The sequence below is a fragment of the Felis catus genome, chromosome X (assembly GCF_018350175.1).
Source record: "Felis catus isolate Fca126 chromosome X, F.catus_Fca126_mat1.0, whole genome shotgun sequence".
NCBI lineage: Eukaryota > Metazoa > Chordata > Mammalia > Carnivora > Felidae > Felis > Felis catus.
This window is the reverse complement of record NC_058386.1, coordinates 87,271,543-87,400,989: the sequence shown is the minus strand read 5'-3', so window position 1 is coordinate 87,400,989 and position 129,447 is coordinate 87,271,543. Positions and strand designations below refer to the sequence as shown.

The window sequence follows — 129,447 nt, the reverse complement described above, 5'->3', positions numbered from 1 at the left end:
AGGACCTTGTAGGCCATTTTAAAGATTTCTGCATTTACCGAGTAAGGTGTTTTTGTTTTTGGTGTGTGTGTGTGTGTGTGTGTGTGTGTGTGTGTGTGTGTGTGTGTGTTTTGACATGATCTGACTTCCCCTTTAAAAGGATCACCTCAGGGGCGCCTGGGTGGCTCAGATGGTTAAGCATCTGACCCTTGGCTTCAGATCAGGTCATGATCTCATGGTTTCGTGAGTTCAAGCCCTGCACTGGGCTCTGTGCTGGCAGCATGGAGTCTGCTTGGGATTCTGTCTCCCTTTCTCTCTGCCTCTCTCCTGCTCATGCTACCTCTGTCTTTTGAAAAATAAATGAATAAAAACTTTAAATAAATAAATAAATGAATAAATCACCTCAGCTGAGAATAGAGTGTAGGGGGAAAGATAGGAAGCAGGGAAACCAACAAGGGGTTGGTTTCTTAGTAGAGAAAATGAGACATTTATATAAATAACTATAAGCCACAGTACAATTTAATACACTACCATAGAGAAGCCTCTGCTGTGGCTTAGGGGTACTTAAGGGGTGCCTAAAATGCAGTGGTTCAAATAAGAAGGATAACTTCTCTCTTACATCACATGCTGGCCACTCTAGGCCAGTGGGAGAGTTATGCTCCATGCAAGGTCATAAGCACATCCACATTCCAGCTCATGTGAAGGAAGAAAGAGGTCCAGGGAAGGGATTTCCTTTTAAGCAAGTCAGGTGGAATTTGTCCATTTCACTTTCTGTCATATCCTTTTGACAAGAGCTTTGTCACATGGCAAAAGCTTAGTTGCAAGTCACACCTAACTGCAAGAAAGACTAGGAAATATCTTGTTAGGTGGCTTTACACCCAGGCAGAAGAGGAAAATGGATTTTGGAGGTATAACTAGACATCAGCCATAAGACCCAAACAAAGTGATACGTGGACTCAGTGGTAAACAGTATCACCGCTGCATGGTGGAAGTACATGAGTTAGGCTGAGGAATGGGGAAGGTTTTGGGAAGAGGCTCTCCAGGCTTGAAGCACAAGTGAGGAAGCAGAGAAAGGTTTTAAGGAAAGGGAAGTAGGGGTACGTGGGTGGCTCAGTCAGTTGAGCATCGACTCTGGCTCAGGTCATGATCTCATGGTTCATGAGTTTGAGCCCCACATCAGGCTGCTCTGATGGCTGTGGAGCCTGCTTGGGATTCCCTGTCACCTTCGTTCTGTGCCCCTCCCCTGCTTGTTGAGACTTTATTGTTGAGGCACTATGTTGAGACTTCATTCTGCAAGTGATAGGGGAGCTATCTTTCGGCATTAAGGGAATGACATGATCATAATTGTACTTTAAGTAAATTTATCTGTATAGGATGAATAATAGGGAAGAGATTGGAGGCAGGCAAACGAGGTTGGGAGGGTAAGTTAGGAATGTCCTCAATTGGGCCACTAATTATAGGGTTTAACAAGAGGGTTCGGAGAAACGTTGTTTGTGAATCTCAACCTTTTGGAGATCACGGGCCCCTTCAAGAATTTTATGAACAGTAGGGATACTCTCCCCAGATAAAAGACCACAGAACTCTGGACCCATTAGATTAAAGCTCAAACACCCTCCTCACCGAAAGGGCCCCCTCCCTCTCCCACCCTGTAGGGCAGGTCTGGTTTTGCCTCCTTCTGAGACCCCAGCCATTATAGGAGAATCTAAATTCATCCATATGTTTGCTCAGTCATTTGTTCTACAGGCATTTTTCTTGTGCAGCAACTATGGGCAAAGTACAGCACTCAGCCTTTGGATTACAGAAATGAATAAAGCACAGCCCTTCTCCTCATAGAGTTTTAAAGACTTAAAAATGACTACCTGAGTAGCAGACAGAGAAAGAAGACTTCATTCCCTCCTCCCAAACCCTGCAGGACTTCAAGAAAATAGTGGCAACAAAACCTTCCTTTCCGGGGCCTGCCACTTCAATCCCAGCACATGGGATTTCCTGCCTCAGTTTCGACGAGCTTCCTTGTCTTCTTCAAGCAACCTTTCCTGCTGTTGCTAGACATTAGCAGTTCTTTCAAAAGATTTTTCTCTTTTCTGTCTCTGGCCTATGTTCTGAGTTTTCCCTTGGGAGGCTAGTGTGACCCGTCCTCATCGTTCATACCCCGCCTTCACTTTTTCAGCCAACTCCTCATTCAATGCCAAAGTGATGGCAGGTGGGTGTCTCACTTATAAATAAGCACAGCAGAGGGCTTTAAAGGCCACTGCAAAGTGCATCGCATCTGTAGAGAATTCCCAGTGTGCTGTAGCCCCACTGAGTTCACCAGTTGGCCCTTCCATTGGGTCCTGAACTCCTGGACTCACATTCTCTGTGTCTTCAGTGAGCATGCAAACTCTTTGAGAGCAGAGACCATGTATCTCCCATAGCCCCTAGCATAGACCCTTGGAGTGGATGCATTTTATTTTATTTATTTATTTTTGAGATATTTTTTAGTGTCTATTTATTTTTGAGAGACACAGTGTGCAAGTGGGAGAGGGGCAGAGAGAGAGGGAGACACAGAATCTGAAGCAGGTTCCAGGCTCTGAGCTGTCAGTACAGAGCCCGATATGGGGCTCGAACTCACAAACTGTGAGATCATGACCAGAGTCGAAGTGGGACACTTAACCGGCTGATCCATTCAGGTGCCCTGGAGTGGATGCATTTTAAACACTCAAGGACTTGAACTGAAGATCTGGATTGGCACTGAAGATCAATTAGGAGGTGAGTATTCATGGTTTTTCAAAAGGATTTGATGTAGGAGTCCTTTGAAAGAGGAAAGGATATATATGTAAATCATGATTTTATTACAAAAGTCTACCCGTTTTTAAGATTTATTCATTAAAAATATTTTTTTAATGTTTATTTTTGAGAGAAAGAGAGAGAGGCAGAGAGCAAGCAGGGGAGGAGCAGAGAGAGAGGGAGACACAGAATTTGAAGCAGGCTCCAGGCTCTAAGCTGTCAGTACAGAGCTTGACGCAGGGCTTGAACCCATGAACTGCAAGATCATGACCTGAGCCAAAGTGGGATGCTTAACTGATTGAGCCACACAGCCGCCCCTAAGGTTTATTCATTTTTGAGAGAAAGAGAGTGCAAGTGGAGAAGGGGCAGAGAGATGGGGGTGGAGGAGGAGAGGAGACAGAAGATCTGAAGTGGGCTCTGTGCTGACAGCAGCGAGCCTGATGTGGGGCTGGAACTCACAAACCGTGAGATCATGACTTGAGCCGAGATCAAGAGTCAGCTGCTTAACCCACTGAGCCACCCAGGTGCCCCAACAAAAGTCTATCTTAAAACTAGTCCTGTTTCAGAAGATTTATCTCATAAAGCAAATCTGCTGGTTCACCTTAAGTAGGATTTGGTCGGACCCTTTAAATGCATTTTCTCCTAGGGTTTTCATGGCAGGTGGGTGTCTCATTTATAAACACAGAAGAGGGCTTTAAAGGTCACCTTTAAAGGTTTCCTGCTAATGCAGCCTTGATTGTTCAAAGTCAGTATCCCTGGAAGCTAGAATCATCTACAGATTTAAGAGATGGGAGACGTTAGCACCCCCCGCCCCCCTCAACCATCCCTTGGCAGAATGGCACTGGATAAAAACCAGCAGGGGCAAGTGGGCTCTGTGGTTTGCTCTGGTGTTTAACTGCTATGAGCTTCGACGTCCTCCCGGTTTAATTACTGATTTGGGAAATGTTTGGGTGATGCTAGAAACACTTGCCTTTGTTTTTTAAAAGAAATGCTTACATAAAAGAATGTAGAAAAAATGTGTTTTTGAAAAGCTGATGGGCCCTCTAGTTCAACCCACTGGATTTACTTAGCAGGAACCTGATACTCAGAGGAAGTGAATGTCCAAGGTCACACAGCTAGTTCTTGGAAGAGCTTCCAGTAGAACCAAAGTCTTCTGGCTCCTGGTGTATGGCTCTTGCTTGCAGCTCTGTGACAGACCAGGAAGCATGGGCTTGGGGCTGTGAAAACTGCAAGTCAAATCAAAGTCTTAGTGTCTGGTGTTCAGCAGGGGGAACATCAGTCCATTTTCTACTTGGTTCTTTGAATTTTTTTCAGGTCCCTGGGGTCATTGTACGAATAGTCATTCCTGCCATGCCAGGTTTGGAAAGGGTCAAGAATGTTGGTCCTTGCTCTCACTTTCCTACCAATTCCTCTGTTGTTGGTGGCCAAAAGTCCTGCAACTGTCCTAGAACATTTTTTTTTTTTTGCCTATAAATCATACTAGAAAGCAGGAATTAATAGCCACTCCTAAGAAACTGCAAACCAGCTAGCCCATACTGCAGATTTATCCTCAGGGAGGGGCAGATGGGCTCCTTTGTTTAGAAGTGGGCAAGCTGAGGAATTGAGTGATTTGGGTTCTAGAGAAGGCAAAGAGAACGGTGTTACCTCAGTGGCTTGGACACGCCCCACTGTCATAATCCCATAATTGAGAGAAGGGATTTCCAACACCCATGTTACCAAGGTCACACAGCATGCATACCAATTAAAAGATCAGACTCATTGCATCCCTATTGGATATGACTATATGTAACATTGCAGGAAACCCTTAGGCATAACACAAATTGCTGTATTTGTTAATCAGATGGCTTACAACCTAACATATGCTCATAATAATGGTTTTTGCTTGGAGAGAGGGAGTGAGGGAAGAGGTCAATTTGAAGGGAGGGTAGGTGGGTCGTCAGCAAGTAGAGCATTGAGAAACCAGAGGAACACATGAGGACCCGGGATGTCCTGGTGAGAAAGGGGTAGGGAGGGCTACCAAGGGGTAAGAAGTAAGGCCAACTTTGCCTCCTAAGCCATTTTTCCATGATCCTGGTAACTGAACCGTCCCCCTCCCCTGGGAGTCTTTGAAATTCATTTCTCTTGTTGCTGTCGGCATGATGCCATAGGTTGGCACACAGCTAGGGCAGCAGTGGGACACACAAGAACTAAACACTGGGCACAGCAGATAGAACTCCAAGCTGCCACTGGGTAGCTGGCTAAGAGTTTGGAGTTGAAAGCCCTTTCCTATGAGCTAAGCCTCAATGTTGAAGAAAAATCAGAAGTTCAAGCCTCCTTCAATTATAGCTGCTTCTAGCAAGGAGGAGAACAAAGACGGGATAGGAGGATGTCAGAGAAATGAACCAGGGAATTGGCCAAAGGCCAAGAACAGCCTTGGGTCCACCTGCGTGTCCCTGCAGGACAGGGCTTCTGCACTGAAGTAGCGGGTGGGCTTCCCAATTTCAAAACAAAGGTCCAAGGGAGATGGGGCTCCTGCATATCCCTTTTGATGGGGACTGACCGGCAGATGGCTTTGACCAAGAAAAACCACGATTTGAAGGAAACAGGCAACCGGGCTTCTGGTTCCAGGCTCTTGGTGCAAGCTTAATTAGTTTCCGAATCAGTTGCAAAGGGGGCAGTTCCATTTGCTCTCATTAAGCTCATACAGCTAGGATGCAGGATTTTTATAGCTGGTTTTTCAGCACCACCTCATTAGTCCTCTGAGCCGTAGAGAGAGGCTGAAGACTCAGTCATCTTCATTTTAGAGAAGAGGCACAACGAGGTAAAATGACTTGGACCCCATCATATGGCAAGTCAGTGGCGGTGCTGAAAATAGCACTGAGTGCTTATTCTGGGGAACCACTCCACTTAGCCCACACGGCCTCCCTGAATTCCTTGCTCATTGCAGGTGCCAAAATCTCAGGCTTGTAGGCAATCTGGCTCCCCTGTCTATTTTTGGGGCTGACCCTCTGCTAAAGGGTATAACAGGCAACATTGGAGGCAGGGGCTAGGAGGGAGGGAGGCTGACCCCACTTTGTCCTGGCATCCCATCCTGGCACCGTGTCATGCCAGGTCTCTTATTCCTGAAAAAGTGCCTGATCCCTACCTGTGTGCCCAGATTCACAGAGGCCAGTCCTGGATGTCCTACCCTCAGGGCCCATGCCAGCAGTTAGCTCACCTGATGGGCCTTGAGTGTGTCCAACATTTCCACCAAAGCATGTCTAGTGGTAGAGGATAGTGAACACTGTGTAGGTGGGCACGGGAATGTAGCCAGAAGTATCAGACACAAGTCTCAAGTGTCTCTGAAATATGTTTTCTTTACGAGGCATGCAACTTTTGCATTCCTCTCCATATTTTTTTAAAGTTTATTTATTTATTTTGAGAGAGGGAGAGAGATAGAGCACTAACAGGGGAAGGGCAGAGAGAGGGAGAGAGAGAATCCCAAGCAGGCTCCACACTGTCACACCAGAGTCTGGCACAGGACCCAATCTCACCAACCATGAGATCATGACCTGAGCCCAGATCAAGAGTTGGATGCTTAACTGACTGAGCCACCCAGGTGCCCCAAATGATATTTTCCTCTGAAATCTTTGAGAAAAATGCACATGCATATGGAATATGGGCCAAATCTCTGGGAGAATCAGATTGTAGTTTGAGGAGAATGGTGGTGGTGGTGGGGGGGTGTTCCATAATTTTGATGGTAGTTTTTTGGACCCACTGCTCTACCCACAAATTTCTATGCATAAATACCACTCCAACCCTCAGGTTCTGAGAGGCATGGGACACTAGGGCAGCCTGGCAAAGAGAGGTGAGGGGAGCAGGTGGGCTTGTGGTACCCCACACCTCACTCCTGAAAGTTACCAATGACCTGTTTGTTACCCACATGCTGCCTGGATGCCGAACAACATTTTTACAGGCCATCGTTTGATGAGTGTGGCTGCATCTGTGCCTCTGTTTTCAGGGGAACTGCCCCAAAGATGGGGCTGGGCTGAGTTCTATAGGGTAGCAGTTGAAAGCCTGAATAGGTTTGAACACTGACCGGCTCACCACTTACCAGCTCTGTGACCTTGGGCTCATGATTTAACCTCTGTAGGCCTTGGTTTTCTCCTCTGAGATATGATCATAGTCTCTGTCTTTTAAGCTTTTTAAAAATATATGTATATTTTTTAAGTAAGCTCTACACTGTCCTCGGGGTGAACTCACGGCCCTGAGATCAAAAGTCGCATGCTCCATCAACTGAGTCAGCCAGCCGCTCCTTATGGTCCCTCTCTCAAAGGATTGCTAGGGAAATTAAATGAGATCGTGCATGTAAAGTACTTAGCACAGTGCCTGGCATATGGCAAGTGATCACACAGTTGTTTTTGCATATTTAAGGGCAGGGATCATCTTTTCGGTGTTGTAGAAGGCTCTCCATATAGTGCAGACTCCTATTCCTTTTAGCTGAAGCCATGAAAACAAGAATGAGGGGTCAACACCCAGAGAGAAAGACAGACATCACAGATAGGAGGGCTGGGGAGCTAAAACTAAGCTCCTTCCTACGTGGTGGGTCCAGAACCTACAGCTGGAAATGTCAGAGCATGCCCCCATAATATTGGGAGTATGGGAAACACGCAAAGACTTGGTGACATGGGTGAGAAGACTGGCCTCCATAATTCTCCTAACAGTGGCTTGCAGCAGGTCAGGTTGTTGGAAGAGACCTGCCTGGAATTCAACCCATTTTTCTAGGGCCCAGAACTGAACCCTTGGTTTATTTCCTCCTCTGACTCCATGGAGGACCTCTTCCTTGCTCCAGATGCACACCCACAGTCTGGCGTCCAGCCTACAGGATGGGGAATGGGACATAGTTCTTCCTCTCATCTTAGCTGCTGTTTGCAGGAATTTGAGCCTAAGATATACACTGATGCCTTTTCCCACTGCTGGTGGCTGATCTCCCCATGCCCCTTTGGCAGAAGGAGTTCTGGTTGAGGCAGGTCCTTTCAATTAATTTCTTTTGTTTTTACGTTTTTAAATTGATTTTGACAGAGAGAGCAAGAAAGAGCATGTGAGTGAGTGAGAGGGGAGAGGCAGAGAAAAAGGGAGAGAGAGAATCCCAAGCAGGCTCCACGCTGTCAGTACAGAGCCCATTGTGGAGCTTGATCTCATGAACTGTGAGATCATGACCTGAGCCAGAATCAAGAATTGGTTGCTCAACTTAACTGAGCCACCCAGGCACAACACCCCCCCCCCACCTTTTTAAATTTATTTTGAGAGAGAGAGAGACAGAGCGCAAGCTTTCAATTCATTTCTGATGAAACTGCCTATTATCCATAGTGCTTTGACAACAGCTTGAAAAAAATGTGTCTCTGCCAGGACCATGGTCATCCTGGGTCCATGGCAACAGCATGAACCCATTTTCCTTTTTATAAAAAAATTATTTAGAGAGAGAGTGTGCATGCATGAGCATGAACTGGGGAGGGGCAGAGAGGGAGAGGGAGAGAGAGTATCCCAAGCAAGCTCCACGCTGTCAGCACAGAGCCTCATGCAGGGATTGATCCCACGAACTGTTAAGATCATGTGTAACAGCAAAATCAAGTGTCAGACACGTAACCGACTGAGCCACCCAGGCGCCCCCATTTTCCTTTAATTGGCTGAAGCCAGAAAACAGGAGTTGGGCTCTGGGGACTCAGGTCTGGTAGGGGGTGGCTGAAGAGCACCAGCATCAGGCTCTGGCTCAGGCCGAAGATGGCAAGTAGACCCTGGTGGAAAGATGGCCTCCCCCAGTGCTTCCGGATACTGCACAGAGGTCCTGGGTCCACAGAAAAGGAGACCACTGGTCACCTCAGGAGAGTTTCCAAAGCTTCTGGAAAGTAGTTTATGAAAGTCCACTGAGTTAATGGGACACTGGATGACTGACCTGACGTCTTCTTTGATAGGAGGCCAGGCTGTCCAGCCTCATCCAGCTGCACTGGTCTGGATTAGCTATTTCCAGGGGGCAGAGGGCCCTTTTCACGAGGTACAGAGGTCTGGGAAGGCTCTCTCATGACGGTCATCTCATGCAACACTCACTCATTCTGCAAATCATTATTGAAGCCCTACGTGCAGGGTACTATGTAGATGGGTTCCCAGGGTATAGAACCAGAAGGAGCTACCAGTGTGGTGCAGGGTGAGGGGGACCCCAAATTTCTGGACTGTCAAGTTAGGTAATTTTAAGTAGTAGTGAGTCTCACTTTACATTGGCACTGCCTTCCACTGAGTCCCGGCCTTGGGGTTGTGGGATAGTATACCTGGTAGGGAACTCCTAGAGGAACTCTGTCACCGTGGCTAGGCCTGTCCCCCCTAGGGCCTTCTGCATGCAGAGGGGAGCTCTCGCTGCATTTTTTCTGACTTCTCCTCTGTGCTCCACTCCCAAATCACTTGGGCCATGACCTGTGCAGACGTGAGAAGAGGGCCTGTGTCTAGTCTTTGGAAGTGATTATTCAGGGCCGCAGTACACGGTTGTATCATTTGTGTACCCGGCCAACAAGGCTGGTGGGGCTGGATGGAGCTGAGATGATGAAGCCATGTGCCCACAGGGCTAGCATCACCCAGAGGAAGATTTTCTTTCTAATTCAACATGGGGATGTGTATGGCAGGGCGAACATTCATCTAGTTGGCACAAACGTGCCTCATAGGCTAGTGGAGACCTGTGATTACCAGAAGAAAGTAAGAGAGCAGGAGAAGCAAAATCATTTCTCTCCATCAGGTAACTCTCTGAAAAGCCGGAGAGGCCAGCCCTGGTTAGGGTCCTGTTGTTCCTATCCTTTTGAAACACCTCCACCCCTCCGATAAATTGCCAGTGGGCATCACAAGGGATTCACAACAATAATAAGGTGGTCAAGCTACACTCTGAGGCAACTGGACACATTTCAGAGGAAGAGGCCCCATTTCCCAGTTCCACCCTGAGAGCTGGCCAGAAACCCTTCTGTCTGTTCCTTAACTCCCAGGCATACTCCCAGGTGTGCTATGCACAGAGTGCACTGTGTTTCTGCGCCCCCCCAACCCCGCCCCCTGCCTCCTTCATCTCTGAGGTCATGGCCAGGGTCAAGAGAAAGGAGTACACAGTATTTCAATTCTAGTGACCACCGACAGGAGGCTTCTAAGCAAGGTCCTAAGCTCTCATCGCTCACTGGGGCTCAGGTAGAAGGGAGCAGAAGCTAGAGAGAGCTCTCGGTGAGTGGGGGTGGGGGTGCGCCACCAACAAGGAATTCAATGACACAAGGACACCCACAAAGAGGCACTGCAAAGACGTAGTGGGATAGTAAGATGAATAGATTTAATCATTCTTGTTTGAAAAACAAGACATAAATTAGTATATATATATATATAATTTATATATTTTATGTAGTATATATACTATATACAGACATTAGAAAATGTGTCCTCTCTGTGAGGCTGAGGGAGAGGTAAAGGATGGCGGTGAAATGACACAGGCAGGGCCTGAGTGGCAAAGGTGCAGGATCAAGAAGTTGGGAGAAGAGGAAGACCACGACAGCGCTCAGGTTTGTAGTGGTCACGGAGGGAAAGGGGTTCCCCACTGGCTGCAACTCTGGCCCATTAAACAACTTGGTCCTGTGGGAGGAAAAACAAGGAAGGGGGGTGCTGGCTCCTGCAGAAGGAGCTCCCCTAATCCTTGCCAGGAGAAATTACCACTCGGTGGTGGGGGGGGGGAGGGGGCTTTATTGCGCTGGGCAGGGGTTAAGCACAGTGTACATCTTTATAAAACTCACGTAAGAATGAGAGATTTCACACCAACCTCTCACGTAACGATGAAAGAGAGGCAGACACAGGGCACGAGCGTGTGGCAAACGGGAGGTATGGAGAGGTGGACAAGAAGCAATCTATACAGAAGAAACATTGGCTTTCTTTGTTCCCTACAGGGGGACCTTTGGTAGGGACTCCGTGTCTTCACTCCCAAGGAAGGTTGTGGGGGAGGGGGCGGTGGGTGGCGCCAGCAGTAGATGTGTGTCAAGGAGGATGCTAAACAGTGTGAATTCCCGTCCAGATGACTCCGGAGAGACAGAGAGAGAGACAGAGAGAGAGACAGACAGAGAGAGAGAGAGAGAGAGAGAGAGAGAGAGAGGTGCAGGACTGCACCGGGTAAGGCGCTCAGCTTCTTTTCTTAGAGAGACAAATCCACAGGGTCAATACACAGCCAAAAGCATATACTCGGGATTAACATATCACGCTAGCTTCCAGAAGTTTAAGATATAGTCATCGACACCCCCCCACCCCTCCCCCCACCCCCCTCCCCCCACCCCCCCATCCCCAATCCGTAGCTAAGTCAAACTCCTAAGGACAGTCCGTCTGGTAGATGTTGAGAGAGGAACCGCACGCCTGTGGCAACAGCCTCTGCGCTGGGCCGGGCTGGGCCGGGCGGGCTCCGAGGCCTGCGCTGGGTCTCCCCAGGGCAGACATTTTCACCAGGTACCTTACCCAGAACAAGTGGGGTGAACCCAGATGCTTGCTCCCTAGTGGACTGAGCCACCCTGCCCATTAGTGAGGGACAGGGCACTTTGGGGATGGCTGGTGTGGAGCTACTGGGCCTGGGGGCGAGGGCTCCCAAGCCTGCCAGCCTCTTGGGCTGGCTACAAACAGCCCGAGTAGCTGTTTTCTGCAGACCTGCCACCTGGGCACAGGCCCTCTAGGGTGGCTTCTGCCGAGTAAGTGTGAGCCCAGGGTGGGCGGGCACATCTGGGCCGAGTGCCCTTTCCCCTCCGCTGGGCGCTGTGCCCTGGTGCTACTGCCACTGCTCCCCAGAGGGGAGCAGATGCCAGGAGGAGCTCAAGGCCTGTGGGCCTGCCTGCTTCAGGCCCTGGCTCCCCGGGGCCCCAAAATGGAGCAGGAAGGTGAGCCTGATGTCACCTGTCAGCCCTAAAGAAGAGATAAAATACAGCTCTGCAGCAGGCAGGCATAGTGACGAGGGGCCTTGGCCCTCACAGTGACGACCAGAGGCCAGTGATGACCAGGGAAGGGGTGAGGATACCCAGGGTGGTGGCTGCCCGGAGCCCTCAGGGACAGCCTCAATCCGGGGAGTTTCCGCTCCCCAAAGACTGAAGGCTCTCAGACCCTGACTGGCCCAGCAGACACATACACTCACCACAAGATGCAAAGACCACAAAGCTTAAACCTGGGGCTGTGGTTGGGGAAAGGAGGGGCAGGCCTGGGCGGATGCCCTACTTGATAAGGGTTTTTAAGGAGCGGGTGAATGTGCTCATAACAGTCGCTGACGTTGGGGAGCCCGGTGGGTGCCCTGTGGCCGCCCCTATAGCTGCTGCCTGCTGCTGCTGCTGCTGCTGCTGCTGTTGCTGCTGCTGCTGCTGCTGCTGCTGGTTAAGGTTCCGGGTGGTGGACTCCTCAGCGGCACGCAGTAGGAAGGTGTAGTTCCTCACTACCTCTTCGACCTTGGCCAGCAGCTCTTGGCGCTGGGCCTCAGAGCGCACGATGAACACCAGCCGCACAAAGGTCTCGATGAGGCTGCTCAGCACCTGGAAGCTGCCTGTGATGGCTGCCAGCATGTGGGTCGGGCTCTTGTCCACATTGGCCACGCGGCGGCAGGAGGCCCGGAGCTCCTTGAACTTGAGAGCCAGCTCGAGCTTGTACTCAGAGATCTGAGAGACATAGGGCTTAGGGGCTCGGGCCTCGGGGCTGGCCACGCACTGCCGCAGGACCGTTAGCAGCTCGTTGGTGTCCAGTCGGGCAGCCAGGAAACCATCAGGCAGGCCATAGGCATGGGCCCGCAGGGCATTGATCTTGGCCAGGCTCCCCTCGAAGGTGGACACCCGGAGGTCAATCTCTTGGGTGTGGGCGGCCTCGGGGCTGCTGCTGCTGCAGGTGGCGGCATCTAGCACCTGCAGGGTCCTGCTCACCACGGGCACCACCTGCTCGTCCAGCTTCATGCCAGGCAGAATCTTCATTGGGATGGAGTAGGAGAGCTCGTCCTTGCCGTCACTGGCATCATCTGCCATATCGCACTTGCGGTAATAGAAGCAATAGCGGATAGAGCAGCACTTGCTGCCCTCACTGTCCTCGTCCAGATCGGCAGGCTTCCGGTACACCTCTTCTGGCAGCGAGAACACTGCCATCTGTCTGGGGCCTTTGGTCTCAGGGGCGACCTGGACGTATGAGGGGTCTCCCAGGGTCGGTGACTCCAGTGACTTGTTTTTGGGACCCAGGCCTAAGGGGAGGCCTGCTTCTACCTCCTTGGCCTCCCTGGGCAGCATGCCCAGGGGTGGGTGTGGATAGATGTCTGAGGTCAGAGAGGCCCTGTCACCCTGGTCCAGTTCACTGATACTGTAGCGGCGCATCAGTTTCCTGTAGTTGGGAGCTCCCAGGCACTCACCCCCCGAGGCACACGTGGTCAGGCAGGACACACCACTCTCAGGGTCCGATCGGCACTCTCGGGATTCCAGGCTGGTGGAGCGGATGCGCCCGACAGTGGTGGGGCTGCTGAGGCTCAGGCCTGGGCCAGCCTCTGGCTGCCTCTGGGTCGGGGTGACCCTGTCCCTTTCCCTCCCCCGGAGGCCGGGCACTGGCGTCTGGGGGGCCTGGGGCCGGCCCCCCCGGCAGATGCGCTTGCAGTCACAGCTGCGCCTCTGCTCACGGGACATGCCAGGCCCCTGCTGCACTGGGCTGCTGCGCAGCTGGCAGCTGCAGCGGCCTGGGGCTGGGGGTTGCAGGTACTCGGTGCCTGGCAGCTCCCCCTGGCTCGGCGGCTTTAGGAGTTCCTCGAGGAACTCTAGCTCATACTGCTTCACCTTCTGCAGCTGGGCCTGCCGCTCGTCGGTCTCCTTCTTCTGGCGAGTCGGAAAGGTGGCAGAGAATAAACTGCGGAGCCGGAAGGGCCCTCGGGATGATTTGGGCTTTGCGGGACCCTCGGGGGCTGAGTGGGCTCCATCCAGGGTTGTTTCTAGCTTCCTGGAGGGCATGGTGCTCACCTGCCGGCTGGTAGCCTGGGGCCTCAGTGGGCTCTGGCCTCGAGGGTGGCAGCTGGGGCTCTGGCCTCGGGACTGGCTGCTGGGGCTGTGGCCTCGCGGCTGGCAGCTGGGGCTCTGTAGAGCCATGGCATAGCCGGCTCGGGGCACCAGGCTGGTCTCCTCAATCTTGCTGCTTTGGGGCATGCTCTCCAGCTGCCCCTTCTCCCCCTGGCTGGAGACAGTGCCCGGCTTGTGCAGGGCAGGCTTAGCACCCTCGGGCCCGGCCTTGCCTGCCACCTCCCCTATGCATGGGTTGCTCAGTGACTCTCGACTCGCTCGGGAAAGGTAGCTTTTAGGCGGGACACTCTGAACAGGCAGCCTGTCCTCTTGTGGGGAGAGATGCTGGCTGTCACCCCGGCTGCCTGCAGGCACCCTGGAGCCAGAGGAGACTTCTGGGCTCAGCTGCTGCTGGGAATTCCGTGACGTCTCTGGAGCACTGGGGCTCATTTTGAACTTCAGATTCTTACTGGCACTACCGCTCATCATGCTAACTTCTGGCCTCCCCATGCTGGCCTCCAGCCTTCTCTCCCCACTGCTGGGAGGGTTCCCCAGGGCCCCGCCAGGGGCAGGGAGGCTCTTAGTGTGAACCACCTGCTGTAGGGCAGCTGAGATGATAGCTGGGGTCACGCTGCCCTTTGGGTCGAGGATAAGCTTGGGGCTCAACCTGACTTCTTTGGGAAGATTCTCCCTTAGCTCAGAGACTTGCTCATCACTGAGGGATGGCGTGGCAGCCCTCAGTGACATCTCCAGGCCTGCCCTAGTGTGGCCAGGCCCTTTGTCTTCAGGAACTGGGGACAGCAGGCTCAGATTCTTCTGCTCACCAAGCTGTGGGGACAATGTTGGGTGCACTGCCAGGGTGTAGGTTCGCTCTCGCTGTGGTTGTGACTCCACCTGGGGCAGCTTCCTCCGAGCGCCAGGGGGGCCCGGACTCTGGCCTGTCACCGCTGGCTGCAGGGATGGGTTGGGATCTGGGCGCCCGAGAGAGTATGGTGCCGTGAGTACAGCCTGCGCTGAACAGCTCTGGATCCGGAAGGGCAGGTCCTTGCGAGCCAGGAGGCTATCCTTGTTGAGGTGCTGGGCCAGGAAGTAGGTGGTGTTCTGGTGCTGCTTCATGGCCGACATCATCTCTGACATGTCTGTGAGCTCTGAAGAGTTGGTTTCATGGCCTGAGTCCAGCGATGATTCAGGGGTGATTGTGGCCAGCACAATCAGACCTGGAGGGACAGGGAGAGGGCTTGCTGCACTTAGTCCAATCGAGTCCTTTTTCCAGCCATATGTAGAAAGTCTGTGGGGGCCAAGGGCAGCCAGCAGCATCTCAAGCTGGGGAAAGCCAGTCAGACCTGGGGGAGGTGGCAGGGGGCAGGGAGGAGGCAGTGGGGGGACGGTACTGGGCCAAGGGTGGGAGGAGTAGAGAGGAGGGGCAAAGGGAGGCAAGCTGGGAGAGAGCTTATGAAGGGCCGGAATCCGAAAAAGCAACAAAAGGGGCACCGAGAATATCTGCTGGGCAGTCTAAAGGCAAATTAACATGCACATCACATGCACAACAACATGCTAATCGTCACTATTTTTAGATTCAATAGCTAGGAAATGTTTGTTAATTGTCCTGAAGAGGGCTGGCAAAGTCACGTCCCTCTCTATCTGGCCCTCGTCATTTGGCCAGGCCTTGCAGCTGAGGCCCTTTGGCCTGCACTTGTCCTCTCTCTGGCGACCACAGGGGCTAGTCTAGGAGCAGTGAGGGCTTGGATCACCAGACTCAGGAGCCAAGAGACATGCTGGCCCCGGGGGGGCTAAACACATGGGGGCTGCCAACACCAAGGATGATGCCCTTACATACAGAAAAGGTAGGGGTTGGTACTCTCCCTGGTCAGCCAGGCTGCCTTTGACCCCAATCTCTTCGTCTTCTCTGTGCACACCTCCCCCCGCTTCACATGCCTTCTCTTGTGCCTTATTCCTCCCTGGGCCTTTTCTGTCGCTGTGGCATTTACCTGTTTTTTTTTTTTTTTTGAAGGTGTGTGTGTATGGAGGTGTGCATTGTGAATATGGGTGCATGTCTGACATGCATGCTGGTCTACAAGACGCATTGTACGTGTGTCCATAAGAAGGACTGGCATGCGTGTCGCATGGCTCTCCCACCAAATAATTGCTAATAACAGCTACTATTTACGGATTGATGCTTATATGCTAGGCAGTGCTTTGCACGAATGATCTCATTTAATGCCCACAACGAACCCTACATGATATGGCTGTTGTTACCAAGCCCATTTGAAATGACAAAAGTGAGGCTCAGAGAGGGTAAGGTGCCTTGCCGAAGGTCACACTGAAAGTGAGTGAAGAAGCCAGAACTTGGGTGCATCTGACTGGGAGCTCATGCGCTTAGGCAAGATCAAGACCTCAGCCCTGAGCAGTGATGGCTCCTGGCTCCCCTGATCCCGGGTCACTAGGTGATTAGTTGGTCATTTTGTTTTTCTTCCAGTCATGTGCGAGGGAACTATCTTCTAGATCTCTCACAATTTTGCTCTGATCCTCTATCCTGGCCTGGCTCCGTAGCTATCATGGCTCCAATCCCTGGGGTCATCTGCAAGACATTTCCAGAGATGGAATGGTGAGAGCCAGAGCTCTAGCTGGAGCTGAGCAGCCAGCCCCTGACGCAGCATTGTTGATCACCTGACCCTATCTGTGCTACCTCTGGCCATCCACTGCCCTGGCACACCACGATGACTTTAACCTCTGCTTGGGAAGAAGCAATATCACCTGCTGGCCCTGCTTGGTCAGGAGAAGGAAAGGGAGGCAAGAGGGAGGAGGAACGGGCTATTACCTGCAGTCTGTGGGGGTGGGGGGTGTGGTCCATCCTCTGAGGCTGCCAGGGCTTCCAGAGCCTGCAGAGTGGACACCAGGGCATCATCTAGCTCCTGGGCATGATCTCGGACCGTCCGGGTCTGCACGCTGTCAATCAGTGTCACTGGAATCTCATCGTACAGGAGCCCACGCAGGTGGCGTCCTTGCTCCTGGCTCTGGACTGCCCGGCGCTTGGGGTCATCCTCATCAGAACTGTTGTCTCTGAAACCAGGAGGTGGGGCAGCAATGGCAGGCAACAGCAAAGTGCTCTCATCTTCCTCCTCCTCTTCCTCCTCGCTCCCGGGGGGTGGAAGGGACATCAAGTCTACCATATTGTCACGAGAGGAGCCAGGCCTCCCACCTTTGGGAGGGCCCAGCTGCTCCTGGAGTTTGGCCTTGCAAGAGTCACAGTAGAAATTCAGGGCTTCAGCCCCAAGGGAATTGTCCAAGGTGTAGGACCGGGCCCTGCTGGCACAAGGCTCATGGTCTAGGCTGGCGGCATCAAAGTCATCAGGGATTACTTCGTAACCTTGGCCAGAGCTTTTGGATGTGGGGTCAGACTTGGTCCGGGGCCTGCTCTCCTCAAAGAAAATTAAGTTCTCATTGACATCCGTCCGGCTTTCCTGCTCCTTCCTTTGTTCCCGCATGTGGAGGTAGCAAAAGCTGACAAGCTCAGAGTCGGCAGGTGGGGGCGTGCAGCGGCTCGACTTCCTGGGGCTGGTGCCCACGCTGCCCACATAACTACTCTCCTTTTTCCCCAGGTGGCCCCCAGTGACAGGGCGGTGGGCGCTGTGCATGTAATCTAAACCCAGAAAGAGAATCAACAGATGAGCCGTGGTGCTGAGGACGGTGGCTGAGCTCCCTTGGTGTTTTTTGGTGTGCAACTGGATGGCAGGTAGTGACAGAGAGCATTACTTGGCTGCTAGAGATTAGGGAAAGGGGCAGCCACATTGCTGCCGCCCCTGAGAGTAGAGTGAGTAGAATCGAATGGCCTGGGCTGCTAACAGCCCCATCGCCTCTGAAATGGAAACTGGCATGGGGTGACCGGGGAAGGGCTGAGCACCTTGGTATCTGGGTCCTGCTGGACTCTTACTTAACATGGGTATGTCTGGTCTGAAAGTCAGCTGTAACTGTACTTAAAGAAGTGTAATTTGTTTTATGTCCCTCCCCCCAGAAGTGTCTCTGCCCCCGTCCCCACCTTTCCCAGAGCCTTTCCACCCCTTCCTCCCCCCGTGCCCCTGCCAACCCAGTGTTCTGTTCCTCCTGTGTTATGTTGGATCTCTTCTAGCAGGAAGGAAATACATCTGACAAGTTACTACTGCCTTAGTGGGAAGATGCAGAACTGGCCCTTACGCAGTGCCTGAAATTTGCATTTCAAAGAGGACTGTCAAGGAAGGACCCGAAAATAAAGCTCTACTAGTAGCGTTCTGGGGCATCTCTGAACGTGTGAAGTATTTGGGAAATATGTGGGGATGTGCTTCTGTGGGAGCAGGGTGGGGGGAGCATTCTTACAATTCCTCCAAACACATTAATTACTTCTCTGTATTCACGCAGGGCCAGCCTGCTTGCTACACATATGTGGGGTAAAATGTTCTAGTCAACAGCTTTTAATGATGGTAGGTGTGCACATCCGAGAATTATCCATGGCGAATGCTTTTTCTCTAAATGGCTTCTTTCTCTCAGACTGTTTTGGGGGCCCTTCCCCATGTTATCTGTGAGGATGTACTCAGACAATGCCAATTCATTTTGTCATCGGCAGATAGAGAGGCAAATGGCAAGCAAGCACTAACTTCGGATAAAATTATCACACACGATTCCATTTAATCCTCACAGCAAGCCAGCAAGGCAGGTGCTGTCACTATCCCCAGTTTATAGAGCAAGAAACTGATCCATTTGGTTATGTGACTTATCCAAGGTCATCTGAGTCCTAAATGCGGCCTGGATTTGAGCCCAGGTCTGCGGGACTAAACAGCCCATGGTTTTAACCATTGCCCTATCCTTCATTGTGGTGGTTGAGATGCTAGAAAACAAACCTTCAAAATGCCTTTCCATTTCCAGTTTGACAGGGTCAGTGCGTCAGTGTTGCTGTTTACTAGAGTTCACAACCATCACAAAAGCGTGGTGCTGGCATCTCACAACAGAGCCCCAAAACACATGAAGCGAAACCTGACTGAATCGAAATGAGAAATTCAACAGCAATAACTGGACACTTCAATACCTCACCTTCAATAATGAGTAGAACAACTAAATAGAAGATCGACAAGGAAGTAATGGACCCAGAAAACTATAAACTAAGTAGACATAGCAAAAAAAAATCTATAGAACATGCCACCTAACAACAGCAGAATATACATTCTTCTCAAGTGCACCTGGAACATTCTCCAAGACAGGCCATATGTTAGGTCACAAAATAAGCCTCAATAAATTTAAAAGAAAGGAAATCATACAAAGTATGTGTTGGGGGGGCACGATGGAATTAGAAATCAATAATAGAATGCACTTTGGGAAACTCACAAATATGTGGACATTAAATAAAACATCCCTAAATAAACAATGGGTCAAAGAAGAAATCACAAGGTAAATTGGAAACTATTTTGAGATGAATGAAAATGAAGATACAACATACCCAAACTTATGGGATCTAGCTGAATTACTGTTTAGAGACACATTTATAGTTATAAATACATACATTAAAAAGGAAGAGATTTCACATCCATAGCCTAATCTTCCACCTTAAGAAACTTGCAAATGAGAAACAAACCAAACCCAAAGCAAGCAGAAGGAAAGAAACAGTAAAGTTTAGAGGACATAAAAACAATTGTGAAAATCGATGAAACTAAAAGTTGGTTCTTTGAAAAGATCAATAAAATTGACAAACATTTAGCTGTAGAGACCAAGCAAAAAAAGAGAAGATTCAAATTACTAAAATCAGGAATAAGAGGACCATCACTGCTGATTCTACAGATATGGACTTAATTATAAAAGAATATTTTAAGCAAGCTTATACCAAAAACATTAGATAACCTAAATGAAATGGACAAATACCTAGAAATATATGATCAAAACTGACTCAGGAAGACAGGAAACCAGAATAGACCAATAACAAGAAAAGAAATTGAGTTAGTAACTAAAAGTATCCACCCTAGGGCGCCTGGGTGGCTCAGTCAGTTAAGTGTCTGACTCCTGATTTCAGCTCAGGTTATGATCTCACAGTTCCATGAGTTTGAGCTCCATATGGGCTCTGTGCTGACAGCCCAGAGCCTGCTTGATATTCTCCCTCTTTCTCTGCCCATTTCTCTGCCCATCTTCTGCCCATACTCTCTCTCAAAATAAATAAATTAAACTTGAAAACAAGGTATTCATCCCACCCCTACTAAAAATAAAACTCAGGCCCAAATGGCTTCATTGGCAAATTTTCCCAAATGCTCAAAGAATTTCTACAAATTCTTCAAAACCCTTCCAAAACACACACACACACACACACACACACACACACACACACACACACACAAGAGGGGGAACACTTCACAACTCATTCTATAACATCAATATTACCCTGGTATCAAAACCAGACAAAACATCACAAGAAAACTACAGAGCAATATTTCTTGTAAATACAGATACAAAGTTCCTCAACAAAATACTAGCAATCTGAATCCAGCAACATATAAAAAGCATTATACACCATGACAAAATGGGATTTATTGCACGAATTCAAGGTTGGTTTAACATCCAAAAATCAATTAATGTGATACATCATGTTAATAGAATAGAGGACAAAAACTACATGATCATCTCAATAGACTCAGAAAAATAATTTGGCAAAAGCTACCACCCTTTCATGAGAAAACTCAAAAAGCTAGAAATAAAAGGGAACTTCCTCAACATGATAAAGATTATCTATGAAAAACCCATGGCAAACATCATACCTGGTGGTAAAACACTGAAAGCTTTCCCCCTAACATCATAAAAAGTCCAGGACTTCTGTTTTAACCCTTCTATTCAACACTGTACTAGAAGGCTTAGCCAGGATAATTAGACAATAAAATGAAATATGAGGCATCCAGATCAGAAAGGAAAAGTAAAACTATCTCTATATGCAGATGACATGATCTTCTGTAGAAAAAATCCCAAGGAATCCACAAATTATTAGAGCTAATAAGCTCAGCAAGGTTGCATGATAAAGGACAGAACAAAAATTAACTGTATTGTTATATAGTAGCAATGAACAATCTGGTAATGAAATTAGGAGACAATTCTATTTATAACAGCACCAAAAAGAATAAAATAGGTATAAATTTAACAAAAGAAGTGCAAGACTTGTACAATGGAAACTGCAAACATTTCTGAAAGAAAATAAAGAAGGTTTAAATAAATTAAAAGACAGTCTATATTCATGGATTGGAAGACAATATTGTCAACATGAAAGTACTTCCCAAACTGATCTACAGATTCAACACAGCCCCTTATAAGAATCCCAATGGACTTTTCGTAGTAATTGACAAGGTAATTCAAAAGTTCATATGGAATCACAAAGGACATGGAATAACTAAAACAATATTAAGAAAGAACAAGGTAGGCAGACCCACACTTCCTGATTTCAAAACTTAATACAAAGCAATGGTAATCAAGACAGTGTGGTACTGACTTAAGAATAAACACGTAGATCAATGGAATAGAATTGTGAGTCTAGAAATAAACCCTCATGTTTATGGTCAAATAGCCCAATTTAAAAATGAGCAAAGGATGTGAATAGATAGCTCATGAAAGAAGATATACAAATGGCTAATAAATACATGAAAAGATGTTCAACACCATCAGCTATGATAATGCAAATCAAAACCACGAGATACCTTTTCACATCCACTACAATGGATATAAAAAAAAAAGATGGACATTAACAAATGTTGGTGAGGATATGGTGAAATTGTATCCGCCAACACTGTGGATGGTAATGTAAAATGGTGCAGTCCTTTTGGGAAACACTTTGGCAGTTTCTCAAAGTTAAACATAGAGTTACCATTTGACAAGCAATTCCACTCCTAGTTGTGTGCCAAAGAGAAACAAGAACATATGCCTCCATAAAAACTCATGCATAAAGGTTTATAACATTATTATTCATAACAGCCACAATGAAGGAAACCCAAAGGCCCACCAACTGATGAATGGATACACATAATGTGGTCTATCTGCACAATGGAATATTTGGCTGTAAAAAGAAACAAGTACTGATATATGCTACAACACGGATGACCCTTGAAAACATTATGCTAAATGAAAAAAGCAAACCACATGAAGACTATATATTGTAGGATTCTTTTTATCCAAAATGTCCATGATAGGCAAAGCTATAGACCCAGAAAAACAGTTCATGCATGGCTGCTTAAGGCTGGGTGGTGATTAGGAAGGGACTAGGGGATGAGTGTTATGGGTACAGAGTTTGTTTTAAGAGGGGTCAAAAGTTCTAAAATTAAATTGTGGCAATGGGTACAAAGCCCTGTAAGTATATTAAACATACTCAAAAACACTGAGTTGTGAAGTTTAAATGGGTGAATTTTCTGGCTTGGAAATTATTTCTCAATGAAGCTGTTTATATTCTTTAAAAAAAAAAAGCATAGTGCTGGGCACAAAGTGAACTCTCAATTGTTATAAAAAGAGCCAAAAATATGCTCTGTGCTTAAAAGAAATTTGTGAGTCTTCTCTCACATACTCCTGTCAAATCTCTACTGAGTTAGGTACTGTTATCTTCAGGTTGCAGATGAAGAAACAGACTCCGTTTATGGAATTTGTTCATGGCCACACAGCTAAGATATAGCAGAGTGGGGGCTAGAACCCAAGCCTCTATACCTTCAGGTTCTAAGCCCTTTCTGATTTCCATAGACCATGTTGCCCCTTTAAATATAGAGTCAATGTAATTATGTTGAGTGGGTTCAATTCAGGCCCTAGTGGCTGTATCCAGAGAACTCTGGATCGGCTGGGGGAATAATATGTAATGACCCTCTGAGTCTTGGTGAAGAAGCGCTCTAGGGCAGTGCTAAGCCACTAGCATGAAGTAGCAGTTCAGGTGGTTTCTACTCTCAGGCACTGTCCACAGGTCCTGGCCATGCACCAGGTGCTAACTTCCTATGAGCCAGCTGAACAGTCAGCATAGCCAGCCTGGCAATAAGCTGACATCAGAGGTGGCTCCCAGGGGCATGTCCAATAAGCAGGTGGTGGCTCCTCTCTGACAAAGGCTGTAGGTCTAACACATCTCCCAACACCAGGCTGACAACGACTGTGATTTCCAGATCCAAGGAGCAGCACAGGGCCATGCGGAGGAGAAAATATGTCTGGAAAAGCCCAGACCTCCTCCAGACAGAAGGTTAGAAATGCAAGCAGAGCCAGGTGCGCTTGGCTGATGGCTAGAACAGCATGCCTCTCAGATTGCAAATCTGCTGTAAATTGCTCATCAGCTTTCCCCAAGGGGGATGTCCTAGTCTAGCTCTCTGTACTCAGCCACTCAGAAGATTGACTTTTAAAAAAATGCTTGCAAAGAACAGGATGGTGATCCAACTGGAGCTATGTTAAAAAATATATGCAGTGTGTATATACACATACACATACACACAAATATATGCAGTGTGTGTATACGCATGCATACATGCATAGAGTCAGTGCAACACTGAGTCAACCAGCTTTGACTGTCCTTTCTCCACTGTACTACCTTTGCACCTTTATCAAAAAGCACTTATCTATATATGTGTGGGTCTGTTTCAGAACATTTACTATACCAGACCACACTGCTTTCTAACCATGGGGGAAAAAAATCTATGACTGTGGCTCCAACGGGGGCCCCGAAGCCTTATTTTCCTGGATTTCCCCATGATACGGGGGAGCTCAAGGCTGGAGAGAGATGGTTGCCTCTGGATCTCCCAACGGCCCAATACAGGTGAGAACTGGCATTTGCCTGAGACTTTCTCTAAGCTGTGTCTTTAAGCCCAGGTGCTCTTCTGTTGTGGCTGTGGAGTTTCCCCTATGTAAATCCAAAGGCACTTACTGTATTGATAATATCAGTTTAATCATCCGTCTGTATTCCCCCCACTAGACTGTAAGCTCTGTGAGGGCAAGGACCTGGTATATAATGAGTAACTGAGAAATAGTCTTTGGATGAATGAGTGAAATACGTACTTTGGGGAAACTACTGATAAAGCCCAAGAGGTAATCCCTTCCCTTCCATGTCCCCATGTTCCTTTTTTTCTGGGCCTCCAAATGAGAGGTGATGCTTTCTCTTTCGAGTTGCTGGTTAAACAAGCATCCTTTAAGCTTATCCAGCAGTGGGCCAAGAATATAGATCTGGACAGAGAGATCAGGCCCTTAGTGGGCTGGGGCTTTGGCCCTGAGGAAAAAGCCCAGATGAGGCTGGCAAGGGTGCCTGTTTCCTATAGCCCTTTGCTAAATGACAACTGGGCACTGGGGCTTCTTTTCTGGGGTGAAAGTGAGGGCCCATGGAGGAAACATATCTCAACGTTGTACCAGGAACTGATGGCCTGGCACTGTAACCTGGGTGGAGGGCTCCCCAGTGTGCCCTCACAGTCCCCCCTTTCCCTTTCTTGGGGCCACGGGGTCAGATGCGCACACCAGCCCTCTACAAGCAGAGTACTTGGTGGTTGTCATCAACCCAGCATGTAACAGTTCAAAAGGCCAAGTACTGGGCCCAGGCATGGACCCACACCCCTGGGGAGGTGAAGCAGTACAAACAAGGGAATACTATGGTGGTCCATCCAGCTCCTGCATGGCGAAAGGCACTGTGCTAGAGGTAGCTGAGCCGCAATCATGCTGCAGGCCACAAGGGGGATGCTCAGGAATCAGGGAGGGGCTCTAAAGCCATGCCTAGCACTTGTAGAAGCCTTCTTTCCAGGCTGCAACACCTTCCAGAGAATCCAATGAAATTGATTGGCCTTTGGCAAAGCCACAGGGATGCATCCCAGGGTATGTTCAGTGAGACTGAGGGGGGAACAGGAACCCTGCGCCCTCACTTGGTGCCACTATCCCTGTGGAAAGAGAAATACTGAAGGACAGCGTTGGCTGATGGGGTGACAACCCTCTGGAAGGCAGGTGGGACTACAGAGGCATCTCTGGGGCCTTCTGAAAGTTGATCCCCCAAAGGGCCCCTTCTTCTGCCTTCCCTTCTCCCTCTCTCTCCCCCTAACCAGCTCAGCCAAAGGTATAATTTACTTGGGAGTGATGCCAGGTGACATGGACAACGCTAACACTGGTTTTGCCATCACTTGGCCATCCACAGGCTTGGTGATACATATAGCTGTCCACTTCGGAGCTATTCTCCCTGGGGACATGCTGCAACATGGCCTCCTGGCTCCTTCTTATTCCTAGTCAGTCCCTTTGCTTCTCCATGTGGAGCCTCCTTCTATGCCTTGGGGTCACCCATCCGTTCCCCAGTCTATGTTTGGGGGATTGCCTTCTAAGTCCCGTGGATGATGTTATAAGATGTCAACAAGGGCTTGTCATGATGTTTGCGAGGAAGAAACGATGAGGTGACACGGTGTGGGGGGTTACACAGCTCTCTGGGAGCTGGGGCATCCATGGGGAGTGGGCTTATACACCCTAAAACTCCTCCATCTGGATGAGATGTGAGAACACTGCAGTTCTGGGCAGAGAAGAAATGGTCAACTGCAAGGCAAGTGGATGGAGAGGCTTTGGCATGTGAGGAGGGTGACTGCTAGGCGGTCAGTCTCAGCTTCCACCATGACGTTTGGGTGCCAGGGTTGGGGGAGTGCCTACCGCGTGTACGTGAGCCCTAGGTCTAATATGTGAAGCACCTGTTTCTCCTGCCGCTTTGGTTCTGGGCAGAATTATCTGGACTGGGCTGATCTTTCCCAAGGCCCCTGCTTGTGGTATCCCCAGGACAGCTACGAGGGGTGGCTGCAGTGAGTTGCCTAACTGGGAAGCCTTGTGTTTGGAGGCTGTACTTGACCTTGTTCTTAATGGTCATCCCCTCATATCTCTAAGCCTCCTGCTGGACTGTACTCTGCACCTGCATGGAATTTCCTACCCCAGTCTTCCATGGCCTCTTAACTTTGGGCAGCTCTGTCGACCCCCGCTATGGTGAACAAAAGAAAGATTTTATCTTCACTTTCAACCTCCACTTTCCCTAAACCAGAACACCCATGCATCTCTCCCTAGATCACTGTACCTCTAAAGCTGTGCCTTAGATCCAGTGCGATTCTCTGATTGGTCCTGTTTATTCCTTATTCGCTATTTTTATCTTACATTCATTCACTGACTCAATCGCAATGTGTTGTCATGGGCATCCTTTGTGGGATAGGCCCATCTGAAGGCCAGCTGTCTTTCCCACTGGCTTGTGCCAGGGGGGATCCAGTGGTATAGTGCTGGCTCCTGGGAAACTGGGTGCTGGTGGAATGGGGTGAGCCCTAAGGCAGCAAAGCTCCTCCCTCCATGTGTCCAGGGTGCAAAGGGCCTCTGGCATACTGAAAACTGAGGCTGAACCCTACCTGCCTTGATCATTGGAGGTGGAAGAGGCTGGCTGGCAGGCTTGGAGAAGACCATCTTCCTGGAGTCCAGCAGGAGACGGCAGTACCCCGCAATCAGGCAGGCAAAGTTGGTGGCTTCAGGCCACTCCATCAGCAGCACCAGAGGCTGCAGGAGAGATAAGAAGTAACATGAGGGTGTGGGAAGGAGCGGGGCAGATGCAGGTCTGGGAGGATAACAGTGAAGAAAAGATGACTGGCAGAGGTATGGGAATCCTACTTTCTGAGCCCAAAATCAAGGTGTGTGGACTGACAGATCATTTATTCTGATTTGAGAATCTATTTATACTAAACTCATACCCAGGTATCAAAATTAAATCAGCCTTTAATTACACATTTAATGAACTACCTTTACTGAAAAAAAAAACTAAAATTATGCAATATCATGTGTCTGCCATGTGGCTGTATTTGTGTTTGTTGGGGCTTGGCAGATATGTGGGCCGGCTAGGGGAGGTGGGGTGAACCTGGGAGTCCTGGCTAGACTGGGACTAGCCTAGTCCCACTGGGACTGGGACTAGAAAGTTCCTGAATGCACAAACTATCTCTAGCTCATCTCTATAACCCTCTCTGCCCAGAATAATTTTCCAGACAGGGACATTCTGTGCAGCAAAGTCTTCACTGTACCTTCGGGGCTCAGGCCTTTCTGGTTTGCAGCCCTGCTCAGATCTCCTTTCTCTTCCCTCTTTATTTTTTTTAAATTTTAGAGAGAAAGCACACATGAGAGAGAGATCACACAGGGGAGAGGGGCAGAGAGAATCTCAAGCAGGCTCCATGCTCAGGGTGGAGCCTTATCTCATGACTGTGAGATTCTGAGCTGAGCAGAAATTGAATCTGACGCCAAACCAACTGAGTCACCCAGGTGCCCTTCTCCCCTCTTTCCTAAGGTGTCCTCAAGATGCTAGTTGGTGTTCCCTAAAACAGTTCCTTGGTTAAGCATGTGTGTGAAACACTGGGTCAAACAAAGCTATGCAGAGAGCTCAGGCCCTTTCAAATAGGAACATGCACTGCAAAACATCAAGGGGGGGGGTTTAGGATTCCAACATTTCCAAATTATTTGACCAAAACCATCTATTTTCATAGAAGATCTCATGGAGGTGGGGTTGTAGTTTTTTTGTTTTTTTTTTTTTAACCTACTTTGGGAAATACTAGCACACTCTGTTGACTTTTGTTTTTGTCCTTCAATCAGTCAAATTAATCCTGGGGCTAACTGGTTGATTGTTTCAGAGACTTTGCACTGAAATATCAAAAAAAAAAAAAAAAAGAGACATAACCAAAAAAAAATAATACTTTTTAAAGAAACCTTCCCAATATCTGTATTATGATTTTGAAAGTGTGGCTTGAAAATAAGTTTGGGTCAGACTGAAGTCAGTCATAGGGGCATTCTGCTGGGATAGGGGAGAAAGACTGGCTGGAGAGGGAGCCATGGGGCCATGACTCACCCTAATTTTGGGGGGTTCCCAGACCAGGCATTAAGAGCTAAGAGAATTAGGATGGAGTGAATCCCTTCTCTGACCAGTAAGGTAGCTACAGCAACAGTCCAGATGAGAGGTGATTAGGTGGCCATAAAAAGGAAAATCATAGAAGACTTATTTGAACTTGGTCACAACTGGAATAGCCTTCTTTGCCTGGATTATCACTTGGGGCACAATTCTGAATCCAAACCAGCTCACCTCTTAAATAAAGTTGCACAGGGGCGCCTGGGTGGCGCAGTCGGTTAAGCGTCCGACTTCAGCCAGGTCACGATCTCACGGTCTGTGAGTTCGAGCCCCGCGTCAGGCTCTGGGCTGATGGCTCAGAGCCTGGAGCCTGTTTCGGATTCTGTGTCTCCCTCTCTCTCTGCCCCTCCCCCGTTCATGCTCTGTCTCTCTCTGTCCCAAAAATAAATAAACGTTGAAAAAAAAATTAAAAAAAAAAAGTTGCACAAGTTTTCTTTGCTGTCTCTCAGGATCCTGACATAGAGCTTAAGTTGAATATTTTTTAGTTTATACAGACCAGCGGTTGGCAATTTTTTTCTGTAAAGGGCTAGACAGCAAATATATGATACTTTAGGCCTTGTAGGCCATATACTCTGTTGCATTAACTTGGCTATTATAGTGTGAAAATAGCCATAGATAATCCATGAGCTAAACAGTGGGTGTGACAGGGTCCTAAGAAAACTTTATGTACAGAAACGAGTAGTGGGTCATGTTTAGTCTGATGTAGGAGTGAAGCTTCTTTCTAGCTAAATACAATTGTTCATTTTAATTTTCACACCTCCTATTTCATTTGCCAGCAGTGATCCCCTTCTCCTTTGGAAATTCCCTCCGTTTCTGCTTCCGTGATGCTGGGTTCTGGTTCTGTAACTGCTGACCATCTCCATCTCTCTCTTTGGCTTGCTCTTCTTGTACAGCCTCCCCCAGATCACCATCTCCAGCCTATTTCCCTCTTGAACTCTTTTCGTATCTCACTGCTCCTACACTGCTATGTCTGTATTACACAGTCTTGTGCTGAGTCGAACCCTATCTTGAATTGTTTAGTTATTTTACATCCAATTACACTGCATGCCATGATAAGGCATTTGGATTTTACCCCACAGGCAATGAGTTAATGATGCTCCTAGAGAGATCACTCAATGCCATCAGGAAGAAAAGGAACCACCTGTACCCTGAGGAGCAACTGACTCCTTTCTCCAGTGAGAAAGGGACCAGGCATAAGATGTTACCTTTGGGTCATTTTTTTAAAAGTTTTTATTTTAACTCCAGTTAGTTAACATACCCTTCAAGTCATTATTAAGAAGGGACAGAAGGAGTGTTTGTATTTCTAGTTAATGGACATTTCTCGGTCACAACAGAATGGTCAGCCTTGTGTACAACAAAGAAGAGACAGAAGGGGAATGGAATGGGGGAGGGGGAGAGTGCCTTGTCCCCTGCCACTAATGACAAAAGGATACACAGAGGTCTGGGTGTGGACAGCTGCTACCAACATTGCTATGAGGGCCCAAGACTCACTAGGCTTGCCTCAAGAATGTTCACAGACATCATGGCCACTCCTGCTGCACAGCTTTATTTCAAGCCTGCATCATTTTCCTCTAATACCAAAACTTCTCGAGATATCTGTGAATGGGTGACAAGTGTGCTGGGATCCTGAGCCCCTCGGCCTCTGGGTCATGTTGCCTCTGGCCACAAGCTGCTTCATCAGTTTGTTCTAGTGGGCCATACAAATTGTGGCACTTCTCATGATATGGAAAAGGTGGGGACACACTAACCTCAGGGCTTCCAGTAGCCTCCTGATTGGCCTTCCTGCCTCCAGTCTCTACCCACTTCACTCCACTTCACCTCCTTATCACTGCCCGGGTTTCTAAAACACGACTCTCCCGGAGTGCCTGGGTGGCTCAGTTGGGTAAGCATCTGACTCTTGGTTTTGGCTCAGGTCAAGATCTCACAGTTTGTGGGTTCGAGCCCTGCCTAAGCTCCCCGCTGACAGTGTGCAGCCTGGTTGGGATTCTCTGTAACCCTGCTTGTGCTTTCTCTCTCTCTCTCTCAAGATAAATAAACTTAAAACATGACTCTCCCTTAAAATTTTCAGTATCTCTTCACATAAAACCTACTGCCTTCTAGTGTTACACAAAACCCTTTAGGACTTGGACTCAATCTACAGCTCCAAGCATATCTCCCACTAGCTCTGCCTGTGCCCTCCTCCCATCCCTGTCCTGTTCCTTATGCTCCAGCAATGACACATTATTTACAGTTTTCCAGAGATGCCATGTTCTTTTACCACTTTCATATCTTAACCCATGCTGTTATCTCTGGCTGAAATGCCCCCATGGCCCACTCTGCCTACCCAGCAAACTGCTACCTGCTGGTTGGATGACTCATGGACGGCCATGATGACTCATGACTCATGGATAGATGCAGCCATTCATGCCAGCACAGGGCCCACACAAGTCCTGCCCTCATGGAGCTTATAATCTAACAGGAAATAAGACACAAACCAAATAACCATACAGATGAATAGGATTGGAAGGTGTGGTGAGCGTTTGGAAGGAAAAGTACAGACAGTTATCAGAACAGAGAATGTCCTGGATCGGTGTGTGTTGTGGGTGGGTGGGTGTGAACGTGTGCTCGTGTGACTCATTTGGCTTCTGAAGCTGGAGAGAGCTTCTTTGAGGAGAGGATGACATTCCATTTGACCAAAGTACAGGCTGATGGGCTTGACTGACTGATGGACAGACAGACAGTCAAGCTGGCTGCAGAGCAGTCTGACTCACTGATGCCCTGGCTGACAAACTGGATGCAAGACAGGCAGAATGTCTGACATCCTGACTGGTTAGCTGCCCGGCTGCCTGGCTAATGGACATATCAGAGACAGAGTGACTAACTGGTTGACTGACTTACCTGTCTGGCTTCATTTCGGTTTCCCTCCCTATTTCTCACCCCAAATATAGCCTGGTGTGGGTAATGAAACAGCACGAAGGCACAACCCTATGCACAGAGAGGTCCAAGCACATCCCTAGCTGGCTCAGCACCGCACATCAGGACTCAGTCCTCTGTGTGCCCACACAAGCCAACTGGGCCCCAGCATGGGCCAAAGGCAGCTTGTCAAAGGAGCACAGATGCGCTTTTTGCCAGCAGGGGTAAAAATCAAATCAAAGGCAGGCAAGCAAAAAGGTTGGATGAGTTTTCTTAGAAACCTTCAAAAACATTTTGTTTTAAATAGGATTTTAATGATCATGACGTCTAATGTAATACTTGTCCCTACAGACAGCGCTAGAGCCATAAAGTTCAAACACGAGAATGGGAGACACACTGGGCCACGACAGATCCCTTGAGACATTCCTTTGATGGTTTCTTTCCCCCTTATGTGCTTTTGTGGTAATGGGGTATGGTAATGGCCCAGTGGTGCCTCAGTCCCAGACTACTGTCTTTTGGAGAAAGATATTTGCATACTGCCTCTTGTTCACCCCACTAAGAGCAAGTAAGCAGAGTGAGAGCTAACAAAATGTGCCCAGGCCATCTTCAAATGCTAAAGGGGAAAAGGAGGATGGAGTTGGAGGCATGGCCAGCCAGGAGAAGGTAGAACAGGGTTTAATTTGATATGTTCCAGCCCCATCTTCTTCCTCGGGTGCTCAGGGTGTGCTGGGAGCTCGAAGGCCACTTCAGGATGCCGACTAGGGAGGGGACTGGCCTTGGGGTGGCCTCAGCTCACGGTAGCATCTATGAAAACAGGAAAAAGATGGGAATCCAGTGATACAGAAGGGCAAGGGAATGAGGTGATGGTCCTTGGATCCCAAGGGACTAGTACATTAGGGTTCTTGCCTCCCTGGCCCTGGGGAAGGCTGATTGGGCATCACCAGCCAATTTGGAGACAAGGCAGAATATCACTTTTTTAAAAAGTTTATTTTTGACAGAGAGAGAGAGAGAGAGAGAGAGAGAGAGAGAGCGAGAGAGAAAGGGACAGGCAGAGAGAAAGAATCCCAAGCAGGTTCCATACTATCAGCACAGAGCCCAATGCCAGGCTCAAACTCACAAACCATGAGATCATGACCTGAGCTGAAACCAAGAGTCGGACGCTTAACCGACTGAGATACGCAGGTGCCCCTAGGCAGAATATCACTTTAAGGCAGTGGTTCTCAAGCAGGCACACACTACAATTACCTGGGAAGCTTGAAAAACCTATATACCCCAGCCTCACCCCCCCCCCAAAATTCTGGTTTAAATGGTCTGAGAGGAAGGACCCAGGCACCAGTGGTTTTTAAATCTCCATACATGATTCTAACATGCAGTCAGAGCTGAGAACCACTGCTTTGAGTGAATAATCTTAGTTTCACTGGGCCCTTCAAGAATATTCCCAGAACAGAGCAGCATATCTAGGAGGAAACGAGCCAAGTCTGGTTTCTAACTTCCATATTCTTCAGTATACCTTATGCAGTGGCATACTGGTAAACGTTAAACAACCAGTTCTGTGAAGTCCTGATTTGTAGTGTTGGCCTGTTTCCCTAGTGTATATATTTAAGCCATGGCCACTTCCAATTTATCGATGTGATGTTACTGAATGCAGAGTTGGGAGGGATACACCTGTTTGAGCTGGCTCCATCATGACACTGACCCTAAGGGTAGACTCCTACTGAGCCCAGGGAAGCCATTCTCCAGTAGGAAGCTTCCCAGACCCTGTCCCCCCAAATCCTGCCCTTTGTTCACATATATGGAGAGAGGCACCACTCAGTAACCATAGGTATTGCTGATATGGAGTGCCTCAAGGAAGCTTCCTTAATCCCTGAGCCAGATTTAATTTTGCCCTCCTCTGTACTCTGATACACTCTTGGTACCTCTTCTAACGGTACCTTCTTTGGTAAGCCACGTATTAGCACACTTCTTTCTCTCCTACAGCACAGAAAGATTCTTGAGGGCAAGAAGCCATGTTTTTCTTTTCATTTCATGTTTGTATCTCCTATTGGGTTTAGCAAGCTTCTTAGCAAAGGTAAGTTCTTACTAAATGACTGTCAAATGGAAGCCTGGATCTTTTTTTCTCCCTCAATCTTCCTCTTTTTCTCCCATCACCATATTGTCGACCATACCTCTGCTGATTTATCTGTGAAAAGTATAAATACCATCCTGTCTATTTCATAGAGCACTGACCTACTGTAGTGATACACATAGCAGACATCTCTGATTACAGATGCATCTGATCTTATGTAACAAAACTTGGGTGTGGGCAGAACATTTATCAAACTGTATCTTTAATGCAGGGTATGAGGGTTCCCTACTTGAAGGAATCTCACCTTTATGTTAGTTTCCTGTTGCTTCTGTAACAAATCAACCCAAACTCAGTGGCTTAGACAATACACATCTGTTCTCTTAAAGTTCTGGAGGTCAGAAATCAGACTCGAGGGTCACGGGGTTAAAATCAAGGGTAGACAGGGCTGCATCCCTTCTGGAGGCTCTAGGAGGGAATGGGTTTCCTTGCCTTTTCTAGCTTCTGGAGGCCACCCACATTCCTTGGCTCGTGGCCATCTCATCCATCTTCAAGGACAACAAGGTTGGGCTGAGCCCTTCTCACATCACATCACATCACATCACATCACATCACATCACATCACATCACATCATCACATCATCACATCACATCACATCACATCATCACATCACATCACATCACATCACATCACATCACATCACATCACACCACATCACTCTGACCTTCTCTTCTACCTCCCTCTTCTACTTATAAGGACCCTTGTGATTACACTGGGCCCACCTGGATAATCCAGACTAATCTCCCTCTCTTGAGGTCAGATGATTAATTCCACCTGCAACCCTAATTCCCCCCCCCCCAATATAACAAGGCATATTCACAGGTTCTGGGGATTAGGGCATGGGCATGTTTGGGAGGAGGCTGTTGTTCTGCCTAGCAGAAACATTCCAATGCAAAATGGATAATTCTCCTGTGGTTTTTTCATATGCATTGTATCTACCTGCTTAAAGGAGGGCATACCTGAACTATCCAACACCTGGTGCTTGCCTCATCTACCTATCCATTTGCTGTTTCCCACTCAGCAAAGTGCAACCTTCTCCTAGCCCCTCTCCATTCACCAATGTGATGCCCCGTTTATCCCATAATGTGGTCTCTCACCTCTCCTTTCACCCATGATTTGGACCCTCTGTGTGCTGCATGCCATGCGCATAGCCCCGGTCTTCAGTGTACTCAGGATACAGGGAGCAGGCAATAAGGGTTAGGTATAATAAGACAGGTGCATTGCATATGCAAGAGAGGAACATGTGTAGGCATACGGATGCACACGCTTAGTGATTCTGTATGTTTCACATTCACTCTTTTTCATTGCTGTCCCTCCAGCTCAGGCCCTGACCTTATCACTTTGCCCCGGCACTAGTGCCACGATCCCCTCCTCACCTCCCTGGCTTCACACTAGCCTTGCCTTTTCGAAGCTTTTAACCAGCTTGGTCTGCCCACCCCCCATCTCGCCAATCTTTTTTCTCATTATCCTCCTCTCCGGCCAAGCAACTATGCTTATCCACCTGCACATATGGCTTGCTTATTTCCATGCTTGCTCTCTGCCTGTGAACACATCCCACTTCTCTCTGCTAATCCATGCCTATCACTTCAAGATCCAGCTTAAAACACTCTCTTGTGGGAAGCCAGTTCTGGTTAACCCCTTCCTATTCTTTTGTTCTATGTTCCACACCATACTTACCTGCAAAATTTACTTCCTATTAACTTTTCTTCATTGCTGTTTTGCTTTTGAAAAAAATAACAGATTGAGTACTTACTGTGTATCAGGTAATGTGCTAAGACTTTTTACCTACGTTTTTTCTCTTACTCCTGAACGACAGCCTTTGGAGATAGGCATTCCATGTTGCAGTTGAGGAAATCAGTGTTCAGAGAGGTTAAGACACTTTTTGAAGGCCACACAGCTTGGTAGCTGTAGAGCTGGGATTTGAACCTGGTCTGATTCCAGAGCTCCACACATGTTCTGATGTTGTGTTATTAAGGCAGGTCATGTGTCTTTGTGAGTCTAGTCTCCCCAGTAAGAGTGTGGTCTCTCCTGGGCAGCATTCAGGCCCAGACCTGTGGCTGGATCGCTCCTGGAAATGAGAATAGTGCTCCTCACTCAGGCAATATCTGGCCCTGCTCAGCCTGGCGCCCCCCAGAGCTTTGGACCCAGAAGTCAGTGGTTCTCAAATCCAGCTATCCTACAGAATCACTTGGGGAACTGAAAAGTAGATAAATCCTGATGCCCAGGCTGCACCCTGATTAATTCAATCACAGTCTCTGGAAACAGGACTCAGGCATCTGCATTTTTAAAAAGCTCTCAAGGAAATTCAATTGTGCAGCCAATGCTGACAATCACTTTTACAACATAGAAGATGACTCATTTGGAAAGCTATTTCTCTCTTTTAAAGTCCTTAAATTTCTCAGGAAGCCACATCTACCCTGCATGTCTTCTGCTCCTTCCTGTCCCTTCCCTATCTGTCCATTTGGCTTTTTACCCAACAACATCAGAGGAGGGCAAGATCATTGGTTGAGGAAGTGGCCACAAGCCAATTAGATATCAGCTCCAGGCAGGTTCCTAAACCAATGGGAATACTAGGAATCACAGGTGGAAAAATTAACATAGTAAAGTTTTCTGGATTTCACAAAGACAAAAATAAGTAATTTGCTCTTTTAGAAACAGCAAACACTCCATCTCTTAATCTGCTAACAACATCTCCCTGTGGGAAATCCTTTAAGAAAGGAAAATTGCACCTCTTCTAATAGCTTCCACCAGCTGGCAGGCAGGCCTGCCCCCCGCCCAACTGGTTACTGGGTGTTCAACATGAGAGCCATGGAGGGGGTGGCTGACCACAGCGGCCAGACTCTGCACAGGTAACAGTTCCTTGCCAGTCTGAAGGAGCTGATCTATGAGAAAAGTTCTAAGATTCCAGAAGAGCTGGACTTTGGGAAGTAAGATGTGGGTGAGGCTCGGCCTGTTCCCCATCTTCCCAGGCTTCCTTGGGTCTGTCCATATATTCATATACCTCCTCCTCCACGATTGCAAGTGTGTATGCCTATGGCAGGGCTCCCCAACTGGTGTGTGCATATCTCTTCAGCCTCTGGGGAGGCCAGGCAGGGCCCAGAGAGGCCAGAGTCTGTGGGCTGGACTCTTTATCCCACTGTTCCACATGAATGTCATTTTCTATGTGTGCTGTGACACAAGAAAGATTGGGAAGCTACAGCCCGGGGGTAGCTCTGAGTTCAATTCCCCTGCCTTCTGCTGAAGACCTCTTGTGGGTTGATCTGATGCTTCCCAGCCTTCTCCAGCACTGGCTGACCCTAATGTGTGGTCAAGATAGCATGTCCCACAGGGTTGAGAAACAAAAGAAAGATGAGCCTAAAGGGACCCTGGATCTGAACCACTTCAGAATCACCGGCTCTCACTGAAAAGGCTCAAGTGCTCTTTACTTCTTCCTTTGTTCCTAAGGCCTGTCCCTGGAGAGAAGTAGCTCCTCAAAGCTGGGCTTACCTTGGCATCCATGATGCTGGTCTCCACCCGGGCCACGCCCTGGTTCTCCCGGAACAGCTGGATCTTACTGATCTTGCTGAATTCGGACAGCACAGTGGTGAGGTTGGTTTTGAGGTCGATAACATGGCTAATGCCGTGACGGGGTCCCACCAGAAGAGTGGTGGCTGACTGCTTCTCATCCTGGTACCCAAGCGTGGAGGGCAGCATTCACCGAAAGGAGGGCAGAGGAGGTGGCCGATGAGGGGGGAGGAAATAGAAAACAGGCATTGAACTGGTTCTGCTGGGACGTCTGGAAACATCTGAGGCTTAGTGCCAGGACAGGAGGACAACCTCAAGGGGAAAATGGTCTGGGATGTTTCTGTCCCCAGGGCAGGGCCCCAGGTCACTGGTCTAAATGGACATCTTAGCCTCCACAATAGGCTGAGTGAGGTGGTCAGTGGCAAGGCTGGCTCTAGCAAAATTGTGAGCTTTGTTTTTAAAGCTCTGCAGCATCTTCTTCCTACCAATCTCCAGGGATTTTCCATTTGCTGCTACAGGTCACTCGCAACCCCCCCACCCCACCCAGTGCTCTACCTGAACAGGTGGCATCCTGTTTTCCTCTTTACCTCCCTACCCAAGAGCCACTTAAACTCGCGCTTCCCACCTAGTGCCAAAAGCAAAACTGCCATTCACTCTAAGGTGTTAAGGAGTTGATTGGGTGCTTAATAGCAGGGTTGGGATGGAGAGTGTGGGGGGCATCTCCTTCCTTAAGAAGCTATTTGCCTTTTAACTGGCACTCCAGCAGTCTTAACCCAAAGGAATGGCGGAATGGCCCCAGTGGCAGAGGGGATGTGCAGGGGTGGGGGGTGTAGAGGGAGGGGGCAGTAGGCTTTCAGGGATCTGCAAATCCAAGTATGTAAATGTCTACCTTTGCACCTGGTGGGCTGGATTCCCTTAAGTGGTCCTGACAGGCTGCTGGGCACCATCAAGCCTCGGCCCTCTGCTGGCCCATTCCCTGGAATTAGCATCACCCCAAGGAACCTCTTTATGTCTGCTCTAGACACTTTGATAAGCGGTTTTCCATCAGTGTGCCCCACGAACATGACAGCGTGTTCCCCAGAGCATGACAAGCACCTGGATCCAGTCCGCAAAATGATTTGAATTTCCTTTCACCACAGCTCACTAGGGTGAATTAGCCTGGGGCACAGGTTGGGGGGGTACCAGCTGTGCCCCGCTATAGAGAGGGATGTTTCTGCAGTGGGGGCCCTGGGCAGGTAGGGGGAAGTACACAGACTCAGAAAGCCTGGGGTGGGGGGCCACATCAGGCCCACCGCCAGTGTTTGTATGGTCCAGAAACTAAGAATGCGTTTTACATTTTTAAATGGTTGGAAAAAACTCAAAAGAACCATGTTTGGTGCCATGTGAAAATCACATGAAAATCAAATTTCAGTGCCCATAAAGAGATATTGGAATACAGCCATGCTCATTTGTTTATGCACTGTCTATGGCTCTATTTGCACTACAATGGTGGCTAAATAGTTGCGACAGAGACCTGGGTGGCCTGCAAAGCCTAAAATAGGTACTAACTAGCTCTTTATGCAGGAGGTTTGCTGACCCCTGAAATTGAGGAAAGGGGATGCAGAAGGGTCATAGAGGGATATCGTAAACAAATATGGCCTCCTACTTTACCATTTTACCAGAGGCAGGACCAGAACACCACAGGAAGGGAGAGGGAGAAAGAGGAGGAAGAGGCAGGAAAGTCTTTGGAAGTATTTGCTGACAGAGAATGCCACCCTAAAGCTGTAGTGGAGTCTCTCCTGCCCCCCACCCAAGCCCAAGTGCACACGAGGGGTTCCCTCCCGACAACTGCCCTCACTGACCAGGCCCACAGTGTTGAACAAAACGCCTGTGAAGGTCGGAAGTTCATTCAGAATTCGAAGATACTGGAGCTTTGCCTGAATTGCAGAGCCCTGTGGAAACAACCCATCCAGAAACATAAGAAGTCTGAGTTGCACAGGAAAAGTAAACTTGTGTTCTCAGGAAGGAGGGTCAACATCTTAGGACAGGCACCAGTCAGACTAGTCAGCAAGCCACACTGGGAGTGTGAGGACACCCTCAGAAAAACTGCTGGAAGGTTCCAGTTTGGACAACTCTAGTATCCCGTTTCCCTTTCTAAACCTTTCTCCTACCTCCTGATCCTTGGGCCTTCAAAACCCAGCTTACTCATTTTGTTCTTGGGATAATCCTAACACCTTTCCCTAACTCTTGACACCCTGCCTCATCTACATCTCTGTCCTGAGATCCCCTATTGCCACCTTGGTACGGGCCATCCCCAGCCAGGGTTCTTTCCTCTGCCATTCCCTCATAGAAAAGTCTCTATCAGTGGTACCAGCTTCCTCCAGGCATTAGAGCCAGAAACTTGTGTCACACTGGGCTCCTCCCTCGTCCTATCACCTCAGGACCACCAGCCATCACCTTGATTGTACCTCCTAACTTCCTTTCCAGACTATCCATACTCCAATCACTCGACCCCTCCACACTGCTGTTAAGGGCAGAAGCCTAAAACATAAGTGTCATCAGATCAGCTGCCTGCTTAAATCCTTCAGTGGCTCCCTGATGACCCCAAGATGAAGTACAGCCCTTCCCCATGGCACACAAGGTGCTCCAACACACAACTGGCTCCTGCCAGCTTCTCTGGCCTTCTCTCTTGTCCCCCTCCCCAGGCATGTTTCCTTGCACTCTCTGTACTTGCTTATTGCTGAACTATTTGCATTTCTTTCCATGCACAATGTTCTCTTATATCCCTGGGGCTTTGTACAGATGGATCTATCTGCCTGCCTGGGAAAGTCTTCCTCCCCCCTACCTCCCCCTCATCTAGACAAACTCCTGTCTGTCAAGACCCAGCTCTGGCATCAAATGCACCCATTTCTGGCCTTTTCTACCTCCCTAAGGCTGGGCTGGGTGTTCCTCCTCCTCCGTGTTTCCAGGGCCCCCACGCCTGTTGCATCATGTTGTGACTGACTGTCGCAGTGTGCTGTGACTGTCGTGTTTCCCCACTAGCCTGTGCCTGATTTGAGGGCAGAGAGCAGGCAGGCCTTCTTCATCTTTCTGTCTCCAGCCCAAGTAGTGGGGGTCCTCAAAAAAAAATGTTTGCTGAGGAGATGGCTGGGAGCACTGATGTTCTCCCTCTGGGAAGAAAAAAACGATTTGATTAAATATGCACAGCAAGGTAGGAATGGCTTAACTCTCTGGGGAAATTTGCATCTTGAAAGAGAAGCTAGTTGGTGATACAAGGAATCTGGAATGGGTAGAATATATGGGGGCGACTGTGTCCTGTGTCTACATCTGTGTGCTGATTCTAGTGCCTTTTACCACCCTCCAGCCTCCTGGGCAGGAAGCACCAGCAGACTGGGAAGGGCCTGGGACCTTCAGGTCTAGAGGGGAAGGGGGTGGGAGTCCCTCAGAGGGCATTTGAGAATGTGTAGGAGAGCAGGGCAGTAACGTGAGCCTTCCATAGGCTGCCCAGTTACCCATTCTCCAGGTCAGGCCTTGCTGTACCAAGCTGTGCTTCTATCTCCCAGAATTCCCTATGGCAGGACTGATGAATTAGAAAACTAATGAGGAATGGAGCAGTCATTTCCGTGGAAAACATGCCTCCCCAGTGTCCAGTGCTGTCCACACAGCAGGTGCTCAATCAGCACTGACTAAATGGGTGGAATGATCCAAGAATTGCCTCCTCCTGCATCCTGGTCCCTTTGCCTTGAGGATCCTGGGCTCTCTCAGTGACTTGCCTCTGAGCTGTCTCTGGAGGTGGCTCAGGTTTGGGAAAAATCCCTCTCCATAATCATCGCCCATATCCAGCCAAGCTGTCTGTGTACCCAACTCAAAAACAGTGGGGAGGGTCCCCAGGAGGCCAGGCCTGCTGGGAAACCACACAGGAGACCCCCACATTCACTAGGGCCTGAGGAGGGCACCCAATGGATGACAATGGGTACCTTGGTGCCGCTGGAAGGATGTGTTTGGTGGGCCTTCAGTTGCTGAGAGAGAGATTTCCGGAGGTTCTTCTCTTTGATGCCCTGTAGGAGGGAGGGGGGAAGAAAGGGTTCCAGGCCCCATTCCTTCCTAAAATCAGAAGAAAAGCAAGAAATTAGTGAAAGAGACATAAAGTGGGGCAGAGAAAGCAAGATAGCAAGGCAGGAATTGGATCTGAGAGTCAGAGGAAGGGAAGGAGCCTGCGAGAAAAAGAGAGATGGGGGCAGGAGAATCACATTGGCCATAGTTCTCTAGCAGAAGCTATAGCTCAAAAGCATCACAGTCTAGGTGTGAGGAATTCCAATTCTCACTCCCACCCCAGGCCCTCTGTTCCAGAAAAGCATAGCACAGCTCAACCATTGCACTTTCTCCCTCTACAGTGATTTGCCGCCTTCCTGAAGGGCCCTGGCAGAACTCACTCCACATTCTTGAGCGAGATCTTCTGACTAGGTCGAGTGGCTGAGACGGTGATATAGATGTGGAGGGCAGCAAGACCCAAAAGCATCTCCGGCTTGGGGTCCATTCCAAAGCGTTCTCGGATAACATCATTCCGACTCTGCAGGAGAGGGCAGTCCAAACCTATCAGTTTAAAAAGATGTTCCCTTCCCCCCCACCACCTCACCCCTGATCTACTCCCTTGAGTCCCAGAAAAAAATCATGGTGTCAAGTAAGACATCCTAGGTAAAGGGGAGGAGGAGGTTTCTGCCCTTGGGGGAAAGGCAACAGAGGGAACTTAAGTCTCAGGGACACTATTTGCCTCATCCACCAGATACTGGACAGGCTTCTCAATGATAGATACATACAATGGCTAGGCACAAATGGGCAGAACATCTAGGGCACTGCAAAAGTGACACATGGCACCACTCTATGTCCTTCCTCCTGATATAAGAGGCCTTCCTGCCTTTTCTTGGAGGCCTAAATGCATTCCCCAGTCATACAGGGATCCTCTACTAGCTCAGATGGTAATAAAGAGAGACTCTGGGAAGAGTTCTCCATAGGGCTCTAACCCAAAAGCCCAGGATGAGACATGGATTGCAGGGATGGGACAGATATTCTGTTCCTTGGGGTCTGAAGGTTAAAAGCAAAAATGAGTCACTCTTCCCTATGTTATCCTAAAGGGGGTCCCCTGGAGCTACTTGCCAAGGGTATGACAGTCCTCAAACCCTGAGAATTAGAGTCCTAGCTATTGATTCAGCCTTGGTTAGATCAGTTGCTCATTTTGTTGAGGTTAAACCAGGATGAACTAAGGTACTAGGGAGCCACAGTGGTATCACTACAGCATCGGAGAAAGTGGAAAAGGAATGCTTCATCCATGATCATTTATGTAGAAAATCCAATGGTATCTATAAAATACCTATTAAAACTAACAAGTTAGCAAGGTTGCAGGATATAAGAGGAACATATATAAACCAATTGCATTTCTACATGCTTATGACAAGCAATTGGAAATTCAAATTAAAAGTCAAAACCATTTACAGTAGCATCAAAAATATATAATTAGGGATAAATCCGTAAAAATAAGTGAAAGGCCTGTACACTGAAAACTAGAAAATACTGATGAGAAAAATTAAAGAAGACCCAAATAAATATAGAAATATACTGTGTTCATGGGTCAGAAGACCCAGTAAGATGTCAATTCTCCCCAATCTGATCTATAGATTCAACACGATCTCAATTAAAATCACAGCAGATTTTTGGTAGAAATTGACAAGTTAATTCTAAAATTCAATGCAAAGGACCAAGAATGACCAAAGAGTGTTCTTATTTGAGAACAAAGCTAGAAGATAAACACTACCTGATTTTAAGATTCATAAAGCTATAATAATCAAGAGTGTGATGTCGACATAAAAATAGACAAGTAGATCAATAAAGAGTTCTGAAACAGACCCACACGTATATAGACAAGTGCTTTTTGACAAAGGTGCAAAGGTACTACAGTGGAAAAATAACAGTCTTTTTAACAAATGGTCCAGGCACAGCTGGATATATCCATAATACAAAAAAAAAAAGAAAGAAATTTGATCACTAACTTGTACTGCCTAAAAACTTTATGTCAACATGGATCACAGACCTAAATGTAAAAACTAAAATGATAAAACTTCTAGAAAAAAAAAATAGGAGAAAATCTCTGTGACCTTGAGATTTTATAGATATGACATCATGAGCATGATCCATAAAAGCATTATCTGTCAGAGAACAAATTGTATCATCAAAATACAAACACTTGCTCTGTGAAAGACACTGTTTAGAGACTGAAAAGAGAAGCCACAGACTGGGAGAAATAACATATCCAACAAGCAACTCATATCCAGGATATATGAGGAAGTCTCATAACTCACTAATAAGAAGACAACTCCAGTAAAAAAGCAGGCAAAAGATTTGGAAAGACACTTCAGTAAAAAAGATGCGTGTTGGCAAACAAGCACACAAAAAGATGTTCAACATCATTAGTCATTGGGAAAGTGCAAGTGAGATACCACCGAGATGCCACTGCATACTATTAAAATGCCTAAAAACTGGGGCACCTGGGTGGCTCAGTCGGTTAAGTGTCAGACTTCAGCTCAAGTCATGATCTCACAGTTTGTGAGTTTGAGCCCCGCGTCGGGCTCTGTGCTGACAGCTCAGAGCCTGGAGCCTGCTTCGGATTCTGTGTCTCCTCCTCTCTCTGCCCCTCCCCTGCTCAGTCTCTGTCTCTCAATAATTAATAAACTTAAAAAAATTTTTTTAAATGCCTAAAAACAATACCAACAATACCAAGTGTTGATGAGGATGTGGAGAAACTGGAACTCTCATACATGGCTGGTGGGAATGTAGAAAATGGTACCACCACTTGGGAAAACAGTATTGGAGTTTCTTTTTAAAAAAAATTAAAGAGAGATCTGCTGTACAATCAAACCATTCCATTCTTAGGTATTTGCCCAAGAAAAAAGGGAGCATGTGCCATACAAAGACTTGTGCATGAATGTTTGTAGAAGCTTTGTTTGTAGTAGCCAAAACCTGGAAACAACCCCAAAGTCCATCAGCAGGTGAACTGATAAAAACATTTTGGTACATCCATACTGTGGAATACCACTCAACAATGAACAGGTATGGGGTCATGGTACACACAAAAACAAGGATAGGTCTCAAAATCATACTTGGTGAAAGAAGCCAGACCAAAATAAATGTACAGACTGTATGATATCATTTATATAAAACTCTAGAAAATGCAAGCCAATCTATAGTGACAGAAAGCAGGTCAGTGATTGCCTGGGAATGGGGGGTGGTGAATTACACAAAAGCCTGAGCAAACTTTTGGGGGCAACAGATATGTTAAGTATTTTGATTGTGGTGATGGCTTCATAGGTATAAACATATGTCAAAACCTATCAAGTTGTTATTTTAAATATGTGCAGTTTAGGGGAGCCTGGGTGGCTCAGTTGGTTGGGTGTCTGACTTCGGCTCAGGTCATGATCTCACAGCTCGTGAGTTCAGGCCCCACGTCGGGCTCTGTGCTGACAGCTCAGAGCCTGGAGTCTGCTTCGGATTCTGTGTTTCTCCCTCTCTCTCTACCCCTCCTCCGCTCATGCTCTGTCTCTCTCTGTCTCAAAAATAAATAAACATTAAAAAAATTTTTAAAAATATGTGCAGTTTGTGTATCAATGAGACCTCCATAAGGCTGTTCAATATAAAAAAGAAGGAATTACAGGTGAAGTCCATATTATCACGAAGGGGAGAGAGAGGGTGGACATGGTCTTGACACTAGATTCCAAAATCATTGGAATTAAAAATGACTCCCAGGAGAAGAAATTTAAGGCCAAAAGAAATGAGAACTAACCTTATAAAATTCATAGAGGAACCACAACTCATTGCCCCCTAGAGCACTGGTTTGGGAGCCCAAGGTTGTTTGAGAAATGTTCCCAACATTTTAGATAGCTAGAAGGGCAACCATGATGTTTCACAGCACATCTTCAGGTGTCACTATTGCAGACATCATCAGAGATGAGTTTTGAGCCTATTTTTCTCTTCTCCTCAAGCACTCTGTATGTTCCATGGGCACCTAAAACTCAATACATCCCCAAAATGAACTCATCTTTTTCCCAAACCCACTCTACTTGTATTCCTTAACTTGGAGAATGATACCACCTCCACTAGACACTCATTGAATCTAAGACCATTGATTTTCCCTTTTAATTATATTTTGAATCCCACCCCACCCCATCTATCACTGCCCTGGTTCTGGTCCCCATCATCTCTCCTCTGGATAACCGTAACAGCTCCCTAGCTAGTGTACTTCCTCGGCACTATGTAACCTTTCAAATTTGCTCATCTGACTAGGTTACTCTCCCTTCAACATTTCTGTACCCCCACCCTACAGCAGAATTTCTCTACCCTGGCTACACATTCAAATTGCTTGAGGGATTTAGAAAATATTAATGTTTTGATTTGGTCTTGGGTGGAGCAGAACTTTTTTTTCCCCAAACCTTCCCAGATAATTCTAATGTGCAGCTACAGTGAAGACCCACTGCCCTGAAACAGTGGTTCCCAAACTCCAATGGGCATCAGAATCCCTTGGAGAGCTTGTTAAAACACAGGTCTAAATCACTTTGAAGCCTGTGCCTGTCATGACGTGTCAAGCCCTTCACCACCTGCTTCCCGTCTCTCCCATTTCATTTCTTATTGCTCCTTACCTCACATTCTGAACTCCAGGTAAATAAGTTACTCATAGTTGTCTCATCAGAGCATGCTGTTTCATGCCACCAAGACTTTGTAGCTGCAAGTCCCTTTGCCTAGAATGTGCCCCCTCCACTCCATGTCTGTACACAGCAAACTTCTACTCGTCCTTCAAGGCTAAGAGTGTGCATGTATTGCTTCCTCTGTGAAGCCTCCACTATCCTCCATCCAAGAAGAGTTGGCAAACTGCCTCCTCTTGGCTGCTCTGACTGACACTGTACCCTGCCATCATTACAGGACTGTCCCACTGTTTTAGATTTACTTGTGTATATGTCTGTCTATGAGATCCAGAGAGCTAGGACAATTTATTGTTTACCTTGATTGGCAGCACCTAGCACAGGGCCTGCTCCAGAGTCAGTGTTCAGCAAATGTTTCTGGATGAACTGAATTCGGAATCATCTCCTTAATGGAGCTAGGCATTGGGGGTTGAGTCACCCTATTACCCAAGTGGGCTCAGTAAATCTTGGGATCCTGTGATATTGACAGAATTTCTTGGGTTGCTTGCTCCTGAAAAACTGATGAGATCTGTCTAGACAGAGAGACAGGACTTGAGCCACAGCAGGCTCCAGTCACCAGGCTAAACAACTTGGCCATGGCCTACGATGGTAGCAGAAAGGGAAAGGGCTTTCAGGACTACCTGGAGGTTGGAATAACTTACATAGCAACTTCACAGTGATGGCAGAACAGCCTGACTGCTTGCTAGTCCACTGGTCTGTCTGTCTGTTTATCCCCAATCAGACTCTACCTGGATGTACAGGTACTCAAAAGCAGCAGGATCCCGGCGCAACAGTTCCACGGGGTCTTTGGGAAAGAAGCTTATTCGGAAGAGGCATTTCATTCCTTGATAGTGTGTCCGCTGTACGACCTGAACACCAGGATGAGAGGTGGGAGGAAAAGACACCTGGGAATCAGTAGCTGTAGCAAAGAGAGCCAGCAGGGTGACCCCTCAACGTGGGGCTTGGGGTGGAGGTAGGGTGCTGCTTATCATGGTCTCCCACCTGGCCCTTTCCAATTATCCTCAGAGGAAAGGTCTTGCCTGCCCTTCTGGTCCAAGGGGACTAGAATTTTTGAATCACTTAACCAGGACATGGCCTTCATCAACAACTGGGTCTAAGGCCCAAGACAAGAGGTGGGAAGAGAGGGTTCCTGGGAACTTCTCTGACTCTTTTCTCACTGTGGGGCCAATGCCTTTACCTTGTAGAGCGGCTCAGCTGCAAGCAGGGTACGTTGCTGATTAAAAGCCAAACCAAAGATTTAAAATCCCATTTGGAGGTACAGGTGAAACAAGTTGGTAATATATTGGTAATTGCTGAAGCTGCCTTGGGTAACGAGGATTCATTATACAATTCCTTCTACTTCTGTGTATGTTTGAGATTTTTTTTGTAATAAAAAAGTTTAAAATCCCATTTGGCAAAAGAGACCAATTGGATTCACAAGGCCTCTTGAGAGGCTGGAGGTGCTTAGGCCCCCCTTCCAAGCTACTAATCTTCCCTTCACAGGTGGGAACGCAGGAGGAGTCTCTGGACTGCATTTGGCTGAGAGCTAAACTTGAAGAATTTCTTTCATAAAATCCTTTCATTTTTGTGTGTGTCTGATTTTGATTTTTACTATGCTTCCATGTAGGCATTTCCTCCCCAACTGTCCCTCTCCAATTCCTTCCCCCCCTCTCTGGGAACACTGGTTGGCCCTGGTTGGCCTCTCTGACTCTTCTTGGTGATTTGCCGTTGGTGAAATGCTAGCCAGCTTCCCCAGTCTCTCTCTTTCCTACTCTGCCTTGGAAGTTGATGTGGGTGACATGCTGCCCATTCTGGGCCCCACTCAGCCCATTCTCAGCCCACACTTGTCCTGGCCTCAGTGGTCTCAGTACGCTCCACTTGTTGACCTTTTCATATTAAAGCCTTCATCTGAAGGCCACGTTTCCTCTGAAGCAGGGCTTCCAGGACACAGGATGGTTGACACTGCTGTTCATGTTAGCATTCCGGGAGCCATGCAGTGACCCATAACCCCACACCTTCCCCATTAGAGACCAGGACTAACAATCTTCATGCCCTTCTTATGTCATGAGGAATATCATTGAAAGCCTGCTGGATGTGGTTAGTATAGACCTCACTGTGAACCATAACTTCTGGGATCCGGCTGAGCAAATTGTTTTGAATTTTCCAGAAAGAGAGTGCCTGGAGTCCTCTTCTCTAGTAGAGGCCACATGCAAAGTTCTCGAGCCAGGCTAAAGGAGTTACTTACATAAGCCAGGGGTTGCTTGTCCTGGAGAAGCAGGAACTTGTGGTTCTGTTCTGGCCCGGCATACTCAAGGACAAGAGCAAAGTGCTCAATGTACCTCAGGGAAAGACGGTCCTGTAATGTTACGATCACATCCTGTGGAAGAGAAAAGAAGAGCCTTGAGAGGGAGATACATTCCATTTCTAAGCCACTCTCAGCACCAAACATGGAAGAGGGAGATGGAGCACCAAGAAAGATGGTCCTGGGGAGGGGGCTGAGGCTAGGGAGTGGCCAGAGACACAGGCCTTTATAGTGGCCCATGCATTCTCCAGGATAAGGAGAGTGACCCATGAGTACTTGGGCCCTGGGGAACACCAAAAAGTGCAGGGGGTAGAGGAAGGTGTTTTTGAACTTGGCCCAGCCAGGCATATGACAAAGGAAGGTCATGTCCCTCCCTCCCTCCTTTTCTCCTTCCATTCAACAACACATTTTCTGAGTGCTTACTAAGCAAGTCAATGAATAAGGAAGACACTGTGCTGGTTGTTCCTTCACCTTACATAAGTCAGAATGTTCACTGTAGTTTGTTTATCAACTCTTTACTTAAGAATTAACAAGACCGAGAGCCACAATTATGTGATTAAAAAGAATATTTCTGGATTCATAATCTAAATTGAATGACTCGAGTTACTGGCAGGATGTTCATTTTTGATTGTTGCTGGCTTTCAGAGACGATCAATTTGGCAACTTGAGAAATGTGTCCACGCAGAGAAACTGTCACGTGTCTTGTGTACAGTCATAAATCTGACTCCTTCTGGGCTCTGTCTGCTCTGCTGCCCTACTTTTAATATTAGGATGTCTGGAAACATATCCTTGGGGGCCGCCCAAATGTCAGTTTTGAGACTTCTGCCATCTATTTGCTGGGACTTCAGCACACACAGGGCTTCAGTATGCGTGTTCATGGAGTCAGCACAGCTCAGCTCCCCAAAGGCCAGAAGGAAGCAGGCTTGGGAACGTGAAGCTCCCTTACAGCTGGGGTTGCCAAAAAAGCCCCTCAGTGAACAGGAAATGACGCTTAGCTATTCAGATGTTAGGCTGGAAACTGGTGGGTACTTGAGAGTATCTCTTTGTATCATCCAAGCAGTCACAGAGGCGCCAGTGTTGCTGGAGCTCTGGCAGGGACAAATGGGGTTTTCTTTGCAGTTTGGCTGCATTTGGGATTGTGGATGGCCAAGCTGGCGACTGCCAACTGGTATTAGAAGTGTAACAGCTCCCATTCCAGGCTGTTAATTCACCCAGGTACCTCTCAGGGATAAATGGCTTGGCAGCCTATCCAAGTTCCAATGAATAGCCAGTGTACCTTCCCTGAGGTCAGGGTGAGATCACAAGCCAGGGGACACTGCTGGCCTGGAAGGCTGGGACTACCTGGAAGCAACAACAGCGGTGTCATTGTGAGGTAGGAGAATGCTCGAAGAAGCCTCCAAGGGGGAAAAAAGAGGAGTAATTGTTCAGTGCAGAGGCAGGTCTCCAAAGGGCATACCTACCCATGAATGAACACCAAGAAGGATTCCAACACAGAGACATATCCACATCTGGAGGTGGGGCATCTGGACACCCCTCAGTGTCCTAGTTGTATTTCAATGTCCCTCCCATAGGCGAGATCTTCAATGGGCAAGAGACCATCCCAGGAGACCCTAAGAAGTATATTTCAGTCCTATGCCTCCAGGGAACCAACCAGGCCAAAGCCTTCCAAAGAAACTCCAGTTCCATCAACACGGGTTAGGCCCAGTGTTTTGTGACTTGGGTGCTGCCGGCATTTTGGGCAGGATAATTCTTCATCTTTAGGGACTGCCTCACTCCCTGCAAGACACTTAGCATCTCTGCCCAGAGACACTCAATGCCAGCAGCACGCCAAATCATGGGATGACCCCACATCCCCTCAGACATTGCCAAAAGCTGTCTGGGAGAGAAGTGTCAATTCTGACCACCTGATAATTCCTCTCAGGGAAGTTTCTTGGCCCTGGGGTTTCTTTGTTTATAGAATTGTCTTGGCCTCAGCATGGGGACCTCGGGACACCTGTGAGCCAAGGTGGGTTTTCTGGGCAGATGCTATTCCATTGGTTGTATGCAAATTCATTCTGGGGATGGCATTCTCTTTCTGGAAGGAGTCCAGAAAAAGCAGGAAGTGGTTATTTCTATCCCAGATAAGAATTGAACCTGGGGGTTAATCGTTTCATTGCCTTTGCTCCTCAGCACTAAGGGAATCGCTACAACTTTTAGACGGCTGGCTGAGGCTGGCTGAGCTCTTAAGAATCACAGCTCAGTAATTGTTCTTCCTATGAAAGGAAGAGCCAACGGGACTGTGGCTGGACGTTTCAAATCTTGGTTTAGTGTTTAAGATCTGGTTCTTATTTAAAAAGCAAAGCATGGCTAAGCTAATCTCCCAAGAGATTGTGTTTGTTGATTTCTGTGTGTAAATGTGTGTAGACGTTATTGTAGCAATATAAATCACTTTTGCTTTATAAATGGTTTAATGATCTTTAAACTTCTTAGCTCCTAAGAGTCTTGAAGGACCTGGTGTAACATGGACACAAAGCAATCCACTAGTAGGTGTGTACACACACATGCACCCATGCTTCTGCGCATTTGTGCGTGCATGCACACACACACACACACACACACACACACACACACACAGCTGGGCACTCAAATTCTCCCCTCCCCCAACACCCTCATCTGAGGGCTGTGTGTTCTTGCAGACTGGTGCTCCCAGAAGCTGAAGCTCAAAGGCCACCTTGCTCCAGACGCAACTCTGTGCAGACTCAGATAAACCCAGGAACCAGCAGCTCTGTATGCTCCAGAGAGGGCAAATGTTGACCCAAGACAGGACACTCTGTATGTACCTTAACAGTGGTCCGGCCATCAAACGTGAATGATTTGATCTGCCCATTTTCTAAGAAAACCTTCAGGACGTTGGGGATGAGGAGAAGAGCTTCTTTCTTCATCATTTTCTGTGAATAGGCAGGGAAAGGTCAAGGAGAGGGGCTCATTTAGAAGGCAGAGGGAAGCCAGAGGAGGGGTATAAGTAGGAAGAGAAGGGAGAGAAGGAGATGGGGAGCCAAAGATATGGAAGGACGGAGGGACAGAGGAGAGAACAGACCGATGATCACATCACATGCAGATCAGAACCAAATGCTCCAAGAAGACATTGGGCCATATCAAAAGTTCACCCTTCATTTGATGTCACAGCCCACCCCATTCTACCATGGCTCCAAGTTCCACAGCTTTGAGTGGTGCTTGGTCCATAGAGACCATCACTAAAGACCATATGGAAGGCCTCCTTAGGAGCCCCCCTCACTGGCCTGCTCTTATATCCTGACACTTCCCTTTCTGCCAGACTCTTCACACACTGAGGTCACTTCAACATCCATGCCTTTGTTCTGCCCTTCCCTGTCCCCCATGATCTCCTATGTCCTTTCTGACCTGGCCCTGCCTATTTCTCCAGAGTCATGTCTCACTGGTGCAGGTACCCATCCTGCTCTTTCACCCCTCCTTACCTCTGACAATTCATCGTTCAGGGACTGTGTCACTCCCCGCAGGGTACTTAGTATCTCTGACCATGAGACACTAAATGCCAATAGCATGCCAAATCGTCAGGATAACCCAAAACATCCTTAGACATTTCCAAAAGCTCTCTGAGAGTGGGCAGTATTGACCTTGATTGAGAACCTCTGGTAAAGCCGCTTTGTTTTAAATATTTATTTATTTTGGGGGCAGTGCAAGTGGGAGAGGGGCAGAGAGAAGGGAACACAGGATCTGAAGTGGGCTCTGTGCTGACAGACTGACAGCAGTGAACCCAATGTGGGGCTCGAACTCATGAACCATGGATCATGACCTGAGCCAAAGTCAGATGCTCAAGCAACTGACCCACCAGGTGCCCCAAAGCCCATTTCTGAACAGCTGATATCTTCTTAGCAAAAGTATTCTTGGCCCGGGTGTTTATTTGTAGAGTGCTAAAAGGTAAATAAATATTTGTGGTGTTTTTTTTTGTTTATTTTTATTTTTATTTTTTATTTATTTTATTTTATTTTTTTCAGCGTTTTTATTTATTTTTGGGACAGAGAGAGACAGAGCATGAACGGGGGAGGGGCAGAGAGAGAGGGAGACACAGAATCGGAAACAGGCTCCAGGCTCCGAGCCATCAGCCCAGAGCCTGACGCGGGGCTCGAACTCACGGACCGCGAGATCGTGACCTGGCTGAAGTCGGACGCTCAACCGACTGCGCCACCCAGGCGCCCGTTTATTTTTAAAGTTTATTTATTTTGAGACGGAGAGTGTGCGCGAGCAGCGGAAGGGCAGAGAGAGAGGTATAGAGAGAAAGAATCCCAAGCAGGCTCTGAGCTGCCAGCGCAGAGCCCGATGCAGGGCTCGAGCCCATGAACTGTGATATCGTGACCTGAGCCTAAGTCAGAAGCTTAACCAACTGAGCCACTCAGGCACCCCTCAATATTTGTTAAATAAAGACTGTTCTCTCTGCCTTTCTCTTTCCCTCCTTGGCAAACTTCTACTCATCCTTCAAAACCTGGCTTAAATACAAATTCTGTAAAGTCTTGTCCCAACTCTTCAGGTGCTTGGACCTGGTATTCCCACGTGTTCCTACAGCAACGTATACATACTTCTCTCAATGTTCTTAGCATATTTTTGAAGAATGTTGGTCTCTCACAACTGGTGAACTTAGAGCACATCCATGTCCTATTCAATCTTTGTAATTCTGACATTGAGCAGAGTTCCTGGCATACAGTTGGTGCTCAATGAATGGCTGCTGAATATATGAGTAATAGGTGCTTAATATGTGCTTACTTGAATGATTAGAATCATCAGGAGAACCCAACCATTTCCCGGGGCCATCACCAGTTCTATAGGAAATGAAAAGCTGCATAAGATGGCTAGATTCCTTAATTCAGTGGGCATTCATTGAGCCTCTAGTATATGCCCAGCACTATGCTAAGCCCCATGAGGCCCAGACAGAAATAGAGGGCTGGGTCTGGTCTTACACTCTTGTGAACACCCACAGGAATCCACTAGAGAACAATTGTAAAACCGAAAACAAACCAACAGGTATAAGATAGTTAAGGTTTCCTAGGTGAGGTGACTTAGATTTTGATTTCAAAGGAGATGGTAGGTGTAGACTATTAAGAGAGGCTAGCAGAGGGACAGTCCAGACCTAGGGACCGTCATGGACAGCATGGAAAAATGAGCAAGCAAGCCCTCCTGGGTCAGGGTATGATTGGTGGTGGTGGGGAGCCAGGAGTCAAATCGTGGTAGGAAGTGATGGGGTATAAAGTTGGGAAAGTGTGACTCCCTGGTTCTCTCACTGATCCTGAGATGCCTTGCTCCTACCAAGCCCTGAGGCCCTGGATCCCCAGGCTGATGACAGTTGGCAGTGGCAGGTTTTATTTAGCACACTGGGGTTGGACTCAGATAATTACTTAATTGATTTTGCTTAAAAATAGAGTTGGCAAGGAACGCCCACAGGATTTATTTTTGCTCTGGCTGCTTACTAAAGCCCTGGAACACCAAGGAAAAGGGATGATAGGACAGCCCAGAGTCACCTGGGCCTGGAGTTCCCTAGGTCCCAACCAATGGTGAGGCTGCTAGGGTCCATACTGGTGGCGTGGGAGGTAGGGGTTGTTGTGACATCAGGTAATTTCCTGAGTACAGCAGAGTGGGAAGATTAATGTCTGTCTGTCTGTCTCTCTCTCTCTCAGACAAGAGCCCCAAACTGTGCCTGGTGGTCGGTCCAGGAGCGACAGAAGTAACCCTGGGCGGGTCCTAGCTACTCCAGGGCCTTTGCTTTCAGGTTGGTCTGGAGTGGGGTCTTGATCCTACCTGTGGATAGCTGAGACTTATGGAGAGGGGGGTCATAGTGGAGCAAGGGGAGAGTGGGGAGGGGAGAGTGGCAGGGAGAGGAAGAGATGGGAGGAAAAAGGGGGAGGTGGTAGGGAGGTTTTCATTGGGTAGCCAGGTCTTGATTGATTACTCTGTAATGCTGAGATGGGATAGTCTGTGCTTTCCAAATCCAATTTGCATTGGCTCTGGGTTTTCAAGGGTTCAGGGCACAAATGTCTCCTTTGTGGCTCGGACCTAAGGGTGTTCTTCATTGTGATCTGTAGGGACTTGATACTGTTGCCTCGTCTCTCTGCTCACCACCCCCCACTTCTCTTTAACCTCTTCTTCTAGGACTGATATGGAGCCCAGCCTCCAATTACTTGACGGCTTACCCAGTGGGACTCTGTAGGCTCCCAGGCTTTTCAGCCTTCCTCGAACAGGGATGGAAGAGGGCCTAGGCTGAGTCTGGGGATGAGTGTTGGGGAAAAGGACATGGAAGACACCTGTGTCCTCTATCCCATCTTCTGAGTGGCACTGCTTCAAAGAACTACAGAAGTGCCTGGTGCCCCACTGATTTCCCCACTCAGGCTGGGCCTGCTGGCTTTTCTCAAGTGTAGCTGTGCCTCCGTACATAAATGCCACAGGCCCCCTGAGAGCCCTGCCTGCAAAAGCTTGCAAAAGCACACAAATGCCTGTTAGCTCTGGCTCTCTCCACCCGCACCTGGATATCACCGACTTCTGCAGACTCCTGGGTGGCTCTGGCCATAATCCATGACTGCTTAACACATATCTCTCTGCTCTCCAACCACTTCTTCTCATTTGCTTATCTGGAGCAGACAGCTCGGCTCATGTAAACCCCATACAGCAGTGAGAAAGACTGCAGGCTGGCCAAGACTCTCCCAGTTGGGCAGCTACATAGCATGGGCTGTCAAGCATCACCTGTTCCTTGAAACCATACCACCCAATGGGGGATTCTATGTATCTCAATCTGAACTACTTGTCCCCCGCCCTGCCCCAACATCACCCAGTGGTATCCAGTGGCAGGGAACAGGTGTTCATTTTCCATGCCATGTGGTACTGGGAACACAGAAGGTGCCTAATAAAAGTTTTGTGATGGGGGGCACATGGGTGGCTCAGTCAGCTGAGCATCCGACTTCAGCTCAGGACATGATCTTGTGTCGGCCAGCTGCTGTCAGCGCAGAGCCCGCATCAGATCTCTGTCCCCCCCACTCTGCCCTTCCCTGTTTGCATGCCTTCTCTCTCAAAAATAAATAAATCTTAAAAAAAAAAAAAAGCTTCGTGACAATGAGAGTCTGTATCATTTCCCGTAGGCTGCTTCACTAGTCAAGACGTGCCGTGGCAGGATTACTCTAATGCGAAGACAGCTCAATTACACCAGCCACTCTTGCTCCAGATCTTCAGAAAACCACCACCTCTTTCCTGCTTCTATAAAATAGCCCGAAGATGTTTGTGGAGCACTTGTTCTGAGTGGATGCTATCGTGCCAGGGACAGCAATTTCTCTAAGCACCATGAGGGGCCTGAGTGAAGTGATAAAGGTTCCTTCGCCCCACAGTGCCCAGGGCTCTTCTGGATGCCGCGTTCTCCTATCTTACAACCAGCCTGGAGCCCTGTGGTCCTCCCTCTCCCCTCCAGCCCTTTCGTAATGCTGCCCACTCTCAAGCACCTGCTCCAAAGCCAGACCTCCGTGGTCAGGCTGATTCTAGCCAAGGGCCAAGGACAGGGAGCTGAAAAGCTGCACTTACTGCATCTGTTTCTCCAACTGCCACCTGCTCAGAAAATCGGACCTTCACAGGATTCGATCTCAGCCTGGCCTTCTTCGCAGCGCTGATGAAGGCAGATTTGGGGGACTGGAAAAAGAACAGAGGGCTGATGAGTTCTCTATCCCTGGGAAAAACCTGACCTTTGCCACACTGGAGTTAAGATGTCTCAGTACGGGCATGCTTTGCCTTACTGATCAATAAGTCAATAAATACGTATTGATTCCCTACTAGGTGCAAGGCGATGTGCTAAGTGCTTCCTTCTATGATTGGTGTGTTCTGAAAAAGCTGGGCATGAAAAAGCTGGGCATGAATTGAATTTGGGTAGATTGAATCCCATTATTAACACTCTGGGCCTAGTGGAGTTTGCCAAAATCCTTTAGCAATAACATCCACTGAATTATTATATGTTTGGTTTGCTTAATGTGAGATATACCTAAATGGTGGTTTTTATTACATCTGAATACAAGCATCTCTAAGGATTTACAGAAATGACCTTATTCATCTCCCAGATATGCCCTGCCCCTAGGAAGGAGATTATAGAAAATGATTCAAGGAAATGCAAGAGTCTAGATGAGGGGAACCCTCATGTCTTCGGGAGCCTTTAATCATTCATGTGACAAGTTTAGGGAGGACCGACTATGTGCCAGGCACTGTTCCAGGTGATGAGGGGTTCAGCAGTGAACAACACAAAGCTCCCTGGCCTCAAAGGCCATATAAGTAGGAACAGACTGACAATAAACAAATAAATATCTTTTAGGTAGCAAATAAGGACTGTGAGGAAAAATCAAGCAGGGTGAGGGACTATACAAGAGACTGTATAAGTGATGGTAGGAGTGATGGGGGTGTTATTTTAGTCAGGATGTGCAGGGAAGACCTCGCACAGGAGGTGATGTTGAAGCAGAGACCCAAAGCAAGTGAGGGAGAGCCAGCCATGAGAATATGTGGAGAAAAAGAGCCAGCCATAAGGATATGTGGAGAAAAAGCCTCCTGCGCAGAAAGAATATTACAGGCTCAGAGGTGGGATTGGGGTGCATGAGGAACAGCAAGGGAGCCCAGTGTGGCCGGAGCAGAATGATCGGGGTGGAGGTGGAGGGGTATGCTCAGAGAGGCAGTTGAGCATTGGGTCAATGTAGGGCCTGGTCAGCCATGGCGAGAACTTTGGATTTCACTCTACTGGAGGGTTACACCCAAAGTAGTGAGACTAGTTCAGAGTGTCCTGTAATAATACAGCTAAAATGGGATGGAGGCTAGGGCTAGGGTAGTAATAATGGAGCTTATGAAAAGTGAGTCAATTTTGGATAGATTCTGAAGATAGAACCAAGACGATATGTTGACAGATTGGATGTGGGAGGTGAGAAAAAAGAGAGGAATCAACTAGAAGAATGGAGTTGCCACTAAGATGAGGAAGACCACGGTGGGAATCAGGTTTGGGGCTCCTTCAAACCACCTCCCCTACCAGCTCAGTCGTGGAGCCTGTGCATCCCACAATCAAGAATCCCTTTGAGTTAAGGCCCTGAAGGGCCCTGCCAGCTGGTAAGGCAATACATGAAGCTATTTTCTGCCATTTACGCTGCATTTGAATTTCATTTACCAGAGCAGCCACAGGAGGGCCGGACCCTAAGATAAAGACACACCAGAAACAAATGTCCTCATCAGGTCTTGGGCCCTGGTCTCAGCTGTGTTCTCGTCCTGAGCCAGCAATCTCATCCCCCACAGAGGGCAGTTTGCAGAAAGCCACCTGCTCAACCCAAGTCCAGTAGGACCTCAGGCAGTGGGTCTTGGTCCTGGCTGTGTGGCAGAAATAGTGGAATGGCTTTAAAAACCCCTAATGCCCGGGCCCCACCCTAGACCAATGACATCAAATTCCTGGGGACGAGGTCCAGGTATTGGTAACTTTTTTTAAAATTTCCAATGATTTCAAAATGCAGCTAAGGTTGCACGAACCACTGAGCTAAAGGAACCTTAGGCTTCCCGTCCTGAGGCACAGAGATAGTTTGTTGGCAGCAGATGATATAGCACAACAAAATCCAGGGCTGGAGATTGTTGCAGAGGGTGATTACAGTATTGATTGTTCATGGGAGTCAAGAAATGCCTTTGTGTGTTGCATAGCTTAGTGCTTAAATCCTGGGCAGGGGCTGCAGGCTGCAGCAGGAGCAAAAGAGAAGGGGCAAGAAAGAAAGATCTGTGGCTATGTTCAGGGAGACTCCACAGCAGTCCAAATTTCCACCTGAGGTGCCACAGACGGGAGGCAGGTGAAATCTTTGTTTCTACCCGACAGTCACGTCCTCCTTTCTCTATAATCATCTGTGATGGCATGCCTTTGTGCAGTGTGGAACGAGGCATCTCCAGAGGCCTGAATGGGCCATGTGATCCACCCGTCATTTTCACACGTGAAGCGGAGTCCTGGGAAGAGGGTATGGTTTACTGCAAGTACCAAAATAATTTGGTAGTAGAGCTGAAACTAGAACCCAGATTTCCTGAGTCTTGGGTTGGCGATTATTCCCCACAGCCAGCTGAAGCTGGGTATCCTTTCCTTTTTTTTAATGAATATAATTTATTGTCAAATTGGCTTACATACAACACCCAGCCCAACAAGTGCCTTCCTCAATGCCATTCACCCATTTTCCCCTCTCCTCCACCCCCACCATACACCCTCAGTTTGTTCTCTGTATTTAAGAGTCTCTTGTGGTTTGCCTACCTCCCTCTCTCTATTTTTTCCCCTTCCCTTCCCCCATGGTCTTCTGTTATGTTTGTCAAGATCCACATACGAGTGAAAACATATGATAGCTGTCCTTCTCTGACTTATTTCACTCAGCATACCTTCCAGTTCCATCCACATTGCTGCAAATGGCATGATTTCATTCTTTCTCATTGCCACGTAGTACTCCATTGTGTATATAAACCACAATTTCTTTAACCATTCATCAGCTGATGGACATTTAGGCTCTTTCCATAATTTGGTTATTGTTGAAAGTGCTGCTCTAAACATTGGGGTACACGTGCCCCTATGCATCAGCACTCCTGTATCCCTGGGGTAAACTCCTAGTAGTGCTATTGCTGGGACATAGGGTAGTTCTATTTTTAGTTTTTTGAGGAACCTCCACACTGTTTTCCAGAGCGACTGCAGGATCTTTCATCCAGTGGCTCTGGTTTGACCTTTGAGCATATGAAGAACCGCAACTGGTACCCTTCTGTGTCTTCACCTATGGTGAGGGAATGACTCCTTGAGGTCCTTACCAAAAGTCCCAGATTGGATCCTGTCCTACAGATACCACTATAAACAAAAGACTTATATATTTATAGGAGCAAAATCATGAAGGAGGAAGTGGAATGGCCCATTATTTTCAGGGATTATAATCATTTCCGGTGTCCGTGGTAGAGCTATTTTCAGCTTGTTCGTGCCTCATTCCTTATTGACCCTTGTCCTGTCAGTCTCTAAGAATCCATCCTATTCTCAGTCTTCAGCCTTGATCACTGATGGTGACTCACTCATTGCCAGCTGGGCTCTGCTACACGTTACGGAGTCATAGCTAGCCTTATGCTTCAACACAGGTGATGCCTGCCTTGCAGTGTGATACACCTTGCAGGTGCTCTCAAAGGTCTCCCTGCTCCAAAGCATCTTCGAAGCTCAGCTACAGGGACTGAAGCTCTTAATGCTAGGGTCACTCCTTTGAATTTAAATATTAAGAGTTAGGGGGGTGCCTAGGTGGCTCAGTTGGTTGGGCGTCCAACTCTTGATTTCGGCCCAGGTCATGATCTCATGGTCTGTATGAGCCCCACATTGGGCTCTGTGCTGACAGTGTGGAGCCTGCTTGGGATTCTCTCTCCCTCTCTGTCCCTCCCCTGCTGGCTCTCTCCCTCTCTCTCAAAATAAATAAATAAAAACTTAAGAAAATATTGAGAATTGGGAAGGCCCTGATCAAAATGCCAATGTGGTACCAGGGAGGAGTAATGAACATAATTCAGGGGTCAGCAGACTACAGCCTGCATGGGCCAAATCCTTCCCACCACCTGTTTTTGTAAATAAAACTTTATTGGAATACAGCTGTGATCTTCACTTATGTATTACTGTCTGTGGTTGCTTTTGCAACTATCATGTATGGTCTACAAAGTTACAATATTTACTATACAGCCCTTTACAGAAAGTTTGCTGACTCCTGCGCTAACTCATTAGCATGCACTCACCCACTGTTTCTAAAACTTTCCTGATGATAAGAATCACTGGGGAGTGCTTGTTAAACCACAGATTTCTAGGCCCACACCAGACTTAAAAAGCGGAATCTCTAGGAACATAAGGCACAGAATTTATATTGTTGAAAATGTCCTAACCCATTAAGCATAGATTAATTGAGTACCTTAAAGCTGGGACATCTGAGCTCTTCACTGATCCCATTTTTCCTTCAAGCAGTTGGGAGTCTCATTTTGCAACAGGCACCCTTGCTGGTTAAAATGAATTTTGGCTTGAAACATGGGACTGGAATTACTAAGCACCTCCGGGGCCACTGTGAAGCCCCTCGAAGCAAATATGGAGCCAGCAGCTCGGTGGAATAAGCAATAGAGGAGAGAGTCTGCCTCTCCCCCAGGACTTCATTCAGCAGCTGGTGACACTTTGACTATGTTTTAATTTGGTGGCTCTATTAATACAGATTTCAGGGTTGTGTTCAAAGTCAGGTATATGGCCCAACATCTTGGTGTATGATAGGGCCCTACTTTGATTTTGAGAGGTTCCCGAAGGTCTGACAGCCTCCCGATTCTCCTTTAAGCTGGCTCATTGGCTCCTTTCACCTGAGCCTACTTAGAAGCACTTCCCATAGCACTGTGGGAGTCTGGGACAATGGAGGGCCATACTGATTTCACTTGACTACTGATAAGGGACCCAGGGTCTTCCTTCCTGCACTTGGTGCCTGGAGGTGAACATGGCCTTTCTCTGGCTTCCAAAGCCCCCTGCAAGCCACACATGACCCTTATTCCCCATCGATGGCCTCGTCAGGTGGTTCTGCCCCCAGTTCCCTGGGCACATTGTGCTGTTTCCCACTTTTGCCTGCCCTTTAGCATCCCTCCTGCTTAGCTAAATGCCATCTCTAAAGCCCAGCTCAAATTCTGCCTTGGTCTTGAATTCTTCCCCAATTCTTCCAGTCCCCTCCCTGGATTTCCTATAGTACTCCTTGGTAATCCATACTGCCAGCGTTCACCTCCTCAGCCAGGTTGTAAAAGAAGAGATGGCATTTTATATTACTATGTCTACCCCTAGCACCAAGCATAGAGTAGGCACAGAATAAGAGCTAGTAGTTGACTGGTAAGGTTCATAATGAATTAGTTCATCAATTTTAGCAAATATGGTTTGAGGACCTACCATCTGCTAAGCATTATACCTCAAGAAGCTCTGTGGAAAACCAGTTCTTCTGCAGTAGGTGCCCATTATTTTGGCCTTTTTTTCTGGGCATGTGGCCCCAAGAAATGGGATCCTGGCTTGTTGGGTACAGGGAAGTCTTCAGTACCATAACACTAGAGTTTCATTTGAAGGGACTGTCTACTTTCTTTATCTGGGTCACAACAAAGTACTTTTAAAATATTTATTGAGGACACACCATGTGCCAAGGTCTAAGGGTACCAAAATTAATACATATTTAGTCAATCATGGGGATAGTTGGTCACTTGAAGATTAAGGAACACCCTTAAATACATACAGGCTTAATAAGTGGCTATCAAATGCAGTATGGTTTGAGGGGCCCTGGGAATGGACTGCTGTGACCACTCCCCTCAAAAACCCCCATGGTCTGCCATCATAAAAGTCACTTCATTAAAAGAAAAATGTCATCTGAAAGAGTTCATATTACATCAGTAGTTCTTGATATGTACCTTGGCTACATAAGAATCCTTTCAGAAGCCTTTTCAAAAGACAAAAACCTGGGTCCCATCCCCAAAGCTTCTAATTCAATTGGTAAGAGCTACAAGCTGAGCATCAATAGTTTTAAGAGCCTCTCAGGTGGTTCTAATGTATAGCCAGGGTCAAGAACCACCCTCATCAGCCAAGGAATGTACAAGTTGGAAGGAGCCTTAGAGGTATAAAGATTCCTGGGCCACATGCTGGACCTACTGGGAAACCGTCTCCTAGAAGAAGTGTGAATCAAGCTTGAACAAGATGAGAGTTTGGTAAGAGGCAGCAGTCTCCATGCAACCATAAGACGTTGAGTACTGTGGACTCAGTACTATGTTCTGTGATGCAGGGCTACCACGCTGAACATATGCTGGGGGTTGTCAATAAACTTTCATTATAACTTGAGAGAAAAGATTCTCTTTCTCAGTCCATTTTTGTGACTCATGGTAGTTACGTTTTATAAACTCACCTCGAACACTGAACTAATGAATACTGAACAGTTGCTCCTTAGGGGAAATATGCATGTGTGTGTGTGTGTGTGTGTGTGTGTGTGTGTGTGTGTGTGTGTACCTCACATAGATTATGATTTATAATTCTAAAAACAACTCATCCTGGTAGCTTCTATTTTCTTTATTTCACTAGGAGAAAATGAGGTTCTGAAGTGTTAAGTGACTTGCCTGAGGCCGCCCCACTAACAGGTGCCAGAGTTAGGATTCAAATCCCATCCAACTGTTCTACAGACTGAGCTTCTTGCACTACACTGCACTGCTCCCTGCCATCTCTATATTCTGGATACCTCTGTGTGACAGCTGAAACAAGATGGCAGTGCGTTGCCTTATTTGACCTCAACTGGAAATGTGTACATTGGGAGACTCAAATGTTTTCATGTTCTTCACACGTCTGCAAATGACCAGGAAAGCACCGTGGGTATTGATTCTAGGGTTACAAATACATTAGAAGGAGTAGGTGAATTTGCAGATACAGAATCTGCAAATAATGAGGGTTGATTGTACACATACGTAAGGCTGACCTTCAGTTGGGATACACTGGTATGGCCATACCTGTTGTAAAATATTCAGGGTTTCTTTCACACTGATTGGTAAGTAGCCACTGCCCTAAGCTTCCTGGGTGCCACCTGACCTCTCCCCTGGGACCTCTTTCCAAATGGTCAACTGAACAGTTAATGCCTGGCACAGTAGGAGGTCTCCAAGACTCTGGCTGGCTTACATTCTGATCGAATGGCTCCTACTGTACAGGTTAATTGTTTTGACTATCACCCCTGTGTGTACGTGCTCATGTCTCTGCTCCAAGGATTTAGAAAGCACGAGGGCAATACTAGAGTGTAAGCTCTATGAGGGTAGGAACCACGTTTCTCCCATGTACTGCTATGTTCCCAGTTTAGAAGAGCACCTGGAACAGTAGACATTCAATAAATGCTTGCTGAATGGATGAACAAATGAGACTCTTATTGAGGTTAGTAAGGCAAAGGTGTTTGGAAAGGTCTCAAGCCAGGTCTTAAAAGAAACAGACATGTACTAGAAGAGGTGCGGACTAGTATGAGGACAGAAGCCTGCAGGGTAGTAAGAACTAAGATCTGTACCAGGAGGAGAAGGAAAGCAGCCTGGTCATAGCAAAGAGGCCATGGGATAGGACAGTGGGGACATGAGAACTAGAGGGCAAAGGGGTGTTAGGAGCACTGGGATGAGAGATGGAACAGAGGTGGAGGGAGTGTTAGGTTCTTCATTCGGCACCAAAGGTTGGACACTTGAGTTTAGTTTAGGCTGCTGTGATGGCTGGAAGCTGGGTTTCCCTTATTCCTTCTTTGGCAGGTTCCGGGTGCTGGGGGATACGGCAGTGAACAAAACACAGTCCCTATCCTTGAGGAGCCGACATTCTAACAAGTTATATATCTCATTCATATATATACATATACATATTTATACATATATATACATATATATACATATACATATTTAATGGGAATGTAAAATGGTACAGCCACTCCAGAAAATAGTTTGGCAGCTTACTAACAAACATACACTTAATGTATCAACCCAGCAGTCACACTTTTGGGCATCTATCCCAGAGAAATAAAAACTTATGCTCACAAAAAAACCTGTACACGGATGTTTATAGCAGCTTTATTAGTATTAGCTGCAAACTGGAAATAGCCCAGATGTCCTTCATTGGATGGAGGACTAAACAATCTGTGGGACATCCACACCATGGACTACTACTCAGCAATAAAAAGGAACACACTACTGACACTGGCAACAATTTGGATGAATCTCAAGGGCATTGTGCTGAGTTAAAAAAGCCAATCCCAATGATTACATACTATATTATCCCACTTATATAATATTTTTAATTTTCATTTTATTTTAGAGAGGAGTGTGAGTGGGGGAGAGGGGCAGAGGGGCAGAGAGGCAGAGAGAGAAAGAGAGAGAGAGAGAGAGAGAGACAGAGGCAGAGACAGAGAAAGAGGATCTTAAGCAGGCTCCACACCCAGTGCAGAGCCCGACGCGAGACTTGATCTTATGACTGTGAGATCATGACCTTAGTTGAAATCAAGAGCCAGACGCTAAACCGACTGAGCCACCCAGGCACCCCTATATAGTATTTTTGAAATGATATAATTACAGATATGGAGAACAGATTAGTGGTTGATGGGGATTGGGGTTGGTGGGGGGGGGGTGAGTTTGGCTGTAAAAGGGCAATGTGAGGGGTCCTTTTAGTGATAGGAATGTCCAGTATCTTGACTGTGCTGGTGGATACATGAACCAACAGACAGACTGACACTGAACCATACACACACGTTGTATTGGTGTCAATGCCCCGGTTTTGATATGGTACTTTAGTTATGTAAGATGCAACCCTTGGGAGAAATAGGGTCAAAGGTACACAGGGATGTCTGTACTGGCTTCATGACTTCCTGTGAATCTATAATTATTCCCAAATAAAGAGTTAAAAAATATAATATTTTAGTACTGATGAAAAAAATTATGCAGTATCAGCAGATAGTCACAGGTCAATGCTACCTTAAAAAGGGTAGTCAAGGAAGGCTTCTATAAGGAGATGGCATTTGAGGAGATCAGACTAACAAAGTAACCCACAATGAGTCCCAAACCAGAGAGATAAAACACAACAAGCATAGTTTTTGGGGAGAACTGGTAGCCATTTCATGACAGGAGACTGGGGAGTGGGGAATGACTGCCCACTGCCCACTAGGCAATTGTACCTGTGCAGTAAGGTAGGGAGGAAGGGTTCTACCAGTTACATCCACTGAGGGGTGGAACATGTCTGCCCAGAGATACAGGAGAATTGCAATTGAGAAAGGCAATTGAGAAAGGCCTATTTGCCAGGGAGCATGTATGGGGCAGGGGAGAAAGAAAGAGAATATGAACGTGCATGCATAAATGTGTGTGTGTGAAGTTCACACTGACACAGAAGATGGCTGGGGGCCATGGGGAGAGGCAGTTAGAGCCAGAGTTTGATTTGAACTCTGTCCCCAACACATGAGCCCATGCTCTGCGCCTGTGCACCATCTCTGTCTTTGCACAGAAACGTTGTCTCTGGAAACTCTTTCCCTCTGTCTCTTCCGGGGGAATCTTGCCCCAATCTCTAGAGGTCCATATCAGATGCAGCTTCCTCTGTGAAGGTTCTCCTGATTTCATGCCCCCCACCCCAACAGGTGTGACCTCTCCTGTGGCCATGGGGGTGGGACATCAGTGCTGGAGGGCAGGGGAGTGTTGGGGGACTGAGAAGGTACAACTAGGCCTGGAGGTGGAAGAAAGGTTCTGAGTTTTGCATATAAAAGTTTTACACCCAGGTCTGTGCATTTAAGTTAAGATTACTATAAGAATGTAACCTAGGAATGGACACTGGGCCTTCTACATCCAACTCTTGAGGAGAGGGGCTTGGGATTTTTACTTTTAATAAGCACTCCTGTGACTATTATGATTAGTCGAGTTTGGAAAACACTATTCTAGTCTAAACCCCTCAATCTGTAGATGGAGAAACAGGTTCAGAAAAGGAAACTGACCCACCCAAGGTCACACAGCCAGTTAGTGACTGTGCCAGGACAAAGATGAACCTGTTTGTCCAACTGTACTTTCCCACCAACTTCATATTAAATTCCCCACATTCAGTGCTGAGTCTCATACATTGTAGGCCATTTAATAAATACGGGGATGGATGGATGGATGGATGGATGGATGGGTAGGTGGATGGATGAATGGATGAAGCTAGCTAGCTAGCACCCACCATCGGCAAGGACTTCATGGGGGTTGGACACTGGACAGGTAAATTTTGATGGGACACAGCCAAAAAAGAGGGAGAAAATCTGTCTGGGACTGGGGGGCAGTGAGCGGCCTAAATGAGGTAAAGCACAAGGCACAGGGCAGAACATAGCACTGTGTGACCTTTCAGAATTCAAGCCTTGAATGTGAAAGTAGATAAGATGTTCAGAAGGTATGCTTTCAGATCACTCCTAAATCTCCGGCTCACAACATGTTGATTCTGGGATGTCCCTCCACCCGCCCTCGCATCACTGTCACTTTCCAGTATGGGATTCTCTCATCTTGATCAGGAGGAAGGGCAGATGGCAAAGAGGCTCACTCACCTGATGAGTGTGCAGAACTGTAAGAACGATGAATTCCTTAGCGCTCCTACAGAGAGAAGAAGGAACAGGAGAGCAGTGTATCATGCACCAGGTATTCATCTGGCACAAGAAGCAACACCAGAATTTTCCCCTGGGCTGCATTCAGGGATATGGATTAGGCCAGAGGGCGCTCTGAGTATCTGCCTGGCTGCCTTGCCTCCCATCATTTGTGGTGGCCGACGTAAAGCATCCATATAGGCTCACGCAGGCATCTGTAGATGGTATTACCATTATCTCTGGGGCTTTCATTTTTCAGGCCTTCTTTTTATATTCCTTCTCATATTCTCTCTGTAGAAATCCCCAAACCTTAGGAGCAATTTTAGTTGTAGAAGAGAAAATTCTCAAGGAAAACTAAAGGCCTGAATTATGGCACTCAAAGGGCACAGTCTGAGTCCCGGGAACCATGTACCATGATTATTGGCAATTTGGTATTTAAGCAAGAGGAGAAATTCAAAGGAAAACCCCAAAGGAGGTCATTTGGTTATCATGACTCATACTCAGCAGATTTGTTTTAATTGAAGGACCAAAAACTAAGAGCCAGGGAGCAACAGATGGAACCAAGACTCTCCAGATAGCAAATATTCAAAAGGGTGAAGAATTTGAAACTCTTCCTTATGCCAATGATCAGACAGGCCATGAGGTATGAAAATTCTCTCCCGGGAATACATAATCCTTCAAAATAGCTGGAAGAAATGGAAAGAGTTTGCCTTGAAGGAATGTCCCCTCTCCTTGCTGGGCTTTTTCATATGTTTCTGGGGAAAAAAGGTATTCAAGAAGCAGAGTCAAGACCACTTGGTTCTAGGTATTCAAGAAAGGCCAAGCCCCCCTCCCCATGCACGGACTTGGAACTTGGAGAGGCAGAGTCCAGGGATGAATCAACTCCAGGGTCTGAGGAGCTCCGGGGAGAAGGAAGGAGTTGTGTTCCAGAAAACACCACAGAAAAATTGGTCTCTTGACCAGGGTAGGGCAGAGGTAAGTCGGATTATGTGATGAGTCTGCCCCAGCCCCTGCCACATTTCCCCATTTCATGGGGGAACAAAGCCAAAGTCCTTACAGTGGCTACAACTCTACCCCTCTTTACCCCACATCCTATAGTGGCTTCTCCCCTGTCCCCCAAACACACCAGATACACTCCTGCCTCAGGGCCTTTGCACTGGCTGTTTTCTCTCTGACACCCTCACTCCTTAAAATCTTTCTTCAGTTTTTACCTTCTCACTGGCAAGGCTATTTAATTTTTTAATTCTTTTAAATGTTTATTTATTTTTGAGAAAGAGAGAGAGAGAGAGACAGAGCGCACGTGGGGGAGGGGGAGAGAGAGAGGGAGACACAGAATCTGAAGCAGGCTCCAGGCTCTGAGCTGACAGCAGACAGCCCGACAGGGTGCTTGAACCCACAAACTTTGAGATCATGACCTGAGTGGAAGTTGGACGCTTAACCGACTGGGCCACCCAGGTGCCCCCTGGCCAGGCATCAGCATCCCTGTGCCCAGCACTCCCGGATCCTGTTTGCCCTGATCCACTTTCTACTTTTCAATAACCTTCATCAATTTCCAGCATACTGTACAATTACATATTTATCATGTTTATTGTTAAGGTATATCTCCTTCCACTAGCGTGTAAACTCCAATGGGATTTTTATCTTATTCATTGCTGTGTATTCAGTGCCTGGAACAGTGCCTGGCGCAGAGCAGACACTTGTTAACAAATATTCATTGAAGGAATGAAATAATAAAAATCTGCTAGCCCCTAAGGTCATCAAATAAGTGAGCTCTGTCTTGATCCCGAAGGAGCTCTGGACTCCTTCACAAAATGGGGCTGCGTGTTCTAGGGTGCAAAGATATTCATTGGAAGCAAAGCAAGGACTTCTGGAAGGCCAGGTTGAAAGAACCCCAACATGCCCTCATGGGGTTGAAAGGACTTACCCAATTTTGGTGTGGTGGTGGAGGGTGAAGGGTGGAATGGGGCGGGGGGATGCAATGGACAACTGAACTTGGAGAAGAGACACACTAAATGTCATTAGAGACCAGATGTATTCCAAGATATGAGCTGGAGGGGAGCCTGTCAAGGAAGGCCTGCTTTGGACTTCAGGAGGGGGTATTCCAAGTGCCTCCAGAGCTTGTGAGAGGGTGCTGTCCCATATACAAGTGCTAGGTCCGCCTTTGAAGGGGAGGGAGGGGCGCTGGTGAACAAGAAAGACGAGTGGGATGAAAAACATTCTAAACCAGGAGGGCTTGAAGGAGATGGAGGCAGACATAGAGTAGACTGCACAAGGCACAGAGAGAGGTGGGGGGAGGCACATGGTTCCATTTGGGAGGAGACAGCCAAGGTCACCAAAAATGAAGACAACCCATGCAATTTAGAGCCTTTATCCTTTAAGGTATCCTTTAGAGCACCTCTATCCTTTTATTCCTTATCAATACATCTATGCAAGGGGCGTGTGGGTGGTGTGTATGTGTGCATGTGGTGGGAGTATGAGGTAGGGGAGTGTGTACAGTGTGTGTATGTGTGTGTGTGTTATGTGGTATGCATGGTTTCTGTGTGGGATGTGTGCGTGGTATGTGGTATGCACCGTGTGTGTGTTGTATGTAGTGTGCATGGTTTGTGTGTGTGGTACATGGTGTGCCTGGTGTGTGTGTGTGTGTGTGTGTGTGTGTGTGTGACACACATGTGGTAGGCATGGCTTGTGTGTGTGGTATGTGTTATGTATGGTGCGTGTGTGGTATGTGGTATGCACAGCATGTGTGTCGTATGTAGTGTGCATGGTTTGTGTGTGTGGTATGTGGTATATGATGTGCGTGGTGTGTGTGCAGTATGTAGAGTCCATGGTTTGTGTAGGGTGTGTGTGTGATATGTGGTGTGCATGGTGGTGTAGGGTGTGTGTGTATGGTATGTGTTATGCATGGTGTGTGTGCATGGTATGTGGTATGCATGGTGTGTGTGGCATGTGGTATGCATAGTTTGTGTAGGGTATGTGTATATGGTATGTAGTGTTCATGGTTTGTGTGTGTGTATGTGTGTGTGTGTGTGTGTGTGTGTGTACATGTGTGGTGTGGTATGCATGGTATGCATGTATGGTATGTGTAGGGGTGAGGAAGGGGAAACGCCAACATGATTACCTCCATGTACAGATGGTTGTGGTCCCCCTGGTACTCTTTTCTCTCTCTCACTTGCCCTCATCTGTGGAAGGCACTAACAGGTCACACACACAGTGAGCAAAATACACAATGCCAGGTTCCCTTCCCAAATCCATCGGCCAGAGATTCAGATTTTCTTTTCCTTTGGGGAGGGCATGGAGAGGTGAGAAACAATGTCTTGCTCACACTGGGCTTATCTCAGAATGTTCTTTTAATGGCTTGTTTGGTTCTCATTGCTCAACTGTGGTCTGTCCCACTGCACAGTAAATCAAAAACCAAGGGGTTTGGGTGAGGGCTGTGGTAAGGTGGAGGGAGGTGAGGTGAGCTCTTGCAGGAAGCTATTCTTTGTTCACATCGCTGGAGAAGGCTACGCCAGAGAGTGTGAGGGACCCTGAAGCCCTGGAAGGGCTGGCCCCTGAAGTCCTGAATAGCCAGGAACCCTGGCTAGGGCTTCTCTGCCTGAAGGGCTTCCCTCTCAGGGCCAGAGGACTGTGGGAGCCCATATTCCACCGGTGGGACAGGGGAGGGGTCAGTGCTCAGCTACCTGCCAAGGCCCAAGAGGCCCCTGTTACCTGATGAGTTCTATGAACCTCTCCCTGGGGGCTTCACTCACGTCCTCCTCATTAATAGCCACAATCTGGTCACCAGCCAGGAGCTTGTCCTCAGAGGGGCCTCCTGCAGAGGAGAGGAGAGAGGCATGAGGGCTTGGAGCCACTGCTGGGAAAGCGCAGGTCTGGGTGGGAGTCGCCAGTGCCTGAGGGAGCTGAAGCGGGTCCTGAAGTATGTAGGAAACAGCGCGTGCTGCATGGACTGGTGGTAGGGGTATTGTTCATGCCACTGCTGCCTGTGCCAGACACAGGGCAAAAGACTGAAGAACAAGTATAGCGTGGACCTCCTGTGTCTGGGAGTGGTGTGCTACCAGAAGGTCCCAAGCCCAGGCCTGGCCCTCAGACAAGGTTAATAAATGTGCTTTCTTGGCCTGGTTCTAAAGAGGGACACGGATTTCCCTTTCACCAGGAGGGATCAGCTGAGGCCTGAGGAATGACGTCCAGGCTACCGACGCTGGTATAGATGAAGAGAGGTGTGAGAAGGAATCTTCTTACCTGAGCAACATTCATACTCACTGGTCTGGAATGATTTAGGCATTCACCTGCCTGAAGACAGGGGGATGGACTAAAAGACCCCCAAAGGGTTTATTTTCCTTCATCTCTGAGAGATGCTGCTCTTTAGTAAATAAGGGAACAAGCACAGACCCTAAATCACAGGTAGTCAGAAATTTGCTTTCTCTCCTTCCCATCTCTACTGCCGAGGTTAAGAAGGCAGACTTGTCTGAGGGCCCTACCTCCTTGGTTGGAGTAAAGGGTGGGGGTAGAGAGGTGCCACAGGGTGCATTGCCTCTGGTGTTTAGCCAAGATCAAGGAGAAAAGCTTTTCAGAGATTCAGTTGGAATGAGAAGTCAGGCCCAGCCCCACTCAAACCCAAAAGAAATATTTACTGATGTGTCCCACTCTCAAACCAGCCTTGACTCTTGTTTGTGTCTGCTGCAAAGGGCAGGATCCCAACTGTTCCCTCTCTCTACAAAGAAGTGTGCTGTGCAAATTCCAGAAGCATGAACATACAAAACAACTCTGTCACTTGAGCATGGCCCAATGGCTCAGGAGCATGGGGCCTGTGTGCTGAGGGTGGCTATGTGGCTCGACGAGCAAACTCACCACTCCAGCTGCACTGGCCCTCAACCCACTAGGCCAAGTCTCCTGATGGCACAGTGGCTTCAAGAGCAGGGAACGGGGTGGTGCAGCCAGCCCAATCTGAACTCCAATTCCAAATCTGCAATTCACTGGCTGTGTGACCTTGCGCGAGACATTTAATCTCTGTGAGTCTCTCTTTCCTCATTTGTAAAATGGGAAAATAACAGTGACTACACATCACAAGAACAGTTGGGAGGATGAAGGAGATGATGAATGTACAGCGCTTAAAAAACAGTTGATCGATGTTGGTAAGAATTCGATAAACGGGAGTTATTATCCTCCAAAGGGGTGATCCCTTCAACTCATTTCATTCCTTCTACCTACTTCTGACAAAATGCCAGTCTTTTCGTAGAGGCCACTTATTCCTCCCTCCCTCCCTTCCTTTTAATGGAAGAGGTCCTCATGGAACTCAACTCTACTGCTCTTATGGATGGTTTGTTGGCTTGCTCAATAGTGATTGTTTCTCTATAGGATGCTCCTTGTCTTGTATCTTATCATCTCAAGTACAGAACCAAAAAGTCCTCTGTGTGTGAGAGCCACCGGAGCCAGAAACAGCTCTCTAAATCAGCCCACATCTTTAGAGAACTGTGCCTGCCAACCCCATGACTTTCTGTGGCTCCTGCCTGTGGCTTTCCTTCTCTCCACTCCTCCAACTCTGCCTCTTCATTTTCATACGGCTTGAAGCCGACTGCCTTTTCTAGGCTTAGGGGCTTCCTTCGGCCCTGTAAATCCCGTCTCCTTTGAAGTTAAAAGCAGGGGCTCCTGGTGGTCTGTTACTCAGTTGTTTTTTTTTTTTTTTTTTTTTTTCTGATTCCTCGTACCCAGGACAGATTTGATTTCTGATCAGAGACTCAAAAGCCTTTCCACCAAACTGCATGACTGACTTGGGAGCCTTAGGTCAGCCACGAACTCCTGTACTGAATTGTTTATTTTTTATTTTTTTCTCTATGCCCTCTAGTTGAAAAGGGAGCTTACAAAAATCTTTTTCTTTTCCTTTGAGGATTGAAAAATTCATCAAATTTCTGCTAGACCAGTTTGTACTCCGGCTGCTCCTCTTGACTGAGCGAGAAACTGTTGTAAACATCTAAAGCCTCAGGCCCAGCAAGCCAGGAATAAAGCTTTTTTCTGTCTGTCTTTTCTGTCAATGCCTAGCAGATGTGGAACAAAACAGTGCTTGGGCAATTTCCCATCTCATTCATGATGGCAGGATTCCACAGTTCAGGTGGGGCTTTCCCGTGTTGTGCCCCATATGGTCCCATTCAAGCCCTGCTTCTCCCATGTGGCATCAGACAGGCCCAGGGTCAAGTCCTGACTCTGCTGTTTCCTCCTCGAGTGCCCCTGGACAGGTCATTTCCTTTCCTCTATGCCTCAGTTTCCTCATTTGCAAAATGGGAATGACTACTTACCTTGCAGGCTTGGCTGTGAGGATTAAGCAAGATGATGAAGGCACAAAATGCGTTCTTAATCAATGGTGGCTGCTGTTACTGCCACTGTGGTATTTGGAGATTTCGCTCTCCTCTCCCCTCCTCTCCCACCTATGGCCTGTGTCCTGATTCCAGTCTTCAAGGGCTGACCTTTTTCATGACTGTGTAGCAGTCTCCACAGCCTGATGGCTAGATTCTTGGGGACATGAACTGTGTCCTATACTTTCCCTATAGTCTTGCTGCACTTAGAGTAGGCAATTTATAAATACTTGTTGAATTCACTTGAATAGGTATTTCTCATCCAAAGGCAGTCTGGCTCTTTTATGAAGGTTCTATGCAAAGGGAGGCTTTATTAAGAATGAGGTCCTACCCTACTAAACCATAAACTGTGGCCTCTGTCTAGGCCCCAGACAGCCTCCATGGCTTGCGTCAATCACTCTCAAAGCCCAGCTCCCTCACACGGTTATTAGTTGGCAAGCCTTTGCCCACTCTTTGTGAATTCCTGGGGAATACAACAGTGAGCTGGGGAGCTCTGTTCTTTGGGAAGATGAGTGGGTGCTGGGGGATAGGATCCAGGGCCAGGGGGACACTCTGAAGAACACCTACCTGGCCTCACAGACCGCACCACCACAGGCCGCTCACTGCCAGCCACGAAGCCAAAGCCATATATAGGGTCTCGGTGAATGGTCACTTGTCGCAGTGTCTCTGCTGGCAGCTGCTCACATTCCATATCATTTGCGCTCTCTTCCTGCATCACATGACTGAGGGAAGGGGAAGATGGGAGCAAAACAAGACGCAAAGGCGACTAAGCCTCAGAGCCAGCTGGGAGGGACACTGGTTAGGGTGCTGGCCATGGCACCTGAGAGTTCACACGTTTAGCTTCCTGTGTCCTCTGGAACCAGCAGAGGCAATGGCGGCCTCATATCTCAGGCTGAAGAAAGATACGTCTAGAAAGGAAAAGCCACTGTCTACAGGGCCAGAGCCCACCGAAAAAAGCTGTTGCCAAGAACTTGACATTAGATTCAGCCCTTTCCTCCAACGTATGGGGACTCTCTAGAAGGAGCGTAAATGCAAATATGTTATTATGAAAGTTAACCGACATTGCCCACTAAGTTGGCTAGTAATTCCCTAAGGGAAACCAAAACCTTGAGGAAGGGACCACCAAACAGGCAAGTAAGTGGGGAAGGGAGGCAAAGTCATTTCAGAATACACCTTCATGAAGTCCTTGTGCAATTATAAACTTTAATATCCCTTAGACCATATATAAGAATAAACTATTTAGATGGCATACACAAACAAATGAGCTAATGCTGAGGACCATCACTGTACACAATTGTACATAATGCCAACTTATTTCAGTTAATGGGAGAACTGGAAAATGGCTCCTATGGGCAAGCAGGGGAGCTGTGTATTGTGGCTGCCAGAGGACCTGAACCCCAATGAGCCGGGAGAAGAAAAATCGCCGCCCCAATACCTGTGAGAGACTGCAGATGGCTCTCCCGATGCCCACAAATGAAGTCGTTGAAGTTTAGGAAAATTTCACAAGGACTTCAGGAAGGTTCTACAGCAAGGGCCAGGGTGAGGTGGACTGCAAGCAAAGATGGGTCTGAGCACAGTCTTCGAGTGAAGAGCCCTGAGGGGTGAGGGCATGGGGACCATGGAGCTTGTGAGAGGGCACTGGGTGCCAGGTGCAGGGAAGGAGGTAAAAAGGGGAAGGATGGCCAACAGGCAGGGCAGGTGGAGGTGGAATAGAAGACAACAGAGTCAAGAGACTCAAAACCTTACCTCCCTGCCTAGGCACCGCTCAGCCCCCAGGCTTTCTGGTCTAACAAATGGGATTGAGTTCCCTAGTCCCACTGTGTGTATGCTCAAAAATTCAGATTCCCGGCAGGGCCCTTCTGAACAAGATACAGAAGGGCAAGAGACAATTAATCAAACTAGTATAAGGTTTGTAAAAGAAGTGGGAGGTTCTGACACCATGAGGGGGATTGTTGGCAGGCTAGGAATACCAAATTCCTCAGTTGCAAATGGTTTCAAGTGAGTTGGTTGTTTATCAGGACACAAATTCAATAATGAGACTTGAGGACTATTTATCAGGGGGTGGGAGATTTAGAGTAATTGCACAAAAGGAAAATTTACAGTCTTGGGACCTTTGTGTCTCTCATAGAAGAACTCAGGAAGGAAGACAGAGCATGGCTTACTTAAGTCCAGTCACATCAACACTGGCTGCACCCAAGCTGGCTTGGGGTGTGTCTGTCGGGGTACCCCTTATGGAGGCAGAAGGGGCTGGTCAGGATGAGGTCAGGCCCCCTGAAGGTAAATTCAGAAACTGGCTCCTTCCCTCTCGTGCTGGTAAGACAAGTGGTCATTTTTCAATGGAAAGTCATTCAGAAGCTGGAACATGGCTGGCCGGTATCCTAGATAGGCATCCCTGAAGGACAGGGCCTTGATGAGGGTGGCCTCAGGCTAGTACCTCTCTCATTTCTGCTCCTGGTGGCAGGCAGGAGCTTGGCCTTGAAGGGAGCCAGAGAACATCTTTCTGCGGCTGCCATCTTGCCTCACCCCGGGGGCTGCTTCCGAAATGAGCCCTTTGCTTCCTGTTTCCAATCTCATTGGCACTGAATGAGCTTCTTCTTGGGGGTGACACCGGCTCATTTCTGACATGAACAACAGCTAGGGCAGGCCAGAGGATGAGAGCCTGTGGGGCTGTGCAGCCTGTGGGGTGGGGAGCAGGGACACTTGCCAGAAAGATCCAGGCACAAGTGGAAGTGCTCGGTACACTGTCCTGAGCTCAGGGCCCCCTGGCCACTGCAGCCTCAGTTTTGCTGCCTTTTTCTTTTTCTGAATCTGGGCATACTTTAGTCTCCCATTGGGCCAGAGGCACAGCCAATAATGATGCAGATAAACACTCCTGGAACCAGAGGCACCAATAAGCTAAGAGCCTTTTGTGACACAAGTGTTTTTGCTTTACTGTTCTGACTCATGTGAATCCATCAACAAGTATTTATTGAGTGCCTACTCAGAGCTTCGAAGGACACAGGAGTTATAGGTCTCTACTGCCCTCAAAGAACTTCCAATCTAGCGTGGGGAGGAAAGAGAGATGAACTCTGAACAATTAGAGTGGTAACTGAGAATACCATAGAAAGTCCGTAATTAAGGTCTAACTTGTGTGTTCAGAGAAGGGGGTAGAGAAGCCACAGAGAGCCCCATGGAGGAGGCAGGAAGTGTGCTGGATGGCCAGGAAAGGGCAGTGATGGGAAGGGAGACAAGATGCTGAGCTCTGTCCACAGGCGCCTCCATGTTTCCCCAAGGAACCCAATGGCTTCTCCTACAGCCGCAGAAGTGTCTCTGAGTATGTCTAAAACACATTCGTCCCCGGCCTGTCCCTAACTGAGCTGAGCTAACTGTCCCTAACTAGATCCTCCCCTGAATCTGCAAGCAGCCCTTTCCTCACCTGCGCCTTCCCAAGTGTCTCTGGTCAGGGAAGACACACCTCCGTTAACAGCCCAGAAGGCCATTTTACAATGCAAATGGAAGTTGTCCCTTCCCTCCTGGGGTTTGCATCTTTCAGTGACTAGAGCTCAGTCTCTCTGAAATTTGCTAAGTGCCTGGAGACTTGGGAGTGACAATGCAGGCAACCAGTGACAGAAGAGAGGAGCTCAGCTGTCCATGGAGCACGTGACTTCCCTCCTGGGGGGAAAAAGGCAATTTACCTTTGAAAGATGTTTGGGTTTTGGTCCCTCGAACAGGGCAACCCTGGGCAAAATGATGAAGCAGCCAGAGCTTGTGGCCCTCCTCCGCCCCAGCTTTGTTTCTGGGACCTGCTATGTTCTGTTGTTTGCCCCTGCACATGCAATGCCTTTATTCTGATCCCTTTGTGCCCAAGGCCTCTAAACGTGTCCCTGCACCCCACTCCAGTGACCTGGGTAAAAGCCTCGCCTTTCTCTTCTGCCTAACAATAACGACACTTTATAGCCAAGTGGTTCTTTTCATTTTTACACCCATTACCTCATCTGAGAAAAGGTGCTTTCACATCCATTATCTCCTCCCAGTCTCTAACTATCCTGCCAAATAGGCTTGGTGACTGCTCCTCCTCCATCCCAGCCTCCAGGCTAAGTGACCCATGGAGGCTAAGCACATTAGCAGCCCAGCTGGAACCAAATCTTTCGGAGGGGGCCCACAATCCTGGCACCCCCACCCACAGCCACTCAGGGTTCTGGACCCTCTCCCTGTTCAGTCTTCACCACAGGGCTGGCCCAAGCCCGTGGCCAGCAGCACCCCATGTCCTGGCTGAGTCTGGAAGGCCCGCCCACGTCCTAATTAACATGTCTCTGATCCTGTTCACTCAGCGTTGCTGGGAGAATGAAATGAGATAATGGCTACAGAAGCACTTTGGAAGGTTAAACGCATCATGCAGATGTAGAGGTGGTGATATTACTGGTAGCCTCTTTCGGGGTGGCCGGAGGAGCAAGGGGAAGGGAGCTGCAGATAAACTTCACCGGCTTCACACCAAACCCAGGCCCTTCCCCCAGCAACTTCTTGCCGGCAAGAGGCCACCCCACGATGGACTCTGTCCCCTCATTTCCCAGGCAGCTCTTTTCCTGGTCCAACTATCAGCTGACTTGGCTCTCTGTGGACGCCCTGACACCACTTCCTCTGTGGGCTAAACAGATCCCTCCTGCCATCCAGAGAGAGACTGGTAGCTGGAGTTCCTACTGTCAACTGTTGCTAGGCAGGACATGGCTAAAGGACAAGAGAACTGAGAAGATGGATTGATTCTGAGCTAATGCTCTTTCCCTGACACTTCTGGGCAGGAAGATAGAAATGTAACAGCTAGATTCCCAGGCATCAGCTTTTAGTTCTCCATCCCTCCTTGCCTTTAGCTCCCTTTTCTTTATGTTTGGTTGGCTCCTTGGGGAGTCTTGTCCCTCCCCTCACAACTGGCAGGATTTGGAGCCTTGTGGGGCCAATTAGCTGTCTGATTCCAATCACAGGAGCCTGACTCTCCCAGACGCTCCAGAGATCCAGCATGGCAGCTGGGCCCCCAGGAGATGCCATCTATTCCTGGTGTTGGGGATGGGAGCCCCATCCCTGGGGCTCTGAAGCAGCTGCTCTGGGAGTCCTCTTGTAAGGAGCTTGGACACAAACTCTTCTTGTAAAGGAGCCCTTGCTTTGGCTAGCTGCTTCTTACTCCAGCAATGCTGCTCAAATTCGAATGTGCATACGAATCACCTAGGGGCATTGCTAGAATGATTCTGATGCAGTAGGTCTGGAGTAGGGTCTGAGATTCTAGCAAATTCCAGGGTGGTGCCCATGCTGTCGGTCTGCAGACCACACTTGGAGAAACAAGGATCTTAAAGATCACTATTCTCAGACAATGGGAAGGCCACAATCAGGAGGGAGGACTGAGGTGCTTTTATTCCATTGGGTTATGTCATTGAAGGCCCCAGTTAGAATACAAATGCTTTCTTGGAAAAAGGACACATAAAGTCATGCCAACAAAGGACTCACTGGCTGAATCCAATTTATCCCAGAAGAAAATAGGGAAGGCTCTAAATGGATATGAAGTAAGACAAGTAAGGTTGCATTAGGGAAAAGGAGAGAAAGATCTGGATAGATTAGGCACTACTTAGCCCTACTGAAGAGTTTGGTCAGCAGAAGGACAGCCTGAGTACGCGAGACATCTGGGACTAAGGCGAGGAACACGAAGAAAGAGCGGACAGTGCAGAAAACAACAACAGCCGCCATTTACTGAGGACTCACTATGCACCAGGCACTGTCCAACAACCTCTAAGGAGGCAGTATTACTGCCACTTTACAGACAAGGAAACTGAGATTTAGGAGGAGAGATTAAGCAACTTGTTCCAGGACATATACCTGTACACACTGTGGTGGGACCATAATGTTAACCCACGTCTGTGGGACTCCAGGGCTAATCTTCCTACATCGTTTCTTTTCTTTTCTTTTTTTTAAGTTTATTTATTTATTTTGAGAGAGAGAGAGAGCATGCACATGCATGTGGGTAAGGGTCAGAGAGACAGGGAGAGAGAGAATCCCAAACAGGGATGTGGGATTTGACATGGGGGCTCAAACCCATGAACCTTGAGTTCATGACCTGAGCCGAAATCAACAGTCTGACGCTCAACCTACTGACCCACCCAGGTGCCCCTCCTACACCATTTCTGCCAAGAACCTGTGGACTGAGCAGATGCCCAGCAGGCAACGAGGAGACGGGGTGGGAGGCTTCAGCAGACTGCTTCTATGCAAGTGAATGGAGATGCGTCCCTGTGTTGTCTTGTCAAAGCAGCCTCCCTTGAGTCACCTCATCAGAGGGGACACATTGTGGAGACCCAGTCCTCAGAACTGACTTCCCATACACCTCTGAGTCCACCCTCCCCTAAGGGAGACTCAGCTCATAAGGCCCCACGTGCCTGTTAATTTCAGTCATCACCAGAAAGATGTCCACTCACCTCTGGTAACCCCTCAGAACCCAGACTCTCCTCCCCACAGTGGTCTATTTGTACACTAATGCCACTCTTGTCCCTTCCAACCCTTCCATTTTGCCCTCTGGAGCACAGCAAATTCTCCGATGTTGACAATTTCTTCTCTGAAAGTACCCTTCACCTCCTCTCCCAATGAAGGTCTGATTTATTCCTTGAGGACATCACTTGCCCACCAGCCCTCTCAAATGGAAGTTGGTTTTTTTTTTTCATGCTCAAAACTCAAGACCTTCAAGACCTGCACGTGGGGTAGGTGTTCTCCGTGCTTGCCAATGCCACCTTCGAGCCACTACTCCTCTTTCCTCTTGCAAAAAATCCTGCTCCTTTGAGGAATACGCCTGCCACCCACCCCTACCACCCTTTCTATCCCGCCATTGCTATCTACAACTTCCTGAGTAGTCCCCCCACATTCACTGAGGACTTCGGTTCCTGGTCACATGTGATCTTCCCATCTACTCCAATTCTTATTTTATTGTGGTAAGATATACATAACATGAAATTGACCATTTTAATCATTTTTAAGCATACAGTTCAGTGGCATCAATTTTATAACATTGTTGTGCAACTATCCCCACCATCTGTCTCCAGAACTTTCTCATCATGCCAGAGTGAAACTCTGGACCCAGTAAACACCAACTCCCCATTCCCCTCTCCCTGTCAGAACCTAGCAACTACCATTTTACTTTCCATATCTATGGATTTGCCTGTTCTAGGAAGCCATGTAAGTGGACTCCTACAACATTTGGCCCTTTCTAATTGGCTTATCTCACCTAGCATAATGTCTTCAAAGTTCATCTGTATGAGAGCAGGGCTTGGAATTCTCTTCCTTTTAAAGTTTAAATAATATTCCATGTGTATGTGTGTGGTACATCTTATTTATGTGTCAATGGACAGTTGGGTTGTTTCCATCTTTTGGCTATTATGAATAAAGCTGCCAGTGAGCATAGTGCATAGTTACCTGTTTGAGTCCTTGCCTTCCTGTCTTTTGGGTATATACCTACAAGTGGAATTGCTGGGTCATATAGTAATTCTATGTTGAATTTTTTTTAAAGGAATTGCTCTATCATTTTCTACAGTGACTGCACCATTTTACATTCTTTTTTAAAAGATTTTTTAATGTTTATTTTTGAAGACACACACACACACACACACACACACACACACAGAGAGAGAGAGAGAGAGAGAGAGCGAGCAGGGGAGGAGAGAATCCCAAGCAGGCTCCAAGCTGCCAGTGCACAGCCCAACGTGGGGCTTGAACTCACAAACCATGAAATCATGACCTGAGCTAAGATCAAGAGTCAGATGCCTGAGCCACCCAGGTGCTTTGCACCATTTTACATTCTTAACCACAATGCAAAATCTGATTTCCCCACATCCCTGTCAACGCTTGTTACTATTTTCTGTTTTTCTTTTTTGATAACCACCATCCAAATGGCTGTGCCCACTGCATACTCTTGATATCATTGTTAGTGAATTGAACATGCACATGGCTATGGGGAGGCCTTCAGCAACTGCTTCCCCCACTTCACTCGGTTACTTGCTCTATCGTCACACCTAGACTTTGGGTGGTCATCAGATACTGCACCACCTCCCCAGTCTCCTTCGCCAACCTGCCATTTGCTCCTATCCCATTTATCCTGGCAGTTTACCTCCCACGGGACTCCCACTGCAGAAATAACTAGAAGCGTCATGATCACTTATTCACTTCCCACTTGGGATTCCCTTTTCCTAGAAATCTCTTCTTCCATTCTTTGTGTTCCATTCAGGTCTCAGCTTAAATGTCACCTCCTCAGAGACGCCTTCCTGAAACCTTTCTCCTATTTACTTTCTTTTTTTCCCTTAAGTTTCTTTATTTATTTTGAGAGAGACAGAGACAGCAAGAGTCGGGGAGGGGCAGAGAGAGAGGGAGACAGAGAATCCCAAGCCAGCTCTGTACTGTCAGCACGGAGCCTGACGCGCTGCTTGAACCCATGAACCCTCAAGATCATGACCTGAGCTTAACTGACTAAGCCACCCAGGCACCCCTCCCATATTTACTTTCTTACTGTCCTTGAAGCTCCCTCTTATCTTTGTTTCCCTTCATGTCCAAATTAGAGCTCCTGGTCTACCATTATGACCATTCTCTTGCACCTGCCTTTAACTCCCTTATTTCCTTGTCCTTTGCTATTCTTGCCATGCAAAACCTCATTCCTCAATGACCTCAACCATATGCATTCTCTGTGCCTGCATCCAAGTACCTGAAGGCAGTTGGAGAAAAAAACACATGGTGGAGTCCAAGGCTTTCACTTTATATTCACGGTCTCAAACCTGGTGTGGGCCCACAGTGCTGTCTGGCCACCACTTTCTCACTCTCTAAGGTGATTATTTCATAATTCCTCCTCTTTGCTCAATCTTCTGCATCTCTCCATTGGTCCCAACATGCCTCGGCTGATGACCTTGTCCGTACGTGATTGAGGAAACACAAACCATCAAGTGAGAGCTCCTTCCCTCATCTTACCATCACCAAGTCTATACTCCACCCCGCCTACACCTGTACCCTGGATTCCTTTTCTCCTCCAATTAAAATGGAGTATGTTTCTTTTCTTCTACTAATGGCACATCTCTTCATTTATGCTCTGGTACCATCCCCTCTCATCTTCTCAAGGATTTTGCTCCTTTGGGCATTCAATCTCTTCTGTAACTCATCGATCTCTCCGCCTCTCTAGAATCATGCTAGCATGCTGATGGAAATAGCCCATCCTTAAGAGATAAAACTGAAACCACCTCCCTCCATACCACAGTCCTCTTACACTGTCCCTTTGTCCTGCTCCCCATCACAGAAAAACTGCTCAAGAGTTTTCCACACATATTGTCTCCACTTTGACATCTTCCCCTTGCTCCTCAACCCATTATAATCTGGCTTCCACATCCATCACTCCATAGAGTTGCTCTTGTTAGGGTCATCAATGGCCTTCAAGGTCAACTCTCAGTTTTTATCTTACTCAACCTCTCACTGGCTTTGGACAGAGTTGGCCATTCCCTTGAAGTACTCTCTCTTGACTTCTGTGATGGTCTCCTGAGTCTCCAACAACCTCTCTGCCCACATTTTTTTCTTCGTCTCTTTGGTGGGCTTCTCCTCTGCTACTGAATCACTAGATATTGCCATTCTTCCCAACTCAGTCTCAGGCCTTCCCTTCTCTGCTCTCTTTCCAGGTGGTCTCCTCAGTCCCCTGGCTTTTTAAAAAAATTTTTTTAATCTTTATTTTTTTTTGAGAGAGAGAGAGAGAGAGACAGAGTACAAGTGGTAGAGGGGCAGAGAGAGAGGGAGACACAGAATCCAAAGCAGGCTCCAGGTTCTGAGCTGTCAGCACAGAGCCCAATGTGGGGCCTGAACTCATGAACTGCGAGATCATGACCTGAACTGAAGTCAGATGCTTAACTGACTGAGCCACACAGGCGCCCCTCCTCAGTCCCCTGGCTTTAAATACAACCTGTATGCACACGATCCCAAATTTGTATTCTACTCACACCTCTTCTGTGAGCTCCCAAATTCTTATATTCCAACGATCTGTTCTGTCATCTCTGCTTTTATGTCTCACAGAGTTCTCAAACTTAACATGTCCAAAACTGAACTCAGTCTAGGCCCAGTCTAGGCCTCTCTCAGCTTTCCTCATCTCAGTACATGGCACCATCATCTCTTTAATAACTCAAGCCAGAAACCTTGGAGTCATTCTTGAGTCCTGTCCCTCCCTTTCCACCACCACTCCCCCAACCCCACCCCCAACAGCAAATCCCTTGGTAAGTCTTGGTTGCTGTTCCTTCTCAATCTGACCAACACTCTCCATCTCCACGGCTATCACCCTGTTCAAGTGACTATCATCCGTCCCCTGGATTGCTGCAGACGCCTCCGTCCTGGTCTCCCTGAGGCCACGGTTGCCCCCACTTCAGTCTGGTCTGTATAGATAATGCAAAGTCCAAATCAGATCCTGCTGCTCTCGTCTTGCTCAAAACCCTGCACATGTCTCCCACTACAAGTGAATAACATCCAAATTCTTCCTTCATGGCCTGTGAGAGACCCTGTGTGATCTCCTCCTGTCCTCCTTGCCAAACCCTTCTTAAGCTATTCTTACTCTTGCCTGGTACAATCTGGCCCCACTGGTGTTTTTTCCATTTCTGAACACATCAAGTTCTCTACCACCTCAAGGCCCTCCCACTTGGCATTCCTTTTTCGCCTGGAAAATTCTTTTCCCATTCTCCACATGGTTGATCTTTCACCCTTCAGGTCCCCACTTAAGTATCGACTCCTCACAGAGGCCAGAGGCCTTCCCTGAGAACTCTGCCTTGGTTATCTCCATCACTACAGCCTGTTTATTTCCCTCAAGAGTCTCATCATGATATATATTCATTTATGTGATTATTTGTCTAGAAACTCCATAAGAGTATTGACTGTGTCTCTTTTGTTCAACATGGTGTTTCTACCACCTAGTATGGTACCTGGCACATTGCAGGTGATTAATAAATATTTTCTAAATGGATTGATGGATGCCTGGGTAGGAGTGATTCTGAGGCATACAAATTATGATCCCTAGGCCACTCCATGCAATTCATTATCAAATGCCTACTGGTTCTGTCTCAGCCTGTGAAAGACAGGTTTTTGGATGGGGAGTCTGGCTGGTGGGAGAAACCCCTCAACATCTCTGGCCAAATACAAAGGTGGGGAGCAAATGGAGTGAAAGGAAAAGTATAGGAGAGCTACGATCTAAGAAGAAATGGAAGCTGGCATGGCTCCAGTCCTTTTAGGGGTATGAGGGTGAGAAATCTAACACTTATTCCTTCTCAGGAAAAGAATGTTTCTTTAAAGGACAAATAATTCTTTCAGAACGGCCAGAGGCCTGGAGGTTGGACAGGATGGCTTTGGATAGCCCTTCCCACTCCTAGCAGTCTCCTACTGGGTAGAAGATCCATTTTTTTTAAGTTTATTTGAGAGAAAGCAGAAGTGGGGAGGTGCAGAGAGAGAGAGAGAGAGAGAGAGAGAGAGAGAGAGAGAGAATCCCAACCGAGCTCAGTGCTGCCAGTGAGGAGCCCGACCTGGGGCTCGAACTCATGAGCCTTGAGATCATGACCTGAGCCGAAGTCAGATGCTTAACCAACTGAACCACCCAGGCACCCCAGATCTGGTTATTTTCTGAGGGCTGCCTCCCTATTACCATCCAGTTCTTCATGGCCCTGCAACTTCCTCCTCAGCTGAGCCTGAAGAGGCATCTTCTAGAAAACCTGCTTGTGTCTGGATTCATTTTCTGGTTGTCCAAACAGTTGCTGTTCCCCAGTGGGCTGGGATGGAGAACACCTGTCACCTGTTCTAGCAGGTCACAAGGGGGAAGGTAGAGAGCCAGAGGCTATCTGTCCTTCCACAAATACCTGGAAGCCTGGAGTCACCTCACAAAAGACCAATGCTCAGATGATGCCTCTGAGCAGATGCTGCAGAGAACCCTCTGGGAAGCCACACCCCTGCTCCTCCTTACTTCTCCCCTCAGGGGCTATACATCCAATAGACTCAGACATGTTGTCTCATGGGCCTAGACACGCTCCTAAACCCTTCCTTCTGGGGCTGCTAGCCCAGTGACAGATGTGAGGACTGTGCCAGATGTGAGGCTGATGCCATATGGCACTGTGGGTCACAAGGTCTGAAGCTGCTGCCACTGAGCTGTGGGAGTTAGCGAGGAGATCCTTGTATTTTAGCCCCTGCTCACTTGTCACTGGCAGAGGCAGGGAGGGCAAACAGGAGCAAGGAAATATTCACGGAAGCTTAAAGGAGGGGTCACATCACTCCAGAGAGCCCTGGGCATCCCTGATCCCACCTTCCATGTACCACACCAAGTATTTCTCGAGGGAGGCAGAGGCAGAGATCGAGCCAGAGGGGAAGAGAGAGAGGAATGGAGGGGAAGCCAGCTGAGTGGGAAAGGGGGCCAGACAGAGCTGGGGTGGGGGCATGACAAGAGGCAGAGAAAAACACAGAAGTAGAGACGTGAGACAAGAGGAGGGCCTCAGAGACAGTGAAGGACAAAGGACAGGCTTGAGGAAGATGAGGCCAACAGAGAACCCATGGCCACCAACTCCACCAACTCCACCAACTTGTATTGGCTCTTTGGGGGCCACTCCAGTGCCTCACCTGCTCTCTAAATGCCTTTGGGCCACTCCCAGCTCTGCCCTCAGTCTCCTGCAGCTGCAAAAGGGTCACATGACAATCAGAGCCTTCTGATATGGGACTTGGGGTGCTCAAGCTCTTTGGGAAGGGGCACTGTGGTTATGCCATACTGACACCACGATGGCCCTACCCATTTCACAGATAGGGACGTGGTGAGCAAGGGCACATCTGAAACAGCCTGAGGAAGACACCTGGGGTGCCATCCTGACCTGGGTTGATCCCCCAGCGACCAGAGGCTGTATTATTCTTGGGAAAGAGAATGAGATCAAGAGGAGAAAATAGGGAGGGGAGAGAATTCTTTAAGCTGGGAGGGAATGGTCATGATGGGAAAAGTGGAGTTGGCATGGAAGGGAGCAGCAGGCCTGAATTCTTCCCCTCAGTGAACACATCTCTCGGAGGCCAGGCTGGGTTTCAGCGCTCTGGCACAGAATGCTAAGCCAGGAGAGGGTCCCTGGCCACCCAGATCTCTCTCTCCTCTTGGATCCTAGCCTCTAGTCTGCCAAGGACTGAACTGTAAACAAGGCTTGGAGGCTGGATAGGGGGAGCAGGTGTGGGCAGGAGCTGCTGGGAACATCCCAACAAGTAGCTGCCTCTAGCAGCCAAAGATCCAGGGCTCAAATAGCACCCCTCTGGGGGCTGCCTGGCAGGCTCTGGCTATACAGGGCTCCCAGCAAAGCCTCCTGAAGCCAAACAAGGGCCTACTTGGCTGGCTGGCTGTGTAGTCTCCCTCCTCTCCGTGAGGCTGTCAGGCATTGACAGCCTGGGCCACCAGCCTAGGATGCCCCCAGCTCTTGACTCTGGTCAAACAGCCAAATCTCAGAGTTGGCAGGGACCTTGGAAGTTATTTACTTCACCCTTGTCCACCCTCTGCTGATTTTCAGAAGCAGCAGGGGAAGGTTTTCTAGAGGAGGGGCCATATTTGGGCCAGTCCAGAGGGAGGGCACTGAGAGCAGGCCTGGAGACAGAAGGGAGCAGGGGGGCTATGGCAGGGGCACGGAGATAACAGCCTGAGTGAGGGAGGGGGTGCCAGGAGAGGTTAGCTAGGAAGCGGGAAGTTGAGAGGTTTACTCTCCCTCTTCCTCTCTCTCATGTCTGGTTCTGCTGGGGCAAGAGATCTTCTCCCCAGTGGCCCCTTGGGGAGCTTAGGAGGAGATGGGCAGGCCAGTCTAGACATTTCTGGAGAGAGAAAGGCATATCTATCCCATGGCTTTGCCTAGATGCCCATCTGCCCCCTCCTTGACTGACACGATGCAGGTGGAACCTGAAGCTCAGGCACCATGCCCAGCAGGCACCAGGCTGACCTTTGGTGAGGGAGAAGACAAGAGCAATCCTCGGCTTCCTCCCTGTGCTCTATCTTCAAGATGTCCATCCAGGAGTACCCAGGTGGGGGCAGTGCAGAAATCAGGCCAAGAGCAACTCCACAAAAGAGGCTATGTGAGCAGAGGCCTGATAAACTCATATCACCCTGTCTGGAGGTGTCCAGAGATGCCAAATACAGCTCCAGACCGAGACCCCTTCTCTCCTGCCTGATTGCATCTTTCTGCTGAGAGAGAACAAATTATAAGGTCTTTCCTAAAGAAAAGGAAAATCCTGGGGCACCTGGGTGGCTCAGTCAGTTGAGCATCCGACTTTGGCTTGGGTCGTGATCTCACAGTTCATGAGTTTGAGCCCTGCATCAGGCTCACTGCTGTCAGCAGTCGAATCCTCTGTCCCCCTCTCTCTCTGCCCCTCCCCCACTCGTGTGTGTGTGTGTGTGTGTGTGTGTGTGTGTGTGTTCTCCCTCTCTCTCTCTCTCTCTCTCTCAAAAATAAATAAACATTAAAAAAAGAAAAGGAAGCTCTTATGGAATCAGAAAAGGGAGAGGGAGGTTGGTGAACTCTCTACCTAAGAATAAAAGCCAAGGGCAAGGGCAAGTGCTGAGTTACTATATCAGAGAGCATGAGTTAGCACGCAAACACTCTGCACCTCACCTGTGTTGTTAGGCTGGTAAGGGGGTGCTGTCTGTTTCCTGGAGGTGAAGGGCAGTAAATTTGCAAACTTCTAAGGGCCTGTGGGCTTGTCTCTGGGTGGAAGTGGGGGTGGTAAGGAGATCGCACCCTACTCTCCAACCAGACTTGGGGGAGACAGAATCCTAGGGGATCCTGAGAACTTGCAGGCTCCCTCCTCAGCAACACAGATTCAACGATGGACCCCAGACTTGCCTCACTAAGGTAGAAAACCAGACCCAGGCATTTTAGAAAGAACCAAGAAGGGTAAGGAAAAAAGGCGTGTGTGTGTGTGTGTGTGTGTGCGCATGTGTGTAGCTTTTTTGCCTAACCCTCAGTTACCCAGAACATTCTATTAACCATAAAATCCCTTCCCCAAGCATTCAAATACAGTGTATTTGTATTTTTTTTCAGTGATTAAAATCTGCAGAGCTGGGACTCGATTGTAGAATAATGCTAGTTCGCTCCTATCTCCTTGCTTGTAAGGGGAACAATAGCAGAGACCCTTGCTTGAGTCACGGGCTCCCTCCACCAGAGTTTAGATGCATTCATTCATGCATTTATTCATATATGCAACCAAAATTTACCAAGTACCTCCTATGTGCCAGACATGGTGCTGGGTACTGGCGATATGAAGATAAAACAGGCCCCGTCTCTCCCTTTCAGAGAGGCTGTGGTCTGAGGTGGGAGCAGGTGTGTGAACAAACATAAAACCATGTGTCACTTGGAACCACAAGGGGCAGCAGAGGATGTTATGAGAGCTCCGGAGGAGGGCCCATTCCCCACCACCCCCATGACTTCCAGCAGACGCCCCTCCCCATCCCCCCAACTAAGCTGAGTGGTGAAGGTGAATAGGAGTCCGCAGATGGTCAAGGCGAAGGACCTTCCAGGAAAGGAATGTTAAATTTGACAGCAAACGAATAATAGGAACGGGGGAAACCTCTAGGTGTTTAAGCCTCTGCAATGAAAAGAAGAAATAATGGAACAAATTCAGGCAAAACTGAAGGCAATCTTCAATTTCTGGTTGCAGGAATGAGGGCAGAGGACTTGCGCTACCTACTGGCTCCTTTCACGTGGCCTCGGAGATGTGGCGGGGCACTCAGGGAGGCCACACTGATGACTAGGGACACAGCTCAGCGCTGGGGTTACCAGCCATACATCTATGCACTGCCCAAAAGCTACACATGGAAGGCCCCCCTCTTACAACAGAGAAAGAAAAGGGAAGGGTAGCTTGCCAGCAGATGCACTGAGATGCATCCACAGTAATGGAGACCAAAGTCACAAAGCTCACATGCCCTAGTATGGCCATACTGAAGAGGGCCCACTGAAGCCAGCTCTATTTATTGGGCCAGGGCCAGGGCCAGTGGTGGACTCCCCCCGCAGGGCCACATGTGACACAGAAGAGCCCCTCCCCTTGGGACCCGGCCACATTCTGTTCACCCCACGGGGACCATCCTGGGGGTAGGAGGGCTGACTATCAGTAGGACAGCAATAAGACTACTCAAGCGTTAGCAGTATTTCCTACTACTGAAATCCTGGCCAAGACACAAGCCCCCTCTCCTTCCCCAGAAGGTGGGAAGATGGCTTTGCTCAGCATTGCAAGCAAGGCTCTAAAAACTTTTCAGAAAATAATTCCTAGCAGAGGTACTCAGATAGAGCCATAACGTTGGATTAACAACTCCAAGCCAGCAGACCAGACACTTGTCTAATTAATAAAACTTATAAAGCAGAACAACTTCTTGATGTTGCAGGCACGGCACTTAGTACAACAACAAAACCCAAATCCACACAGAATGCCGCATGTTTTCTGGGAAGCCCTTTCTTCTACAACTTGTACGATCCCTTTGTTCATGCAAACAGGGGCTGAGGAAAGGAGGGAATGGTGCAGAGTTCTGGGCAACTGGCTGGGGAGGGCACAGCTCAAGGGGCCCAGCTCAGGTAGGTGATGGGGGAACGTCTGCCTCTTGCACAAATCTGCCAAAGGTTAGCTCCAGCCTGGGATGTGGGCTGGAATCCCAATTCTGTGACAGGTTACTCAACCTCCAGAGTCTCAGTTCCCTCATCTGTAAAATGGGGCTCATGATAGTACCTACTTAAAAGTATCTCCGTGAAGATTAAATATACAAAGTGAGTGCTCCATCGATAATGGCTATTAGCAATGATTATGATCTTTGTTCTATTTAGGCACTTACTAACAGGACCCACTGTCCTGTTACAGCCCACTGGGTTTGCCTTTCTCCACAGAATGTAATGAAGGTGGTTCAAATCCATTTGGACCTTGGGCTCTAACTTCCGATCTACAGAATAAATAAACTTTTTCTGTAGGGAAAACAAACCATTCTACAACTTCATTAAAGCCAATTTCTCACAACATTTCTCATGGCTAACAGTGGGGGGGGGGGTGGAGATCCCATCTCTGCTTCTCCCCTGCTGTGGGACCTTGGGCTTGTCCACCTCTCAGTTTCCATCACTTCAATTTCCTCATCTGTAAAATGGTGCTAATGTGAGGATCTACCTCACAGCTTTGTTGTGAAGATTAAATATACTACATATGCTAGGCACACAGAAAGCCCCAAGTGAGTGCCAGCTACTGTTCTTCTTGAACACGGACTCTTACTGCTACCTAAAAGCTTGTTAGCCCAATGCTTGGCACAAAAGCAATGTGCCTACTGTGATCATCAGTGCTCTCAGCAAAGAAGAGTGACTGGGGGCAGAGGAGCGGAAGGGAGATGGGGGTCTTTTCTGAGCAGGAGGCTAAGTGACTTATGAACTCAGCCATCCCCCCTCCCCCCCCTTGAATTTTACACAGCTCAGGAAAAGAAAGTGACAGGTATGCCCCAGCATTTCCCGATTTGCTGAGGTTTCTACAAGTAATGCACCACCTGATAGGGTGGTCTTGTTTCTAAGTCCCGCGATGCTGCGTGAACGCTGAGACCATTCCAGGGCAGCAGGGCAGGCCAGCCAGGGCGGCTGGGCCCTGGGGAAGCTGGGGCCCGGGGTGGGGGTGTGAGCGAGGGGGTGCAGGCGTCTCGAAGCCCCGGAGCTGGGGCTCCTCGCCCAGGGTGTGGGGGATGGGCGTAGCGGGCGGCGGGGAGGGCAGGGCCCGGGCCCCAGGAGGGGTCACCTCTGTCTGCCCTCGCCAACGACTGCCTCCCGGCGTCCCGCTCTCCCTGCTCCTGCTCTCCCTCCTCGCTCCCCCCCCGCTCCAGAGGAAAACTTCCCGCTCACGCCGCCACTTTTCCACGGCGTCCAAACCCTCAACCCCGCGCATCTCGTCTTCCAGTTCCCTCGCGGGCGGTGCGGCGAAGGGGCCCGCGGCGGCCCGACGCCCGGAATGGCTCCTTGGGGGCTCGGGGCTCCCGGCCGGGCCGACGGAGGTCGGCTCCCGACGCGCCAACTCCGTCCACCGACTGCGCCGAGGGGGCGCGCACCCAGGCCCAGGGGCCCGTGCCCGCACCGCCCGGAGTCACTCGGAGGGGTCGGCAGCGGGGGTGCGGGGGGGCGCGGGGCAGGCGCTCGGCTGCCGACCTCCCAAATCCCCCAGACTCCAGCCTCGGCGGCCGGGTGCCCCGCTTTCTGGCCTCCTCCCAGGCGAGCCCGACCCCCGGCCGCTCGGAGCGCCGTACTTACTGTCGGAGCCCTCTCCAGGCCGGGGCTGGGCTGCTGCCCGGCCCCGGGAACCCCGTCGCCGTCTCCCCCTCGCGCTGCCCCCGGCTGTGCCCCGCGCCGACCGGAGCGACAGCGGTGTCTGTAGAAAGAGAAAGATCACGACTGCCTTAGAAACCCAGCCCCTGCTGTGACCAGAATCTTAAAGAAGGAGGCGACTGGCTCGGCCCCAGAGCCGCGGCTGAGGTGGCGAACTAGCGAGGCCGCTGGTAAACACGGCGTCTGCTGCCTCGCGCCCGCCCCACAGTCCGCCGCGGAGGAGCCCCCGCCTCCCGTTCCCCCTGGCCGGGCCCCGCGGGGGAGCCAGGGAGGGGCCGTGCGGATAATCCAGCTAGCGCTCGGTGCCGGTCCCCGGGCTTCACATCCATTCTCTCACCCCAGCATCCTCCCCAGCTGACAGAAATTAAAACCGACGTCCAGGGGAGCAAAGCAAATCATCCCAGATACGCGGGCTAAGCAATAAGTGGTGGGGCCCGGCTTCGACCCCAGTAGGATCTCAGATTCCGCTGCTGCCAGCCTCAGGAGCCACTTCGTGCTGCTGCAAAGCAACATTTGAATACCCGCGTCTCCACCTCCCGTGTCCCCATTTCTCTGACAGCACTGGGGACGAGTGGCAACTCCAGGCCAGTTTGCTGATGAGGGTGGAGATGGGGACCTCAGGAGGCTGGATACTGACTGCAGTGCCTAGTGCCATGGAGTGGCCATCCCTCTTTACCCCAGACCATTCACCTACTATGTGCCAGGCCTTGTGGGACACACAAGAAGGTACAGAAAATTAGTCTTGGTCCAGGTGCCATACAGGAGGCAGGCACCGAGCCTGTGAGGTCTGTCTGCGTTATGCTAGAAGGATCAAAGTGGGGGGAGGGGCAGAGGCCCTAAAGGAGCTCAGAGACCCCTCCCACAGCAGAACCTCAGGGAGCCTCTGGCGGGGACACGGGGAGAGAAGAGGCTCACAGGGACAGGGTGGGGAGGGTGATCTTCCTATAGGGCTGATCTGACTCCTTCCTGGTCCTGGAGTGAGGGTCCACACCACTCATTCCTCTTTAAACTGTAAGTAGAAGGACACCTGTGTGGCTCAGAGGGTTAAGCGTCTGACTTCGGCTCAGGTCATGATCTCACGGTTGGTGGGTTGGTGCATTGGAGCTCTGTGCTGACAGCTCTTGGAGCCTGGAGCCTGCTTGGGATTCTGTGTCTCCCTCTCACTCTGCCCCTCCCCAACTCGCGCTCTGTTTCTGTCTCTCTCAAAAATAAATAAACATTAAAAAAATGTATGAAGTGTGAGTAGAAAGCAGCCTGTGGGGAGATTAAGCTTTGTGGCTTCCCTATGGGAGCTACCCTCATCTTCCTGCCTTGACAATGACATCTGTGAAATGGGAAAGATCTCTTACTCCTTCCTTTCTGGTCAAAATGATGAAACAACCTAGTATTCCTGCCCTTCCATTCCGATCATTAAAAAATGAGCAGTTTGTATTCCCCCCTGCCTTGTTCCTGCTTATCCATTCAGTCATTCGTTCAGCAAATATTTATTAGCATCTATCATGTGCCAGGCACCATGCTGGGTGCTGGGCACTTCCATGATTCTGTGGGGGCGTCCGCACACATGGGAGGTGGGAAGCACACAGTACTGCAAGTTAGGAAACATATTTTAAGTCCCAGCCCTTTGGCTAAATAGCTGTGTGACCCTGGATGAGTCATGTATCCTTTTGAGGCCTCAGTTTTCTTGTTGGTCAAACAGGGATAATAACACCTTCCTGCCCTAATTCATGGGGGTGTTTGTGAGGCTCAGTGGACAAAATGGATGTGAAGGAGCTTTGAAAAGTATAAAGCCACCAGACGAATGTCAGGGATTAGTCCATCTCCGAGGTGGGAGGGGGGCTGCTGGGAAGTAAAGCTTAGAACAATTCCTGGCTGACTTTCCCAAATTCATTGCACTGAATTCCATCTTCCCTGAATCACCGATCCTCACCTGGGCAGGAGTCTCTGCTCTGTGAAATATCATCTTCCCTCAGCAGTGCCCATGACACTCAGGTTAGTGATGGCCTGGCCTTAAGCCAGGCAGATTGTTTGGGGGGACTTGAGTGGTCCCAGGGGACAGTCTTGGCTCTGGGTCTCTAATTCCTGGCAACCCTGGCATCCCCCCTTCCCCCCGCCCACCACCAGAGCCCACCGAACCCGGCACTGTACATGTCTGGGTGGAAACCACTTGAGGCCTCCAGCAACACCCCTTTAGGAAGCAAGGGACTTATATCAGACAGCAGAAGGTGGCCTTGAGGGTGGCGGATACTCTCTTTGGGGGGATGTTAGGGGTTCTGGCTTTGCCTGGCTGGCTGAGATCTACAACAGAACTAGTGAAGTCTCTGGGAGGGTCTTCAGCTGGCTCAGCACACCCCAACAAGCCCCGCACCCCAAATAGACCTACAATCTAAATTACAACACTATGCTAATTACCAAAGTTCCAGAAGCACTTTCCCCTACCTCTTGCTACCCCCAAGTAAACATATACTTAAAGGAAACACAGGGTATTGCCAGGCAAACCCTTTCCAGACAAATCTGCTAGCCTCTTTCCTTCCTCTCCCGCCTTCCCACCAGACTGTCACCCTGAAGCCCCTTTGATAATTAAGTGCTACAACTGATGGGGAACATGGGCACCATGGCCAGCCAAGCTTAGGGCTGCGTTGCACAGCTCTGGAGCCAAACCAGAATGGAAGTCAGAGGCAGCAACAGAAAGGAACCTAGCCTTGGGCCAGGGCACCTTCAGCAGGTCCCTGGGGGGTAGGCGCCAAACAGGCAGTCTCCACACCTAACTTCCCTTGGCAGTCTTGGAGCCCATCCCTCTTGCAGCTGAGGTTCCTCTCAATGTCTTCATAGATTCCCTTGTCACATCCATCTTGCCCAGCCTGCTCCTCTTAATAAAGTGCCCCCCGCGGCCACTCCAGACAGCCTGATGTTATCCTTACTCTCCTGTCCTTCTCCCCAGAGTGGGCCAGTGATTCAGGCCCCTCGGGTTACAGTACTGTCTCCCGGGAAAATGATTCCTTGGGCACCCAAGCCAGGCTGATGGATGCTTTGGGTGTGGGTGTATCAAATACTCCTCTGCCCCACTCAGGGTGGCCTGGGCCCTGGATTCAGATCCTCGCCCTGAGTCCCCATGTCTACCTCAGCTTGCATCTTCTCCCTCCTCCCCTCCCTCCAGCCACCTGCTGCTGCTCTCCCTGAGCTATATAACCTGAGTCCAATTTACAAAGTCTTTCTCTCCGGGACTGTCAACAAATCCCACACCTATATCCCCCAGAAAGACTGGAAAGCTTCAAGATCCAAAGGAAAGAATCACCGATGGTGAAATTTCAGGCACAGTGACAGGCAATTGAGGAGACCTATTTGATCACATCATGTTTACCTATGGGTATGGTTGGCCCTGAGGATATTCTGGCATCTTCCCTTGACGATAATGAAGACTTGGAATAATAGCAAAGAAAGCAATAGAAAATACACCAGGCTGGGAGCAGGGACATCTTGCTGCTCATCCCAGCTCTGGAGCTAATTAGATGTATGGCCCTACACTTTCCCTCTCTAGATCTCACTTTCTCCTTAAGTTGAAAGAGAGCAGATTTGTAGTGTCCCTTCCTATTCTGTCAGGCTCAGATTCTAGGCTAAATAGCACTGAAATAGACTGATGTTTCCTCCAGAATGGGCCCTCATTCGAGAACATTGGGCATGGCATTGCGTATGCATGGAAGCTAGACAGGTATGAAGGATTGCCACTATGGGCATGACCCAGGCACTGCTATTCAACAATGCAGCCAGCGTCTGACCCACCTTGGCCGGGGGACAAAGGGAGAATTTGTTCACTGCCCCCACCCCAGCTTGCAGACAGGAACCCTCAAATCCCCAGCAGTAGCTCTCTGCATGTTAATCCCCTATGACCTCCAGGACTGATTCCAGCTGCCCCAGGATCAGGGCTGACATTACCAGTGAACACCTGTACCACCATCACACTCAGATTTTACATTCGTGACTTAATGATCATTAAACAGCTGCTGCCTCAACTCCCCCCCCCGCCCCCCCCCCTCCGCAGTGCCTTCCAACTGTCCCCACCTCCTTCTGATCCAGCAACCAGAGGGTTAATGCCTGGCTAGTAGGGGCCCTCTAGAATGCTGCTCTAGTTCTAGGGGCTGTTCATCCTTCCTGGTCAGTGCCTGAGCCATACAGGCAATACAATATTTTTCTCATTACTATTTATTTTGAGAGAGAGAGCGCGCGCGTGAATGAGCACGCGTGCGCAAGTGGGGGAGGGTCAGAGAGAGAGGGAGACAGACTATCTGAGGCAGGATCTGTGCTGACAGGCTGACAGCGGTGAGCCTGATGTGGGGCTTGAACCCACGAACCGCAAGATCGCGACCTGAGCCAAAGTCAGATGCTCAACTGACTGAGCCACCCAGCCAGGATTTTGGTCTAGTCCAATGTCCCTCCCCCTTTCCAGACCATTTCTCTATGAAGATGTGTCAAGGGCTTCCTGAATTGACATATGCTCCACTCCTTGCCTCTGAGTCAGGTGGGTCCTGGTTGTTCCAGAGAAGAAAGAAAAAGCAGCAAGAAGTGGAGGGTCTGGCCCTATAGTTAGTAGCAGCTTCCCTGGTGACCCTCTCTGCCTTGTGGTCTTGGATCCAGTTACCATAGGATGAAGCCAAATGTATTGAGGTTGGAGGGACCCTTCCTCCTACTATTACCTGAAGGGGGCACTGATTCTGTACCCGTCACTGGTTTCCCTTCACCAGACACTCTCAGATGCTCCTGCCTGCTCCCCAGGCCTACTTGGGGTACTCACCACATTTTCTTCCCCTCCGTGGCTGACCCCTTCTCTTCTCTTAGCCAGAGCAAGCCTCCCTACCACTGAAAACCCCCCTCACTTGGCCCCTGTCTCCCCTCTCTGTGCCATTCTTCTTCCTTCCCCCTGCCAAGGCCTAGCTGCTCCAATGGGTGCTCTGCCCCTGTGGTGCGAATGTTCTGTTCTTGCTGGGCCCTGTATTAATTTGCTTGCATTTGGAGCTGCTTTGTTAATGTGTGTGGCCTTTTCTCGACGTGTACTGCTGCTTCCCGCTGCCTCTGTTACCTCTCCACCCACACCCTCCTTAACCTTGTAATAACGGGCCCTCCCCTGTGGAGAGTGGGTTAGGCTTTTTCAAAGGCCTTTCTTGTACATGCTTTAGTGGTTCGGTACATCCTCACAACCGCTGAGGAAACACAGAAGGTGTTGATTACTGAGCCCCGTGGGACCGGAGAAGAAACTGGGGCTCCCAGAGGTGAGAAGGCCAGTCTACCTGGATGGATACTGTGTGATGGCTGAGAAGGTCATGGCTGTTCCCCATAGTACCCCACACGTTTATGCCATTCATTGTGGACACTGCCCTCTGAGGCCCCAACCAAGTCCCCAGAAAAGTGCACATGTGCACACACACCCATATACAGTTTTGCTTAAGATTGTGTGAGGGGTCACAGAGTCTCTGAAGGTCAGGCCTCAGCATCAGTAATTTTTTTAAAGCTGCTCAAGTGTTTCTAATTTGCATCCAAGGGGGAGAGTCACAGCTTGAAAGGAAGATGAGGTTGTAAAAGCTTTAGCAGCCAAGAGCTTTCTTAAGAACCTGAGGTATCCGCAGAAAGAACTGAAGGTAGGCTGGCATGTGAACAATGGCCTAGCTTCCCTGCCTCAGTTGCCTCCTTTCTGCCTGAAGGAAATCATTCTATACATCTTCTCAGCCCCTCCCCAGGCCTGGAATGGCTTCGTAAATCAGTCAGCACCCAGTATGCTGTGTTAAAGGGTAGAAATAAAGAAATGCGTCCCCCTCCCCATATGTATACACGTTGGCCAATCGCTGTGTTTTAAGCATAGCCTTAGAATCTTCTGCCAGCAAGGGTGGAGCTAAATTCCCTGAGTAAGGCAGGGAGCCTCTCTGGAGGTGAAGGACAGAGACTTTCCTGTCAATCATCTAGAAAGAGATATTCCTCAGGTAAAAGACTGGAACTCCCAAGGAATAATAATCATCCCAACAGGTATTTCACTTATATTACCTCACTTAATCTTCATACTCACCCCATGGCATACGCAGTGGTATTACCCCTATTTTACATATTAGAGAGTCCAGGCCCCAGAGGTCAAGTTACTTGCCAGAAGGTCACCTGGCCTCAAGTGTGTTTTGTTTGGCCTGCATGGTGTTTTCAAAAAAATTTTTTGATTCATTGCTAACATTTAAAAATCATCAGATTCCATGTAAGAATCTGGATTTCTGGCTATCTGGCATCCCTGGACCTTTAAAGTCCCACCTGGCCATGATCAGCTGGAGCTAAGTAGAAGTGCCTCTTCTGGATGAGGGATGGGATCTCTCCAGGTCACCCCTGTCCCCACCACTGCTTCCGTACCCTAGCCAGGGGGCCAGGTGTCAGTTGCCATTCAAAATCATTCTTGTCCGGTTGTGGTGCTGTTTTTATTAACAGAATAATAAAGAGGAGAACGAAACATTTCTTGGGCACACATCTGATCTTGCCCTAGTGAATACATTCACTCCTTTGTGTCTGGCCCAGGAGGCATCTGAGCATATGATCCCTCCACCCCATTCTTCTCCACTGCCTCTTCAATGTGAGAGGAGGGAAGGCCAGGCACTTATTTGGGAGGGCACTTGTAGGTGGCTGGGACTATAGGTGGCCTCTGGCCCATGGAGGTTGGCTGAGAGGAAGGTCCAGGGGCCTGGGCAGTCAAAGATGACTGAATGATACTTTCTAGGGCAAACTGTCTAGACTAGCTTTCTGGCCCTTATCTGTGAAATGGGCATAATGGTAATAATAGTACCATGCCTACCTTGTGGAGTTATTATTAGGATTAAATGAGTATATGTGTACATATACATTTAGAATAACACCTGGCTCAGAGAAAGTGCTCAACAAAAGTTGGCATCCCTTTTGTCATCCCCTAGCCTTTAATGTATGGTTTTGGGGGCACCTGGGTGGCTCAGTCGGTTGAACAACCGACTTCAGCTCAGGTTATACTCTCACAGCTTGTCAGTTTGAGCTCCAGGTTGGCTTCTGTGCTGACAGCTCAGAGCCTGGAGCCTGCTTCAGATTCTATGTCTCCCTCTCTCTCTCTGCCCCTTCCCCACTAGCACTCTGTCTCTGTCTGTCTCTCTCAAAAATAAACATTAAAAAATTTAATATATGGTTTTGTCTGAAAAGTTTCAACCTGGTCTAAACAATACCGTAGAGTATTAAAAGACCCCTGTGATGGGTCAAAGTTACAGGGGAAGGTGAATCTTATGGATTCTTCTTCCCTGCTGAAAAGGTCTCCTTCTAGGGCCAATCGTGGAAGTTATGGGTGACATTTTATTAAGGAAGATGGCATTTCCTTCTCTAGGGAGAAGGCAGTCTTACCCTGCTTGTGGAGACTGCACAAAGTTCTTTCATAGTTTCACACTTGCTCTTTCTTTACCCAGAATGCCCTCCACCACCTTGTCTACCTGGCAACCGCTTACACATCTTTCTGGCCTCAGCTCAAGTCACCTTTTCTGGGACACCCTCTCTGAGCCTGATCTGCCTTCCCAGACAGAGCTGATTTAAAAGTTTACCCTCCCTTAGAATGTGAGCTTGCTGGGGGGCAGGGCAAGGCATATATCTTGCCCACTGTATTCCCAGTGTCCAGCACAAGTATAGGTACTCAGGAAATGCTGATTGACGGGGATGTTGGGAAGTGAAAGTTTCAAGAGGACATCATCCCAGCCACATTTTCTGGGGCTCTCTGGCTCCCTGTACACCTCCTAAATCTGCTTCTGTGTGCACCACCCACCCCCGCCCCAGCCACCGAGTTATTCAAACCCACATCACAAATTCTCTATGCCCTCCCCAGGATTATTATAAGGTTCACCTGTGGGGTAAGTGGATGTGCTGTTTTTAGAGCCTTCCCCAACTTTCAGCATGTCCTTGTTCCTTTGAATAGCCCCTCACTGTGATGGACTCACAGGCTTCCATCCCCAAGGCTGTTCAGGGTGTCCCCAAAGCATTGGGCACTTCCTGGGCAGATCCGTCCTGAGCATCAAAACTGAGATATTTCACATCCTGCTGTCCCACTAGGTCTTTCTTCCCAGGCAGCATATTTGAATCCCTGATGCCTCTGTCCAAAGGGGATTTCCAGCCCCAGGAGGCTAGCTGGGAGGTATTTCCAGGTGAGAAGGATTCCAGCGCCCCTTCAGTCACACCTCACAGCCTGTTGCCTAAGTCAGGAGGGGATTTTTCTCACTTTGTTGTAAGTACCAGTCTTTCATGGGGGAGCCGGCCAGTACAACTGGGGTAAGTTTTGTATCATCCACCCTGCCTCTTCCCCCATTCACAGTAACTGGGCACAGCCATGGAAACCTCCTGGCTCTGCTCAGCAGTCTTCTCCTTCCACCCCCACCTGGTGTGGTCCCTGTCACCATGTCCTACCCCAGTGCGACGTCCCTGCCCTGGTGCCTCTACATGATCTGAGTTCCTTTGCCAGGAGTAACTTGCCTGCGCACAAAAACAACTTGAGAGCCATTAAGGGGAAAGAGCATCTTTCAGAAAAGCCAGATGATTTTAAAGCATTAATGGATATCTTTGCGATCCTGTCTCAGGAGGAGGTAATGTCTTGTAAGCTGGCACTGGGTCAAAGACTGCTCGGCACAACAGCCCTCCAACCCTGAAAGCGCATGTCCTAGGACCCAGGATGTGCCAGAAGAGCCCATTGAGACCTAGCAAGCAGTGAGAAAACCTAGGATGTGCGTTCCCACAGAGTGCCGGTCCCAATGCCACATGCACACACACAGGCACACGCGCACACACCCCCAGAGACACAGACAGGGCCACACGTTGGCACAAAAACACCACCCACACTCTTGCTATAAGACCCACATGTGATTTGCCAACAAATTGCAAATTAACCTCCTGGTGAACAGATTAATGGTATTCATGGTAATTTACACTCCAAGTTTCATAGCAACAGACTCTGAGCATTCTGGTTGCATAAGAATTCAAGGATTTTCAAGTTCCTGGAGACATTGTAGTAATTAACCTGATAAGCCTATGCAAATTAGCCCCAATTTGACACTGTCATTTTTGAATCCAATATCCAGGGTATTTGCCCAGAAGGTTGCCCATCGCCGCTCCGGCTCGTTGGCTTGAGGTGCTAAACTGACAGATGCCAGTTTGCATTTGTCTATGCAAATAACACCCCAAAGCAGAACTCCCCATAAGGTCCAGGAAAGGGCTGGACAGGTACAAATTGTCCACTTGCATGATGACAAGAATGAAGTCAAGGCTTCCAGGAGAAATGAGAAAGGGGCCCCAGCCAATTCATACAAGACTGACAGAGCTATCTTTTTAAGATCCTTGGTTTGAGAACAAAAATTCCTGACTTGCACAAGAGTTGGAGCTTCCCACCTGAAGGTCAAGAAGAAGAGGCCTCCCTGTGGCATGTTGCCAAGTGCCACTGGGGTTTTTTGTCTTTCCAGAAAGATCAGCTTCCTAAAATAAAACCGAAAGCTGGGGTTCCCTATTCTTCCCTGGGAAGGTTTAATTGGCTCAATTGCCCATTTTGAGCAAAAAATCACAGACGGTACTCAACTCTCATCAAATCAGTCAGCCTATGAGCACAGCTTGCATGCTCTCTCCATGGGTGGACTGGTTCCTGTCTAATCATGTTTAGCTTCAGGGGGTGACCACTTCTCCCCACCCCACCCCCCACATTGAGCTCCATCCCTGACCTTCTTCTTTTTGATCCCTTGAACCACCAGGTCTCAGTGGACCCCCTGATTAATCTGCCCTGTGCTTCCAGCTCTGTAGGGCATAGCAATCCAGCACCATGGCGGACAGTACCTGTACTCACTGGTTACCCACCACTGCTCTCAGCTCAGCTACCCACAGTTGGTTGCTGTTAGTGCTGCAGCCCCAAAGATTGTCTCAGAAACAGCTTTCTGGAGTCCCCATCTGGGGGTGGCGGATGAGCGGAGAAATATCACAGAGAAAAGACTCCGGTCACCTAGACCCAATCTGCCACTAATGGGCTACTATCTGGAACTCAGAATTCTGTGGAATGCAAGGCCAAATAGGGTGAAGAACAGAGCAGCCTCACCACTCTCCAAGAGCTAACACTCAGAGATGACAAAACACTTTAAAATTACAGGGCTATTCGGTAATAACTATCTTTGTCTGTTTTCCTGAGCAACCTTTAGCTAAGTTGGGATTTCAGAAGTGTTGAAAGGCTTCCTGTGCAGCTGCTGGCTTCCTCTCTGAATGTGTGCATTGAGCCACCATTCCAAGATGCGCACTCTCCCTCTTGTCTACCTTCCCAGTCTCACCATGCCTATGCCCCTATTCACCCAGTGGTCAACCCTTCTTCTTTGACTGTCAAAACCACTTAGTGTCTACCATACCGGCTCCCAGAACTATGGATCCAGGACCCTGGAGACTGCAGAGCACTGCAAGGGGGATGCATATCCGTACACTATGAAGCATCGCCTGTGGCTATGTCAATCAATAGCCAATGATGATAATGATGATGATGATGATGACGACGATGACAATGATGATGACAGTTCCCATTTGAGGAGCATTTACTATGTGGCAGACTCTTTACATGAGCTTGACATGCAGTATCTCATTGAATCTTTGTAATAACTCTATGAACTTGGTATATCACTAGCCCTGCTTTGCAGACAAGGACACTAAAACAAAGGCTTAAGCAACTTGCTCAATATCACAGAGGTAATAAGTGGCAACACCAGAAATCAAACCCTGGCAGACAGGTGCCAGAGACTAGACATTTAAGCACTATCCTAAAACATCTCACACATGTATGTATTGCTATATTCCAAACATTAGGCAGGTGTCACAATGATTAACAAAATCCATTTTAAAATATCATACATTTATATTAGTTTGTGGTCATTCTGTGTTTCTCAATCAATGGATACAAAGAGTAAGTAAAACTGATGTCAAGAGAGGTCCACTATATGGTTCCTTGATTTTAGCCAGATTGAGAAACATGGGCATTTTGTGCGTGGAGTACTCCCTGTGTCCTCTCACCTACAAAGGTACTCATTCTCTTATATGTTCACCTTTGGTTTTATTTTATTTCATTATTTTTTTTAATTTTTTAACTTTTTAATTTTATTTTTGAGAGAAGTGGGGGGGAGCAGCAGAGGGAGAGGGAGGAAGAGAATCCCAAGCAGGCTATATGTTCATCGTGGAGCCTGACATGGGGCTCAGTCTCATGACCCCGAGATCATGACCTGAGCTGAAATCAAGAATCTGATGCTTAACTGACTGTGCCACCCAGGCACTTCACCTTTGGTTTTATCTCAAAGAACCTATGTATCTCTGTAGAATCAATACAGGTGGGGAGCCATGTTTAAAGCTATCTGCATATTTCATCATTCATTCAACAGATATTTATTGAGCTCCTACTATGTGCTAGACATGGTTTCTAGACACCAGGGATACTGTAGTGAACAAAATAGATACAAATTCCCATCCTTATGGAGCCTGTATTCCAATGACAATAAACGGACAAACAGGTGAAATTATTAATATTTTAGGGAATGATAAGTGCTTTGGAGAAAAATGAAGAAAGTAAGGGGATACAGTTTCTGGATGAGTGTTTGCAACGTTAAAGAGGGTTATCAGGGGACTCCTCAGTGCTCTTCAACCGAGCAAAGACTTGAAGGAAGGGAGGGAGGGAGCTCTATAGCTATCTGGGGGAAGAGTCTGGTAGGCACAAGGGAAAACATGTGTAAGGCCCAGGGACAGAGTGTGTCTGGAGTGACCAAGGACTGTGAAGGAGATCCAGTGCTGCTGGAAGTTTGGCTGTGAGAATACAAATGAATAGCTGTGTGTGTAGAGGTGGATCCAGGAGTGGGCTCTGTCATTAGATCTCTGGGTGGTTTATGAGGGCCACCTTAACCTTGGTCAGCTTGCAGGGCTAGCTCTAGGCAAAATTATGAGGCAAATGCACATTCTGCCACTCCTCAACTCCCTGGTCCTTTTGTTTCTGCAGAAGCCCATTTGCCCCCTCAGAATTCAAAGCCTTTCCAATACTCCCTAACATCAAAGCCAGTCCCCCAGCCTGAGGAATAAAGAACACAACTTGGGAGCCCCCAGATCTGGGCTGGCCTCATGGTTCCACCTCTTACTAGCTGTGACTTTTTTTGGGTAAGTCACCTACTTCTCCAAGCCTCAATTGCCTTATTTTTAAAATGGAGGGGTGCCTGGTAACTCAGTCGGTTGAACGTCCAACTCTTGATTTCAGCTCAGGTCATGATCCTAGGGTCATAGGATTGAGCCCCATATCAGGCTCCATGCTGAGCACAAAGCCTGCTTAAGATTCTCTCTCATAGGGCGCCTGGGTGGCTCAGTCAATTAAGCATCTGACTTTGGCTCAGGTCATGATTTCGAGGTTCATGAGTTCAAGTCTCACATCAGGCTCTGTGCTGACAGCTCAGAGTCTGGAGCCTGCTCTGGATTCTGTGTCTCCTTCTCTCTCTGCCCCTCCCCTGCTCAAACTCTGTCTCTCTCTCAAAAATAAACATTTAAAAAACATTTTTTAATAAACAAATAAAAATAAAAACGATTCTCTTTCTCTTTCCCTCTGCACCTCTCCCTCATGCATACTCTCTCTATAGCTCTCTCTCTAAAATAAAAAATATATATATTTTTATTTTTAAAAAAAATTTTAACGTTTATTTATTTTTGAGAGACAGAGGCAGAGCATGAGCAGAGGAGGGGCAGACAGAGAAGGAGACACAGAATCCGAAGTAGGCTCCAGGCTCTGAATTGTCAGCACAGAGCCTGACATGGGGCTCGAACTGACAAACCACGAAATCATGACCTGAGCTGAAGTCGGATGCTTAACCGACTGAGCTACCAAGGTGCCCCAAAAAGATTTTTTTTAATGGAGAAGTAAGGTTTTATGAGGATTAAATGAGATACTGCATGTAAAATGCTGAGCTGAGTGCCTGGCACGTAGTAAACACTCAGGAAATGGTAGCTGCGGTTATTCATTCACACCCAGGCATAAAGTATAGAGAACAATCTGTGTGCCTTTCCTTAAAAGGCCTATGGGTTTCTTGCAAAGAAAATTCTTGAATATATCAATGATAGATCATCAGTAAAGAGAAAAAAAAATCAAGTAGAATCACTATCGTGGGGAGTGTCCTACATTTTTAACACCACAAATGGGCATTTGTAACGTGAGGGAGGTTGGGATGAACACTGGCATCAATGGGTACCTTTTCCGGGTGGGTCTGCATTTATCTTTAAACCGATGGGGGCTCTAAACAGTAGTGCTCCCAGCATCACTGAGCAACTGGGAAATTCAGATGAAGCCTCGGATCTTCTGAACCAGCATAGAGAGGTGTTTCCAGAGTCCATTCCCTCTTACTCTGTTGCTTCTGCCCCGGGCAGGAGGGCGGGGGAGATCAGAGTGATGGTTCCAAACCCAGAGCGCAAAACCTCTGGGGTCAGCAGGCCCTCCAGCCTGAGGGGCCTAATAGTGTATGTCTTCTCCACTCCCACACATCCCTACATGCCATCCTGCTGCTCACGTCACCTCCTCTTCCTGCACTCTGGGCAGACAGTCTTGGCCAGCCATGGAGAGTGGCCACTGACAAGGTGCTGACTGCCGACTGCCAACTGCTGGGAGCTTTGCCCCGGGGGCCACCAACCAGAGCTTGGGCATGGCAGCACCTTGCTCTATAGTATGGTTGCCTCCTGGACAAATTTCTTGCAAATCAAATTTTCACATATCAAAGACTATTTTCCATTTAACTTTTAACATAAAATTGGAGATGTGTTTCTCCGAGGAGAAAAAAAAATGGAGCCCCGAGACTTAATAAAAATCATGTTTATGAACGCCATGCAGGAACACACTTGAAAATCACACATGTGAATGGAAGAAAAAATGAGAGTTTTCTTATAAAATATTAACAATGCCCCCAAATGAGTCGCCAGATTGGAATACAAAATAGCTAGCGTTTTTGTAATGTTCGGCACAACAGCTTAAATGCCTGAAAGAAAAAGGATGACAGCTTAAGTGAACATAATACACCGGACCAAAAAGTTGCCCAGCTTTTATACAATTGCCTTTCTAATGTTCTATAGCAGGGGACCAACCATGCAGCATTCTTTAGAGGTTCGGATCCTGAGCTGCTGGGTTTCAGAAACGAACATGTTGATCTGGGCCAGAGAACAGAACAAACCAGCGGAACTGTGGTACTGCTTTAAAATGCCCCCAGGAAATGAGTTAATTGGGGAAATGAGTCAATTGGGGCCATGGGAAGACTTTCTGGTAACACAAGGCTTGGAAGACCTGAAAACTCCTGTAAAATGAGTCTTTGGGTGCCATATAATGAATCAGCTCCCCAATTTCTAAATGCTGTTTTGGCTAATGTCTTTCTGTGCAGTCTCTAGACAGTGAGAAATTCCTATGAAGGCCTTTCTAGCCTTAGTCTCTCCCTCAAAGTATGTTGTGGGGAACACAAGTCACAGAAGAGGCCCAAAAAGTGTTCTACTGGCAAAAAAAAAAGTTGAGAAATGGAGGGTACTCGGAATCAGCACTTCTCAAAATTTAAGGATTGTGATCTGAGGATGCCGATTGGAACTTGGAAAGTGTGGGACAGAGGTCTGAGACTGTACATTTCCAGCAAGCTCCCAGGTGATGCCGATGCTGCAATCCTTGGACCACACTTTGGGTGGCAAGATTCTAAATGTCCTCTTGGGAACTCGTGATTCCCACTAGTATGTTAAGGGCTCTGAGAAACCCTGTAGTAAAGTTTAGCTTATCAAACCCAGCATTTGTCAAACTCATTTGTACTTGGAAACCCTTTTTCTCTCCATGGTACCTATTAATCTTCACACGCAGGGTACTGTGGCAGCCGATTTGGGAAGTGCTGCTTAAGCTAATACTGCTCTACCTGGAGTGACTTTGCATCATCTGAGAAGTAGACATTGTGGGTCATGGCCATAGACCTCATCTAGGGCTACTTAATAGCCCTACACAGACAAAGGAATGCCAGGGCTATGAATTGCTGTTGGTTTTCAGGCTCCAAGCTCAACAAGAGCAAAATGCCATAAAGCTCTATTTGCCATCCTGCCATACCCACTCTTTTCCAAAATGCTTTACAACCTTAATGTGGCTTGAGCTGAAATGAAAGCAGGGAAAAGCGGGGAGATTTGGAGCAGAGAGGGAAAGGTATTTTCAAAAGGGGAATGAAATGGGGTGATAAGAAAATAACACTGAGAGTAGACAGGAGGTAAGGGACTCAGGGGTTAGCTGAGGCAAGGAGGAAGAAGGAGGCATCAACAAGAGATGCTAGTGGGCAGGTTGCCCTGGAGGTGCAACGAGGAGAAAATAAACACTGTGTAAAATCAGACCTGGTAGAATGAGGAGGAGAAAACACAAAGGCCTCTGCTACATATTTTCCCCAAAGTTCTGCTGTGCAAAGTGTTCGGCCGGGAGGCCCTCTCTGGGCAGATTTCTCATGCTCATGACATTGGCTACCTGATTGAAGGGTCTGGGTTGTTGGCTCATGTAGAAGGGCGTCTGCTCATGCTCATAGTGATCTGCTACTCCAAGAGTCCCTACCCCCAGTTGGCAGATGGATCTGAGAGAGCTCTCCAATTATCAGAAGCCAGTGGCAGACAGTGCTCCCAAACTGGAAAACACAGGAAAGGCAGGCACCCCCTGACGTGGGAGGCTGTACTGCACAGGAGCTCAGGTTCTGCAATCAGACAGAGTCAGCGTACCTACACCCTTGCTCTGCTACAACACTAGCTGAAAAACCTCAGTTTTCTCTTCTCTAAAATAGGGCTAAAAATGGGATCGATCTCACTGCAATATGGCGAGAAAAGATTAGGGGATGGTTAGGACAGTGCCTGACACATAATAAGAACTCAATAGCTATTTTTTAAAAATTGAGGTGGGGGAGAGGCAGGTGCCTGGGTGGCTTAGTCAGTTGGGCATCCGACTTGGGCTCAGGACATGATCTCATGGCTTGTGAGTTCGAGCCCCTCGTTGGGCTCTGTGCTGATGGCTCAGAACCTGGAACCTGCTTCAGATTCTGTGTCTCCCTTTCTCTCTACCCCTCCCCCACTCACACTCTGTCTCTTGCGCTCTCTCTCTCTCTCTCAAAAATAAATAAACATTAAAAAAATTAAATGTGCCATCAGCACAGAGTCCGATGTGGGGCTCGAACTTATGGACCTCAAGATCATGACCTGAGCCAAAGTCAGATGCTCAACCGACTGAGCCACCCAGGTGCCCCAAGAACTCAAAAACTACGAACTGCAGTTAATATTGTTTCTTTTTATTATTGTTAAAAGCAGCGCTTGGCACAAAGAAGGTGTTTGAAAAATGATCACTGATATGATGACAGGATGACAATGATCATGATGATGAGGTTGTTATTGATGATGAGGGAGTTGCTTTCCCTGCTTTAGCGGTTAGCACCAGGAGGCAGTGAGTTTTGAAAGGCTTTGGGGTCAAACAGTCCTGGGTTTGAATTCCAGCTCTGCTACCAAGTCGGATGTGAGCAGCAGTCTTCCCAGTTGTAAAATGGGGATGAGGACTCTAGTTACCTCACCATTGTCAGGACAGAATGAGATGATGCCTGTGAAATGACGAGCTTGGTGCCTGGGGTATCCTAAGCACTGACAGGTGTTAGCCAGCTAGCTAGTGATCCAGTGTCTGAGAACTTGACCAAGCCCTGGGAAGCAAAGTTTCAGGAGTCAAGGTACCCTCACAGTCTAGTCTGGGAATCACAGACAGGCCTATAAAAGGCTTACACACACACAAAGTGCCTTTTAAACATTACTATATCACATACATAAAAAGGAAATAATGTGTTCAGACCCATATACAGAAAGCCACCTGTTTGCTGAGGACAATTTCCAGTGCATAGAAACTCTTGACTCAGAGCTTAGTGTTTGGTTGGTTTGTTGGTTTATTTTTTGAATAGTGCCTTTTAGGGGTGCCTGGGTGGCTCAGTTGATTGACTTTGGCTCAGGTCATGATCTCCCAGTCCATAAATTCAAGCCCCACATCGGGCTCTGTACTGACAGCTCAGAGCCTGGAGCCTACTTTGTATTCTGTGTCTCCTCTCTGCCCCTCCCTGGCTCGTGCTCTGTCTCTCTCAAAGATAGATAAACATTTAAAAAAATTTAAATACTGCCTTTTAGTTCAAAAAGAGGAGCTCAAAGAAGAAATTGCTAGGGGCGCCTGGGTGGCGCAGTCGGTTAAGCGTCCGACTTCAGCCAGGTCACGATCTCATGGTCCGTGAGTTCGAGCCCCGCGTCGGGCTCTGGGCTGATGGCTCGGAGCCTGGAGCCTGTTTCCTATTCTGTGTCTCCCTCTCTCTCTGCCCCTCGCCTGTTCATGCTCTGTCTCTCTCTGTCCCAAAAATAAATAAACGTTGAAAAAAAAAAGAAGAAATTGCTAGAACTCATGAACTATAAGTACCAGGCACATGGGTTTAGGTCACCACCAAATCCAAAGCACCTAAGCCCAGTGGCTGGCAGGTAATGATGTCCAGGAAATGTCCACTGAATAAAATGTCACATGTTTGTCTCAAAGTGCTTTTGTAGTGACAGTATATATTCTTTTAGGTCATACATCAGGGATGCTTTTCTCTGCACTTGGGAAAGTCCTGTGATTCTGCAAACGGGCCAAATTTGAATATTAGCCATAAGGGCTGGACGCCCACAAGTACACAAAGACTCCCTCAAGTGGATACACAGACAGCCACTCTTCAAATGCTTTGCCAACTTCTGGCCTCCCCTGCAAGATGTGGGCCCTGCTTCTTTGGGTGGAAATAGCAGAGCTTGCTTCTGTGATGGTTCTCTGAGCTCGTGGAGCTAGAAAGATGAGGCCATCCGGGGTCCTTGATAAAACCATGTGGATCTTGGGAGAAATTTCAACCATCTCACCAGCTGGCATTAGCATCCCTCCTAAGGGGAGAACTGTGACTGTCTTTAGGGAAAGATTTTGATAAGCGGCTTGCCTTGACAGCCTGGGTAGGCAGGCGCCAAGGCAACAGAGGAGAAAGCGTAACGCTGTGTGGTGAAAATGAACAGAACTTTGGGTTGTGAGGGAACAGACAGGAGAGGAGTAAACAGAGGGAAGAGAGGGGAACGGGAACAGGATGAGAGGGTAGAGTCTGGCTGGGAAAATGACCAAGGATTCCTTAGGTCTGGGATCCCTGACCTCACATTTTACATTGTCTGCGCTGCTGTGAGCAAACTCCCTGTCCCCCTAAAGCCCTTCTACCCACAATTCCTTGGGAGAATGGTTATTTGTTTTTTTTTTTTAAATCACAAATAATTTATTCTTCCGTTAGAGTTGATACAGTTTTAAACAGCAACAAAGTACACAGTGGTGGAAAATTGGCACAGAACCTATAAGCATTTTCAATCACAATAAGGCTGTCCATGCTTTATCTGTTCAAACTTGATGTCCATTTTCTACTGACCAAGTTGAAAAAATTCTATTCGGACCTTAAAACACACACGCTCTCTCTCATACACACACAGAAACACATTAAAATTCCTTTTGATTACAGTATATTGAGAACAGTACATTTTGCTTGAGAATGGTTATTTGTGGGGGGAAGGGAGAATTAAGGAAGAGGGCAAGCTCCACATTTTGGTTGGCATGACAAGATGCAACAAGTGGAATGTCTAAGCCAGCACTCCTAATGCTGGCTGTCTATTAGAACCACACGAGATTCTCTGAGATGCCCCAGGGGCCTCCCCTCACTAGTTTGTGGAAGGGTCTGGCATCAAAGCTTCTAAAGCTCCCCAAGTGATTCTGAATGAGCAACCAAGGTGTAGGTTGTTCCACTGGTATAGATGGAACTCCTTCAGGAGAACTGGGTGCTTGCAGCCTAGGGTTGGAGGAACCAGAAGGGAAGCCTTCCCCAGAGATGCAGAGATCTGGAAGGGCATGGATCTTGAAGGAATCTTATTTCCCTCTTCAGGGCATGGGAGAACACATGGACACCCGGATTACAGGGATAACGGGTGCCAGTTGTCTGCTTTCTTCCCTGGGCTGCCCAGTCCTCTCTCCCTGGCTGAGCAATTATAACTCCCAACCCAGCTCATTATGCTCCACCTTGTTGCGAACATATCCTCATTCCCCTTCCCTTCAGGTGTCGTTTGCCCTGGATCCCATTTATTTGTAAACCTGCTTTTGACAGGTAGGAGCCAATGAATCTGATATATGAAAACTTCTCTCAGACCATAAAAAGACAAAAACAAAAACAAAAAAAACAAATGTACATCTTAACAAGGGTCTTCGGAGGACAGTGACCTGACACACAGTTAATAATTTTCAGGGATGATGGCAAAGCAGGGAGGACATCTTGTGTGGTTGGAAGGGAGCTGTGGAGGCTTTCAAAGCACACCACATGGGTACATGGTTACCCATGCAGCTGATTACTGGAGATCCACATCTGAGAACTATCTGGACTGGCCAGGCCCATTCTTTGGGTGTGACTGGAGATGGCACCCAGGGAAGGTTCCGGCCTACTGTGGCCTCATGGGGCTCTTCTCACATCCAGCCACCAGTGTCTTCCCCCCTCCTCCTCCACTGGCCCTTCTAGCTCTCTACCACCTCCAACATTTTATGCAGCTCTGAATAAAAGAAGCTTTACAGGCCATGCTACCCTGTTAAAAGCTCACTCCATCATGGACAAAGCAGGAGTCAGCATTTCAGGGGCAGTTTAGCTGGAGCCAGAGAAGGTAAAGGTAGAGAATGGTAGATTGCAGGTGCCAATTCCTGGTTTTTATAGGCCCGGGCCTGAGGGGTGGATCATCCTGTCATACCTCCTGAAGCTAAATGTGACAAATGAGTGCTCTTTGGTGGGAAAACCATTAAGCAAGATACAATCAAGGAGGAATTGTTCTCTTTCCTCTGTACCCCTCCCTCCACCTCTGCCCTCCATACTGGAACAACAGCGTGAGATAAGTCGAGGCTTTCAAAGACCCTGAGGTCCCAGGGGCTACCTGTTGGCAGTGGTCGTGGCTCCCCCGGGGGTAGGAGCTTGAATTGAGCAGGCTACAAACTCTAAATCAGAATGAGACTTGTTAATCTGCTGAACCCCTTCCTTCACAGAATTTGGATTCTTTGCTTACTGAACACACAACTAGGGTACTTTTTTAAAACCTAGTAAACCAATTAAATTTAGAAGGAGCCTGTAGATTTTCTAAGCTACTGAACAAAATTTAAGTAGCCACTACATCTGAGCGGGACTAAACACTGAATCTGGTTCAGGAACTTTCTCCAGGGCTGGTAGACGCTTGTTTGGGAACTCTCTTCTCTGTCTCAACCTTCTCTCCTGCATTCCCCATCTTCCCCGCCTCCCCCCACCCCCCTCCCCACCTCCCCCCACCAAGAAAACCCCAACTGAAAAGTTCCTGCAGTGAAGCCCCTGCAGAGACCCACCCAGTCCCAAGCCAGATCACATTCCTGAAAAAGAACTGCCTCACCAGCAGGGGAACCCAAGCTCCATGGCATTTCTCAGAAACTCTTCCAATTGCAGGGTGCCTTCCCCTTTCCTTCCCCCTCACCAAATTACTTGGTTGGCTTAGACCACTGGCATGACTAAATTGCAACATTCTCCCAGGCTGTGTGGTTCTTTCCAAGAGAGTTCACAGAACTGGGAAGCAGGCATTTCTAACTGCGAGCTAACTGATCTGGGGTTCCCTCCTCTTTATAACCCTCGCATCTTGGCATGACCAGATCTTTGGCCTTTGAAATTAGTTAACAATATCCTTTGGGATTTGCACCCACCTCTGGGGAGAGGACTGAGCTGTGAGAAGTCCCGGCATTGGAGGGGAGTTGCTGAAGCATTGGAGGGGAGTTGCTGAAGCAGGCACTGGGAAACCAGAGAAGCAGCAGAGGAACCATAGAGAGGACTCTACGAAGCCTGACTCCTGTCCAGTATCCATTCAGAGGTGGACTCTCCCTGGTTTGACGGGTCTCTTGGTACCCCTGGAAGGGCATCCCAACCTTCTGACCTGGCCCTGGTCCTGGCTCTAAGACCCAGAACCCGACTGCCACTGCCCTGTGTCTCCATCCCCCCGGGATCTTCCTGGCCAGGACCCACACCTGGCTCCCTGCCCCCCCTCCTCCCACCCAGGGGAGCCAGCTGGAGCCAGCGATGCCCATGACCACGCAGCTTGTGGGGCAGGAGATTGATGGCAAGCCCTACGCTTTCTTTCCCCGCCCCTTCTTCCACTGTCTGGCTCCTTCCAGCTCTGGGATTTGGAGAGGAGGGGGGAGGCAGAGAGGGAAACTGCTTAGCTGTCTCATCCACATTCTTCTTGATTCAAGGGCTTTTGCTAGTCCTCACTTGAAGGGGCTCAGCCGAGAAGATGCTGGCCTCCCTCTTAGAGTGAAGAGGCTTCGGGGAACCTGCCTCCCTCCCTGTCACCTCCCGTCTGGCTGGCCCAGTGCTGGTCCTGACCTGAGGCCCCTTTCTTCCCCAGCAGCACTCTGCTGGGTGGTTTGTTTCAGGCCCATCTGGCACCATAATCCACTGGCCTCTGGGAAGGCCCAGTGAGCTCATTTGGAAGCCTTGGGCCTGTGTGGTCCAGGAGGGGGGAGGGGACACTTTAAGCCTAGCCAGAGGGAGCTATTCTGATCCCAAGGACCAACCTGCCCCCCCTTCCTCCTCATGCCTTCAGAGCCTGTTCTTGGCCCTGCCACAGCCTTTCCCCTGCAGCCCAAGGAGAACACGCTCAGGTGGCTGGTGGGGTCTTGACACGGCACTAGGTGGACATGATGGAACTCTCTGGCTGAGAGCCCTCCCTCCTCCCTCTCCCCCCGCTGGCATCCTCCCTACCTACCCTGCATGTATGTTCCTTTGCAGTGAAAAGCACCAACAGCAGGCTTCCATCTAGACCAGCAGGCAGGGAGCTAGAACAAGCTGCTGTGCTCCAGGCAAGTCCTCTGTCCGCGCCCCCCAACCCTGTCCGCCTCCACATCATGGCTCCTACCCAGCCTAGGGGATGTGTTCTAGCTTTGACAGCTGACTACAGAGGCACAGCTGGGAGGGCAGGGCACAGAAAACAGGGGACACAGCAGTCAGCGTCACGATTCAGACAAACAGTTGGCACCAGGCTACCAGGAAGGGAGCAGACATCCAAGATATGGAGGGTGAGCCAAACAGGTGGGCAGAGCATAGGAGTAGAAAATACAGGGCTGAGAGAGCTCCAAAACCTGCGAGTCTTCGTGGGGTGGGCCCCAGGCCCCAAGAGACCTACCTTACTGGAGTTCCCGCCCTCGTGCTCAGAAGGTGGCTGGCAAGAACAAAAAGTCTGGGATGAGGAGGTACGCAGGGAGGGAGAGAACCTCAGTGGGGAAGCCTAGGAGTCTAAAGATGGGTCACCATGGAGCACAGGAGCCCATGGGTCACCATGGAGCACAGGAGCCCATGGATGATGGCAGCCTGAGCCACAAGTAGTTATTCTGTGCCTTTGTATAAAAAGGTTAGAAAAAGCTACTCCTTCTTGGTGAATGCAGCCCTGTGAACAGTATGGCTTTGTTAGATGAAAAATCTACCCCTTCATCCAAGTGGACTCAGTCCTGCACCACGGCACATGGTTTGAGGAGCAGAGCTGGGCTGGATTTCTGCCACTACTTACCTCCTTGGCTAAACATCTTTATGTAGTTTGCAACCTGCACAACTGTGTTTGGTAGCCCTTACTGCAGCAAATAACTCTCCTCCTTCTTCACACTGAAGTACAGGGAGACTGAGCTGCTGAAAGCCTTGACTCCATTCCATCCTCATTGGCTTAGAAGCAAAGAAAGGGCTGGGTCTCTGGACAGGTATGATGGTAGGTAAACCTAGCTGGGGGAACTAGACCAGCAGGAAGCCCACTGTGTGGTTGAGGTGGAGATGTCTTTTCCTTTCTGAGGGAGTTATTTTCCAGGTCCTTCTGCCCATCAAAGACTTTGCGACTTTTTTATTTTACTGTGATTTATTCTGGCATGAACATAATACTCATGTTTTTTGTATCTCCCAACCTGTCCCTTGGGCTCCGCCTCCCCAAAAGCCCCCACTTAACCTCCCACTTAACTGCCCTGCCCACTGGCATCACTAGTCCTATGTAAGGAAACTCTTTACGGACACTGTTCCCTCATGCTGTGCTCTCAAGTGGAAACTGGGCTATATTAGGGTGACAGTGATCCTCAGTTTCCTGATATATACCTTGGGGACAGATCAAGTTCCCTTCCCATCTGAGGTTCTGTGACTCTGAAAAGCCTGTATTACTTCTGCCCCAAGGTTTGCTCCCTGGCTCTGCCTCTACACCAACCCAATGAAGGACCATGCTGCTCTGAAAGTTGGGGTAGGAAAAAATACGGGGCCCAGGGCATTAGCTGGTGACCCCTGTGCTCAGCGTCACAGGTAAGAGGAGCTGGTCCAGATACAGCACAGATCAAGAGCCTCAGATGGAGACCAAGGGGGATGGCCCAGTCTGTAGTCTGCCAGCGGCTACTTACTAACAAGCACTTCACTGACATTGTCTTCATTTCAGAGCAGCCTTTCCAGTAAGCCTCTGCTGACAAAGGAGAGGGAGGGGGAGCAGGCTGGAGACAGAGTGAGGACCTACTGGAGCTTGGCCTGACTCCAGAGCATGGCCACCTTGCTGGGTAAGACAGGGAAGGAGGAGGGGCAAGCCTCTTCCAAGACTGGGTTTCTGTCAGTGCCACCTCGCAAAGATGTTTGAGAGAAAAAAGAACTCTCGGCTCATGGGGTTTTTGCTTGCCAGCACAATGTGTTATGATCCATAAAAAAGGACTGGCTTAGGACTCAGGGGCTCTACCTGGACTAATGAACTGGGTGACCTTGGGTAAGTCCCTTCCCCTTGCCGAGTCTCCATTTCCTTAGGTGTAAAATTAGGAAGGAAATTGAACTAGTAAATAATCTCTAAGATTTTACCCTATCCTCATCTATCCAATCTCCCACCTGCGTTATTAATTTGTTGTGACGACACCGCATTGGCCTTGCTCACAGCCTGATTTCTTTTAGTCCCAGGCTCCATTAGTTTGGAATATGGCTATCAAACATGACATGGAAGGAGATCCAATTTTCCAAAGGTTGAAGCCCCAGACACTCAGGAGAGGAAGTAAGAGCTCACCAAGGATTCATTCCAACCTGTTCTTTTCCAGACCAGCTTGCTCCCCCACCCCCACCCCCCACCTTAGGCCCCACTACTTGCTCAGGCTCATGTGTGCTAACCCTCTTGCTCATTCTCTCTCTCTCTCCCCCTCCCTCACTTGCTTGCTCTTGCTCTCCGTGGCTTGCTCCATTCTCTTGGTGGCATTTATCCTTTATGGTGATTAATGTAGACACCAGGCAAATGCTGGCCAAAGGAAAATACAAATTAAGTCCCTGTTCCTTTCCCTTGTGCCCTGGGAGGGTCAGTCAAAGCTCTTCTGTCTGTTGAAGAGGGATGAGGCCCTGGTGGGGCTGAATCTGGGCAGGTTCAGCAAGGCAAGAGCAGAGACAAAGTGATCCCCACAAATTACAGCTCATCACGTGGTTTCAGGGGGGCAATCCTCACCTTAAGGGCTCTGTTGAGTTCTGAAATGATCCTTAGGCCCTGCCAGCAGTGAGATGTATGGCACCTTCACACTTCAGACAAGAACATCTGGAGGGCCGCAGAACTGGGGCAGAGCCTCCTCTTCCCTCTCATCAGCAAAGGCTCAAATGAGGAATAGAACACATGTAGGTAGGGCTGGGTGACTGAATCACAGGGTCCTTCCTTTTGATTACTCCTCTCATCAAACCCCAAAGCACCAAGCCCTTATGGGCCACCTTACAGAGAGCCCTTCTGACCCTCACCTAGAGGATGTGCAGTTTGATGAGATTTCGAGATTGCAGCTGGGTGGCACAAAGCCAACCCAAACGAACTGATGACATTTTCAGCAACTTCTATTTCTCTGCCTCATTCCATCATGGAGGTCTCCTGACCATCACCACGGGCCACAGGAGGTATGAGGCACAAACTAGTCAGTCAGCCCCTGAATAACGTGGAGCTCTTGAGATACCCCTAACTGTAAGCTGTCTCATGTTGCAACCGAAGGTCCCTTCATGTAACAACTTTCCTATAACCCACCCCAGGTAACATCCAGAGTAGACAACTGGCTCAGCTCCGTCATCTTACCTGTCAACTGACCATTAGTGGCCAACCACACAACAGTCCATCCATTGCCTCCTTTCCATCATGTGTTCCAATCTCCCACATGCCCTTTGGGCCCATGCCCCATCTTTGGTACAATCTTTGGCTAATATAGACAGCCATGTGTCCATTTCTCCATAAGCCTGCTCATATGAAGAGTTTGTTTTATTCCCTATGCTCTATTATGAATATGTTCAAATATACAGAGCTGCTAAAGTAGCCTTAAAAACAATACAATAATCACCTTCACATTCATCACCTAGAATCAACATTTGTTAATATTTTTGCTTTAACTCTGTGGGTATGTTTATACATTTTTTATTGTGGCAAATTATAACATAAAATTACCATTTTAACTGTTTTTTAATATTTACTTATTTTTGAATGAGAAAGAGAGAGAGAGTGTGTGTGCTCAAGTTGGGGAAGGGCAGAGAGAGAGGAGACACAGAATCTGAAGCCGGCTCCAGGCTCTGAGCTGTCAGCACAGAGCCTGATGCAGGATTCAAATTCACAAACTGTGAGATCATGACCTGAGCTGAAGTCGGACGCTTAACCAACCAAGTCACCGAGGCACCCCACCATTTTAACCATTTTTAAGTGTACAATTCAGTGGCATGAAGTACATTCACCAATGTCCACCACCAATATCCATCTTTATCATCCCAAACTTTTCATCACCCCAAACAGAATCTCTGTACCCACTAAATACTAACTCCCCATCCTCCCCAGCCCCTATTAGAACATTCCAATATATCCACAATGCCATTCTCACAATGAAGACAATTAATCTACTACCCAGGTGTCAGGGTCTTCTTAAATAAACAAAGGTTTCTACATGTAAAATGAGGGGCATGAGTCACATCTAGTCACTTCATAAACTATGACGTGCTGTATAAATGTGAGATATTAATAACCTTATTAGATGATCTTGTAAATTTGTTTCAGCTCAGAAGTTCAATTAGTATTTATCATTTTTCAAAGGGTTCTGCCTCCAGATCAGTTGATGTGCCACAGGCCACTAGCAACCCCTCCTGAGCTCCCCAGGGCAGGGGGACAAATGCCTGTGGGCTGGAGCCTCAATTCCAGCCTGGCCTTTTCTACCCTCACACCTGATCAGCAATACACAACTCTACCGAATTAATCCATGCAAATCCCATTAATGACTCCACAGAATGAAAAGGCCATAACAGGAAAGGAGGCTTAAGTCCTTGGCTGCAGCCAGTAGGTGCCTTCATCAGCACTTGTAGGACCACAGCATCCAGCACAGCCATTGGCGCTGGGTATGACAGGTGCCAAAGAAAGTGGGGTGTTGAGGGGCCTTCTTCTGCACCTGCAGCACCGCTCCCACCCACCTCCAAACCAGGTTCTCAGCTCTGTTAGCTCAGCTTGGAGCACAAAGCCCTCAAACATTTGAGCTCCCCAATCTCCATATTTGTCTCTGTCTCCAGATATCTGCACGCGGTCACCAATCACTTGAGTTTTGGGCTGCTTTTTTTCCCAGCCAGCTTAACAATCAATTTCTGTATGATTGCATGACTCGGCTTTGCAGTCTAGCGCAACCAGGCACTGAGTCAAACATTTTCTTTTTCTTTATTTATACCGTGTCTTGTTTCAGAAAGGATTTAAAACGAGGAGACAAACATTTAGTAAACACCCTAGACCAGATGCTCGAAACTGTGAGATGTTGTGGGAAATGCAAGAGAGAACACTTTTTTCCCCCTTATTCTTAGTTGAGTTTACAATTCATGGGGAGACATGACTCTCTTAGGAGGCAGCTAAACCACAACATCACTGGCCTGGGAACTGGGAGCCAGGACACCTGGGTTCTCACTCCCGAGGCTGACCACTCGCCAGCTGTGGTTAGTGAAAAAATGACCTCGCCTCTCTGGGCCTCAGTTTCCTTACAGGTAAAATGAAGGAGCTGTGCACGGATGTCTGTATGAGCAAAGAGACAGTGCGGAGACACTGGTAATATTGGGATCCTAGGGGTTTTTTCCTTTAAGCCTCCCTGTGTTTTTTACTTGTTATAATGAGCATGTATGACTTTTGTGGTTAAATAAATCTAGCATTTACAAGTGGGAATGGATGGGACCAGCCAAATTCTGGTGTAGCTCTAACCATGGTCTGTGATTACATGTGGTTTACACAATACTGAGTCTTTGGAAGAAGAGAAAGGTCACTGAGGGCTTTGATAGCCAGGGAAGGCTTCTCAGAGAAGGTGAGACTGCAGGCATGCTTTGGACTGGTAGGGACCAGGAGAGGTATCCTTGGCAGGAGGTGGAGGCCATTATATAGGGGGTGGAGAGCAACGAGGAGACTAGTTCTTTCTCAAGGCCCAGATGCATCCTAGGCTGGTGGGGGAGGGGCAGGGGGGCCTCAAAGGCTGGGGAGAAAGCCTGAGAGCAGGAACAGCTCAGCTCAGTCCCCTCCCCAGGGGAGCAGGTCCAGGCCCACCTGCCATGAAAGCAGCTGCGGAATCTGAGCAGCAGAAAGTCTAGAGGCCCCAGCCTGGTGCTCCTGGATCACAGAGTAAGCATAACACTTGGGTATTAGCTAATCAATCTCGTAAATTCATCTCCCTTTTACTGGGATCTGTCAGGAAGCTGATTAAATGCTGTGCGAGTGGGATTTGGCTCAGATGCTAGCCCGGAGCTTGGGGCTGAAGTTTTTCAATGTTCAGCTCATGCATAAAATTCATAGTTTATCATTACCCAGACTTGCTTCTCTAGAACTATCCAGATGGGAATATTTCTACATGACAGTCCTATCCTGGGTGAGCCGGTTGCCTGGCCTCTCTCTCCACAGTTCTCTCTGCAGTAGGTGCTGCCCACCCCCCACCCCCCAGCAAAACCATAAGTTCAGCTCCATCTGCAGAATCACCAGCCAGGACGCCCACCCTGGGGCACTCAGCTGGCTCTTCCTCTTTCCTGGGGCTCCAAAGGGATTCCCTGGGGCAAGGCCAGCATCCTCTATCTCAGATATCCTAGGGCAAAGTTGGGGAGTAGGCTATGGATGCCACTGCTCTCACCCCCTGCCCCAGTCCTTGGCTAGATGCCCTCTGATTGTCCTTCTAGCACGGGAGCCCCACTCATCCAGGCTCTCCTTTCTCAAGGGCCCAAGATCCCCCAAGTCACCTAGGCCTGGACTCCTGCCCCTGAGGCCAGTCCCTCCTCTGTCCCAAACCCTTAGCCTAACCAGGTGAAGTAATCCCCTCTATCAAGCAGATGGGAAAGAGGTGGGGGAGGGGACTGAGCCCAGCCCGCTTCAACTTTTGCCTCTCAGCTTCCCTCTCTCCTACCTGCTCTGAAGTCTAAACTTGCCCCTGGCATACTGCTTCATTTAGGAGGCTCTGACCTTCATTTCCTCATCTGGAAGGACTCTTCCAGCTCTGAGATTCCCCTTGCTATGATTATGCATACAACTCTAGCAGCCACAGTGGAACTGTGTTAGTTCCTCCTGTCTTCCCCCAAAGAATAATGATACCAGAACCAACAGTTACCACGTAGTAAGCACTCACTGAACACCAGGCCCTGTGCTCATTCAGAGGTCTCAAGGCAGGGGTCCTATTTGAACCTGCAGCCTGGCCCCATGGTGGACCAGTGAAGGCATCAACACTGGCACCTTGTTGAATATGACTAAGCATCAGTGAAGTGCTTGCAGTGAAACTGGGAGCTAAGGGATTTGAATGGCTTGGGATAGAACACAGTGTGTCCTCAGGGGTCACCATTCTGGTAAAGGAAGAAAAGGGACAAGTGATAAAAATTCAGCCAACAAAGGTCCAATCTTTTGATCCATCAATTGATCATATACATTTCTTTCTTCACTCAGCTGTTTCGAGAAAGAGGCAAAGGATAATGAACTCAGCTTGCATGAGGGAATAATTCAAGTAAGTCATTTCTAGGGGGATGGTCTGTGTTCAGTACACATTTTCACCTGCCATGTGGAACCCATGTCCCCTGACTTCTAGAATCCAGTGTTCTGACTGCTCTACCATACCATCTTCCTGTGATCCTAAACATTGGAGCTGATATTTAGAAAGCAAGGCATCAAACAAACACAGAATCCATTTCACTGGTCCTTACATCCTAAGGCAAGAAAGAGGCCTCAGATGTGAGAGAGGATTTCCACAGCGCATCGAAATGAAAGCCCTTGACCCACTAGAAAACTGTTATCTGCGCATCCCCAAATATTCTGGTCAACCGAGGTTTTTGCTCCATCTCTAGATAATTCTCTTTTAGGCATCTGGAAACAATGGCTGAGCCTTCATTTCATTGGCTCAGAGATTCTTTTCGAACCAATCAATGATTGCTTCCCCCTTTGGATGTTGTTGAGGGAACAGCAGCTCAGGCTAAGGTTGGGGCAGAGGAAAAAGGGAACCACAGAAAACAAAAACACATTCCCAGCCAGGGTCCCTCTTCCATGGAGCAGGGCAGAGCACTCACTTGAAGGGAGCTCAGGGAGGAAAGAGAGCTGGGATTAAGTGGCCTGCACAGGCCCAGGGAAGACCCACTGCCACCTCCGGACAGCAGACAACATAATCATGCTTGCACATGCCATGTGTGTTATTCACGCGTGTGCACTGCATCTGTGCACTGGGAGAGAAATGGTTCCTCTCTGGGAATGTACCTGCATATATATATATATATATATATATATATATATATATATATGTATATACATATATATATACATATACATACACATACACACACACATATATATATATATATATGTATATATATATATATATATATTCAGACGCATTTAGTGTCCTTACTCTAAATTCACAGCTAGTCATGCTGCCGGTGGAGGTGGGCCTGATAGTCCTCTAAAATAAGATTCTGGGGGCACCTGGGTGGCTCAGTTGGTAAGCATCCGACTTCAGCTCAGGTCACTAAAATAAGATTCTGGGGGCACCTGGGTGGCTCAGTTGGTAAGCATCCGACTTCAGCTCAGGTCATGATCTCACGGTTTGTGAGTTCGAGCCCCGCATCGAGTTCTATGCTGACAGCTCAGAGCCTGGAGCCTGTTTCAGATTCTGTGTCTCCCTCTCTCTCTGCTCCTCCTCCACTCCCATACCGGCCCTTCATTTAGTCAACCTGACCTCCTCGGGCTGCTGAGCAGAAAGCCCCCAGTGCCCCTGCCTTTCTACCCACCTCAGGGAAGTTCAACCTGTTGTGGCCTTCGGGGGACCCTTTAGCTTTTCTCCCTTTGTTCCTGCTGTTTGATTTTCTTCCATCTCTTCTTCTCTGGCACACAGTAGGCACTTTATTTTTAAAAATTTTTTTTAAATGTTTATTTTTGAGAAAGAGAGGGAGACAGAGCACAAGCAGGGGAGGGGCAGAAAGAGAGGGAGACAGAATCCGAAGCAGGCTCCAGGCTCTGAGCTGTCAGCACGGAGCCCAATGTGGGGCTTGAACTCCTGAACCGTGAGATCATGACCTGAGTCAAAGTCGGACCCTCAACCTACTGAGCCACCCAGGCACCCCTACAGTAGGTACTTTATAAATGTGGCTCATTGGTGGCAGCAGTGCCAAGGGATGGCTGGGGGGGAGGAACCACACTTCCCCATGAATCTCTAACAATGCCAGCCCACTGCAAGTACCCCCAAGAAATATACAAAGGCAGCTTCCAGGCAAGCCTCCTAAACCCACTACCAGGGAGACTATGTGGCCCCTACATTCTTCCTGTATGACAACTCTTTTTTAAAGTTTATTTATTTATTTAGGGGGGGGCAGAGAGAGAGGGAGAGAGAAAGAATCCCAAGAGGTTCTGAACTGTCAGCACTGTCAGCGAGGAGCCCGACGTGGGGCTCAAACCCATGAACCTTGAGATCATGACCTGAGCCGAAACCAAGAGCCAGACACTTAACCAACTGAGCCACCCAGGCACCCCGCTGTGTGGCAATTCTGAAGGCCACTTGTTCAGGATATCTCTGCATTTTGTGATCTGAGTTTGCCCTCCTCTTTCCTCCATTCCTTCATGTCTCCTACATGCCTCTCTTCCTGGATTTTCTCTTCCCATTCCCTTACCTTTCTCTCAATCCTTGTCCCTTTTCTTCTTTATCCTCTTTCGACCTCTCAGATCTGCATAGTCCTCACCTGGCCTCCCTGTCTCCACACCAAGCTTCACTTAAGTGTCTCCATTGCTAATTCCTTACCCTCAAGCTCCAAGGGTTTCGAGCTCTTCTCTCTCTGCAGCTATCGCAGATGAAGTAGAGGGTGAGTCTGCCCTAAGCTGTGAGGCCAGGGCAAGCTGTGGCCAGCCCAGACCCCCACTTCCTGCTGCAGGGGAACGAGGTTTCCCTTGGTAACGAGGAGAGGGTATCTGCATCTCCGGGAGGACGGCTGTGCTCTTAGAGCTTTGCGTTCTGAACAGGTCCTCAAACATTCACACCCACACCTGCTTCTGAGTTTCGTGATTTCGGAAATGTGATCAAGAGGAAATTAGCCATTTGGTAGAAAAACACATGCGTGTGTGTGTGTGTGTGTGTGTGTGTGTGTGTGTGTTGGGGTGAGGGTGGGAGAGTGTCATTAAACAAACCACAACCTCTACTCCTGGCTCAGCCATGTGGAAATGGAGTACAAAATCAAGTTTGTAAGACTCCAGAAAGTTGTACGATTGGGACCCAAAGCCTTCTACCTTTGTAACCAGCCTCTGGCCCCACTGTATACCCTTATCTCATCCTGAAATCGTGCTTAGGGCCAACCAACTGTATGTAAGTAGGATAGAAAAAGGGCAGATCTGGAACTAGGACAGATCTGGGTTATGGTCCCAACTCTGCCACTTATTACTAGCTATGTGCCCCTGAGCAAGTCACTTCACCTCTCTGAGCCCCTTTTTTATGTAAACTGGAGATCATTTGAGTGTCTAATGCTTGTACATCTATGTAAAGCCCTCAGCAAAAGAAGCCACTTATGCCCAGAGAGGTATTCTGATTGGTTTGGGAAGTGGGGTCCTGAGCTGGGAGAGACCTGCCTCCTTTGGGCTGGGTGCCCTGAGGCAGAGCTCGGTACCTAAGTCATAACAGTCACCATGTATTGGTGCTTTACCTACATGAGCCCACAATTCCTCACGACAACCCTGTAAGCTGGGGACTATTTATCTCCATTTTGCAGAGAAGAAAATGGAGACACTGAGAAATAAAGTGACTTGCCCCAGGTCACAAAATCAGCAAGTGGTAGAGCAAGGAAAGGAAAAACAGGGGTGATAAAAGGGATGATGATGAGGTGCAGGCAGGCAGTGACCAGCCCACAGCACTGTTTTGCCCAGGGCTCGCTGGGCCCCCTTACCCAAGGCCTCCGACTCATCAGGCCCCAGGGCACCCCCAGCCCACGCAGCCCTTCGTTACTACTAGCCAAGCGCCAGCCTGCAAACAGAGGCTTGGAGCTGACACGGCGGCAGTGGCCTGTGGGAGGCAGCCAAGGACTAGCTCAGCAGAAATGACAAACCCTCCTGCTTCTGCCTCTTGTGTGAAGCTAAAATTAACAACTTTCCCAACTGCAAACAAATGCAGTTGCTGAACCTGCATTCCCTTGTCTTGCTTCTGCTGCCACTGGGCTTCCTGGGCATCATCCCTCCTCCATCCTCTCTTCCTGGCCACACCCACAGGGCCGGGCCTCGAGGGCAAGAGCAATGTGGGGGGTGGGGGGTGGGTTGAGACCTTTGCACAAATTGGGGCCTGGATCACAGGAGGGTCTCAGACATTTGGCAACTCCAGGTGTGGGTCAAACATCTCCCAGCTACCATCCATTCTACCTTCTGGTTCTTCTCTTTGAACTTTTTGGTACCCAGTTTCTTTGGCTACCACTAAGTCCAGTAACTGTTTATGCTGACCCCCAATTAGCCAGGGTATTCAAGTTTCCATTTAACTAGGGCCTTTTTTTCCCCCAGGTACCATCAATTCTTATCCATCTGTGGTGGGTGGCCTCTAAAATGGTCCCAATAATCTTCACCCCCCGATATTCACATCCTTCTGGATCCCTTCCCCCTGAGCTTGAGATGGACCTCGTGGCTCACTTCTAATGTAAAGTGTATGGAAGAAGTTATGGGGCTTCACTTCCAAGATAAGGTTATAAAAAGACTGTGGCTTCTGCCTTGAGCTGGCCTGCTCTTGGTCACATGCTCTCTCTCTCTCTCTCTCTCTCTCTCTCTCTCTGCTCACACTGGAGGCAGCAAGCTGCCATGCTGTGAGCAGCCTGAGGGAGAGGACCCGGCGAGGAACTGCTGAAACTTGCAAGGCGTGCTAACAACTACATGAATGAGTTTTGGAGACAAATCCTGCAACCCCAGTTGAGTCTTTAGTTACCACAGCCCTGACCTGCAGCTTTACCACAACCTCGTGAGTGGCCTTGAGCCAGAACCACACAGCTAAGATGCACCCAGACTCCTGACCCACAGAAACCGTAAGATGTTAAAATGTTTGTTTTATTTTTTTAATTTTTTTAATGTTTATTTATTTCTGAGAGACAGAGACAGAGTGTGAGTGTGGGAGGGGCAGAGAGGGAGACACAGAATCCCAAGCAGGCTTCAGGCTCTGAGCTGTCAGCACAGAGCCAGAGGCGGGGCCTGAACTCACAAACTGTGAGATCATGAAGTTGAATGCTTAACCTACTGAGCCGCCCAGGTGCCCCAAAATGTTTGTTGTTTTAAATGGCTACATTTGGGAATCATTTGTTATGTGGCAATAAGATAACTAATGTATCATCCTGTGTCCCACTCCCTCAAAGCTCTGCTTTATCCCAGGTGACAATGACCAATGACCTAATATTCAAGTTTTTTTTTTTAACAGCCAGATAAGAGGATACCTTAATTCAGTTAAACATGCTTGAGTGTCCAGATTGCCACTAAAGAACAGTGGGGGGGTTTAGATGCTGGTAGAAGGCTAATGGAAAAGATTATTGGGGCAGAGGACCAACTTACTTTGTAAGCATTGGTCCTGAGCCTAGGCAATGTTCACAGCTTCTTAGAATCCCCAGATGATCAAACTGTGACCAAAAATAACTCCAGGTTCATGACAGTGTCCAGACTGCAACCCCTCATACCAGTTTCATCCTTGGATAATGGTAGCTAAAGTTTACTGAGTACTAACTAAATATCAGGCACTAAGTATTTTATAATGATTTACTCATTTGATCCTTGCAAAATTCCATTCTACAGAGGAGGAAACTGAGACACAGAGGAGGTAAGTAACTGTCCAAGTTCAGAGTCAGTAAATGGCAGAGCTGGGATTTGAGCCCATGGTCATGACCATGTTTCTTGAGGGGAGCCCGCATGTCCTGGGCAGGAGGGAGTCTGGTTACCAAAAGTTGTCAGGACTTTGACTTTCTTTCGTCTTCCTTATACTTCCTTGCTCAAAAACTGACAGCAGCCTCCTATTGCTTACTAGATTAAGTCCAAAGTCCTCTTATCACAATTTGGCCCCAGCCCACATATCTTTCACTATTTTCCATTACGTAACTTCTACTTCTAGCTGCAATAATCCCCTGATTTCCCCTCACCCGTTAGCTATCATTTTGACTTTGTCCTACCTGGCAACACTCGATGGTTCTAGTTGGGAACTGCTAGGTGTGACATAGAGAGGGTTTTATAGCCAGATCCCCTGGAGAAATCTCAAAGGCCTTTCCTCTTAGAGTGCCCATCTCAGATTTCAAGAAGACCATGGAGCCTCTACCTGAGTGGAAAGGCATGTCTCAGTTTTGCCAGAGCGAGACCAATGCTCCCAAAGTAGTGGTCAAGGCTCTGTGCCATGTGCTTTACCCAGCAAAACCCCATCTGCTTCTGAAAGCCTTCCCTACTTCTTTCTGCCCCTGTGATTTCTTCTGTCTGAGGAGCATGGTGTGGACTGTCCTCAAGCCATTCAATTCTCAGCTCAAATGTCACCTCTGGAGAGAAGCCTTTCCTGACTGCCCCAACTGAAGTACCTGTGACTCTCCACCCCAGCCCCTTGTTTTTTTCTTCCTGGCACTTATCAATACAAATAGTGATGATTTATTTGTCACTTTTTAGTTTAGTTATTTTTTGAGGGAGAGAGAGAGCATGAATAGGGGAGGGGCAGAGAGAGAGGGGGAGAGAGAGAATACCAAGCAAGCTCCACACTGTCAGCACAGAGCCCAATGTGGGGCTCGAACTTACGAACCATGAGATCATGACCTGGGCCGAGATCAAGAGTCAGACGCTTAACCGACTGAGTCACCCAGGTGCCCCTATTTTTCTGCTTTTCAAATGTGTTCCCACAGAAACCTATGCTCCACGAGGGCAGGGATATTTTTCTGTCCTGTTTGCCATTGTGGCCCCAGCACCTGTAACAGCACTGAGTGCATAGGAGGTACTCCGTGAAAATTTGTTGGTTGAATGAAAAGGATGTTTCACCTGCAAGTTACTTTGTGTGTTTTTCCCTAGCTGGTGAACAAGTGTCCTGAGGGCAAGGCCCGAGTCATAGTCTTCAGCTTCTCTTGGCATCTGGAATTAAACTGAATACAAGTAAATCCTGAGACCGCACTTGTAGTGTAAAATTGTTGAGACGTCTGGCCCATGCTCCATCCATTAACCACACTACCATGCCTTGCTGGGCTGCTGGGGATGGGTGGATGAAGAGCGAGTGAGGGCTTTTTTACTGTACAATGTTTTAGTCTTGAATTTTCCAAAGGGGTGACGGTGGAGGGGGGCTGGTGGGGGGGGGCGGGGAGTTGGTAGTTTTTCTCCTTCAGCAGTTTCTGGTCAGGGGAGGGTCTTTGCAGCGGAGAAGGTACAGCAAAATCCAAAGGGAAGATGGAAAGGCCTACCCTGACAGGCAAGAGCTGAGGTCTACATATGTCGGAGAAAAGGAAATTTTGGTCCTGGAGCATGAGGTGGCACTCAGCATCCAAACTGTAAGATTCGTTGGGACATTTTGAGGCTTCAAAGCAAAGTGGGATATCTGTGTGAGTAGGGACACAGAGTGCCACCGCAGGCCTCGGTGACCTGGTGTGGGAGAGGGAGAGGAGAGGAGGCACAGACAGAGACAGAAACAGGCAGAGAAAGCCTGGGGTCTTCATATCTAAAAATAGAATCAAGTGAGAGGGAAACAGCCCATTTCCTAACCTTAATGCAGTTAGGCAGCGGAATAAACTGCCTAGTGATGAGGTTGACTCGCTGGCATTAGAGGCATTGAAACTAGGTGAGATCAGGTCCTGGGGGCATCATCAGTACCAGCAACCCCTCCCTGGCTTTTAGCGGTGGGGGAAGTTGTGGGGGTTCAAACCTTTTGAAAAGGCCTGAGAGGCCTTTTGCAGGGTTAGTCCTCAGAGGCCACCGGGTGTGCATGCATTCCAACGGACACACTCACACTCTTGCACCCTGCATGGAGGGGAGTGACCCTGCTCTGTCTCCTTGGTTTCATTGACGATGAAAGAGCTAGCACACTATAGAGATCTTATCCCTTTTCCCTACTGACAAGTCACTTCTGTGATCCTGACGCACCCTTGCCAAGTATCTGGGTGTCCCCTAGGCCTCCTCAGTCAGGAAAGATTCAACCATCTTTGCACCAGATTTACCTTCACACACACACACACACACACACACACACACACACACACACTATTGTGTGTATACTTTCTCTTCTTTCTCCCTCTCTCACTCTCTTTCCTTCTCTCTCTCCCTCCCTCTGTTCCCCCTCCATCCCTCCCCAACCCAAGCCACTTTTACCAGATAGCAGCTAGATTCTTTAACCCTTATGGCTTCTGCCTTTATGTACCCCCCTGCCTTTCTGATCCTCATCTCCTCCTAGATTCTCTTGGCAAAAGGTAGGAGTCTCTGCCTCCAGAAGTATCTTTGGTACCTCCCCAGGGCCCAGCAGCAGCTATAGAAGTGCCCCTTCCTGCTCATGGGGTGAGGAGAAAATACAGACTTTGCCCCAGGTCCTATAGAAGAGGCATGTTCTTTTCCTTGCCTTTCCACCCACCCCATGCTCTCATTCTTCCCTGTGGTGTCACAAAACTCAAAAGCCTCCTCAGTCCGATTGAAGGGAAGAGGAAAGAACGAGACCCAAGTAAAATGTATCAACACGTACACTGAGAGGCTGAATTGCGCCAGAGGCCCGGGGAAGGAATAGAGGACAGCAGGCAGGGAATGAAACGGGAAAGGCCCCAGCTGAGAAGCCAATGACCACACATGGCCCTGCAGGGTCCTGGGCCAGCCAAAGCTGCTCCGCTCTGCTCACTGTTGGCTCAGAGCTGAGAGCAAAGAATCTACCAGGGCTGGCCAGTAGCAGAACTGCTAGGTGGGGGGAGCTGGTCTCCAGCATCCCTGTCTTGTTTTCCTCCCCAGTTTTAGGTGCCCTCACCCAGGTTCCCAAAGTGTGTTTCCCTGCCCCAAGAGTCTTGTACAGCTGCCCCACAGCAATATTCCCTCATCCGTGTCCCATTTCTGCAGAACCCTGGGAGCACTGAGTCATTTGTGTATCCAGGTGTGAAACGGCGGGTCATGGCTGAACGCTGAGTTCCCCCAAGCTGTTGTGTGGATGTTAATAGATTGTATTTGAGGGGGAAACAGAAGGATGGTGATCTGTGGTCAAATACATACTGGAAACCTTAAACAGTATCAGCAGGTTTCTCTACTGCGGGACTTCTCAGAGCCTTTAATGCACTAATGTGCATTGTGAGGGTCTAAGAGGTGGATGTGGCACTTCTCAAATGTATTCGGCCATAGAATCTTTTCTTTTTATTTCTGCAGAGCAGCTTGCAGGACGAGTGTTTTATTTGATGTATTTCCCCTCTCAGATAACATGTGCATTTTCACAACAGGCTTTGATACCTATACTTAAAAGAGTGACCATAAAAGGTGAGAAGGTAGGCACCCTTAGAGTTAGTGGAGGCAGTGATGGTGACTTTGGATCAAGTACTATATTTACATATATATATATATATATATATATATATATATATATATATATATAAAATCAAGGCTAGAAGGGAGAAATTTTTGACCAGAGGGCCCTGGTGCTATGGCTGTTTCATGCTGTTTCATGTCACACATTACAGGTGATTGCCACTTACCAGTTGGCTTGCTCCTATCCCACACAGTCGCAAGTATCTTTAATATTTAGCCTTTTGGGGCTGTGTGTGGGGGACTAGAATGGAAGGAATGGAGGGAGGACTGTCTCCCCAAAGACATGTCTATTTCTCATGTTGACACACTTATGTTTAAGACCTGGCCCTTCCTGGGACTCCTGGGTGAGTCAGCCGGTTAACTGGCCAACTCTTGATTTGGCTCAGGTCATGATCTCATGGTTCATGAGTTTGAGCTCTGCATTGGGCTCTGTGCTGACAGCGGAAGCCTGCTCTTAGGATTCTCATTCTCTCTCTCTCTCTCTATCTCTCTCTCTCTCTCTCTCTCTCCCTCCCCCACTCTGCTCCTCCCCTGCTTGTACACGCACTCTCTCTCTTTCTCTCAAAATAAATAAATAAACATTGAAAAAAAAGAGCTGGCCCTTCATAAAGCATTGGACATTTGTTCCCTTGTTCTCTACTGACACCACCAGTCACCTGAAACTCCATCCTTTAAAGCCTCGTAGGCCCACTGCCTCGAGAAGGGCTAGTTGTGAGCCTCAGTGCTCTCTCTCTGGGTTCTCTTTTATGTGTGAACCAATCATTTCTTTACAGTGCACAGGACTGGGAAAATGGGGGCAGTGGAGACAACTCAAGGGCTGTGCTCAGTCACATGGCTCCTCTGCTAGCCTACTAAGTGGCCTGACCAGACAGGTCGCCACAAGGGACCTCCCCACTGGCTCCTACCAAAAGAACTGGGATGAGGGGGTGCCTGGGTGGCTCAGTTGGTTAGGCATCCGACTTTGGCTCAGGTCATGATTTCACAGTTCGTGAGTTCAAGCCCCAAGTCGGGCTCTGTGCTGACAGCTCAGAGCCTGGAGCCTGCTTTGAATTCTATGTCTCCCTCTCCCTCTCTGTCCCTCCCCTGCTCATGCTCTCTCTGTATCTCAAAAACTGAATAAACATTAAAAAATAATTAAAAAGAACTGGGATGAGGAGCCCCTTTCTACCTGCTTAGAAGGGAGGCTGCCAAGGGAGAGAGAAAAAAAAAAAAATAAAGATGCTCTTCAAGATGGTAAACTGAGGGGCAGGGAGCCAGCTGCTTCTTTGAAAGGAGGGACTTAGTCCCAGTGAGGGTCAGTTACCTGGGAACAAGATGTTCTCATCCATTAAACTGAGTGCTCTCCAAAGATGAGAACTGTGCATTATCAAGCTATTCATAAAAGCGCTGTGTCCACTGTGTTCTGTGCTGGTTACAGTAGAACTGTGTT

General features: G+C 48.4%; 1 protein-coding gene across 6 annotated transcripts; it reads right to left on the bottom strand.

The window, feature by feature from the left end:
* Positions 1-11,042: 11,042 nt before the first annotated feature.
* On the bottom strand, positions 11,043-90,170 carry FRMPD3 (FERM and PDZ domain containing 3). Of its 6 annotated transcripts, XM_023248972.2 has the most exons (15): positions 89,880-90,170; positions 72,187-72,341; positions 68,981-69,083; positions 65,237-65,282; positions 54,720-54,824; positions 49,970-50,077; positions 47,094-47,225; positions 45,598-45,717; positions 40,559-40,695; positions 40,103-40,229; positions 37,988-38,077; positions 36,129-36,308; positions 26,096-26,240; positions 16,567-17,388; positions 11,043-14,965 (listed from the first exon to the last, which is right to left on the bottom strand). In XM_023248972.2, exons 2-15 carry the CDS (start codon positions 72,332-72,334, stop codon positions 11,952-11,954), a joined length of 5,277 nt encoding a protein of 1,758 aa, XP_023104740.2. In that variant the 5' UTR covers positions 72,335-72,341; positions 89,880-90,170; the 3' UTR covers positions 11,043-11,951. The 6 variants fall into 6 exon arrangements, with proteins under 6 accessions (XP_023104740.2, XP_044906573.1, XP_044906569.1 ...); XM_045050638.1 differs by lacking the exon at positions 72,187-72,341 and having other exon boundaries at positions 89,880-90,016; XM_045050634.1 differs by lacking the exons at positions 65,237-65,282; positions 72,187-72,341 and having other exon boundaries at positions 89,880-90,168.
* Positions 90,171-129,447: the final 39,277 nt, after the last annotated feature.

Excerpts from the sequence above, each read along its gene's own strand:
- FRMPD3 (XM_023248972.2), bottom strand. The coding sequence starts at position 72,334 with ATGCAGGAAGAGAGCGCAAATGATATGGAATGTGAGCAGCTGCCAGCA. Across the intron at positions 36,309-37,987 it reads TGTTCAACACTGTGGGCCTG|GATGAGAAGCAGTCAGCCAC; the intron begins GTCAGTGAGGGC and ends CTTGGGTACCAG. Across the intron at positions 14,966-16,566 it reads CCCACCCCCACAGACTGCAG|GTCTGATTGTGCTGGCCACA; the intron begins GTAATAGCCCGT and ends CTGTCCCTCCAG.